Genomic DNA, 144,179 nt, shown 5'->3' with positions numbered 1-144,179 from the left:
GGAATACAGAAATACACTATGTGATCAAAAATGTTTGATAAGTCTATATTATTTTTCAAATTTACACTATGTGATCAAAAGCATCCGAGCACCTGGCTGAAAATGACTTATACGATCGTAGCACCCACCATCGGTAATACTGGAATTCAATATGGTGTTGGCCCATACAGCTTCCATTCTCGCAGGCGTAAGGCAAATCAGGTGCCCGAAGGTTTCTTGGGAATGGCAGCCCATTCTTCACGGTGTGTTGCACTGAGGAGAGGTATAGACGTCGGTCGGTGAGGCCTGGCACGAAATCGGCGTTTTCAAAAATCCGAAAGGTGTTCCATACGATTCAGGTCAGAACTCTGTGCAGACCAGGTCATTACAGGGATGTTACTGTCGTGTAACCATTTCGCCACAGGCCGTGCGTTACGAAGGGTGCTCGATCGTGTTGAAAGATGCAATCGCCATCCCCGAAATGCTCTTCAACAGTGGGAAGGAAGAAGGTGCTTAAAACATCTATGTAGGCCTGTACTGTGATAATGTCTCGCAAAACAGCAAAGGGTGCAAGCCGCCTCTATGAAAAACACGACCACACCATAACACCACCACCTCCGAATATTACTGTTGGCACTACACACGCTGGCAGATGACGTTCACCGGGCATTCGCCATACTCACAGCCTGTCATCGGATCGCACATTGTGTACGGTGATTCGTCACTCCACACAACGTTTCTTCACTGTTCAATCGTCCATTGTTTACGCTCCTTACACAAAGCGAGGCAACGTTTGGCATTTATCGGCTTGATGTGTGGCTTATGAGCAGCCGCTCGACCATGAAATCCAAGTTTTCTCACCTCCCGCCTAACTGTCATAGTACTTGCAGTGGATCCTGATGCAGTTTGTAATTCCTGTGTGATAGTTTGGATAGATGTCTGCCTATTACACGTTTCAAAACCCTCTTCAACAACCGGCGGTCTATGTGAGTCAACAGATGAGATCGGCCTGTACGCTTTTGTGCTGTACGTGTCCCTTCACGATTCCACTTCACTATCACATCGGAAACAGTCGACCCAGGTATGTTTAGGAGTTTGGAAATCTCGCGTGCAGACGTATGACACAAGTGACACCAAACCACCCGATCACGTTCGAAGTCCGTGAGATCCGCGGAGCGCCTCATTCTGCTCTCTCAAGATGCCTAATGACTACTGAGGTCACTGATATGGAGTACCTGGCACTAGGTGGCAGCACAATGCACGTAATATGAAAAACATATGTTTTGGGGGGTGTCCGAATAATTTTGATCGCAAAGTGTACAAGTCACTTTGAAGTGAAATAAACGGGAAGTGCAGCGAAGCTAAGGCAAAATAGCAGATGAAAAATGTGAAGAAACAGTTGTCAGAAGGAGTGCCTCTGTACGCAGAAAAGTCAAAATGACCTTCGGTGAAATTAATAGAAAGAGCGGTAACATTAAGAGTGGAATTTGAATTCCACTGTTAAATGCAGAGGAGAGAACACTCTGTGTGGAAGATGACTTGTCTGACGAAGTGACACAAGAATAAACAGGAGTAGACGGGGAAGAAACGGGGGATATAGCATTAGATTCAGAATTTGAAAGGGCTTTGGAAGGCTTCAGATCAGGTAAGGCAGAAGGGATACGTGATATTCCATTGGAATCTCTGAAACCATTGGGGAAGTGACAACAAAACGACTATTTACGTTGGTGTGTAGAATTTATGAGACTGGCGATATACCTCAGACTTTCGGGAAAACATCGTTCACACAATTCCGATGATTGCAAGGGCCGTCAACTGTGAGAATTATGGTACAATCAACTTAACAGCTCATACATCCAAGTCGCTAACAAGAATAATATATAGAAGAATGGAAAAGAAAATTGATATTGTGTTAGATGACGATCAGTTTGGCTTTAGGAAAGGTACGGGCACCAGAGAGGCAATTCTGACGTTGCGGTTGATAATGGAAGCATGCCTAAACAAAAATCAATACACGTTCATAGGATTTGTCGACCTGGAAAAAGCGTTCGACAATGTAAAATGGTGCAAGATGTTCGAAATTCTACGAAAAATAGTGGTAAGGTACAAAGAAAGACGGGTAATATACAATATTGACACGAACCAAGAGGGAACAATTAGACTGGACGACCAAGAACCACGTGCTCGGATTAAAAAGGGAGTAACACAGGGATGTACGTAGTATTTCTCCCCTATCGTTCAATCTATACGTAGAAGAAGTAATAACGGAAATAAAATAAAGGTTCAAGAATGGGGATTGAAATTCAGGATGAAAGGATATCGATGATAAGATTAGCTGACGTCATTGCTATCCTCAGTGGAAGTGAAGAATAATTACAGGAAGTGTTGAATGGAAAAAGTAGTCTAACAAGCACAGAATATGGACTGAGAATAAATCGAAGAAAACAGGAAGTAATGAGAAGTAGCAGAAATGAGAAATTTAACGTCATAATTGATGATCACGAAGTAAGTGAAATTAAGAAATTCTGCTACCTAGGCAGCAAAATAACCCAATAGGGACCGAGAAAGAACGACATTAAAAGGAGACCAGCACTGGCACTGAAGGAAATTCCAGGCCAAGAGCTGTCTACTAGTATCGACCGTAGGTTCTGCGCCTCCACAGATCGTGCTGACAGCTTCAATTACTGCCTCTGCTACAGCTGACAGCCGTGCTACCCTGGTTTGTCGCTCTACTTAGCTCAGCAGTAAGTTGCTTCCTTTGCTGAACTGGCCATGTTTGTTCTCGGTGGCGATTATGGTTCAAATGCCTCTAATCACTATGGGACTTAACATCTGAGGTGATCAGTCCCCTAGACTGAGAACTACGAGGGTAATCCCAAAACTAAGATCTCCTATTTTTTATAAGTACGTAGACCTATTTATTTCTACAATGGTTTACATCAGTTTACAGCTTGAACATTTAGCTACTTTTCGACATAATCACCATTTCTGTCGATGCGTTTTTGTAGACGCTGAGGCAGTTTTTGTATGCCCATATCATATCAGCTCGCCGCCATGCTGTTCAGAAAGTTATGAAGCTCTTCTTTCACCTCGTCGTCAGAGCTGAATCGCTGGGACCACAATTAACGCTGACGGGTACTGTGAGACTCTGAAAAAACTCAGACGGGTAATTCAGAACCGGAGAAGAGGAAGGTTGAGCAAGGCGTACACATTCTCCATGACAACGCTCGCCCACACATCGCTCGGCAAACCGTTTCCCTCCTCCAACAGTTTGAGTGGAACATAGTCACCCACCTACCCTATAGTCCTGTCTTGGTGCGAAGTGACTACCACGTGTTCCCTAGGTTAAAAGAACATTTGGCCGGATAGCGATTCAGCTCCGACGACGAGGTGAAAGAAGAGGTTCATAACATTCTGAACATCATGGCGGCGAGCTGGTATGGCATGGGCGTACGTAAACTGCTACAGCGTCTACAAAATTGCATCGACAGAAATGGTGATTATGTCGAAAAATAGCTTACTTTTGGGATTACTCTCGTACTTAAACCTACCTAACCTAAGGACATCAAACACATGCATGCCCGAGGCAGGATTCGAACCTGCGACCGTAGTAGCGGCGTGATTCCAGACTGAAGCTTTTAGAATCGCTCGGCCCGCGGTTGAGATATTTTAACTCAAGTACTACTTTAGGTACTATGCATCACGACTACCCACTAATACTAAAAATAACTAATTGAGAAACGCCAAGCGAATGTTCGCTTCTGGGAAGCATTTAGTAACACGTTCGCTCTGTGGAAGTGCCAGAAGCTGCAGAGTTGGAAAAAAGTTTAAGCTGCATCAAAATATTTTACGTTACACTGAACAGTTTCTTGTCTGCACGTGCATTATAGAGAGTCAAACTGAAACAAGGGATAGTGGGTCCTCAACCGATTATATTGAGACAGAAAACCAATGATCGGTTCTAATGGTTCAAATGGCTCTGAGCACTATGGGACTTAACATCTGCGGTCATCAGTCCCCTAGAACTTAGAACTACTTAAACCTAACTAACCTAAGGACATCACACACATCCATGCCCGAGGCAGGATTCGAACCTGCGACCGTAGTAGTCGCGCGGTTCTGGACTGAGCGCCTGAACCGCTAGACCACCGCGGCCGGCTCCAATGATCGGAAATGAGTATTTATTGTGTTACTTACACACACAGCACACAGTGCATAACAACAACGTGGGTCATAGTAACTGTTCAAAGCGACGACAGCCAGTCTCAATGCAAGTATTGCAACGGCGCAGGCAGTTCTGCCGCACCCTCGTGAAGATCCTGGCTGTCTGCCGTGCACTGGAACAGGTAGCGTGTGATAAACAGATTACAGCCCTGACCACCAAGCATATCTACTGTTCACATATATGAATGCGTCATGTCCGAAAGAATAGACACCATATCGAATCCGCATCTGGAGTACATATTATGTAAATTGATGGTGGAGGGGGAAGAAAGGAAAGAAAAGGGAAGGAACCGATGTTATCAGCTGCATCGCGACTTTGTGTGAAATCGACTGTGACGAGCCGAGATCTCCTGCTTACTAGGCACTTGTGTTAACTTCCGCGCCACACGGGCGTGTCCGAAAGAACAGACACCACGCATTCATAAAACTGGTTCCCCTCAATGGGTAATAAATCAGTCACCATCAGTGTGGATGCACATTTACGTCCGACCTCCTGCGGGAATCTGGGAAGAAGCGAGCATGGAGGACACGGACAGGGACTGCGGATAGGTGGCGCTGGGTGTGAGTGTGGTTTGGCTGAGAGGCGTCGCGAGATGGTCCTCGCAGTTACAATAAACACTGAGCCCGCGTGATGCGGTGGTTAACACAACTGCCTCGCAAGCGAGAGATTCCGCTTTCGAGTCCCAGTCCCACAAACATTTTTACTAGCCGCCGACTTCGCATGAAGTCCTTTCTCCCCCCTCCACTTTCAATTTACATAATACTGTACATAACTTAACACATAGCACGTGTCTTATGTGCATAAAACGTTCTCGGTTTTCAAGCCGCGTCAATTCGAATAAAATCCTCGAGGTTTCTATGACCGTCTCCGCCATCGTCGTCAGGAGTTGCTACGCAAATGCACGGAGCTTCGTACTCCGGTGTGTTGTAGGGTGACCGGATCACGCCTTTCCTACTTCTGCCTGGGTGAGTCTGTAGTAGTCCTCTCTTCGGAATCTTCCACACGGTTGCGTTTCTTCTTTTTTACTGCATCTGGCTCGTGTTGCGGCGTGCCTTCACTCCAGCAACAGGTCTGGCCACCGTGTGGTCGCGCGCCAATGCACTTGGTGTCCCAAGTTGCGAAAAAGCTCGTTCTCTGACATCCGGGCGGCCGCGTAAAAACGATGCGCCGCCTGCCGGAATCGGTGCTTGACCGCGGGACTCCTGCTACTCTGTGGAGTTCTCCGGTGCTGAAGTCTCGTGGCAGGTGAAGCGCTAACCTAAGCGCCTTGTTCTGGACCGTCGTCGCTGGGTTGAGTAAGGGGTACAACAGGCGCAATCTGCCAAGCGCTTTACTTCTTACTTCCCTGATGTGCGCCTTACACGTCAGGCGCCGGTCCAGAATTACGCCTAGGTAGCGTCCGGTGTTCGACCATGGGGTGGGGCCTCCACAGTATGACAGCAATGCAGTCCGTTTGGCCTCTTCTAATGATTCGCCAAGTGACTTTCGTCGGCGGCCCTTGAAAGCGTTTGCGATGTCTCTTTTGCTGTATCCATTTTCCCCGAAAACACGTTTTAAGTTCTGCAATTCATACTGTAGGTGGTCGTCGTCAGAGATAATCTTGGCTCTATGAACCAACGTGTTCAAGACCGCTTTCTTGTGTACAGGGTGGTGGAAACTATCGGCGTTCAAGTACCGATCAATGTGTGTTGGTTTCTGGTACACCAATGACCAAGCTGGTCTCCTGCCGTCCGCTCAACCAAAGCAGTTCGTCGATCACATGAATGGTGTCCATCCCAACATTAAATTTACTGTCGAGATGAAGAAGCACGGCAGGCTACCATTCTTGGATGTTTTGCTGATTATGTCATCATTCCTATATAAGCGAGAAACCGTAGCAGCCCCGGCAGTCAGTGAACTCCTAACGACTCTGGCGGAGATGGTCATCGAAAACTCGAGGATTTTATTCGAATTGAAGCGGCTGGAAAACCGAGAACGTTTTATTCATGTATGCCGTCGCGAAAGACTCCGAGGACACGTGTGGAATGTGAGAACTAAACTGCTTATACCGTATACACACCACTATCCCTGGTGTTAGTTGCCCACTGCATCAAACAGCATGAGATGTGTCCACGGAGAGATATGTTTCTGTGTACAATGGATGATGTGAAGATGGAATGTTGCTGATGAAGAGAGTTAGCAGACACGCATTTGAAGTAGTGTACACCAAGGTGTAGTGCCTGTCAAGCAGCGCAACTGTACAGTGAACGCTAAATGGTAAAAATTTATCTCAATGGCTACTAGCTTACGAGAGACAAGGTCATCCACCACAGAGAGCTGGCCAAAGTTCCCGCCAAAAACATGTCAGAACTCCAGATCTTGAGGACATGGGCTTCCGACCACCAAGCAATGAGAACCTTTCAACTTGCCCGTGAAACGCACACTTTGAAGGATACAGTGTGGACAGTACTGGTGGAACAGGTTGCCAGGTGCCGGGGTGGAGAAGAGTTTGTACCTCTTTAATTCAGACGAATTTTGCATGAGAACGAGACATGCACTCGACCCCCTCCTTATCTACCACCTAATTAATTATGAGCACAATGGTAACGGAAGGAAATGATGTGGACCCTGCTAGTTGGTAAAATAAGGAGTGCACACTCACAATAATTTACTAAAAATTGTAATCTACTGAGAAAAAGAGAACTTTATCATAATAAACTACAGGAAATGGGATTCTGCCTATATCTACGAAATGATATGCGGATTAAATATTACAATGAAATTTATTATACATCAGAACATAAATGCACATGATTGCGACTCACACAGTAGGTTAAAGGATATGGTATACTGAAATATTATGAGAATAAGAGTAGGCTCGAGAACAAGGGGCTCCTACTCTCTGTGATGCAGTAGATTGACGATAATGACTGGAGGTCCTAATCAATCAAATATTAAACTCCCGACTATATAGCAGTATTGCAATTAGTAGTGAGAGCTCAAATGTGATCACATGGAGAAACAAGCAAGGTGGACTTGTAGCAAAGCGCGCGCGCGTGCTGCTGAGGGATTCAGTATAAAATTGATAAGGTCCTACAATGCCGGAGCCGCAAAATACTGTACCAGTACTGAAATCTGCAGCACGTCGTCGGTAGGCAGTGTCCTGATGATGTAGGCGCCAACTTCTGCCGTACAGAAACTCTGTGTCAGCCCCTGGCCGCGAAGGCTGTCCGAGAATCCTAGGTTCTTCCGAAAACGAGCGACCAAGTCGCAAGACCGTCCGACTCCGAGGAAGATCAGATCCCCAATTCCCTGCCCGCGCAACGCAAGAGCGAAGCCAACATTGCTCTACTCCCTACTCTCCTCGAAAAACCGCGAATCAGCATTCAGTTCTGATTCCAAAATTCCCCCACACTGTCTCAGAACATCATTCGCACCAATAGCGACCGTTCCCTCCAATTTCGAGCAGGGCTTTATGACGTCAACTAGCTTCAGTTTAAGTTGACCAATCATGCCTCTGCTATTCAGCTGAGGGCACTCAACTTGCCATTTGACCGGCTACGAAAACAACCTGCCTAGACCACCGGCCATCCGGTGCCAGACAGTCGCACCCAGCAGGGCACAGTCCACAAGCTTTCTCCGAATCAAGAGGACAATGCAGTCAGTCGGTGCCAGGAATCTTCGTTCCGGACAAGCCGGAACGGTAAACACATAAACTGCGGCGACACTCAGACGTCTCGCAGGTCGTTTCGCCCTGCATACAATAGGCGAAACTCGACCGACGTCAGTCGTTCCGCCAGGCGCTTAAACCTATTGTACGAACCCATCGCCGGCTGTGGTGGTCGAGTGGTTCTAGGCGCTACAGTCTGGAACCGCGCCACCGCTACAGTTGCAGGTTCGAATCCTGGCTCGGGCATGGATGTGTGTGATGTCCTTAGGTTAAAGTAGTTCTAAGTTCTGGGGGACTGATGACCTCAGAAGTTAAGTCCCATAGTGCTCAGAGCCATTTGAACCATTTTGAACGAACCCTTCAGAATTCAGGGAATTGCAGCCCCCAACCGGAAACGCAGTGTGCCGCGTCCTCCGATGCTTGCCTCGCACAAGCCACCCAGGGAAGTAAAACAACATGTTTAGGAATCGAGTGAAAAGTATGTTTTAAGCTCTCAGTACAAATACTCTCGTTACAATAACCTTATTCGGTCTCTTACTACCGTGCAATGGCATAGAACATTATAAAATTGATGAAAATGAGAGGCGACATGCAAAAGAGGACATGGAACCTCTCAAGGTATTACTGCCATATCACAAAGAATGTGTGCAAACACTGAGACGAACGGATTTTGAGCCCCGCTTTCACTTTTGTCAATGGGTTATCCACCGCAGTGCTGTAGTGCTGGACTTCGTACAGTTTGTATTTTTCACGGATGAGACTTCACGGATGAGATTTCATGGATGAGGCTTCATTCGGCCACAACAGCCGTGTCTGGAGTGGGGTCAGTCCCCACGCCACCCATATCGGTGCTCACCAGCAGCGATTCTTTGTGAATGTATTGGCGGTCATGGTCAAGGGTCATCTTTTCGGACCTTATTTACTGTCTCCACGTTTGACTGGTCCACGATACCTAGTGTTCCTGCGAGATTTGCTACCACAGTTTTTGGAGACCGTACCACTTGTTGTCCGCGAAAGGATGTCGTTTCAACATGACGGTGCACCAGAAAACTTCGATGATAATGTGCGCGAGCACCTGAACAAACGGACACTCAGCTTCTACTGGTATGAAATAAAATTTTGGTCATACAGGTCTACTTAAATTTTATTTTCATCGTCAGACTTCGTTCTTTATAGCTAACTCAGTCATGACTATAATACAAGTTTTCAATATATGAATTTCTTTGGGATAATGAAACAGTCACAGGAAGAGTACCAGTAAAGTATTAGGACTTAATTATAGGCGATCGGTTTAGAGCAGTAAATGTAGACTAACGAAGGCAACACTTTAATCATTACAAGCACTATTTCGAAAGAATCAGTTAGGAATAATCTGACCATTCTCAAAGTCAGCGTTGTACCCTCTTTGTAAAAATAGGGTTTTGAGGTGCTTTTATGAGTATTTATATGATGATAACTTTTTAAACGATGATGTTGCTATAATTATAAGCTGCATCTGTCCAGACTTTTAATCGTTTGCGTTACTACTGTGCTATACTGTTACGACCGTTGCGCGTTTTCTGGTTTTGTGATCAAAGGATTGCCTGAGCGATGGAGTTCGTTTTTGGAAACTAAGATGTCTGCAGAAGCCGTTCTATTGTGGGATCTGCTCCTGCAATCAAACCTTCCCGGCCCCTGGGAAAAATCTGCTTCTCCCGATCTATACACGCCCACGCGGCGGAGCTTGAAAGAGCTTCTTCTGTGGCGTCTTCCACTTCCGTCCATGTTCACACACAAAAGACATTCTATTCTATGATACCAAATTTGAATACGCTACTAGTTTGTGAATAGCCATTATAACGTCTGCTACACAAAGAGCCCTCCAGTATTATAAAAAGCTAAAGTGAATATCATTCTCGAATAAATTCAACGTCAATATATAATTTTTTTTTATGTTCGATGAGTTCGTAATTTGCCAATATCTTTGTTCGCCGTTCTATCTACGTTATCATGTATGTGAGGGTGGATTAATAAATATGGTAAATTTGAGAACTTTTAGCATTGCAGCGCGTCAGAAATCGTGAATAATTTAATGATTATAATGAATCCACCTCGACTGCAAATAGAAACCGGGTGTTGACCTAGGTTTCGGCGCGGATATTCACGCCTTCTTTGGAACACACGAAAACTACAAACTGCCTAAAGAGGCAGGGTCCAACATTAATACAAAACGCCCAAAAGTGCAAAAGACTCGCATAAAATGCAAAATAAACGGTATGTGTGTAGCATGTCAATAGCTGTACTTAGCTCAAACGTCAGAAGAGTGCTTCGTCACCCCAGCCAACGTTCTGTGTGCCGCGGGCTCTCAGATAACTGAGGTGGCGCCGGCAGCTAGGCTGTGAGAATGTCGGAAAGGAACGCTCATGCGCAAATTGAGAATTCGTCTTCTTCCATGTGATTGGGATAAAATGTTTTACGAAAGTGATCCGATGACCGGGTCAAAGGCGCAGGAACTTAATGCGTCTGTATGTTGAGTTGGTTGGGTTCGGCTGTTTTGGGGGAGGAGACCAGACAGCGAGGTCATCGGTCTCATCGGATTAGGGAAGGACGGGGAGGGAAGTCGGCCGTGCCCTTTCGTAGGAACCATCCCGTGTGTATGTATATTGTCCTAGCTAGAGGTCGATTTTATAGAATTATAAGATGTGGCTAGGTTGAAACTATTTGTGCGGGATCGCAAATAGCGCTTAGGACACTATTTTGGTACATATCCGATAGCACTATTCAAAATGACCTCTGTCGGTCATTAGATATTAAGGCCGATGAAGGCGACGTTGTACAGGGTTATTACAAATGATTGAAGCGATTTCACAGCTCTACAATAACTTTATTATTTGAGATATTTTCACAATGCTTTGCACACACATACAAAAACTCAAAAAGTTTTTTTATGCATTCACAAATGTTCGATATGTGCCCCTTTAGTTATTCGGCAGACATCAAGCCGATAATCAAGTTCCTCCCACACTCGGCGCAGCATGTCCCCATCAATGAGTTCGAAAGCATCGTTGATGCGAGCTCGCAGTTCTGGTACGTTTCTTGGTAGGGGAGGTTTAAACACTGAATCTTTCACATAACCCCACAGAAAGAAATCGCATGGGGTTAAGTCGGGAGAGCGTGGAGGCCATGACATGAATTGCTGATCATGATCTCCACCACGACCGATCCATCGGTTTTCCAATCTCCTGTTTAAGAAATGCCAAACATCATGATGGAAGTGCGGTGGAGCACCATCCTGTTGAAGTCGGCGCTGTCGGTCTCCAGTTCTGGCATGAGCCAATTTTCCGCGGGCTACGCTTGAAACTTGCCCGCACGCGTTCAACCGTTTCTTTGCTCACTGCAGGGCGACCCGTTGATTTCCCCTTACAGAGGCATCCAGAAGCTTTAAACTGCGCGTACCGTCGCCGAATGGAGTTAGCAGTTGGTGGATCTTTGTTGAACTTCGTCCTGAAGTGTCGTTGCACTGTTATGACTGACTGATGTGAGTGCATTTCAAGCACGACATACGCTTTCTCGGCTCCTGTCGCCATTTTGTCTCCCTGCGCTCTCGAGCGCTGTGACGGCAGAAACGTGAAGTGCGGCTTCAGCCGAACAAAACTTTATGAGTTTTTCTACGTATCTGTAGTGTGTCGTGACCATATGTCAATGAGTGGAGCTACAGTGAATTTATGAAATCGCTTCAATCATTTGTAATAGCCCTGTACATCCTTTCACGCAATTACATTAAGCCTGTCATACTAATTTGACCTTTTTTGGTCAATAGCGCTTACAATTGAAATTTAGTAACTTTACACCCTTATCCCAGCGTAGTCATCAAATACTATCACCGACTCCAAGTAACTGAAAAATGAGTTATTCATCCCCCATATTTTTAGCATGCTTCTAGCTGATGGTATTTAGTCTGTCCTGGGTGCATGCGTTTTGACCATCCGCGGAATTTGTGATCCCACATATATAGTTTCAGCCTACCCACGTTCTATATTTCTATAAAATCGTCCTTGAGCTAGGACATTATACATACACACGCATTAAGTTCCTGCGCCTTTGCCCCGGTCATCGGATCACTTTCGTAACACATTTTCTGCCAATCACATGGAAGAAGACGAATTCTCAATTTGCGCATGAGTGTTTTGACATTCTCACAGCCTAGCTGCCTGCGCCACCTCATTTTACCTGAGAGCCCGCGGCACACTGAACGTTGGCTGGGGTGACGAAGCACGCTTCTGACGGTTGAGCTAAGTACAGCTACTGACACGGTACACACGTACCGTTTATTTTACATTTTATGCGAGTCTTTTGCACTTCTGGGCGTTCCGTATTAATGTTGGACTATGCCTCTTTAGGCAGTTTGTTGTTTTAGTGTTCTCCGAAGAAAGCGTGGTTATCCGCGCCGAAACCTAGGTCAACAACCGGTTTCTATTTGCAATCGAGGCGGATTCTTTGTAATCATTATGGTAGATATCTATCAAGTAAAACGAAATGTTCTTTTCTTGAATATTGGCAAGTGAGGTTATTGCAGCACACGATTGTTCGACTGCGGATTAGTTTTAAGAGATCGGTGTCAAAGCATTTCATACGAACATACATTTGAGTATCGTACAGAGTCAATTTTTTTAATTTAAATATGTACGACCCAGATCAAAAATGAATTGGAGGAACATATGCACAACTCGCAAGGCTTCTTATTGCTAGATAAATGAATTTGCACCCGACCATTCAAGCTCTTCAAATTTGATACACTGCACCCAAACAAGTCATCTTCCTGGTCAAGAACTGGAGGTATCATAATGGAAATTTGAGACTGTGGAGATTGTAAGATCTTGTAACGTACAGGTACGTAATATCCTTAATAAAGTTCTCTACTTGAGAGAGCTGCACACCACACCTGTTTTCACACCACTCCAATTTTCTTCAGTCTTTACGAACGTTGTCTCTATTACAAATGTTGACATACATTACCGAATCAGAAGTGTCCCGACAGACTATTTAATGCGGAATTGACCATCATACGTCACGTAAGGCGGGTCCGCCGGTATAAACAGCAGGCGGGGAGTTGAAACAGCAACAGCAGAATGAGTCAGTCAGCAGAGCTCAGTGACTTGGAATGGGGACTGGTTTTTGAATGTCAGCAGAGTAACAAGTCCATCAGGAGTATTTTAACACTTCTAAAGCGGCCAATGCCGACTGCTGGTGGTTTTCTTGTGAAGCGCAAACGCGAAGGGACAGCCACAACTAGACCAATATCAGACAGGCCTCGCACAACTATGGGCAGAGTCCGTTCGAAACATTGCACAGGACGGTTAAAAAATCACATGTAGTCAGCGGAAGGAATCACTAGTGAATTTCAAAGTGTTATCAGCAATCAAATTACCAGAATTATTATGAATAGGGAGATAAAAAATGGCGTAAAATGGTCGAGCAGCTCCTCGTAAGCCACACATTTCTGAGGACAGTGCCAAGCAATGCTTGAGGTGGAGTAAAGAGCGATGCCAGTGGACAGAGGACGATTGAAAATGAGTTGACTGGAGTGATCAATCACGTTATACCCTGTGGAAATACGGCGGTAAGTTTTAGGTTAGGCCAGTGCCTGGGGAAAGTTTGCCTTCCATCATGTGGAGTGCCAAATATGAAGAACGGAGATGGTCGTGCTACTGTATGGGAATGGTTCAAATGGCTCTGAGCACTATGGGACTTAACATCTGAGCTCATCAGTCCCCTAAAACTTAGAACTACTTAAACCTAACTAACCTAAGGACATCACACACATACATGCCCGAGGCAGGATTCGAACCTGCGACCGTAGTGGTCGCGCGGTTCCAGACTGAAGCGCCTAGAACCACTCGGCTACTACGGCCGGCGGTATGGGGATGATTTACGTGGTTAGCGTATTGTGTCACTTACGCCAAATCTCGACCCACATTGTATTATATGTCATCATACAGCGTAGACAGGCTTACGTTGCTGTACGTCAACGAGCAATTAAGATCGACAGCAATCCCCATCATATAAAACGACAAATAGCCACGGAACATGAGAACCGACAGGTATCTATATTAGGAAAAATGGTTAATGTAACTATAAAGAGAAATATCATTTTGTTCGGAATGTTTGCTACTATGAGCGTCTTTGGGTGCCTGAACACATTAGGACATATCCTTTGACTACGAGAGGTCCCAGAATTATTGAATAGAGCATGGGCGAGCGAAGGAGTCGAAAGCAGTTGGCCAGAGTGCGAGAGAGACTGTTGTGTCTCGGAAAGTGAGAACTATGGATGGCGGATGTGCCGCATAAAGAGTGAATTTGTCATTTGAGACGATATAATTGAGACCTGAGGATTCAGGATGAATTGATATGATTGTGTAGATAGATGTCTCATTTAAGAAAGATAATTTGCATTGATTTTATTTTGCTGCAAGCGGTAGTTCAGTGATAACTGAAGTGTAAAGATTTCGTTGTGTTTAACAGTATCTCCGTGTGGTATCCACGGAGAACTATCAATTATGTGATCTAATTAGTTTCGTCTCCAAGATAAGGAGACTGAAAGAGCAAATATTCCGCGTTTTAAAAACGTGTATGTTAAAAGTATTGAGTATGGTATGTGACAACTCTGAGGAAGATAACGTTGGGTTAGAGTAATAGAGGTCAGTTCGAGTTTTTTCTTTGTTTTCAATCTAATTGCAAAGATTCAGTCAAATTGCAAGTTATCATCTTACTAAGTTACGAAACAATTCACTGAAGTTTATCGCCATTGTTTAAATGAAAAACGCGTTTGGCAAATATTCCACTGTCACGCCTTACACTACTGCGTGAACAGTTGTTAGCATTTATGAATGAAGACCAAGAAAGGTCGTTTACGAAAGCAGCATAAAATAAAATAAGAAGCCAAACTGCCGCACAGCGATTTCTTTCGGCTCATAGTTTTTGCAATGCAGACAGAGCAGAACCGACTGATCCGTTGAAAGGTAAGAATCTGTTGCAGAGTCTAAATGAACGTTTTGAGAGAGTGTTAGGAACATTTTAATTTAAAAAATCTCATATAAATTCAGTGGATTCATTTTATAACAGGGAGTACTTTATGTTTCACAACAGTTAGCCACTGTTTGTGTTTGTTCACGATAAAGTCATTCTGAATATTATTGACAACTGTTATATACTTTAATTCAGAAACAGTCAGATGCTGATTAGTTTAATTAGTATCACACACATAAAAAATAATACGTACAGTTATGTTGGTATTTAAAACTTGGACGATTCTAAATCAGACACTGTAATCAGAATTTTAAAAGTACCTACTTTCACAGAGCTAGTGAGAGGTTTTAGCACCACACAATTTCCAATCACTAAGTCAAAAGCAAAGTTAGTTTCAGAGTGTACAGAGCTTTGGGAAATTCACACTGCACGGCTTGGCGCTAAACGAATAACTTTGTTTATCAATATCAACTGTTGCAACGTTTACAAACGCCTTCAACTAGACTGTAGACATCATCCACATTGACAGCTGCCTAAACATGATTTCAGTAACTTCAAAATCATGCTCACATTGAAATTAGAATTTGATGTGGTATTAACAATTATTGGCTGAACACACCGACCATCCAGAAACGCGCCATGTTGAAGCAGATACTGGAGTTAGCTCAGTATGCAGTCTTTGGCTAGTATTCAGGCCGACAACATGTACTTATTGTATATGGATATTTTATGTTCTTCTACAACTTAATTGAAAGCGTTATTCAGCATCGGTAAACGCTTACACGCGATCTCGCATGTGAGAGATCTCGTGTGGTCATTACTCATATGTACATTTTTGTGAGCATGCAATTGTGCTCGATAAATCAAGGTTAGACTCTGTGAACTTAAATTCAATTAATACCTTTACAGTGTCTCTAAGGACTGTAACTTTATCGTATTTTTGTTTAAAAACAAGATGGTATCTTGTCATTTCTAAACTTTCACTGACTTATTTTATAGTTGTCTATTACCGATGTGTGGTAACGGTTGTTATGTTTATACAGTAATAACTGATAGCATTCAACTATAATATTTGACCTATTCACAACTCAAAAACGCATTTCGAGATACAAGGTTAGCTAACATGTTAACAATGAATTAGGGGACTTTCAACAGAGCTAGACCTTCTTTTTACGAGTTGACCAAGTTAGCCTTCCCACAATTCTCGAGGAATAACTTTCGCTGTTAGCATGTCCGATGCAGTAATGTATCACAGCAGAATACGCCACATATCGTCCCAATTAAGTAATTAGTTAGGCAGCGGGCTGTAAATTTAAATGGAGCCGCTACAGCTGGCACCCCTTGTGTGGTGAAAATGCCCTTAAGCAGAGGTGAATATTAAAACGAATGTGCCACAGTGTTGTCCCCAAATTGCGTTTAAGGAAAGGCTACGTAGAGAAGCACGTGAAGAAGTTTTTCAGCTTTGCTTGCTGCATACAGTGGAGGACTGGTTTGGAGACGATTATTTTTTGCATGAACATGACAGTACATCCTGTCATAAAGCAGCATCTGTGAGGTAATGGACTGTGGACAATAACAGTCCAGGAATGGACTGAGCCTCGTGGAATAGCTTTCGATGAGTTACAACATCGACTTCGCTCCAGATCCCTGTGTCCAGTGTCACTACCGGAACGACTGCCTCGTTTTTCAGCGCCCCTCATAACTCGTCACGTCGCTTAAAACCGATAGGTTCGTACCAAAAACAGAGGAACGGGCCGAGGCATGTGGAGCGGTTGGAACCAGCCCCCCCCCCCCCCCCCGCCAGTACTGGTTCCCTCACAACGCCTGACAGACTGCTCGCATACTGTGCGAAACACCCTGCTGACCCCCACATCTTCTGTTCCCTAAATTTGAATTTTCATGTTTTTATGTTTCTTACCGTCAAAATACACTACTGGCCATTAAAATTGCTACACCACGAAGATGACGTGCTACAGACGCAAAATTTAACCAACAGGAAGAAGATGCTGTGATATGCAAATGATTAGCTTTTCAGAGCATTCACACATGGTTGGCGCCGGTGGCGACACCTACAACATGCTGACATGAGGAAAGTTTCCAAACGATTTCTCATACACAAACAGCAGTTGACCAGCGTTGCCTGGTGAAACGTTGTTGTGATGCCTCGTGGAAGGAGGAGAAATGCGTACCATTACGTTTACGACTTTGATAAAGGTCGTATTGTAGCCTATCGCGATTGCGGTTTATCGTATCGCGACATTGCTGCTCGCGTTGGTCGAGATCCAATGACTGTTAGCAGAATTTGGAATCGGTGGGTTCAGGAGGGTAATACGGAACGCCAGGCTGGACCCCAACGGCCTCGTATCACTAGCAGTCGAGATGACAGGCATCTTATCCGAATGGCTGTAACGGATCGTGCAGCCACGTCTCGATCCCTGAGTCAACAGATGGGGACGTATGCAAGACAACAACCATCTGCACGAACGGTTCGACGACGTTTGCAGCAGCATGGACTATCAGCCGGAGACCATGGCTGCGGTTACCTTGACACTGAATCACAGACAGGAGTGCCTGCGATGGTGCACTCAACGACGAACCTGGGTGCACGAATGGCAAAATGTCATTTTTCGGATGAATTCAGGTTCTGTTTACAGCATCATGTTGGTCGCATCCGTGTTTGGTGATATCGCGGAGAACGCACATTGGAAGCGTGTGTTCGTCATCGTCATACTGGCGTATCACCCGGCGTGATGGTATGGGGTGCCATTGGTTACACGTCACGGTCACCTCTTGTTCGCATTGACGGCACTTTGAACAGTGGACGTTACATTTCAGATGTGTTACGACCCGTGGCTCTACCCTTCATTAGATCCCTGCGAAACCCTACATTTCAGCAGCAAGAATAAGCATGACCGCATGTTGCAGGTCCCGTACGGGCCTTTCTGGATAAAGAAAATGTTCGACTGCCGCCCTGGCCAGCACATTCTCCAGATCTCTCACCAATTGAAAACGTCTGGTCAATGGTGGCTGAGCAACTGTCTCGTCACAATACGCCAGTCACTACTCTTGATGAACTGTGGTATCGTGTTGAAGCTGTATGGGCAGCTGTACCTGTACACGCCATCCAAGCTCTGTTTGACTCACTGCCCAGGCGTATCTAGGCCGTTATTACGGCCAGAGGTGGTTGTTCTGGGTACTGATTTCTCAGGATCTATGCACCCAAATTGCGTAAAAATATAATCACATGTCAGTTCTAGTATAATATATAGTATAATATATTTGTCCAATGAATACCTGTTTATCATCTGCATTTCTTCTTGGGGTAGCAATTTTAATGGCCAGTAGTGTACGTTGAAAGGCCTCTCATTTGGTGCGAACGCAGTTCTTCAGACTATTTGTACGATAGTCTGAATGATATACAGTTAATCGTGGTGAAGGGTTAGCATTTTTATTACCAAACTCCCTGGGTCCCGTGTTCGAATCCCCGCCAGTGGTTAAGTTTTAAATAAAGTACATCAGCAATGGCATAAGAAGTCATAGTCGTGTTACTCTAGCCAAGTTATAGCGGACAGTATCGTTTATAGTCGCCGAATTATGACACAGTGTTTTTTTTTTTCTAATAGAACTGTATACTTATCTCTGCGGCAACGAAAGAACCGTTTAAGAGAATTTGAACGACATAACATGCACAGGACTTGATCAAATAATATCGTGATAACAGAGCCGCAAACCACTGTCCCGCCGTCGGGGGAAGAGGTTTCACAAACACGTGTCCTTTCATACCAAATGTAAACAAACAAGTAACTTGTTTTAACAATCAGTGACTTGCTTGTAAAGCTATTGAGACATCCACAAAGTATATGACAATCGAAAAAGTGACTATTGTTTATGGCGTACGTCGCCAAACTATTTACAAAAGCGGTGCGGTTGTATGCTGAAGGATATCCAGATCGAGCTAAGCATTCACGATTTGTCTTTGCAAACATAAAGATTCTCCGAACTGGAAATGTAGAGAATAATATATGCCAAGAAAAAAGAAGAGCAATTTACGAAAGAAAAACTAACATTTTAGCAGCAGTAACAGTGCAGATCTCACTAAGAGGCATCTCGGAAGTACTGGCATATAAAATTGATTTGCTTCGTCTCTTAGAGTTTCATATCAAAGCTTGATGTGAAGTGTCTGTTTTTTCGTTGTGGGTCATAGTTACTGTGCTGTTTAATTTTCAAGCGCTCTGTAGCACAAGATTTGAAGGGTTTTAGTGAAAAATATGGTCGCTAGCTACTCTACTTTTGTGATTCTTGATTTTCTCCCGGTAAATCTGCGTCCTTGAGAAGCGCCCTCGTCTTGTTCTCCACCTTCTTTGTAGGGTCAACGCTGATCTTCCGGTAGGAATCGTCATTTAGCAGGCTCTGCATCTTATCAGTGTAGTCCTTATGGGAGACAACAACTGTAGCATTGCCTTTGTCAGCCGGTAAGACAACAATTTCAGAGCGCTCCCTCAGACCACGAATGGCCGCCCTCTCCTTACTGCTGATATTTGACTTCATCGGTTTGGATTTCGTCAACGCACGACAAGGACGCAGATTTACCGGAGGGTGACGCTAAGAAATTGTTACCCCAAGGTCCGGTACCGCCTAGACTATATGGACTCCCGAAGGTTCACAAAGAGGGGGTACCATTACGGCCCATTGTCAGCAACATCAGGGCACCTACATATTTGTTGGCCGAATACCTGACGGGAATATTAAGTCCTTATGTGGGTAAATGCCCTCATCACATCTGTAATTCCGTGGATTTTGTTAAACGCCTTGATAGTTTCAGGTTGGATGAGTCAGATATCATGGTGAGTTTTGACGTCGTTTCCTTGTTTACGAGGGTACCCCTTCGAGAGTCACTATAATTGATTAGTCAGAAGTTTGACGAGAAGACCACTGAACTTTTTAGGCATGTCTTGACTTCCACGTATTGCCTTTTTAATGGAGAATACTACGAACAAACGGAGGGAGTCGCCATGGGTAGCCCACTCTCACCGGTGGTAGCGAATTTGTACATGGAGAACTTCGAGGAGAAAGCCCTGTCGTCATCCGTATGGAAACCTACTTGCTTTTTCCGTTACGTGGACGACACGTTCGTCATCTGGCCACATGGTATGGATAAACTCCTTGACTTCCTTACACATCTAAACTCCATACACCCCAACATCAAATTCACTATGGAGACTGAAACGGAGGGTAAATTACCTTTCCTTGACGTCTTGGTCAAGAGAAGGGCTGACGGCACCCTAGATCATGGGGTGTATCGGAAGACAACGCACACTGATCTGTATTTGCACGCAGACAGCTGCCACCACCCTTCACAGAGGAACGGGGTACTTAAAATTCTAGTACATAGGGTGCGCACTATCTCTGACGCAGAGAGTCTACCCCAGGAATGGAACACCTGAGAACTGTATTTAGAAAAAATGGGTACTCAGAGTGGCAGAATCAACGTGCTCTCCGCCCAACCACTGCAGCACAACCTGTTGAGATGGATGAAGTCACGAGGGAGGAGGTAGGCACTGCATTTATTCCATACACAGGCGCACTCTCGGGGAAAATCGCCCGCATTCTGAAGAAACACCAGCTCGGAACTGTGTTTTGTACTCCAAATAAAACTCGTGCACTGGTGGGGAGCGCCAAAGATGACCTCGGTTTGAGGAAGGCCGGCGTGTACCAGATTCCGTGTCAATGTGGCAAGTCGTATATTGGTCAGACGATGCGTACCGTCGAGGATCGATGCCGTGAACACCAGAGGCACACTCGACTGATGTATCCGAGCAAGTCGGCGGTCGCTGAACATTGTTTGTCGGAAAATCACGCCATGGAGTATGACCGCACGAGGATTCTGGTACAGACGTCAAGATACTGGGACAGCGTTGTTAGAGAGGCCATCGAAATTCGCACCAATGACGACCTCATAAACCGTGACTGTGGCTATAATCTTAGCAAGGCTTGGGAACCAGCGATTGGGTTAATCAAGAGTAAATCGAGCAAACGTATAGTTGTGACGACCATGGCGGACAGAGCCATCACACCGACGTCATCTCAGACGCCGTCGCAATCTGTTCCACCGCGCGACCGTGGCACGGGACGCGGACGGCGGAGGGAGCGCGCCGCGGGCGGAGGGTATTTAAATCGGCCGCCGCCGCGACCGAACCCAGTTCCCTCTGAGCAGCCATAGCGTACGGATATCCGTGCCGGCACGTTCACAGGAGCTCAGTCCGTCAGTTCACCTGATGATGGCGACATGTATGATCGCCGAAATATTGTGCCCGTTGGACACTATAGACCGGCCGCACACCCGTGGATATTTTTATTACTCTACTTTTGATTCATTTTACGTGCACGTTGCTGTATGCTAAAAGTAGCTAACATATTGCAGCTGTTTTTGAAGTTGGAAGGAAAACCAATCTCACTGAGTATGGAGACAACAGAAGCTAAAGTGTTTTATTCGAGTGCATTGCCTGAGTGCGCCACGCACAAATAGCCTGCAGCTCGAAAGTTGGCTTCGCTTTACTCGTCATCACCGATTTCGTCCAAATTTATGGCGTATGCAGTGTTTGGCCAGGAATTAAATGGACAGAACTGGGAGCTCCAGGGGCCCATGTGTTTAAAATAAAATAGCATTTTTGGTGCGGCTCGGATGGCGAATGTGCCATTTATGGTTTTACATCTTGTGAGCAGTGCATGGTATAGCAGAATGTGGAACGGCAAGCCAACGGTCGTGGGTCCGAGCCCGTAAGTTTTACGAAACTTACACAGCAAAATAAACAGAAATAATTTTTAATATATTGTATTTATTAATGCATTCATTAAAAGGCATGAAAAGGAAAGGCAAACAAAAATTTGGAGTGAAGTTTACTTATTGGTACATAGTCCCTGAAAAGAAAAAAATCAAGGAGTAAAATAAAATTACTGCAAAGAAAGCACCAATATTTACAAAACAGAATAGCTTCATTGTCATCTGAAGCTAGAAGCGGTTGGAGTTCATAGCTTGTACATGTGAACAGTAATAAATATAAAAGGTCATATGGTAAGTTTTTAACTAAACAATTATCACACCATGTATCACTAGCGTTTCCTTCCGTAAAAGTTTGCATTTAGTCGGTTCGTAAGAATGTCCACTTCGAGCCGCGGTAGTAAGCAGTTATCGCTTCGCGTTTACTCGGTTTCAATATGGCGTCGAGCGCAATGCTTGGCTTCATACGAATCAAGGGAGCCTCCCTCAACTTTCCTTTCTGTATACTCTATTCGGTGTCCCCAGACTACACAGTATCGCCTGCCTCCGTCGAAGGACTTTTTCTACCGGTTCACATACCAGCGGGGAGGCAATCGGTCAGTGACTATCGGCCACTTACAATGCTGGACGCCGACTGCAAGATCTTCGCCAGGCATTTGGCGGGTTGCATAAAGAAGACTTTGCCAGTGATTCTCAGACCAGAACGGACGTCGCAAGGGGGAGATTCCAACATACAAATGACCACCGGCGACTGCAGGGACTTCATACCAATTGCCTCGGTGTGCCGCCTGCGCTGTAGGGCGTACCCCGACTACCTGCTACTGCTGGTCCGTTCCGCCGATGAAGTTCGCAGCTTACTAAACTGGATCGAACGATACTGACAAGCTTCGGGCAGTCTTCTGGATATCGGGCGCGGTCTCAGGTCGGGCGCTGTCGCCCCCCTCCCCCCAGCTACTGAGCTGTGGCATTTCGTTGCCACGTTTACTAAGGATGTACGCGGAACGGCCGCGGCAAACTATAGGGATTATAAGCGTGAAGGTGCGTCAGAACCTACTGCGGAGCTTGAAGCAGCTGCAATGTGTGGAAAGCCTGAACCTCTAGGTGGCGTCAAAACTCAGTCACTTAGCACAGGTCTTTCCGCTACGTTGCAGACTTCAGGCGGCCTTCAATTATCTCCTCTCCAGAGTACGTTATGACACCCTAGCTCTGCTCTTACACTATGGGGGGCTGAGACTGTTTAACATCTGAGCACGGCCAGCTGCCATTTATATGAACAATATGACGAAACGATGGATCAGTCAACACGCCTTCCGCCCCCCCCCCTCCCCCTTCCCCTGGGTCTTCTCTTGGAGGTCCTGAAGCCAGTCTCTCAAGTTCCCCGGTATCGGTGGCCCACGTCGCAACACATCTATCCCACGTATCGACATTCATTCTGGAATACAACTTTGTGACCTCGGATCTCCCCCAGCGCGCCGACCGCAGGTGAAAGATTTTTACGCCACCATTCTCTGAGCAGTTCCCCGTAACGTACCCAATCGTCAGCTGTCCACGAGTGTGGAAAACAAGTCTCTTACTGCCACCCACAGTGCGCACGACGTGGTATCGAGTCACCGGCTCTACAATATCGTATTAAAGTACTCCCCACTTTCTCCCAACTGACGCCCCCTGGGCACTAATAAACATTGCTTCAGGTGCGTGTCGTCGTCAGGTGTTTTGAGACTGACGCAAAAGATCACATAATGCGACGGAACCTCCGATGCTCCTGTACCCGGACGACTATTACTTTCCCCTGACAAAATATCATGCTCTTACATGGTTCAAGTGAATGATCATAGACTGTATCTTCGGCGAAGGGAAGAAACTGGAACTTGACGACTGGTCGTACCTGCAAAACACTCACAACGCTCTTGAACACGCACCGAGGCACACACCGAGGTACTATACGCTCTTTGCAAATTAAGAATGTGCGCAATGTCTTCGTGGATTCCCCATCTTGTTGGGGAGTGCCGGGATCAGTGTGACGTTGAGCGCGTCATCACATCGAACGCAGAATGACCTGATTTGTAAACAGTGAAGAAGGAAAGAGACTGGCTGTTTCATGGAAAGTCAAAAGCCGCATTCATTGAGGCATTAGCAGTGCAGCATGAGTCTGTTGTTGATATTTTAGGCGGTATTGTTGGCGACAGAAAACGCCAGTGGCAGTGGACAAGAAAATTATAGCTGCACCATTTCTTGGAGAAAGGTTCTTTTAGCTGAAGTACTGCAAGTAGTACACAAAGTTAATATAGTTCGTGCTTCGAATCACATTATTTGTAACATTCTGTTTTATAGAATTTGGATTTGTTAACTTTCCCACTGAAGAACGGGATGGAAAGATCTTGCTTAGACAGTGTTTTTCCAGTCTGCCAAATTATTGGAAAACACATAGAATATGATTAGTCCACATAGGTAACCTTTATTATGAAAAAGCTTTTGACAAAGTTAACAGTTACATTATGTGAAATTTTAGAAAAGAGTGATATACCCCAGCATCCAATAAGTGTAATTCAAATTAAAAAGTACAAAAGGGAGTCCATTTGCGAGAAACATCTGTTAAGGAGCGAGATAAGGGTGACCTTTATCACCAACAATATTTAATACAGCCGGCCGCGGTGGTCTAGCGGTTCTAGGCGCTCAGTCAGGAACCGCGCGACTGCTACCGTCGCAGGTTCGAATCCTGCCTCGGGCATGGATGTGTGTGATGTCCTTAGGTTAGTTAGGTTTAAGTAATTCTAAGTTGTAGGGGACCGATGACCTCAGATGTTAAGTCCCATAGCGCTCAGAGCCATTTGAACCATTTAATACATACATGGACGACGTCATAAAGATATGGCAGAATATAGTAGTGTACCGTTACAAGCTTAGTAATAAAACTATAAATGCACTACTGTTCCCAGATGATCAAATAATCTCAGCTGTCGCAGAAGATAAATTACAGAGATCAATTTGGTTCTTACACAAAGTGGAAAAGATTATAATCTGGCAATATCTAAAGGTGAAACTAATATAATGGCATTGCATTGTAAGGAGCATTTAAGAGCAAAAATAATAATCGATGATAAACCGCTAGGACAAATAAATACTTTTAAATAATTGGGATGTGAGGTCTCATATATCACACACAATGATCAAGAATAAAAGCTGCAAAATTCCAACTGCTAGTGGGTACTGCAAATAGTTCTCTCCTCAAAAAAAGTTAGAAAAGAGACAGTACTAAAATTTTAAAATATGATGGCAGAGCCAATGCTAATGTATGGGTGAGACTTGGACGCTAATCGGCAGTCAAAGGAGGAGGATTGAGGCAGTAGAGATGAGACGCCTAACACCTCTAGCTGGTACAAACTCATAGATCGGAAAAAAAGGTTGTGAAATACGGAATCATTATTTTTATACAATCATTTGGTTCAAATGTAATTTTTTTGTTCTTAGCACTGTGCCGTGCCATTTTCATCATCGTATTGGCTCCTTTATTTGCTCTTGTTTTCCTTCATACCATTATTTCTTCATGTGGAATCTGCTTGTGGAAAAAAAAGAAAATAGAGGGAGAGAGAGAGAGAGAAAGAGAGAGAGAGACAAGAAAAGCAGTGAAATTTGTGTTTGGAAACCAAAAGCATGTAGGATGGAATCCCAGCTGAGTCTTTTTTCTTTCACTCTGCGTTTTAACCTATCTTTCACCTTTCAATGATGATTTGCAGATAGGTATTTCGAAATATGACGACAACTTCAAACTGACACTTTCCGCCTCCCTTAGATTAACAAACGCAGTTCTCACTCTCAATTAACTGCAAGTTCTTCGAACAACAGGCAGTGAGTTACTCAACCTTGAAATATCGTGATAAGTATGATCAATAACGAAACGGTAACCACCGCATGTGTGTGATGTGAAACTTATCAAATATTTTACCTAATATTTCCAAATTGTGTGGTTTTTTATTTTTTATGCTACAAGTAAAACTTTTTTCGATAAATTATTTCAGTACGTTCAGCAGCTTTGCATCGTTTACACACAGTACATTCTTTCAGCAGCTCAGCAGGTGAGACAACTTTCAACTTTCTGCCTTCCTTGAATCGAACCTAGATGCCGACACGATTCTTGAGTGGTACTGCGAAAAAGTCTGCCACAAAGAACCCGCGGTAAAAAATTGCAGCCCTCAGTCTCAACAATGTATCACAGTGTGCACTAAGCTTCACAAGAGTAGTGCTGTAACACAAGCTGAACATGTACATCATGCGTGCTTTTTCTTGTTTTTTTCTGTTTGTGCTGTGTGTGCTTCCCATGCTTATTGAATCACTTACACATACGTCAATCAATGATTTGCGTACGATATTTACACTATTTGTAAACAACTTACATCACACTGTGCTCCCTTCAGTGCCACGAGATGTCACACCAAATCCCAATTGATTATGTTGTACATAACTTCCATGCCTCCAGACAACTTTCCTGCAGTGCACTGCTTACATCACTCGAGTTATATGAAAGTGACGATATTCAGTAAATTAACATCGTTTTCTGAAGTTTATTCGTATCTCTAAGTAGTGGCCCGCCATCAAAATACGGAACGCCACACAAGTAGACTGGCCGTAGATACCTAATGGTACCCGTGCGAAACTGTGACAGGTCCCTAGTATATAAGAAACAAATGAAAAGAAAACTGAGCATGCTTTATGTGACGATCGGTTTAAATTCAGGGAAGGTGAAGACACCATAGAAGAGCTTCCGGCGTTGCGCTTGATAACAGAAGCCAGACGGGAAAATTGAAGAATCTTTCATAGGATCCGCCTTCGTACAAAAAGTGTTCGGTAACGTAAAAAGGTGCAAAAGGAAGAAAGGCCCTATGCATTTACAAACATTTGAAATGCAGTTCCTCAGATCGTTAAAAGGTTGCAATATAGTGCCTTTCATTCCAATAATGTTATAAAACCTACAATAACTAAAACACAAATGACTGAAATAAGGATATTTAATATGAATCAAAGTAAAGCATAAAATATTAATACTATTAGTAGAAAAATCTACATAAAAGAAATCACAAACGACACTATGTGTGCTGTCAACTAAAAAAAGTGCTGAAAAAAATCACATGCAAAGAGGGTCTTATGCACATGCACGGGACAAGGACTTGGAAGCAAATTCTGCATTGCAAATCTCAAGAGAATGTATTTAATATATGAAGCAGTGATTTATTTCAGGTTGTAGGGAACGGCCTTGCCTCGTTGAATACACCAGTTCTCTTCGGATTGACAAAGTAAGCAACGTTGGCTGTGGCCAGTGCTTGGTAGTCACTATTTCATGTTCGTTATTGTTTGCTTTCTTACATTACCACTGATGTCATTCCGTTTAGAATTTAAAGCAGGACTGTGCTGCCCATGTAACGATCTTTTCTCTTGTCGAGGTCAAATTTCTGAGTTCTTTTAAGGCACAGTTTCTTTACAACGCGGCAGGTTTACTGGGGAGAAGTTAAACCATTTGCTTAATAGAGCCCAACACTTACAAATTTAATTTTGACAGTAAGATCGTTTTCATGCAGGCTGTTTGTAAATTACATTTTTCTGTTGATACCTGAAGATGATCAGACGATCGAACCAGTTGTTAACAAAAATCTAAAAATCAGTTGTCAGAAAATAATTTTATCAAATGTCTACGAGCTATGGGATATTACTTCCACAAAATGCAATAACAAAGTAACATAATCGGCGTCAATAAAGACACACTATATAGGAAACCCTTGCTCGACCAAATATTGAAAACTGTTCACCACACAAAAGAATGGAGAGCCGCTGTAAGTGGTCATGGCTGGAGGATGCTTGCAATATTAACTAGAAATATTAAAGTGGCCCTGTTTATCTGACATATTACATTGTTGCCCTCTAAAATAATTATCAAAAAATTCGTTATCTACGAAATTGAACAACAATTATCATTAACTCAGTTTACTGCATTAAAATGCATGATAAGTAGTTTGACAAATGTCAACAACAATAGTCTTATGACTTAGCAAGCCTGAACAAGGTACAGTGTGTGATCAAAAGTATCCTGAGACCCCTAAAAACACATGTTTTTCATATTAGGTGGATTTTGCTGCCTCCTCCTGCCAGGTACTCCATATCGGAGACCTCAGTAGCCATTAGACATCGTGAGAAAGCAGAATGGGGCGCTCAACAGAACTCACGGACTTCGAACGTGGTCAGGCGATTGGATGTCATTGTGTCATATGTCTGTAAGCGAGATTTCCACACTCCTAAACATCCCTAGGTCCACTGTTTCCGATGTGATAGTGAAGTGGACACGTGAAGGAACACATACAGCACAAAAGCGTACAAGCCGACTTTGTCTGTTGACTGACCGAGACCGCCGACAGTTGAAGTGGTTAGTAATGTGTAATAGGCTGACATCTATCCAGACCTTCGCAAAGGAATCATAAACTTTATCAGGAAGCACTGCAAGTACTAAGACAGTTAGGCTGGAGGTGAGAAAACTTGGATTTCATGGTCGAGCGGCTGCTCATAAGTCACACATCACGCCAGTAAATACCAAACGACGCCTCGCTTGATGTAAGTAACGTAAAAATTGTACGATTGGACAGTGGAAAAACGTAGTGTGGAGTGACTAATCAGAGTACACGATATGGCGATCCGATGGCAGAGTGTGCGTATGGCGATCGCCAAGTGAACGTCAGCGTGTGTAGTGCGTGTGTAGTGCTAACAGTAAAATTGGGCGATTGTGTTATGGTGTGGTCGTGGTTCTCATGGAGGGGGCTTGCACCCCTTGTTGTTTTGCGTGGCACTATCACAGCACAGGCCTACAATGATGTTTTAATCACCTTCTTGCTTGCTTCCCACTGTTGAAGAGCAATTCGGGGATTCCGACTGCATCTTTCAACACGATCGAGCACCTGTTCATAATGCACGGCCTGTGGCGGAGTGGTTACACAACAATAACATCCCTGAAATGGCCTGGCCTGCACGAAGTCCTGACCTGAATCGAACACCTTTGGGATATTTTGGAACGCCGACTTCGTGCTAGGCTTCAACGACCGACATCGATACCTCCCCTCAGTGCAGCACTACGCGAAGAATGGGCTGCCATTCCCAAGAAACCTTCCAGCACCTGAGTGAACGTATGCCTGCGAGAGTGGAAACTGTCATCAAGGCTAACACCATATTGTTTTCCAGCATTACCGATGGAGGGCGCCACGAACTTGTAAGTCATTTTCAGCCAGGTGTCAGGATACTTTTTATCACATAGTGTATCTGGAATATGATTGAAACGAACGGAAGTCAGAATAAAACACAAGAACTACAGAAAGTACGAGTTCGCACTTATGAGCAGAGCCGAAAACATATTGAACCTTATTTGCTAGAAAGTCTTCAGAATGAAGACTGAAATTACTGACTCTCGGTGAAAATGACTCGGTTTCCCGTACAGTTCGTATCGCTGCAGGGTCTGGTTCTCATCACATTAATCTGCACATGGTGGCTCAAGTGGCTTTCCAAATCAGTCATTGGTTACATACCAACAACATGCATCTGAGTCTAATAAGTTCAAATCAGCACAGAAGCTTCTTATTAGGTGAACATGCAATTCAGTATGAAAATGTAACCTACGTTAGTTAAGTACAGGCAATCGCCGGTACTCACACACATTTCATTTATCATGGGAATTAATTATTCCGATTTGATGTATCTTTTTAGTGATGGTTTTACTTAAGCTCCGGGACAGATTGGAAAAAACAATCACGTAACGCCACGCCCTTAATCACGGATTTATTAGTCAGCGAGAGCCTCACTACAAGCCAGTAGGAATAATTACACGAATAGGTACGACGCACTGTGAGTCCCCTATATAACATATAATTGACCATTATATCGCACAAAAGGTGGATCCATTGGTGCAAGAGTAGGTGGGAAGTATTGTCTTATCAGAAGAGAAGCAGCCAAAGTTGACTGATTTGAACGTAGACTAGTCATGGGGTGTCGTATGTGTACCATGTACATCAACAACATTTGAACCTTTCTAAAGCAGCCCAAATCGACTGCTGGATGGCGTCACTTTGACGGGGAAACGCGAAGGAACAGCAATAGCTAGACCAAGACCAGACAGATCTCAAGTCACTGACGGACAGGAACTGTCGAACTGTGGAGGATGGAAGTAAAAAATCTCAATAAATCAGTGGAAAGAATCAATCGTGATTTCCGAAGTGCTACCAGCAGTCCAGTTAGCACAGTGGTTGTGAACAGAGAGTTAAAAGGAATGGGGTATAATGGTCGAACAGCTCATCCTATGCCACACATTTGTGTGGTCAGTGCTAAGCGACGCTTGCCGTTGTGTCAACAGCTGACGTCACTGGACAGTGGACGACTGGAAACGAGTGATTTGGAGTGATGAATCACGCTTTACCTTGTTTCAATTCGATGGAAAAATCTGACTTTGGCGAGTGCCTGGAGGTCTTACGTGCACTGTTTTATAAAGTAGCATCTGCGAAGGAATGGTTTGTGGACAATAACACACAGTAAATAGAATGGCCTGCACAGAGTCCCGACCTGAACGCAGAGGAACACATTTGGGGTGAATTAGAACGTTGACTTTCCTCCAGATCACAACGTCTGCTGCGTGGGGTAGCCGCGCGGTCTAGGGCGTCTTGTCTCGGCCCGCGCCACTCCCCCCGTCCGAGGTTCGAGTCCTCCCTCGAGCGTGGGTGTGTGTGTGTTGCCCTTAGCGTAAGTTAGTTTAAGTTAGATTACGTAGTGCCTAAGCTTAGGGACCGATGACCTCATAAGTGTGGTCCCATAAGACCTTACCACAAATTTCCAATTCGCACCGTCCAACATCACTACCATTGGCTGTTGAGAATGAATGGGCTGCCATTTCTCTACAGACATCCAGACACCTCATTGAAATCGTCCCCAGCAGAGTTCAAACCGGTGTAAAGGTAACAGTTGGCACACCCCATATCAATGCCCTCTAATAGCTGTACTTTTGATAAGATAGTGTATTAGCATAAAAAACATTCTATGCATGGAGCTACGCCATGATGTACAAAGTACTGTTATTAGGTGGATATAACCGACGTTTGAAGATATTTTGTTACCTCCTTCTTCTCGGTCTGCGAGTTTACATCAGGAAACGTATTACTTCCTACTCTTGTAAGTGCGACCGGGACGGTCGCGGGGTTGACATGACGGGAAGCGCGCCGGGACCCGCGGAGAGGCCCGCGAACAACAACACAACGGGAGTGGACGGACACGACCAACGAAGGACAGAACGAACAACAACAAGATCTAACAATGGATTCACAAGGAAACCTAACAAACACGTCCACTCGTACACAGAACAAGAAAGTAAGTAAGCTGTCTAACGCGAGGCGATGTATCCACAGACGTACGCAAGATTAGACTGGCTGGCTGAGCTTTTCTTTTTTCTTCTTTATTGTGATTTCATTCCCCTGCCCCGCCGCTCTTCAGCCGAGTGACATGACAACTAAAACAAGAATAAAATGATACATACATAAGGCGATAAAAAAAGGGAACATAAAACAGAGGAAGGGGAGAAAATGGAGGTAAAAATACACTGACATGGAGACGTTCATGGGGGACAGTTAAAAAAAAAGTCACCAGAAGGTTAAAAAACACAGTTGGCGACTCTTAAAACACAGAGAAGACACTGAATGCGCATGCACAGGTTAAAAGTCGGCCACAGTATTAAAAACACTCCGGAACAACACACTTAAAACCCACTTGGAGCACACATGACGAAGAATAAGACTGCCAGGTGGGACCTACTGAGGGAAAGGTCAGAGAGGATGGAAAAGGAGGGGAGAGCAAAGAGCAGCTGGGGAAGCGGCGGGATAAAGAGAGTAGGGGAGTCAGCGGGTACACTAAGAGGCAGCAGACACGTGGGGCAGGAGAGGAAGAGTGAAGACAAGGCAGGAGGAAGTGCAGAGACACTGAAAGGGGGCACAAGAGAGGGAGGGGGAATATGAGGGGGAAGCCGCTCAGGAGGAGGGAGGGGGGAGGAGAGGGAGCCCCGAGGAGGAGGCAGGAAGATGGCGTTAGAGTTGGCAGGAAGGGTAAATGTCAGGGCGAAGCTCATCATCCGGGAGGGGTAGATGGTGGAAGTTTTGTTGGGAAAGGAGATGGAGGGTGTGGAGATGGAGAGAGGGTGGGACACAACGGTAAAGGCGCTGCAACAGGTTGCGGGTGGAGAGGAAGGGAGACACCAGGGGGTGAGGGGGATCAAGGCGGCAGACAATATATAGCGTGCAGATATGTTCAAGGAAAAGAAGAAGGTGGGGGAAGGGGATGAGGTCGTAGAGGATTCACGTGGGGGACGGAAAGTGGATGCGGAAGGCGAGGCGGAGCGCATGGCGTTCGAGGATTTGGAGGGGCGGAAATCCAAGCTACGCTGACATAACAAAGAATGGGGCGGATAAAGGATTTGTAGGTGTGAATGATGGTGGAAGGATGCAGACCCATGTCCGGCCGCAGTTTCAGGAGGAAGAGGTGGTTGTGAGCTTTGTGTTGGATGGTAAGGAGATGGGGAGTCCAGGTGAGGTGGCGGTCGAGTTTGAGGCCAAGGTATTTGAGGGTAGGAGTGAGATGGATAGGACGGCCATAAATGGTGAGGTAGAAATCATGGAGGCGGAAGGAGCGAGTGGTGCAGCCTATGATGATCGCCTGGGTCTTGGTGGGATTGATTTGGAGGAACCACTGGTTGCACCAAGCGCTGAATTGGTCAAGGTGGTTTTGGAGGGTACTTTGGACCGTCGAAGGGGAGGATAAAGGGCTAGGAAGGCGGTGTCATCAGCAACTGGCTGAGCGAGAGGCAGGCGCTTAAATACTCTATCTGGGGCGCCGCTATTGGCTGCTGGAACCACGTGTTCGACTGTGGCGCCCTCACACTAAAAGCGAGCCAAGAGGCGCGCGCCGCCACAGCTTATGGCGCGACGGTGCAGAGACCTCTAAGGGTCTTCGACGTCCCTGACGTCTGGCGTGGATTCAAATTCCGCGGCCCGCGATACCGGACTACAAACGATATCTCGCGCGTTGTTCACAAGGATGAAGTAAGAGGAACTCGGTCGTATACTAACTTTGGGGAACGGCCGTGAAAGGAACTGAAAACGGGTGAAGATGAATGGTACTCTATGTCGCACACACAATGCGGTGAAGTTCAAGTGTAGACATCTATCTGTATCATTCTGAAGCCCATCATAGAGCAGTTTTTGTTTCATACTCGTAGAATCGAATTTGGAAGTTTTATCATATGTTATTTTCGAGACCAGCTCCTTTACACACGAGTTGCTTAGAGTAATTTGATATGATTGCTGCATAAAGCGGGAGAGAAGCACTATCACCGATGGAAGGCATCATCATCGTCTTCAACGATTAGATGTTTTAGCCTGTTCCATCTCAAAAATTGGTCATGTCATGTCTTTAATGGTTCAAATGTGGAACGTTCCTGTTTCCTGTTAGGTTATACATTATTGCAGCTAAATATAATAGTTATCCTGTTATTAGACATACTTTTGACATAGTCTTTCCAGTTTAGGCTACATTTTTCAGTCATAGTTGTAATGGGTTCTACATTTAGTGCTCGTCTAAAATGATCTAGTAGTAAATAACCAGCTACATAGAGGAGGAACATCATGTCTGTTGAGTCTTACCGTACATGATCTGATGTTAGGGCCTACCGTTAGCTACCATATGGCAGCATAGGAAGGCTATTACTTTGTAAAGTTTAATTATACTTTTGTTATCTTTAAGTTAAGATATAATGCAAGTTGTATGGTTACACAGAAAAATCTGAATATGGCCAATTTTAGCTCTACATAATCTGACATGAGAAATACAAAATTGTGCCCTAGACATTTAAAGTCTCTTACTTGTTCAATTATTTGTTCATCTATAACAATATTGGTCGTTATGGGTTCCAGTCCCCGAAACGCCATCACTTTTCTTTTATCTGACGCTATAATATTCTGTTTTTAGAGCAATTTGATTCAAATTATGTACTGCAATTAGAACATTTTCTTCATATTTTCCTGTTATAAGCTTATCACAGCAACATCATGAAATTAAAATTATAACTTCTTACTGTTTTGCTTAAAGCGATCAGCATACACTGAGGTCACAAAAGTCGTGGGATACATCCTAACATCGTGTCCGACTGCCTTCTTCCCGGCGCAGTACAGCAACTCGACGTGGCCTGGAATCAACAACACATTGGAAGTCCCCTGCAGAAATACTGAGCAATGCTACCTCTATAGCCGTCCATAGTTGCGAAAGTGTTGCCGGTGCAGGATTTTGCCCACAAAATGACCTCTCGATTATGCCCCATAAATTTTCGTTGGGATTCATCTCGAGCGATCTCGGTGGCCAGACCATTCGCAAGAATTGTCCAGAATATTCTTCAAACCAAGCGTGAACAATTGAGGGCAGGTAACACGGGGTATTGTCATCCTAATAATTCCATCGTCGTTTGGGGACATGAAGTCCATAAACGGCGGCAAACAGTCTCCAAGGTGCCCAACATAACCATTTGCAGTCAACGATTAATTCAGCTGGACCAGAGGACCCAATCCATTCCTTGCAAACACAGCCCTCGCCGTTATGGACCCACCACAAGCTTGTACAGCGCCTTGTTGACAACTTGTATCCATGGCCACACTCGAACTCTACCTTCAATTCTGACCGACTGAAATCGGGACTCATTTGACCAAGCCACGGTTTCCCAGTCGTCTGGGGTCCAACCGATGTGGCTACGCGCCCAGCGGAGATGCCGCGGGCGATGTAGTGCTGTTGGCAAAGGCACTCGCGTCGGTCGTCTGCTCCCATAGACAATTAACGCCAAATTTCGGGCACTTTTCTAACGGATACGTTCGTCATACGTCCCACATTGATTCCTGCAGTTATATCACGCAGTGTTGATCGTCTGTTAGCACTGACAACTCCACGCGAACGCCACTGCTCTCGGTTGTTAAGTGGAGGCCGTCGGCCACTGCGTTGTCCGTGGTGAGAGGTAATGAACGAAATTTGATGCTCTTGGGGCACTCTTGACGCTATCGGTCTCGGAATATTGAATTCCTGAACGATTTCCGAAACTGAATGTCCCAGGCGTATAGCTCCAACTACCATTCAGCGTTCAAAGTTTGTTAATTCCCGTCGTGCAGCCATAATCACGTCGGAAACCTTTTCATATAAATCACCTGAGTACAAATGTCAGCTACGCCAATGCACTGCCATTTTACGCCTTCTGTATGTCATGCTATCGCCATCTGTATATGTGCAGATCGCTAACCGATGACTGTTGTCACCTCAGTGCACAACCAAGTATGAATTATAACGTCATCAGGAACTCTGAGAAGTGTGAACATTCGCTGTTATATTTCCTTCCTTTCCGTCTTTGTTCAACTGTACTCAGCTAGTACTAAAGAAATTTAACTGAAGTTGGACCAGAGGACATTAGTACAGCAAGACCAGTGAACGTCAGTGTCTGTAGTGAGTTTTCTCAGCATATCCGTTGTGATTAGCACTGAGCGCTGTTGCATCATTCTGTTGCCTTGGAGCTGAACGGTCCGTAATTTACTGCACTGTATACAAAATTAGGATTGTCCTCAAACCAACGCAAGGTGGTACTAGCACCTCACATGGACAGAATGCTCAGCCAACGCTCTGTTCTCTTCCCTAGTCAAAAAGTGCTGTTGCAGTAGCGTTCCGAGGAAAACCGTAGTTAAGAAGTATGTCGTGAACAGAGTGTTACAAAACAATATAAAGTGTAGTAAAGATAAATTTAGCAAACAGAGGTATCCTAAGGATATTATTAGTTAAGGTGTGAAACCAAAAATGCGATGAAAAATGTAACAAAACCAGAAAACTTATCCAAAACAAAACAAAAAATCGAAAGAGAAAATGAATACTCACCTGCAACATACGCTCTGAGCTCACGACCGAATGAAGGTCAGCAACTATCGTTACGTCATGCGTACTTCATTGCAGGTCTACATTTGAGCTAACAGTGCAACTACCATCAGTGCGTTATACACTATGTGATCAAAAGCATCCGGACACCTGGCTGAGAATAACTTACAAGTTCGTGGCGCCCCCCCTCCCCCCCCCCCCCCGGTAATGCTGAAATTCAATATGGTGTTGGCCCACCCTTAGCCTTGATGACAGCTTACATTGCCGCAGGCATACGTTCAATCAGGTGCTGAATGTTTCTTGGGCAATGGCAGCCCATTGTACACAGAGTGCTGCAGTGAGTAGAGGTATCGATGTCGGTCGATGAGGCCTGGCACGAAGTCGGCGTTCCAAAATATCCCGAAGGTGTTCTATACGATTTAGGTAGGACTCTGTCCAAAACATCCCAAAGGTGTCCTATAGGACCACTCCTCCACAGGCCGTGCATTATGAACAGGTGCTCGATCGTATTGAAACATACAATCGCCATCTCCGAATTGCTCTCCAACCGTGGGTAGCAAGAAGGTGCTTAAAGCATCAATGTAGGCCTGTGATGTGGTAGCGCCACGCAAAACAACAAGGGGATCAAACCCCCTCCACGAAAACACGACCTCACCAAAACACCATCGCCTCCGATTTTGACTGTTGGCACTACACACGCTGGTAGGTGACGTTCACCGGCCATTCGCTATACCCACACCGTGCCATTGGATCGCCAAATTGTGTACCGTGATTTCCACTGTTCAATGTTTACGAAAATTCTGGAAATTTGTGGTAAGGTCTTATGGAAACAAACTACTTAGGTCATCGGTTCCTAAGCCTACACACTTCTTAATCTAACTTAAAATAACTTACGCTGTGGACAATACACACACACCCATACCCGAGGGAGGACTCGAGCCTCAGACGCTCCTTACACCAAGCGAGGTGTCGTTTGGCATTTAATGGCGTGATGGTTGGCTTATGAGCAGCCGCTCGACCGTGAAATCCTTCTCACCTCCCCCCTAACTGCCACAGTACTTCCAATGGAACCTGATGCAATTTGGAATTCCTGTGTGATGTTCTGGATAGATGTCTGCCTATTACATATTACAACCCTTTATCAACTGTCGGCGGTCCCTGTCAGTCAACAGACGAGGTCAGCCTGTACGCTTATTCCAATATAATTTTGGTATGTACGAGCAACTGATACTGGTAGATGCCAAAGTTATGGTGTAATATGTGTCACTGTAACTATACACACTGTGGGTGTAAGTAGCTAACTATTACGCGCTGATGATAGCTGCGCTGTTAGTTCAAATCTAGATTTGGAATAAAACGCAAATGACATTACGACCGATGCTGACTTTTTTTCCGTCCCGGATTACATCACGGTCTTGGGGCACAATTACTCATATGGAATCAAACATGATGATATGCTGGAAAGCAACATTACGTACCCTGTATTAATGTCGATACTATTTCTGAGATAGATTCAGACTGGGTGATCTCGTTGGGCAATTTACGTATTAGGTGTGAGAAATTCGTGAATCAGAGCAGCTGTAAGGCTACTGGCGGTATGGTCTATGAAGTTCGCGCCAACTGATCTCCGAAATGTTTCACATGTGGCTGATGTGCCTTACTTGTGTAACTCATAGAGGAAACACTAGTATTCAAACCACCAAAGAAAATTTGGAGCCCTATATTCCCATCCATATGACATCTCTCCACAAACTACGATAATTCTAATCGCGAAACCATTGAGTAGAACATACTTCACTACAAAGTCAACCAGAGAAAACTAAATTTGCTGTGTGTGAGATGTAATGTGGGGCAAAGTTTAGTCTTATCAGTCAATCCTTCCATAGAGCTTTCACATGGCCAGTGAGACTAGAATACCCTGGATAAATGATACAACAAAGCGTCTGACATGAAAAAACTTCAGAGATACAGTATGGGGTACCGCATGGGAGGTTTGAAAAGAATGGTGCACTTTGTGCTTTGTGCACTTGACTTATACTCGGCTAATGACTTTCGTTCTGCCGCAACGCCAGGAGACTGCTTTCAGGCAGATCTAAAGAGGAGGAATGCTGTCTCGATATTGTCGATGTAAAAAAATAAATAAATAAATAAATAAATAAATAAAAAGAAGTAGAAGGAAAAAGATGATACGGTGGTGTTTAAGCAGTCAGTCATGCCAGAAGTAGTTGCAGAGGGTGGCCAGATGCCCTTCCTGACACCACCCCAAGCCCTCTGGGACGGAATTAGTGTACCCCAGCTGTCTGTGTCTAGTGTAGGCCATCGAATAGTGCGAACGTGTGTCAAATGTCTGCGAGTCGTGTGACTGAGGCGGAACGCGGGGACCAGCCCAGTATTCGCCTAGCAGAATGTGGAAAACCACCTGAAAACATATCCAGGATATATATATATATATATATATATATATATATATATATATATATATATATATATATATATATATATATATATATAGGGTGAGTCACCTAAGGTTACCGCTGGATATATTTCGTAAACCACATCAAATACTGACGAACCGATTCCACAGACCGAACGTGAGGAGAGGGGCTAGTGTGATTGTTTAATACAAACCATACAGAAATGGACGGAAGAATGTTTTTTAACACAAACCTACGTTTTTTTAAATGGAACCTCGTTAGTTTTGTTAGCACATCTGAACATATAAACAAATACGTAATCAGTGCCGTTTGTTGCATTGTAAAATGTTAATTACATACGGAGATATTGTAACCTAAAGTTGACGCTTGAGTACCACTCCTCCGCTGTTCGATCGTGTGTATCGGAGAGCACTGCAACATACATCGCGTTTCTACAGAATGATCTGCCAACGTTGCTCGAAAATGTCCCACTCGAAACGCGTCGACGTTTGTGGTATCAGCATGATGGTGTACCTGCACATTCCGCAATTAACACTAGGCTGACCCTTGACAGGATGTTCGACGGGCGTTTCATAGGACGTGGAGGACGCATAAATTGGCCAGCCCGTTCTCCTGATCTTAGACCTCAGGACTTCTTTCTGTGGGGTACGTTAAAGGAGAATGTGTACCGTGATGTCCCTACAACCCCAGAGGATATGAAACAACGTATTGTGGCAGCCTGCGGCGACATTACACCAGATGAACTGCGGCGTGTACGATATTCATTACGCCAGAGATTGCAAATGTGTGCAGCAAACGATGGCCACCACATTGAACATCTATTGGCCTGACATGTCGGGACACACTCTATTCCACTCCGTAATTGTAAACGGAAACCACGTGTGTATGTGTACCTCACCCCTCATAGTAATGTACATGTGCGTCAGTGAAATAGACCAATAAAAAGGCGTTAGCATGTGGACGTAATGTGCTGTTCCAGTCTCTTCTGTACCTAAGGTCCATCACCGTTCCCTTTGGATCCGTACGTAATTCGGTGCTCTCCGATAAACACGATCGAACAGTGGAGGAGTGGTACTCAAGCGTCAACTTTAGGTTACAATATCTCCGGATGTAATTAACATTTTACAATGCAACAAACGGCACTGATTACGTATTTGTTTATATGTTCAGATGTGCAAACAAAACTAACGGGGTTTCATTTAAAAAAACGTAGGTTTGTGTTAAAAAACATACTTCCGTGCATTTTTGTTTGGTTTGTATTAAACAATTACACTAGCGCCTCTCCTCGCGTTCGGTCTGTGGAATCGGTTCGTCAGTATTTGATGTGGTTTAAGAAATATATCCAGCGGTAACGTTAGGTGACTCACCCTGTATATATATATATATAATCATTCAAGAAAATGTTCTTTAGCCGTCAGGGGGACATCAATCAGCATGATTGCCTTCGTTGTAGCTTTGTTTTTTTACAAAGATATGAACAGTAGTATAACATTTTTAAATAGCACACTGTATTTTTTATTCCGTAATTCATTTCCTCTCCTAAAGACCTATTCAAAAATGTATCACAGTGTACGAATCACGGAAACACAACGTAATTATTTACATCACTTACTTTGGGATCACTAACTCGTCCACTTGCTGGAGTTGTTAGAAAACAAATGAAAACGAAGTAAAGACATAACACAAAATTGACTTTGACTCTCCTGTACCACTGCGAAGGAGTAGAGCATTAAAAGGTGCTCAAAGTGATGACCCTCGACACCGTTATACTGGTGCACTATTTGAATGAAAGAATTATTTACTGCTTCTAGTGTTTCCGGCTGAAGAGAATTACAAGCAAGGACCGTACGTTCCTGCATGTTCTCTGGAGTTGTTGGACTATCGAGATAGACGTCTTTAATGCATCCCCAAAGAAAAAAGCAGACGATTTAAACAGGAGACCTTTCAGGCCAAGTAACTGTTCCTCCTCGACCAATCCATCTGGCAAGACACCTTCGGTTCAGAACACGACGTGCACGCAAGGAAATATGTGCTGGACATCCATCGTGTTGATACCACATAAGCATTCTGGTTCTTAGCAGCGCCACAACATGTTATTCCAGTGCCTGCGTTATTCTGAAGACGATGCACTGCCGAAGCGCATCGTCTTCGTAATAACACTGGCACTGCAATATCGTGTTTGGCTGCCCGTACCAGGCATCCGACTTTCAAGCACAACGTTTGATCTTAAGGGGAATACACATAATGGATGTGCTAGTACAGATCGAGGGCCTGCCCGGCTAGCCACGCGGTCCAACGCGCTACTTCCCGAGCGGGAGCGCGTGCCGGTCCCCGGCACGAATCTGCCCGGCGGATTAGTGTCGAGGTCAGCCTGTGCATGGTTTTTAAGGCGGTTTTCCATCTACCTCGGCGAATGCGGGCTGGTTCCCCTTATTCCGCCTCAGTTACACTATATTGACTACTCACCGGAGGATGGCTGGATGTCTCCGGGCCGAGATATCGTGGCAGAATGTTGATGGGCTCCGACTGCAAACCCGAAAATTACTGGAAGAAGAAATACCTCAGGAAAATTTCAGAAGTCACGTTCGTGTGTGTCTTTCTTTCTTCTGGAATTATAATCATGAATGTCACTTTTGTTTTTAAACTGGTCCATGTTGGTGAGAACAAATTTCATTACTTGACCACTTGGGATGACCACAGTGTCTGGATGGCTCAGAAATCGAAGCATCTGCCTGGTAAGCAGGGTACGTGGTTTCGAATCCCAGTCCGCGACAAATTTTCAGATTTCCTCATTGATGTAAATCACTCCCCATTAGAGGCTACAAGTCGTAATTCCTTTGTCTCTTGAAAAATTTTTAACAAATTTTACCACTAGATGGCGCTGTAATCGGCAGCGGTAGTTTATGCATAATAAAAGCCGCTTGGTATAAGGCTCTTTCTCTGTTTTCATTTGAGACTCTCTGCGTGACCGTCTCAACGCAGCTTCCCGTGCTACTGTCAAAGTTATTTTACAAGAAGGGTGACTTTGTGCCAGTAGCTATGCAAACGTTCCGGACAGTCATCGGTATGAAAAAAGGCATGGGTGCAATGTCTGTCAAGAGTCTGGAGAAGTGAAAAGTGGCAGAGGGAGGAAACCAGCTGATCTGACGTTTGTCGAAGATGTGGCCACAGCAATGGAGGTGAAGTCGACCAGTGGTGTGCAAACATGCAATGCACTAAGTAATGTCCGAGCTTTGCACACGGCTGTGGGTACGGTGTATAAAATTCTACGAAAAATCCTACGAGGTGCATTCAAGTTCTAAGGCCTCCGATTTTTTTTCTAATTAACTACACACCCGAAATCGATGAAACTGGCGTTACTTCTCGACGTAATCGCCCTACAGACGTACACATTTTTCACAACGCTGACGCCATGATTCCATGGCAGCGGCGAAGGCTTCTTTAGGAGTCTGGTTTGACCACTGGAAAATCGCTGAGGCAATAGCAGCACGGCTGGTGAATGTGCGGCCACGGAGAGTGTCTTTCATTATCGAAAAAAGCCAAAAGTCACTAGGAGCCAGGTCAGGTGAGTAGGGAGCATGAGGAATCACTTCAAAGTTTTTATCACGAAGAAACTGTTGCGTAACGTTAGCTCGATGTGCGGGTGCGTTGTCTTGGTGAAACAGCACACGCGCAGCCCTTCCCGGACGTTTTTGTTGCAGTGCAGGAAGGAATTTGTTCTTCAAAATATTTTCGTAGGATGCACCTGTTACCGTAGTGCCCTTTGGAACGCAATGGGTAAGGATTACGCCCTCGCTGTCCCAGAACATGGACACTATCATTTTTTCAGCACTGGCGGTTACCCGAAATTTTTTTGGTGGCGGTGAATCTGTGTGCTTCCATTGAGCTGACTGGCGCTTTGTTTCTGGATTGAAAAATGGAATCCACGTCTCATCCATTGTCACAACTGACGAAACGAAAGTCCCATTCGTGCTATCATTGCGCGTCAACATTGTTTGGCAACATGCCACACGGGCAGCCATGTGGTCGTCTGTCAGCATTCGTGGCACCCACCTGGATGACACTTTTCGCATTTTCAGGTCGTCATGCAGGATTGTGTGCACAGAACCAACAGAAATGCCAACTCTGGAGGCGATCTGTTCAACAGTCATTCGGAGATCCCCGAAAACAATTCTCTCCACTTTCTCGATCATGTCGTCAGACTGGCTTGTGCGAGCCCGAGGTTGTTTCGGTTTGTTGTCACATGATGTTCTGCCTTCATTAAACTGTCGCACCTATGAACGCACTTTCGACACATGCATAACTGCATCACCACATGTCTCCAACTGTCGATGAATTTCAATTGGTTTCACACCACGCAAATTCAGAAAACGAAGTAAGGAAAACGTCGCCATTTTAAGTATTTAAAACAGTTCTCATTCTCACCGCTGGCGGTAAAATTCCATCTGCCGTAAGGTGCTGCCATCTCTGGGACGTATTGACAATGAACGCGGCCTCATTTTAAAACAATGCGCATGTTTCTATCTCTTTCCAGTCCAGAGAAAAAAATCGGAGGCCTTAGAACTTGAATGCACCTCGTACATTGCTATCTATAGAAAATTACCCACATTCAGCAGTTGGTTTATAGTGACCTGCCAGCAAGACAAACGTTTGCTCATCCTGCTCACATGGATGTGGACAATGAATGGCCGCGGAACATTCTGTGGACTGATGCAGCTCATTTACATCTTCAAGGATATGTCAATACACATAATTGCAGAATGCGGGCAATAGAAATCCAATCGCGCATTAATCGCTACCGCGTCATTCTGTGAAGGTAACTGTGTGGTGCAGTTTGAAGGCATCGTTTATCGTATGGCCTTGGGGTTCTGTGAGTCTTGTTGCAAGGACCTTCACTAGTAAACGTTACGAGAATATTGTGCGCACCAACGTGGGTGTGTGAGTAGCATCATTTTTATTCAAGATGGCGCTTCTCCTCACTTTGCACAGCTGCTGCAGAGGCGCTACGAAAATGCTAATCATCCGTCATTTCGCTACAGTATCGCCGTATACATGATCTTTATCATCGCGGCTTCTGGCTGAGGGGTTATCTGAAAGGTGCTTTTTTCAGTGCACCGTTTGTATATGTAGCTTTTCGTTAAATTTTTTGTTTCCGTAACGTTTCCCCTTTTTCTATAATATTCCGTTCAAATTTGACCTCATTCTGAGAATTGGTTCTTTTTTTTACAGCGTTTTGATGCTGGAACTTTAATTATAATAACCCTGTACATCAGACCATTCACAGAAGTTTGCCTGAGTTACGTGACCATCAGCACTCCAGTGTGTCACGTTTAGCGGTGTAATCAAACTGCGGACGTCGCAGCCTGTGCTGGGGAGCGGCTGAGTTAGACGGCGCAGCAGGTACAAGACTGCGCGGCCGCTTATTGGCTGTAAGGTGACAGGCTGCCACACCTGGCGACCCCGCATATCCATCTCCGCCCGTGCTACGTCAGAGGGCTCTGCATAACGGCCGGGATTCCCTGCCGGTGGGGCAGATGATTTTTATCGGGCCGGGCGAACCGTGGCGCCTCTTTTGACTTGCCGATGAGCGCGAATCTGGCAACCGAGGCTCATAGCGGCTGCGTGCGAGCGCAACGGGCAGGGCAGGGCAGGGCCCATCCTGCCACGGGCTGGAACAACCTCGGCGTCGGTCTGACGGACAGCAGCTTGCCTAACTGCCTGGTGGTATGCAGGTTTGCATACCACGGAGTACACGTTTCATCAAGGATGATATAATGTAATTTGCTTGTCTCGAGATAAATTCAGAAAAAGAAGTTCGCTTCTGAGCATTAAAGTTGCAAAAACTGGAGGAATAGCTGATAACGGAATTTTGCTTTTTGATCCTATAAAATATAAGGCTTTCCGTCTGAGGGCATTGCTGCAGCGTATATGCAACGTAGTACGACTCGGATGCGGGCATACAAGCATAGACGTGTAGGCAAGGGATTAGCGTGGCATTCGCGTTTTTCAACATTCGTGCGGTAAACATGGAAACGTGAACTATGGAGACGTTATTAGCAAATGCGTCCAAACAGCACCAACATGTTGTTATTCTTTTCTTGGCTACCGAAGGACAAACGCCAATAGACATCCATCGGAAAATGAAAAACATGTCTGTCGAAAACTGCACATTGTGGAATGGTGCGCCGGCCACTGTGGCCGAGCGCTTCTAGGCGCTTCAGTCCAGAATCGCGCAGCTGCTGCGGTCGCCGGTTCGAATCCTGCCTTGCGCATGTATATGTGTGATGTCCTTAGGTTAGTTAGGTTTAAGTAGTTCTAAGTCTAGGGGACTGATGACCTCAGATGTTAAGAACCATAGTGCTTAGAGCCATTTGATTTTGGAATGGTGCACCAAATTCCGCGTGGTTCGACAGCCCACCAGGCTCGTCCATTATGGATAAGTGGGAGACACTCGAAAAAAAAAAAGTTCAAATGTGTGTGAAATCTTATGGAACCTAACTGCTATGGTCATCAGTCCCTAAGCTTACACACTACTTAACCTAAATTATCCTAAGAACAAACACACCCACCCAAGCCCGAGGGAGGACTCGAACCTCCCCTGGGACCAGGTGCACAGGACACACTCGAGCAGCCGCCCTGTAGTACTGATCTCTCCCCATGCGGTTGTCACACCTTTGGTCCCTTCGAAAAGGCCAGGATGGGTCGACTGCTCCTCTCGGACAAGGTGGAGTAGCAGGCATTTACGGACTCCTTCACGCCACAGGATAGGGTGTTTTGGTTAGTTTGTTGATATGGGGGAGGGGACCAAATAGCATCTTCATCGGTCCCATCAGATAGGGAAGGAAGTCGGCCATACCCTTTCAAAGGAACCGTCCAGGCATTTGCCTGAAACGATTTGGGGAAATCTCGGGAAACCTAAATTGTTTGAACTGTCGCCTTCCCGAATGCGAGTCCAGTGCGCTAACCACTGCACCACCTCGCTCGATGACAGGATGTTCCACCAAACGGATATATCCAACCTGGTGCGTCGGTGGGATGACTGCGTCAATCCTAAGGCCGATTTTGCCTGTCTAGTATACCTGTTCCTGTCTGTAGGCCTTTGAAAGGAAACGTTTTTATCGTACATTTTACGTTAGGTACAAAAAATAATTTAATTTGTAGGTGATTTACCTGCGTGCAGGGTGTGAAATACAGTTGCCACCTTTGACGGCAACAACGGCGCTAACTCTGCTGGGCATTGTGTCGAGGGTATCTTGGATGACCCATGAGGATACATCATTCCATACTCCTTCCATCCTATGCCTGATTTCATCGATCGTAGTGGCTGGCAAATGCTGGCGTGCCAGTCTCACGGAAAAACAGACCGGATTTTTTCAGTGAGCGAGAGATTTGGAGAACCCGTTGAACAGTTCAGCGGTCGGACACGTGAGAGGGGCAGGGAAGAAGAGCACGTGCAACGTACGGTCTAGTGTTATCGTGCTGGAAGGTAACTTCTAAATCTACATGTACTCTCCGCAAGCCACCGTGCTGTGCGTGGTGGGGGCCACTCTGTACCACTACTAGTCATTTCCTTTCCTCTTCGACTCTCAAATAGAGCGAAGGAAGAGCGACTGTCTATATGCTGCCGTACAAGTCCTAATGTCCTTTATCTTGTCTTTGAGGTTCTTACGCAAAAGTTACGTTGTCGGCAGTAGAATCATGCCGGAGTCAGATTCAAGTGCCTGTTCTTTAATTTTCCTCAGTTGCGTTTCTCGGAATGAGAAACTTCGCTTCAGCGATTCCCATTTGAGTTCCCAAAGTATCTCCGTAATGCTTGTGTGTTATTCGAACCTTCCGGTAAGAAATCTAGCAGCCCGCCTCTGAATTGCTTCGATGTCTTCCTTCAGTCTGACCTGGTGGAGATCCCAAAAACTGGAGCAGTTCCCAAGAATGGGTCGCAGTAGCGTTGCATATGAGGTCTCCTTTACAGATGAATCACAATTTCCCACTAAATCTAAGCCGACCATTCGTCTTCACTACTACCATCCTCACGTGCGCAATAGTATCTCTCTGCAACGTTAGATCTAGATATTTAATCGACCTGACAGTGTCAAGCTTCACCCTACAAATGCTGTATTCGAACATTAAGGGTTCGTTTTTCCTACTCACCCGCTTAATTTACATTTTTGTACATTTAGATCCACCGGGTATTATTCACAAAAATTAGAAATCTTGTCTAAGTCACCTTGTATGCTCTTACATTTAACGACGATGCCTTCCCGTGCATCACAGTATCATCAGCAAACAACCGCAGATTGCTGCTCTACCTGTCCGTCAGATCATGTATGTATATACACAGTCCAGCGGTCCTGTCACACTTCCATGGGGCGCACCTGACGATACCCTTGTCTTCGATGAACATTCGCCATCGAGGACAACGTACTGGCTTTATTACTTAAGAACTCTTCGAGCCTTTCACCTATCTAAACCGTATGCTCGGACCTTCGTTAGCAGTCTGCCATGGGCACCGTATCAAATTCTTTACGGAAACCTGCGACTATTGAATCCGCCTGTTGCTCATCATCCGTTGTTCGCAGGATATTATGTAAGAAAAGCGTAAGCTGAGTTTCGCACGAGTGACGCGTTCGAAAGCCGTGCTGATTCATGCAAGGAAGCATCACGGATTTGTTGAAGACAGCGCACAGCTACCACCATTAACATATCAGAAAGCTAACAGTTGCTGTTGAAATTTGTGGAAATGCGAAACAGTGGTTGTGTACCAAATGGCATCTCATGCCAGATTATGGACCCATATGACGATGACAGCATAAGTACTTCGTACGAAATCGGTGGCGACGAGTGAATATGTGTGTCGGCTCGGGACTCGAAACCGGGGTCTCTTGCTCACAAGGCAGTTGCGTTAACTACTGTGCAACCCGAAAATTAAAAAAAAAACTTCATAAAAAGAAAATGGCCGTGTTTTTAATAGTAGAGGAAGTAGATATTTTAGAGTTAAAAAGAAACTGCAATGTACACTTGATTAAGCAATCAGAATTAAAGCACCATGGCATTCTGGCTAATTTCGATTGATTATACGATTAAGCATAAGTACGTAATAAAATTCAGTACTAAACTGGCTTGTAGAGGGAGTGACACAGCGCTCATAATAATGACGTCACACCGTCCACGAGATACTTCCCTTTCCGCCAACTTGTTAGTACGTCTTAGTCGCTCGTGCAGGCCGTTTCTGTTCTTAGCACCGGGTTGCCCTACTGTCACACCGGTAAGAAAATGCTACTTTATACCACCCCACACAGTAATTTGCTGTGCGCCCCGACAAATCACTTTTGTAGTGACTATTTTGTAGCCAATCCGGCTTTTAAAAAGAAATTTGCTTAGTGTCCTCTCAATATAAAATATTTTGTCTTTTTTAAATTTAGAAATATCTTGAAACAAGTGCCTGTCTACATGATCCAGCCACCAGCAGTTTGAACGAAATTGGTGGGTCACGTCTTGGTCACCCTTCATTCACCAGTGTAAAGTAGATAATATTCATTGAATAGGAACGATGGGTACTCCTATGAACTTTTGACATTGTGAGTATATTTAAAATATTATCTTTATTAATTTTAATAATCCACAAGATTCAGACATTGTATATTCCTCTTTACCATGTGTGTTACACCTGATGATGTGTCTTTAGGCCACGAAACCGGTTGTGCATCAATAAAACAACATTTTAACAGGTGTCAGCGGAATCCTCCTTAACATTATAATACTGTATTTAAAAATCTTTCAACTGTTAACAAGTACGTGTACACCATCACTTATTTATATTTCTTAGTTTCTGGGTTTATGTTATTCAGAAAGAATAGGGACGAGAAGGTTTAAAGATAGCTTTTTGGAAATTTTGTATTAAAGTTGTTGATTACCATTCTGCTTAGACAACCAGCAGTTATCTATAGTAGAGTGCTAACCTAAATAAACTGGATCTCTGGATTGTGCGCTACCATTCGGAGATAACAATAACATATTCCACTTTTTGTCTTCGTAGTAAGTGAAAATGAAGTATTTTACTTTCACCTTCCGTTAGTAGATTAACTGCTCTTGAAAACACATATTTCTCAGTCAAAATAGCTATTGTCGATCTCTTACCAAACCGTTGATAACGTTATTTTGGTCACTCCTCCTGATATAAATATTCAATGGGTCAAACTTCAATGAGAAACATCACGAAGTAAATTTAATCATGTAAGGAGAAATTTAAATATTGCTTCTTATCTTATCTTATCTCAGGTGAATTTGATTTATTAAACAGAAAAGATTACATCACAAGGTCTATTCAGCCGGTCGGAGTGGCCGTGCGGTTCTAGGCGCTAGAGTCTGGAGCCGAGCGACCGCTCCGGTCGCAGGTTCGAATCCTGCCTCGGGCATGGATGTGTGTGATGTCCTTAGGTTAGTTAGGTTTAATTAGTTCTGCGTTCTAGGCGACTGATGACCTCAGACGTTAAGTCGCATAGTGCTCAGAGCCGTTTGAAGCCGTTTGAATCACAAGGTCACGCTTTAAAAAAATTAAGTAAATATCCAACATATATAAGAATTGTATCGTGCTCATAATGATTGCAACACTGATATTAATACACATCATGTAATGATATTATGGCACTCATACATAATAATTTATTCAATATTTATTCCCAGCAGGACAACTTGCTTAGCCACGAACGTCTTCTTGTCGAAGACGGAGGGTGACCCGGTGAAGCCTTAATCCGATGACGTGAAATTCCCGCATCACGCGAAAAGCAGTCCTCAGCTTTCGCCCGATCTCTGCGTCGCTCATGCAACAAATTAAACACAAAACAAACACTTCGTAGATTTGTATGAAATTTCTGTTAACGATAAATTCGTTGTTGTCGTTGTTGTGGTCTTCGGTCCAGAGACTGGTTTGATGCAGCCCTCCATGCTACCCTATCCTGCGCAAGCTTCTTCATCTCCAAGTAACTACTGCAACGTGCATCCTTCTGAATCTGCTTAGTGTATTCATCTCTTGGTCTCCCTCTATAGTTTTTACTCTCCACTCTTCCTTCCAACACTAAATTGGTGATCCCTTGATGCCTCAGAACATGTCCTACCAACCGATCCCTTCTTCTAGTCAAGTTGTGCCACAAACTCCTCTTCTTCCCAATTCTATTCAGTACCTCCACATTAGTTATGTGATCTACCCATCTAATCTTTAGCATTCTTCTGTAGCACCATATTTCGAAAGCTTCTGTCCTCTTATTGTTTAAACTAGTTATCGTCCATGTTTCACTTCCATACATGGCTATACTCCATACAAATACTTTCAGAAAAGGCCTTCTGCCACTTAAATCTATACTCGATGTTAACAAATTTCTCTTCTTCAGAAACAATTTCCTTCCCATTGACATTCTACATCTTATATCCTCTCTACTTCGACTATCATCAGTTATTTTGCTCCCAAAATAGAAAAACGCATCTACTACTTTAAGTGTCTCATTTCCTAATCTAATTCCCTCAGCCTCACCTGAATTAATTCGACTACATTCCATTATGCTCGTCTTGCTTTTGTTAATGTTCAACCCAATATCCTCCTTTCAAGACACTGTCCACTCCGATCAACTGCTCTTCCAGGTCCTTTACTGTCTCTGACAATTACAATGTCATCGTCAAAGCTCAAAGTTTTTATTTCTTCTCCATGGATTTTAATTCCTATTCCAAATTTATCTTTTGTTTCCTTAACTGCTTGCTCAATGTACGGACTGAATAAAGTTAGGGATAGGCTGCAACCCTGTCTCACTCCCCCGACTCTTATTACTGCCGTCTGGTTTCTATACAAATTGTGAATAGCCTTTCGCTTCCTGTATTTGACTCCTGCCACCTTCACAATTTGAAAGAAAGTATTCCAGTCAACATTGTCAAAAGCCTTCTCTTTGTCTACAAATGCTAGAAACGTAGGTTTGCCTTTCCTTAATCTATCTTCTAAGATAAGTCGTAGAGTCAGTATTGTCTCACGTGTTCCAACATTTCTACGGAATCTAGGTAGGCTTCTACCAGTTTTTCCATTCGTCTGTAAACAATTCGTGTTAGTGTTTTGCAGCCGTGACTTATTAAACTAACAGTTCGGTTATTTTCAAACCTGTCAACACCTGCTTTTTTTGGGATTGCAATTATTATATTCTTCTTGAAGTCTGAGGGTATTTCACCCTTCTCATACATCTTGCTGACCAGATGGTAGAGTTTTGTCAGGGATGGCTCTCCCAAGTCTATCAGTAGTTCTAATGGAATGTTGTCTACTCTCGGGGCCTTGTTTCGACTCAGGTCTTTCAGTGCTCTGTCAAACTCTTCACGCAGTATCTTATCTCCCATTTCGTCTTCATCTACATCCTCTTCCATTTCCATAATATCACCCTCAAGTACATCGCATTTGTATAGATAGACCCTCTATATACTCCTTCCATCTTTCTGCTTTCTCTTCTTTGCTTAGAACTGGTTTTCCATCTGAGCTCTTGATATTCATACAAGTGGTTCTCTTTTCTCCAATGGTCTCTTTAATTTTCCTGTAGTTAGTACCTATCTTACCCCTAGTGATATATGCCTCTATATCCTTACATTTGTCCCCTAGCCATCCCTGCCTACTCATTTTGCACTTCCTGTCGTTCTCATTTTTGAGACGTTTGTATTTCTTCTAGCCTGCTTCGTTTACTGCATTTTTATATTTTCTCCTTTCATCAATTAAATTAAATATATCTTCTGTTACCTAAGGATTTCTACTAGCCCTCGTCATTTTACTTACTTGATCCTCTGCTGCCTTCACTATTTCGTCTCTCAAAGCTACCCATTCTTCTTTTACTGTATTTCATTCCCTCTTCTTGTCAAACGTTCCCTAATGCTCTCTCTGAAACTCTCTTTCATTTTATACAGATCCCATCTTCTTCAGTCTCCACCTTTTCGCAGTTTGTTCAGTTTTATTCTACAGTTCATAACCAATAGACTGTGGTCAGAGCCCACATTTGCCCCTGCAAATGTCTTACAATTTAAAACCTGGTTGCTAAATCTCTGTCTTACCACTATATAATCTATCTGAAACCTTCCAGTGTCGCCTCTTCCACGTATACAACCTTCTTTCGTGATTCTTAAACCAAGTGTTAGCTATTATTAAGTTATGCTCTGTGCAAAATTCTACCAGGCGGCTTCCTCTTTCATTCATTACCCGCATTCCATATTCACCTACAACTTTTCCTTCTCTTCCTTTTCCTACTATCGAATTCCAGGCCCACATGACTATTAAATGCCGCGCGGTGTGACCGCGTGGTTTGAGGCACCCAGTCACGTATTGCGCGGTCCGTCCCGCCGGAGGTTCGAGTCCTTCCTAGAGCATGGGTGTGTATGTTGCTCTTAGCATAAGTTAGTTTAAGTAGTGTATAAGTCTAGTGACCGTTTACCTCAGCAGTTTGGTGCCTTACGAGGTCCCACACATTTGAACATTTTTCACTATTACATTGTTGTCTCCCTTCACTGTCTGAATAATTTCTTTTATCTCATCATACATTTCGTCAATCTCTTCGTCGTCAGCAAAACTAGTTGTCATATAAACTTGTACTACTGTGGTATGCGTAGGCTTCGTGTCTATCTCTGCTACAATAATGCGTCCGCTATGCTGTTCGTAGTAGCTTACCCGCGCTCCTATTTTTTTATTCATTATTAAACCTATTCCTGCATTACCCCTATTTGATTTTGTATTTATAACACTGTATTCACCTGAACAGAAGTTGTGTTCCTCCTACCACCGAACTAACTAATTCCCACCACATCTACCTTTAACCTGGATTTGACATTCCACGCTTCGGTCCGTAGAACGCCAGTTTTCTGTCTCCTGATAACGACGTTCTCTTGGTTAGTCCCCGACCGGAGATCAGAATAGGGGACTATTTTACCTCCGGAATATTTCACCCAAGAGGACGCCATCATCATTTATCCATATAGTTAACCTGCGTGCCCTCGGGAAAAAATTACGGCTGTAGTTTCCCTTTGCTTTCAGCCGTTCGCAGTGGCAGCACAGCAAGGCTGTTTTGGTTAGTGTTACAAGACCAGATCAGTCAATCATCCAGATTGTTGACCCTGCTACTACTGAAAAGGCTGTTGCCCATCTCCTGGAGCCGGCCAGTGTGGCCAAGCGGTCACAGGCGCTCCAGTCTGGAACCGCGTGACCGCTACGGTCGCAGGTTCGAATCCTGCCTCGAGCATGATGTGTGTGATGTCCTTAGGTTAGTTAGGTTTAAGTAGTTCTAAGTTCTAGGGGACTGATGACCTTAGAAGTTAAGTCCCATAGTGCTCAGAGCCATTTGAACCATTTGAACCATCTCCTGGAGCCACATGTTTGTCTGGCCTCTCAACAGATACCTCTCCGTTGTAGTTACACCTACGGTACGGCTATATGTATTGCTGCGGCACGCAAGCCTACCCACCAGCGGTAAGGTCGTTGGGTCATGGGAAGGGGCAGGGGGATAAAGTCATTGACATTCGTATATGACACATTATACGTCTTATTTTACTGATGAGGAGGCCAAATCCGCAGTAGCAGAGACCAACTTCTGTATCACTACACATACGAGACTTTCTCCCTACCGGTACCTGTAACTATCTCCCTACATTTACTCGCCCACCCTCAAAGCCGCATTTTAATAACCAGTTCATGGTAAAAAGGCCCTATGAACTAGTTCAAAAGGTTGTCCTCAAGACGTTCGTGCGGAAAGTATCTACGTTTGACAATATTGCTTCTTATGAATTCCAGACTTATGTTTTATTTTAACACTACGGCTTTTAAAGATGATCTTGCCCCTTACAATGTACGGGATGCTTCACAATGTTTTGAGGATACACAGTGACGCTGCCGCCGTCTATCAGTAGTGGGGAGTGTCAAGTTTCATCGCATATACAGGTCGCTAATCTTGTCGTCTTGGTCGCAGCAACATCGTGCGTTCACGGAGGAGTGCTGTTTTCACTACGGTGAACCTCTCGTGCCCCTGCAACATGTCTTTCGTAAACATTTAAAGATTCAATCCGACATCCAGTTATTGCTCGTGGAACAATACTGAGTCGGGTTAGAAACTTTCCTGCAACTAGCAGCGCATCGAATCGAAAGTCAACTGTTCCTCGGAAAATTGTTCGAAATCCCGAGAACATCGAACATGTGCGTGGCAGTTTACAGCCAAGTCCTCGACGTCCGTTATCGAAACGTTCGAACAAGCCAGCGCGACATGCCAGACATCCAAGAAGACCTTACAAATTCCCGTGGAGCGTCTGGTAACCACTTCGTTTCCAAACGCACTTGTGTCGAATGGCCGCCTCGCTCGCTTGATTTAACCATACCATACCTCTACTCCGTACTTGTGGGGCTATTTGAAGGAGAGAGTGTATTCCGACCGGCCGAGAAGCTTGCAATAATTAAAAGATCGAATTAACGCTGAAATTTCCAGAACTACTCCAGCAGTTACAAAAGATGTGTACTGAGTGAAATACGTCTAGTATTGTTTACCCGTGAAGGGTCGTCATTTGTCCTATGTAGTGTTCCATAAGTAAACTTGAATAAATATTGGACGTTATATAAAATGCTCATCTTCAAATGGTTCAAATGGCTCTGAGAACTATGGGACTTACCATCTGAGGTCATCGGTCTTCTAGAACTTAGAACTACTTAAACCTAACTAACCTAAGGACATCACACACATCCATCCCCAAGGCAGGATTAGAACCTGCGACCGTAGCGGTCGCGTGGTTCCGGATTGAAGCGCGTAGAACCGCTCGGCCACACCGGAAGGCTGTTCATCTTTGTTTAGCGGTTAGCTTGAGTGTCACTCCAGTTTTAAATCGTCAAAACATTGTGATGCACCTTGCATTTAAATAGTCGTTTGCCAATATTTGACATAAGCCATCTGAGGTCATCGGTCTTCTAGAACTTAGAACTACTTAAACCTAACTAACCTAAGGACATCACACACATCCATCCCCAAGGCAGGATTAGAACCTGCGACCGTAGCGGTCGCGTGGTTCCGGATTGAAGCGCGTAGAACCGCTCGGCCACACCGGAAGGCTGTTCATCTTTGTTTAGCGGTTAGCTTGAGTGTCACTCCAGTTTTAAATCGTCAAAACATTGTGATGCACCTTGCATTTAAATAGTCGTTTGCCAATATTTGACATAAGCACCATACTGATAGTTCTAAGCAGGCTGACTAATTTGGCTACGCCTTTGTTTTCCAGAGCCGTACCTTCACTACTTAGTGAGAAGATCATAAGCCGTTGATAGTGATTGCAGGTGTTGAAAAATCAGCTGTGTTCAGAAGAAAGAGCTTTTCATCCACGAAGATTGTCCTTGCGTTCCCTGCAGCCATAAATTTAAGTGGGAATCTGCGGTCTATTTTAGCTGATGACGAGTCTGCTACTTCTTTTAAAGTTTTTTGAACTTTCCAACTCGAGTCTAAACTTTTAGGTTGGTAGTTTTATTATGTTACGGAATGGCTGGCGCATACAGTTTTAGTTCCACTAACAGCCAACCATATGCGACTGCTGAAGTATTTTACTACCTTTTCGTTGAGTTCCATTCGTCTTCTTATCCCTCCTAGTACCAGAATTTTTTTGTTACACTGAGTACCGCAGGGGTCAATATGACCCCAAGTAATTAACACAGGACATTTTGGCAGCATTTTTTATTTTAATGAACTGACATAAACGCATACATTACTAACTGAAACCAGGTAAACTATGTATTAAGCACTTACAAATATTGTCTTAACCCTTGATCTTATAGGTCCTTACGTTTTCAACAAAGCAACTCTTTAGATTTAAAACAAAGAATCTCTGAATGTTGTTTAAAGGCCACGTTTCTGAATGTTTTCTATCCACTGATCGTTCGCATAGGGAGTACCGTCCACGTTTTGCCCCTGTGTGCACTTCTGCTGAAGGAGGACACGGAAGCGAAGCTTTGCTACGCCGACTTCTTTTTTTTTTGTACTAGATGGTTCCTAGTTCCAGAAGAAATTCTCTTCTCTTGTAGGTGATATTTTTATTCCGGTTAGGATTTAATTGCACCCAAATTATGAAAGAATTTAGGGCACTAATATCCAAAATATTATAAAAAATAACCATGGGCCATCTTCTTGCCACGTTTTGTGGCGAATGTTCAGACTGACTTGTCCATTATGACTACACCTGATTTAGTAGCATTATAGTCTAGGATTGCAATAGGTTTTGCTGCTTCGCCGTTACCCATTTCCTCTCTGAAACGCAGCAATGTCACTATTGCCAATGGGAGACTGATTCCTGGAATCCGAAGGGACATGAAGCTGCAGTTCTTCCCCTTGCTTCGATAAATTCTGCAGGTAGTTCACGACGACTTTTTCTTAGTGTTTCTAGAAGAGTCATTTGTTTTCGTTCTAGTTCCTTGGCCACCTCCAAACTTAAAAATAAATTATCTGTTATGATATTTCTACCGCTCCCGGATAAATGTTCTGCAAATTCTAACACTATTCCTTTTCCCTGATTTATTTCTCTAGGCCGGCATTCCCGCTTTCCTGTGTACACCTGCAGGTGTGTGTCATAGTAATTAGTACTGCCACATGCAGCTCATATCTTTATACCATACTTTCCAGGTTTCAAGCTGATGTACAGGCGAAATGGACACCTACCCCAAAGAGTACATCGTGATATTTCTGTAGAGCGGCTCCTAGCCATAGAACTACTGAAAATAGGTCACACAAGCTCGTCATTCCATAAATTCATTGTACCCTCATTGTGACCTTTGTATACTCCCGCAAGAGTAAGCAGGCCAAGGTAGTATTCCAATTCTTCTCTATCAAGATCTGTCCATATGTTACCGAAAGTAATGTTACCTTCTTAGTTGGTCCACTTCAAAATAATCTGGAGAATGCTGGGCTTCATAAGCAGTTCAAATGCTGACTGTACCGTATTTACGTTCCTTACAGTATGCCCCGTGGGACCTGGAGCCGACTTCAATATATTTCTTGCTGACTGTCTCCCTTGTAAGTTAACAGGGTTTTTTCCCATATTTCATTTCCGTTTCTTGACCTGAAAGAAATGGGACTACTATTTTACATATGTACTTACAACTTATTATTACTAATACTATCATTAAAATTTCTGTAAACATAACGTAGATTATATATACTTTTTTGAAAACATTCTTTCCAAATATCCAACATCTTCATCAGAATCTTCAGTTGATTCACTACCTCCAGAAATAATAGCATCGTCTCTTCATCGTCATCAGACGGTATATCTCCTAATTCCTCTTCTTCATTCAAAGTTGCATGTATTTCAGCACTATTCAAACGTTTTTCGGCACTATTCAAACAATCATAATGCAGTTCTTGCCCACGCTGAGGCAAAACACGAGCAGCAACTGAGGCAGTACACAACAACGGCTGAGGCAAGAATCGGCAACAATGGGTATGAATAATATGTGGGAAATGTTAGTCTCATTGTTGCAGGTGTTTCGTATAGTATCTGTTCAACGTAACATTCGTCATTCTGTTATCATAATGTTACATTCCAGAAACCAAACTAAAATTAAGATTGGGTTCATGCTGACGCCTGTGGTACTGAGTATATAGACTATGAATACATTTTAATGTATTGAAAATGTAAAACTGAACAATATGTCATTGCTTACAAGTAACTTAGAGAGACAAAGTCATAAATTTTGAAAATAATCGTTTTGAAAACAAGAGAGGTATATATTTCACATGTGCTTATGGGGTCATATTGACCCCAGCGCTGCTAGGAGGGTAGTATCACCTTTTTTGAGGATGGAGAAATGAAACGGTTTAATGTTGTAAGTGTGTGTTTATTTTTGTTTGTGATGTAAGTGGTGTAAGGGGAGTATTTTATGTTTCGAACTACATACGTCTCGTCAGACTTCAAGATAGCCAATAAGGACCGCGTTGTGTGCCGAAACTATTGTCATCATCGTCCATACAGAATACGTGGATTATACACTCGTCTCTGAAAATTTCTCTGAAAACACTTATTCTCTAGTCGCCATGGTGCCTTACACCATATTGCTTAACCACAAAACATGGTTTTTTGAAGTATAAAATATCCAAGCAAACATATTCTAAAACTTTTTGTCATTACGAAATCCACAAAGCCTAATTCCAATCATCTCATTCGCTAACCTCACATACTGACCACGTAGCTGGAGATTTCCCACGAACATATCTCCAAGCCACGATGTTTAGTTACATCCTAAATTGTACTATCACACTCAATTCATAGCGACCATGTTCAGTTCTTTAACCGTAATCATTTGCGCATGGTCGTAGATCACATCAGTAAATAAATGTCTTTCCAGTGACGTGCACTCTTCCTGGTGTTGCAAATTTCACAGACGTTTCTGCTGTTAATGTAATTTGTGGAGTATATGGTCTATATTATCTACATCGCTGCTCTGCAGTTCACATCAGTGTGCTTGGCAGAGGGTTCACAGAACTACTTTCAGACTATTTCTTTATCGTTCCAATCTCGAATAGCACGTCGAAAAAACGAACTCCTAAATCTTTCCGTACGAGCTCTTATACCAATTGAATTTGTTTCAGTTATGTTTAGTTACGTTGCCCACACTAAACGTATTCCAAAAGGACACTAAAGTAACACGAAGTAAACCACAATCTGTCCACCAACACATAGAAACCACTGCCAGCGTCTAGTGCAGTTGCTATGCACATACCACTAATCTCAGCAAATCCACTGCGACTGATATTGAACACTGTTCAGTTAATCTGTCGAGGCCGAGAGCATCACTCCCGTGATTAATAGTACTGCATGCTATATTAAGGGCATTATCAATCCGCACATACCAGTACCGATGCTTCACCGGTGTCTGTAGCAGTCAGATGTTCAGTACCATACAAAACATGGGAAAATCACCTGTAGTGAATGTATTTACTGAGTATTATACGGCGTGCTTGCTGCATGTTGTCTATCATTTCTCCCGCGCTCAGTACAATCTACCTGGTCTCTGTCTTTTGTACACATTATGGATGTCACGCTTGATGTAGACCGCGATCTCATTTCTGTCGTATACCACAGCCTTCAGTGGGCCTTAAAACTGTCTGTCTGCTGAGGTGTGGGTACCTTTGAGACCATAACAATTATCTTTGTCGTTTACAGAGTAGTTATGAAACAGACTGTTCTCTACTAAAATGTAAACTTTCACGACCGGAAATATCATGTCCATTATAATTATCCGGGCTGTTATGCCGTGGTCGGTTGATGAATTCTGTGGTGATTCCCAACGTTTCGTCTCCGACTGCGGGAGACATCTTCAAGGGGGTCCGTAGCTTGATGGAAGGTTCAACACACACACTGGCTCGCTACTGACTGCCGCTAAATTCCATGTCCGCGCGCCCCCGCGCCGCTGCGTGACGTCACGTGTTTTGAAAACGTCAGTGCAATTGGCCGCTAGCTGTCGATCGCCGTTGCCATCACCCAGTAGTGGACGATTGGTACACATCTTCTTTAACACCGGCATCCATATACCGTTTAATTTGACGCCCTCCTCCTTTCGGTTGAAATTATTTGGGTGTTTAGCGATTTCGATTGCCTCTCTGTAGAGCCTTTCGTAGTATCCGCTCGTGGCCGCTAGTACTTGCGTCTCCTCGAAACGAATATTGTGGTTCCCTGGCTGGAAAGCATGCTCCGCAACAGCTGATCGTTCCGTTTCTCCTCTTCTACAATTTCCCTTGTGCTCTTCCAAACGTTTAGAAACAGTTCTTTTGGTGGTACCCACATAAACGTCACCACAGCTGCATGGGATCTTATACACTCCAGATTTTTCCAATGGTTTGCGAGCGTCCGTGGCAGGCCTAAGGTATTCCTGTATCTTCCTGGTGGGCTTGTAAATTACGGTAATATTCCGCTTCGTCAAGATCCTCCCTATTCTTTCCGTTACATTTTTAACAAACGGCAGGAAAACCATAGATTTTGCAGTAGCCTGTACGTCAGTATGATTTCTGCGTGGCTGCCTCAACGCACGTTTTATTTCGGCGGACGAATATCCGTTCTTCGTTAGTGCATTGTGGAGATGTTCCATCTCAGCGTCGAGCAACTCAGGTTCACAAATATTTCTAGCTCTGTCCGCTAACGTCTTGATAACACCCCGCTTCTGTTGTGGGTGGTGGTTCGAATCCCGGTGCAAATAACGGTCCGTGTGCGTGGGTTTGCGTTACACTGAGTGGCCCAAACTACCATTTTCGTTTCTAAACACAAGCACATCGAGGAAATGTAGTTTTCCGTCTACCTCCTCCTCCATTGTAAACTGAATTCTTGCGTTTATACTGTTCAGATGTTCGTGGAACCGGCTTAGTTCCTCCCTACCATGTCTCCACAACACAAACGTGTCATCCACGTATCCACGTATCGGAACCATACATTTGGTTTCTTGCTGGCAGTACCTAAGGCCTGTTCTTCGAATTTCTCCATAAAGAAGTTTGCAATTACGGGACTTAGGGGGCTTCCCATAGCCACGCCATCCGTTTGCTCATAAAACTGTTCATTCCACTTGAAGTATGTGGTCGTCAAACAACACTTAAACAGCTCTAAAATATCGGCAGGAAAAAAAAAAACTTTTGAGGATCGCCTTGATAAAATATAGTTGCATATTAACTAGATGAAATGGACGTACTGGAAAATTCGCACATCATCGCTGCCTCATAGATGCTGTGTTCCATTGCTCGTGCGCTGACTATAACACCACGTTCAAACTCACTTAAATCTTGATAGCCTGCCATTTTAGCAGCAGTAACCGATTTAACAATTGTGTCAGACTTTTGTTGTCTTATATAGGTGTTGCCGACTTCAGCACCGTATTCTGTCTGATTAAATATCTCTGCATTTGAACATGCATGCCTATACCAGTTTCTTTGACGCTACAATATAGTTTTTTTGAAAATCTGTTAACATCACAGTAAAATACTGAAGCTCATCATAACAAAGCTATTTTAAGTAGGCACAATTAATAAAAACATACTAACGCCCTCTACTGACGTAAACTTCTTATGTAACGTATGGTATAGCTCTAACTGTGAGGCGCTACTTGCAAAGAACAGTACGACATGTTACCATATACTTAGGCCCTAAGGCTACTAGTTGCATACTTTGTACTTGTTTGGTGGTGAAACTGATGTAGCCGGGATAGTACCAACAAAATTGAACACACACACTACGAGAGGAAGAGTGACTACACGCGCGTTCGTATTGCACATTGCTCTGCAGTTGCTATAGAATCCAAAGTTGTGTATAGTGAGCGGTTATTTCTCGGCCCTAGACTGCTCTATGCACTTCGCATACAGCGCTGCGTTAGCAATTATGAACGCCTGCCGTTATGGTGAACAGTTGTATGTCTGTTGATAGCGGCCAAACAGTTCAGTTTCAGCGTTTTCTGCCAACGTGGAAATGACAGCAGATTGTTTTCGTGTAGTGAACAAAAATGTTTATTCATCTACAAGTTTATATCAGGCAGTTACACTTAGCGGGAACTAAACGCTGACAGTGTGAGACGTAATATACACTGATGAGCCAAAACATAATGACTACCTGCACAACAGCATGTTTGTCTGTCTCTGGATCGAAATAAATCACTGATTTTGTGTATTAGGAATCGGACAGTTTGTTGGTAGGTGTGTGGAGGTATGTGGCATTAGAAATCTACCCACAGGTCATGTGCCGGTCGCTGGTGGCCGAGCGGTTCTAGGCGCGTCAGTCTGGAACCGCGCGACCGCTACGGTCGCAGGTTCGAATCCGGCCTCGGGCATGGGTGTGTGTGATGTCCTTAGGTTAGTTAGGTTTAAGTAGTTCTAAGTTCTAGGGGACTGATGACCTCAGAAGTTAAGTCCCATAGTGCTCAGAGCCATTTGAACCATTTGAACCACAGGTCATGTAATTCGCGTAAATAACGAGTCGTTGATTTGCGTACGTGGTGACGGCGCCCGATAGTGATCCAGATGGGTTCCATAGAATTTATATCAGAAGAATTTGGTCGCTGGAACATCAACGTGAGTTCACTATAATGCTCCTCAAACGACTATAGCAGTTCTGGCTTCGAGTTACAAACTGCTGGAAGATGACTCGCCGTCGGGGACGACATGAAGCATGAAGAGATGCAGGTCCCATTCAAGCGTAGAAAAAAGTCTCCCACAGCGGAATTATGCTCCCACCAGCCTGCGTCCGTTGCGCGCTGCACTTTTGGAGCCACCGTTCACCTCGATGACGGCATTTCTGGAGACGACCATCCTAGTGTAGCATAAATGTGATCAAGCCGAAGATCCGACACGTTTCCATTGATCGATGGTCGAATCCCAGTGGTCCCGTGGCCACTGCAGTCGTAATTGAAGGAGTCGTTGGGTCAACATATGAACACGTGAGGGTGGTTGCTCCGGGGCTCCATGTTCAACAATGTACGATGAACAGTGTGCTCTGATGTTCAGAAATACTTGTGCGTGCACCAGAATTGTGCTCTTTTGACAGAGATGCCACAGATCACCGTCCATTCTATCTTACAGAGCAGAAAAGCCTCTGAACACCACGTTCTGTGAAGCGCCGTGGACGTCCAACCATTTAGCGCCTGGTGTTAGTTTCACTACCTTTCTACCTCTTTCAGTAGACGCTCACGACAGTAGCACGTGAAAATTCGACCACCTTCACAGTTTTCGAGACACTCGTTCGCAGGATTTGCGTAAAACTGATCTGCCCTTTTTCAGAGTCGCTTATCTCAGTGGATTTCCCCATTTTGCTAGAGTGATATCTCTCCGTGTCTGCTCCGCTTACATGCTTTTGTTACCATGCCACGTTCCCGCAACGCCACCAGGCGGCATCCAACGTCGCGATGAACAATGGTCATAATGTTTTGGCTGATCAGTGTAGAACTATTGGTAATGTCTAGTCGTGTGCATACACCGATGCCGAGTTAGAAGCGTCAAAGTAGACTTCTGGCCCTCAAAATTGATGAAAGTGAAGGGGGCTTTCAACTGAAGTTAACTTGACAAAGTACGTAGGATTAACACTCCTTACATTCTGTATGTAAGGAAAGATTACACGGCGTGTTTACCAGTGTTTCTGGAGAGATCATGTTACACCTCCCGTATAAATGAGAAATGTCTACCATCACGTTGTGGTAGTTCTTATTAAATATTGTATTGTTGGTATTTTATATGGTATAAAAAGTTGGAGTTATTATTATTCTGCCTGCTTCACAACTGGAAAATTATTTAGGCCATTGACTCTGTTATGGTACTTCACGCAGTTAGTTTGCCCGACAGGCTGATTTCATAGTAAAAGACACTACCAATACACAATCTTCCAGATATACAGCTAAATAATTTGAAACTTCCTGGCAGATTAAAACTGTGTGCCAGACCGAGACTCGAACTCGGGACCTTTGCCTTTCGCGGGCAAGTGCTCTACCAACTTTTTTTTTTAATCTCATTTTGTTCGTGTTTGTTCGTTGTATCTGCTCGGGGCAGACGTCGTAAGACACCAGTTTAAATTCGTTGTTGATCGATTAACTCAGTTTTTTTTTTATTACAGAGGGCTGCTAACCCTCTGACCGAACACGCTGAGGTACCGTGCCGGCTAAACTGAGCTACCCAAGCACGACTCACTCCCCGTCCTCACAGCTTTACTTCTGCCAGTACCTCGTCTCCTACCTTCCAAACTTAACAGAAGCTCTCCTGCGAACCTTGCAGAACTAGCACTCCTGAAAGAAAGGATACTGCGGAGACATGGCTTAGCCACAGCCTGGGGGATGTTTCCAGAATGAGATTTTCGCTCTGCAGCGGAGTGTGCGCTGATATGAAACTTCCTGCCAGATTAAAACTGTGTTCTGGACCGACACTCGAACTCGGGACCTCGCAGGAGAGCTCCTGTTAAGTTTGGACGGTAGGAGATGAGGTACTGGCAGAAGTGAAGCTGTGAGGAGGGGGCATGAGTCGTGGTTGGTTAGCACTTGCCTGCGAAAGGCAAAGGTCCCGAGTTCGAGTCTCGGTCCGGCACACAGTTTTAATCTGCAAGTAAGTTTCATATCAGCGCACACTCCGCTGCAGAGTGAAAATCTCGTTCTAGCTAAATAATTTGTTTTATTTTTGTACATTTTCGTGCTGAGGAGATCCTCGCGATTTCCGGTAAAAAGATCAAACAAAAGTTATTGAAATAACGTTGTATGAATATGGTTCAATATTAGAAAAACTGACTACTATTACTGCTTCAAACGAACAACCGCTAATCAAGAGAAATCTCCTACATTTACATTTATTTTTATTATTTGTCCAAATCAGCAAATATTAAAATATTTACTACGACTACGGGCCGTTATCATTTAGAACAATGGCGCTGATCTCTGCACCAATGTTACCCTATAAAATTTCCATAAATTATTTAAGTCACTCACTTCATGAGTGTAGGATCAGTTACAGTAAAACATTAACGACGCCTTTAAGTAATATTTGATTATATTTAGACTAAATATTATATTAAACTTACACGGTTTCGTGCCTCGTCACAAAATGGTTTCTTACACAACCAAGATAGAAATGGGGAGTTGTTTGTTGCTTTATCAAAAGGAACGGAGATTACAATAACAATCACAGATCATATACGTTGATTCCATAGTCTTTTCGATTTTTCTGCGATAATATTTATTTCGTTACGACGTCAGTTTTGTTATATTTGCGAAAGTTCTGCAAAATTATTTTTTCCACGTTATGTGGCGTACCGCCACGTGTTGGAATTCAGGTGTTGTAGGATCATGAGTGATGCCTGGGTGTTGTGTGATGTCCTTAGGTTAGTTAGGTTTAAGTAGTTCTAAGTTCTAGGGGACTTATGACCACAGCTGTTAAGTCCTATAGTGCTCAGAGCCATTTGAACAATTTTTGTAGGATCATGAGTTATCAAGATTACGGTTTATCCTCCTGCAATATTGCTGTTCGCGTTGGTTGAAATACCACAATTGTCTTGCTGTTATGTAATCCACTGCTTCCCAACCTTCCTTAGATCATTACCCCTGAGGCAATCACACATTAGACAGTACCTCCCCTCCACTTCCTCCCTATTCTGCCATATGTACCCAACCTCATCCCCGCCCCGCTCCACTATCACCAAATTTAGCACCTAACTAAAACTGTAGACTGAAAGGCTTTCATTGAATATTTTTATTTTTAAAATGATGAATGATGTTTAGTGCGTGCGCGCGCACGTGTGTGTGTGTGTGTCTGTATGTTAGAATGAAAGATGAAGCAGTTCGTGGTGTTACTCACAAATGCTTCTCAGATAAGAAAGCTAACTATCTACAGTGAGTGTAGGCACGTGTTACAGAACATACTTCCCCTGCGTTCCTCCTCACCAACACGGCACTTGCTTAAAGTGCACGCTGCAACCCCATTTAAAATCAAACAAGTTCTTATGTGTGCACTACACTCGTGGCAGCGGAGAGAGAGGAGCGACCGCAGTGTTCGCCCTCTAGGTACACTGGACATAGCAGTAGCCCCAGGTCGTCTTTGCTGACGAGTCCCAGTTCTGTGTGTAATATCACGGCGGACGTATCCGTGTGGTGAGGTTTCAAGGATAACAGATGTTACCAGATAATGTTCGTCGTCAATACATAAGCTCAGCGACTGGCACGGTTGTATGAGATACATAGCAGCATCACTTCTGTTTCGCATAGTCGGTAATTTTGACCGCAGGCGTTAAATTTCTAACTATTGCATAGTCTCAAATTAACTACAAATTAATCATGATGGAGCAGTCACACCCCCGAATTCAGGATTTTAGTGGGCATGGAGGCTGAGCGGGTGGGTTAGTGGCACTACAGGCCTCGGCTCGGTGAGGCAATGCGTTGGGAGCCGAGCGCCACTCCTTCTAAAATACTGGCACTCTCTGCATGCTCTACTTTCTTATTGTGACACGTCGTACCAGCCAGACTTGATTCTCTGCCGTCTGCGCTAAGTAATAATTTCGAACTTTACTTGTGCGCCCGGGAATTGGAGCAGCTGTTTATTCTTCCCGCAATACGGTACATGCACAGCAAGTAAAATTTCGTTGTTTCCCTTCTTTCCTGGTGTTGCAGTTTCCGTGGCCAGCAGTTCAAATGACTGCTGCTACAGACGCCGCCTTCTAAACTTTCGTGAAAACACATCAGAATTCATTATCTAGATCAGGGGTTCTGAACAAAATTTTCTCGAGGATCCCCTCATCGAGCATGATTGGTACCTTGTCATATCACAATATGAAATACCTAATTAAGCCAAATTAAGAGTCTCTTTATACGTTTTCTATTTTCGGTACTTAGAAAAACCATTGACATATTGCCGGCCGGTGTGGCCGAGCGGTTGTAGGCGCTACAGTCTGGAACCGCTCGACCGCTACGTTTGCAGATCCGAATCCTGCCTCGGGCGTGGGTGTGTGTGATGTCCTTAGGTTAGTTGGGTTTAAGTAATTCTAAGTTGTAGGGGACTGATGACCTCGGAAGTTAAGTCCCATGGTGCTCAGAGCCATCTGAACCATTGACATATTCGTAATTGAAAAATTATTGAGCGGCCATAACAAAAAAATCTGTTATCATACGAAATATATTTAATATATTTTTTATTCTAATAGCATCTTTCGGACCCCTTTGGCATAGCTTGCGGACCTCTGGGGTCCACGGGCCACCTGTTGGGAACCACTGATCTAGATGTTTCAAGATGAACTGAATGTAACGGAAAAGAGACCTATCCAGGTATTGTATTCACGCGCAATAGCCTGCCGTTTACGGGATTCAGGGAGGTGCGCCGGCCCTGAACCGAATCCGCACGACGAATTAGCGACGAGGGCAGCCGTGCCAGGCAGCCTGCATGTGGATTTTAGGCGGTGTCCCACATACGACTAGGTGAATGCCAACCTGGTACGATTCGCAAACATTTAGAAAAATGTTGGCACACTTTCACATACGTAGTTTGACACATCAATTCCGCCCCTAGGGGGGAAGGGGGAGGGGGGCGATAGGAAGGGGCATCCGGTCGCCTTCTACCATTAATTTCGGTAAATCTGCAAATTTAGAAGCCGACCCCGTGAAGATATGGGATAAAAGGCCAGGGTAAAGACTCTGTAAGTTTGGTTGGCAGTCGGGGTAATGGACGGTTGTCTCGTCGATTGCTGGGGTTTATCAGAGGGAGTCTTCTAGACCTAATTAAGTATCAGAAAGGCGCGGAAATTAACAGATACGGCAGGGACTAAGAGAAACCATACAAAATGATTTTAAATTAAAAAGAATTACGATGAGAGAATTATGTAATCTACAGATAAATGATTATAAATATGTATTTTGAAGTATTTCACAATTTAGATTTCTTTGTATTACTTGTAGAGAAAAATGACAATAGGTATGACATTTCCATTCAGCATGTTTTCTAAGGCAACTGACACAACCTCCTGTTCTTTTGCTGTTTCTTCTTTTTTCCGTCTTTTTAAGGTTCCATACCTCAATCGGTCGAGAAGGAACCCTTATAGAATCACTTTCTGGTCCGTCTGTCTGTGTGTGTCTGTCCGACTGCTAAAAACCCATTTTCTCCGATCGACGTATCACGTTGAAATTTATTTCACATACTATACTCTACTGTCCCTTGGCGGTATTAAAGCTTAAGCTTGTAAGTCAGTGCAGTCAAAAAGGATACGGCGATTTATGTCACATATTTTGACACTCGCGAAGTCACTCATCAGAACATACAGGGTAATTCCCGTTGATCTAGGACCATGAAATTTTACAGAAAGCGAGGTTTCACAGAAAACTAAAGGAAAAATCCGAAAATTGTTAATTTGCAGTTATATCACTTGAAAATATAGCTCCTTTGTCATTTGTTATCAGACTTTAAACTTAAAGTGAAAACATTATCGAAAGTCTTGTAATTCGCGGGACTGATATCTTGCCACTATTAGTATCATTAATAAGCAAAAGACGTCGCGATCATCGACTCCCGGGACGGATGTACTGTCTACATACATAATCAAGTTTATGTGGAACCCTCGAAGCGTGAGCCCTGCTTCCATACGGCCAATTTCTTTAAATTTTTTTTTTCGTTTTTAGGGGTTTGTATAATGTAATAATAAATAATGCGTTTGTTAAACGCCTATATCATTCCATGATTACATATCAGAACTTAATAACCCATAAAATGGAACACCTGGAGCCGTCCCTTCGATGTTATGTATTTCATACCTACTAGTGTCAGTGATTAAGTATACCATCTTCAGGCCTTAACTGATGCCGAGGGGGTTAAGACGAATCGTGTACAGGATCCCGTCAGTGGTCAAAGTCTATGAACTGGTTTCCGTAGGCTGTAAGAACGATGCTGTGTCTACAACCAACAACTAACAACTTTTGGTAGTTGGTGATAGAACATCGTCGTTACAGTCTATGGAAACCAGTTCATAGATGTTGGCCGCTGATGCTATCGTGTATACGATTCGAGTTAACCCATTCAGCGTCAGTTAAGGCCTGAAGATGGTTTACTGAATCACTGAAACTGGTAGCTATGAAATAAATAAGATCGAAGGGACGGCTGCCCCTATTTTATTACGTGAGTGATCGGCTGAACTCCCTCAAACCTTCAGTCAGAAGGGTGGACATACGAAAACTATTCTGCCTCATACCTCAATTCTATCACTGTCGGTCCCCTTCTTTCGAATCTCGAGCAATGAGCAAAAAGGCCCCCTGTCCCCAAAATTCACAACAACAGCAGTGAGTAGAGGTAACTTTTCTCATTAATTTAGTCACGGAACAGAGTAGCTAGTAGTATCGAATGTTGATAACATCTCAATTAATTTTATATTTATTAAATCCCACTCGAAAACTTAATTTAAATGAAGCACAGAAAATTAACAATTACTGCATAATCGCTTGTCTGTTAAAATACTGGTCAGAATGCAGCAATATTATTTTTAATAAAACATTTTCTGAGAGAAAATCGTACCGCCACTCAGACGATATGCATCATGTGGTAGTCTGTAAGTAACCGTGACCTAGTATAACCGAAAAGATTACCCATTCCCTGTTTCATTTTACAAACAACAACATTTAACTGCATACAAATTTTAACCATTGCGGGCGTAACATGCAGCCACAAAAACCATTAAAGGTGCTGCACAGCTAACTTCATGCGGGTCATAGGTAATTAATTATTACGTTTGTGTATTTAAAATAAGAGAATCTAAAGCTGTGAAATACATGTGAATTCCCAATGCAGTGAGAATTTATTTATATTTCTAGTGGGAAATAGAAATTGTTTAAAAATGCCAATTGGAAGTACGTGACCTTTGTAAATGTTTGCGTAATAATTACTTATGGGACGATCGCTTGGATACATAAAAAAAATTACATTACCGGCTTTGGCAGGCGGCTGCCAGCGTCAGCGTGCTTAGCGCACTATAAAAGCTTTCTAGAGATGAATAAATAATTATAGTAAGGTACCTTGGATACCGTCAAGTCATTTAACATTTCAATTAATGTACATCATATCGCCCTTTAATAAAAAACCGAAACAAGAAAATCATTCTATATTATTATATAGAGATATGAAAGAGGGGGTAAAGGGAAATGGGGGAGGTCTAAGAGGTGGAGGGGGAGAAAGCGTAGGTGAAGCGAGAGACTAATAGTGTAGTCTGCATCTACTTATGTGTTCCGTGCTAAAGTCAAGTAAAACCGATATGTTAAAAAACATTGCCAGGAGCGCAAATTTTTAAAATTACAAAACTTTAAAAAAATAAAAATTTTGTGAAAGAATACAAATTTTAGAAAGTAACGTGAAAAATGAGAATCATATACACAAGCCAGCGGCTAACTTATCTCAAAATCAAAAATTTTGTGAAAGAATACAAATTTTAGAAAGTAGCGTGAAAAATGAGAAACATATACACAAGCCAGACGCTAACTTATTTTAAAATTATACAAAGAGTATGAGTATTTTTACGCCTAATATAAATATTTAAAAGTAAATTTTCGAAAAATGTGTTGTGCTTAAGAAAGCGCACATATTAAACCATTTACATGTGTAGAGCTATCGACAGAACCATTATTAGTAAATTTGATAAAATCATGTGTCATTAATGCAAGAAATAAACACGCAAAGACATTACTAACAAAATTGCAACCCTTATCTCTATGATAATAATATTACAAACAACTGCCAATAAAAACTGTTAAAATGAAATTTCAATAAAATAAAATTACATAAGGGTAGCATCGTCCTGCATTTGGCCTTTCGGAAGTGTCGTATTGCTGGTGGTGGCGCTGTCGCTGTGTTGACTTGTGTGTTCTCACAAGGGAATGGTCAGACTTGTCATGCCGAAACATGTATTGATTTTTTTAGCACTGTTATTTAACTGTGCAAAAGGTCCGTTTGCAAAATTGTAGCTGCTGACATGATCTGGAAGTCCCTAAAAAAAAAAAAATCACGGACATGGCTGTGTTTCCTGCTTGGCGCTTGCAGTGACGGCTGGCCACCCCTGGAAATGGCGAGTCGCGAGCGTTGTGCACATGGTCAGCAAGTGCGGCCGTCTTATCGCGGCGTTCACTAAAGAGGAATATCGCTGCAAGGTTTTGGTGGAAAGGGGAAACGAATATTCGTTTCTGTGGCATGCACGTCCTTTTAATTTCTGGTACGTATTTCGAAACATAGCGTCCTGAAACCGGTTAGAGATATGAAAGATGTTCTGTACATGTTCATCTATACTCCGCAAGCCACTTTACGGTGAACATTCAATCTCCCCTCACAGGTGATGGCGAACACTGTAAATGTTTTGCTGCTTGCCATGGAGATATACCACAGACGCCAAATGAAGCAATCAACAGAAAACACGCGTGAAGACTATGTGTTGTGCGACATGGTTGTTAAACATATAGACGAGCATGTAAATGGCGCAGACATGTGGCTAGAAACAACTGGAACACTCGATATTGCAGATTGTGAGTCTACAGACGGCGAAGACACCGAAGAAAGTTGCACTCATGAAGACTCTTCGAGTGATAGTGCCACGTACCATCATCAATTATCTCCGAAAGTAACACCAGCAACTACAATTACCTTATCAGACAAAGAAAAAGCGGTGACGTATTGGTTGAACGAAAGTGGTAAGAAACGCCTACGTGTCAGTAATGTTCAAAATAAGTATCGCTTTGTCCGTTCTGAACGTGAATTGTGTAGATGGAAAAAGCAAGTCACTCGACGACGTAATAGTCGACTGGAAATTGCGACGGAGATAAATGCGCGACTTTTTGAGTTATTTACCGACGCCAGACAACAGTCATTTGGTGTGAGCAATACAACTTAGCGTGATTGGGCGTTAGAGATTGCCAACGCGATAGGCGCTAAAGAATTTATAGCTTCTCAAAGTTGGATTAGTCGCTTCAAAAGATCACATAAAATTGTGGCAAGAAAAATAACAAAATTTGTATCGAGAAACAGGTCGGAAAATGAAGTGACACAAATCGAAATGATAGAAGCTTTTCTTACGAATGCAAAAAATAAGATCGCTAGTTTTAATGAATCATACGTGTACAATGCAGATCAGTCAGGTTTTCAAGAAGAAATGCATGTGAAGAGAACACTGCCATTTAAAGGAGAAAAACATTGAGGCGATTGCACAGCCCACGACTGCACTCACCCATTCATACACTATAATGCCCATAATTAGTCTGGATGGTTCATTGCTGCCTAAAATATATGTGTGTCTTCAAGAACCAACTGGACGTTTTGGACCACGCGTCAAAAGAACAATGTTCTACGCAAACAGTCTTGTAGTAGACGCATCGAAGTCTGGAAAAATGGAAAACGAAAACGTTACACTTTTCATGCGTCATGCTTTTCTTCCGTTCTGCGGGAACAAATCTCTTCTCCTTCTAGATTCGTGGTCAGGTCATAAAAGGTCTGATTCATTAAAAGCTGTATTTCGAGCCCACCCTGATAAAGAAGTAGAGATGCTTCAGATTCCACCAGGCACGACCAACGTAATTCAACCTTTAGACAGAGAATTTTTCCGCCAGTGGAAGGCATTTTACAGAAAACGAACAGAGAAAATTATTGTGTGCTGATCACTGCAATTTCCTGTCTATCACCGTGACAATATTCTCAAGCTGCAATCAGTAGTACATTATCAATTTTCCTCCCCACAATTTCAGAATTTGATTAAATATGCGTGGCACTCCTCGAAATATGCTGATATTAGGCCTGATTCATTCCTAACACCAGCCCAGTTTTGTCTACGGACATCTAACAACGTCTGTGATTCCCAGGGCTGTCGTAGTCGTCTTTGCTTGTATGTTCTTGGTGCACAAAAAACCTATGTTTTGAACATTGTATCAATGTTTCGAATTTTTGCGGTAATTACAAGAAATAAAATTTGGACGTGTTCTAAACCGTATATTTATTTGTGTCTATTTCATAGCTATGTCGTAGATAACATATCAGCCATATTTGTCAACGAATGTTTAATTATCATACGATCGCTTTCACTGGGGGAATCAGCTCTCTCACCGCTGTGGCAAGAGAGCGGCGCGTAGCTAACGCCACCTTGTCCCTAGATGGCGTTGGTATAACGTAGCGAGAGAGGTCAGGGTTGTACAAGAGGCAGTTATAAGCCTGGAAACCATGCGACAATAATGTCTTACTTCATAAAGTTGTTTACAGACTTCCAGGTCATGTCAGCAGCTAAAATTCTGCATACAGACTTCTTGCAATGTTAACTCACAGTGGTAAAAAAAGCAACACAGGTTTCGACATGACAAGTCTGACCATTCCCTTGTCAGTGGCGTGCGGTAGGCTCGGCGTAAATGCTTCGTCTCACCTAGCTGCTCGAAGTCGGCCCTTGTACGTTTCACACTATTAAAGAACCAGAGTAAAACTTCTTTAGTTTGTGCATCGGACAAATTTTACTTTTCTCTCTAAGTTAATTACAAGTGGAGTGATACGACATTGCAGTTGTAGAGTACGTCTTGGCACTCCGTGTATGGTTTTTCACAATTACTACACTTGTTTCGGTATTAATTCGAACTTGTAAATAGCTTTTTATTATTATCATTATTGTGGTGTGGTTGTATTACAAGCAGTTTTCCTCTCTGGAAACATTTATTAACTTGTCTTTTACAAAAATATTTTGCAATCTGGACATCTGACCATAATGAGTAACTGGCACATGTGTACTTTTTTCAACTTTAGTATAGCGTTTCCCCTGCTGTTGAGAAACCCCCGCAGTGCTCTCGTGCTGACTAAACGATTCCGCAACGAAAAACTCTTGGTTGGATTCTCTTATCTTTTCTGTTAATTATAGCTGGTAAGAGTTCTCGACAGGCGAAGTCCTCAGCTCGTGATCTAGTGGCTAGCGTTGCTGCCTCTGGATATGGGGTCCCAGGTTCGATTCACGGCCAGGTTGGGGATTTTCTCTGCCCGGGGACTGAGTGTTTGTGTTGTCCTTATCATTTCATCATCATCATCAGCTTCAGCTTCATCATTTGTGACAACGTCTAGATTGAATTGTGAAAAAAATGGATTGTGCAAGAACTGGGACTTTGTACGGGCGCTGATGGCCGCGCAGTTGAGCGCCCCACAAACCAAACATCTTCATGATCAACAGACGAACAACACTAAAAACATCGGCCAAATGAGTGCTTTGTGTTCCGGCACGACGGCCAAGAACATTGGAGTAGGGAGGGCTGTGAGGCGACGTCAGCCAATAGTACGCTGACCGACGTCTCTCTAGGTCGACACCGAGACAGCAGCGGCATCTACACGAAGAACCTGGCGGCTGCCAAGTGGAAGACTAGCCGTCCTACGAACGCTATAGCAGTCACTTACGAACTGTATTGTTTCACTTCTGTTAGGAGCTGTATATACTGAAGAGACTGCTTATGTTTCACGTTGCCCTTTGCTTGCAATATCCAATTGTAAATTTCTCGAAGTTAAGTATTGTCATTTATCTTACGCTAATAAAAAGTCATTCATACGATTTTCTTGAATTGTTGTCTAGCAATCCGAGAAGGTAGGTTTCCTAGGCACCCCATATTCGACGAGTAGGCAGGACACAACACTTTGTAAGTCACTTATTACCTGAATAAATTACATTTCCTCAAGGTTATCCCAATGAATTTTTTCCTTTAATCTAATTTACTGCTTCCAGCTCTATCTGGTCTCTCTAGTTTACTTCGCTCCTCATGTTTCATGGTCGTTGCTCTTTCCAGGGTTTTATCGTCAATAGCGTAATAAAAATTTAATGGATTTCATTCCCTCGCCCGCATCTCGTGGTCGTGCGGTAGCGTTCTCGCTTCCCACGCCCGGGTTCCCGGGTTCGATTCCCGGCGGGGTCAGGGATTTTCTCTGCCTCGTGATGGCTGGGTGTTGTGTGCTGTCCTTAGGTTAGTTAGGTTTAAGTAGTTCTAAGTTCTAGGGGACTTATGACCACAGCAGTCGAGTCCCATAGTGCTCAGAGCCCTTTGAACCATTTTTTTCATTCCCTCGTTATGCACAGCACGTTACAATTATTTGGGCTTAGGGTCAACTGCAAGTCCTTGCAACTGTTGTTACTCTCTGTAGGTCTTCATGCATTTTGCAACAGACGTCTGACGTTGCGACCTTTATATAGGCGACAGCATCATTCGCGAATAACCTCAAGGAGCTTCCAGCATTTCACAAAGGATTATTTATGTATATGGTAAACAGCAACGATACTATAATAGTGCTTTGGGGTACATCGGAAGTTACTTCTACATCTTTCGATTTTTGTTCAGTTGTGTTCTAACTGCAAAAAATCCAGACCCCAATCTTGTTCACTAGACAACAACACAAAGCCGGCCGCGGTGGTCTAGCGGTTCTAGGCGCGCAGTCCGGAACCGCGCGGCTGCTACGGTCGCAGGTTCGAATCCTGCCTCGGGCATGGATGTGTGTGATGTCCTTAAGTTAGTTAGGTTTAAGTAGTTCTATGTTCTAGGGGACTGATGACCACAGATGTTAAGTCCCATAGTGCTCAGAGCCATTTGAACCATTTGACAGCACAAAGATGTAGCGAATCCCTTCCGGGGTGGCATCTATCTTTTACAGCGTTGTGTTGAATTTTGTTTACCTATTTTTCATTCTTTGCGAGAGCTGATATCAATTCAGCAAATATCTATCAATGTCGAAACACGCTTTCTGATTACAGTTACAATGACTGTTAATATAAGACAGGTACATCTAACAACTACAATTTCATATCGTTTTATTGCTTACTAGCTGTCAGACGTGTACAAATCCCGCTTTTTACCTGTCAATACTTGCCTTTTAGCCAGGCAAGCAAGCTACAGAACGGGCAGGCCGCTTCACTCCAACCGAAGTCAAGCTTTGCCGAACCCAAACACGTTAAAGAAATCTTGCTTGTGTACTCGTCTTCCCGCGGCGATACGCTACGTAGCGGTTTCGTCTGTAGCCTTCTAACAATACAATTAAATTAATCTGGAAGGAGCAACCTATTCCTATCATATCAAATTATTTTCTTAATTATTTTTCAGTTTGCTAATTCTTTGGCTGTCTTATCGATTTTTCCTCATATAACTTCTATGTGTTCTTTTCCTTATGTTTTTTTAAACTTTTTTTATGTTGAACAGACTGTACGTTTTCACTGTAGGGTTATGAGGACGGCTCGGAATTTTTTTATCCGATTATCACAAAATAAGGCCCAGTAGAATACATACATTCATTTTGAGTCATTGTTGCACAGAAAATTGTGGATTTTTGTTGTCCTGGTTTTCCTTTTTCTGGCATATTTAGTGTTTAATTATTTATTTCGAGATGCGTGGTTTTCTCTGCAAATTCACACTCTTTCCATCAGTTCTGGGTTTTCTTAATTCGAACCATCGTCAGGTCACCCTAATACAAGTTTCGTATAATAAAAACAACGATTTCCGAAAGTCGACATATTTTGTGCTTGCGAACCTGATTATGTATATAATAGTGCAAAGCCAATAAAGTAAGGTTTCTAAGTCTGGTTTCTATAACATTTCAGCCAAATATGAATCTAGTTATAACAATTTTAATTAGTTTTCCAGGATGTGTATTGCGGGGTCACTGAATTCATGCTAAGTGACAAAAACAATTCATTCTAAATTTCCCCAATCCGTTTTAGCAAACACGAAGTTCGTTTTTCATGCAATATTAATCATGTCTGAAAGATGAAGCTTTTCTTTTATACTAAGCTTTCTTCGCACTACATTGCATACCATCAGAATGTGGTTTTTAATATCCACTGAGCCGTATATTTTTCCCATTTCTAACAATGTTTGCCCTAAATTTAGAATGCCTATATACAGCTAAATGGCCTCAAGTGCTTAGTACACATTTCCACACACCCGACAACCACTAAGTGTTTGTCGTCTTTAAACAAAAATTATGGAGTGAAGAATCTGCTGGTCAAATTTACAAACGTGTCGTAACAACTGTTTAGTAACTTTCTACACAATTTGTATTGCGAGACACCCACCAATTTATTTGCAGCTGCCTCATAAACACCCGATAAGTTTTTCCATGCTGGACTTGGGATATGTTTTCTTGACTGGTATAAGGCCTCTTATTCTTAGTTTTTCCTCAATCTCCTTCAAGTCTGGTTTGTTCATTCTACTGCTCTCACCTTTTAGGCAGTTGATGTGCAGTGAAACAACCTACACAAACACATGGCTGACTATTCTCTAGTCACGTTGGATTAATAGCGCTGAACGGGTCCAATGAAACTTAACACGCTTACGTAAACCCAGGCTGGCCTGCACAAACACCACTGTGCTTCAGTACGCACGCATTCTTCTGTATCAACTGGGGCAGGTTGAGCTGGTTTAATGGTTGAGGCAGAGATAGGGGTGAAAGGAGATTTGTACACCTCTGCTAGCTGCCGGCCGCGGTTGTCTAGTGGTTCTAGGCGCGCAGTCCGGAACCGCGCGGCTGCTACGGTCGCAGGTTCGAATCCTGCCTCGGGCATGGATGTGATGTCCTTAGGTTAGTTAGATTTAAGTAGTTCTAGGGGACTGATGACCATAGATGTTGAGTCCCATAGTGCTCAGAGCCATTTTTGAGCCTCTGCTAGCTGTTACCCGCGGCTGCGCTCGCATATCAGTTTTGGTATGATGAGTGATCGTGAGTTAATACGCTGTTGTACGTGCAATAATGTCTGCTGCCATCTCGTGTCTACCTGTTTGGGTAAGCATAACTCATGATATGATGACGTAGCGCGCTCAGAGTTGATGCCGAGGGTACGGTGGAACGTGGGCGTCCATACACTATACAACGTATACGTTATGCACCAAATTTCATTATTATTCATGGTTTATGTTCACTGATGTAAAAAAACGGTACTCCATTCCTTACTTCACCCTCCTAGGGATCGTTTTTTTGTGTAAAGTAACCTACGTTCTTCTTCAGGATTCAAGCTATCTCCATACTAAATTTCATCGAAATCGGTTCAGCGGTTTAGTTGTGAAAACATAGCCTTCGCATTTAATAATATTTGTACGGATTAAACACGCTGAGGATTGTGCAAACTCTGTAGTTTGTTACCCGCGACTGCGCTCGCATATCAATAAAATGAAATGTCCGAATGGGTTTATTGGCCGGGAGATCGTATTCGGTATGTTCAACCGCTTGGTGGAATTCTTTTTACTTGACGTCACTTCGGCGACTTGCGCTTCGATGATGATCAAATGATGATGATCATAACACACACACACACACACACACACACACAAACAAACAAACACACCGTCTGGAGCGCAGAAAATCCGACCAGGCCGGGAATCGAATCCGCGACCTCGTCATCGAGGGTCAGCAATGCTAACAACAAGAACATGAGCTATCGACGCAAATTTGTAGTTTTGTTATAAGTGATGGTGACAGTATTAAAATAAAATGTGGACTTTCTAAAATTATTAAATAGCATTAAACTAACGAAGAAAGAAAGTAGTTAATTTGTTGTTCGGTGCAGCATAAATGCTATAATGCAGGGTGTAGCAAAAGAATCATCCAGTTTAAAAACATCGTAACTATTATGTTATTTGAGATGTGTGTGTACAACATACTGTTGAAAAGAGCAAACTCTCGAGTTTTACCTGGTTCCCTATAGGTAGCAGCAATGTGCGCCCACTTCGGTCCTAGTGAAAATGGTGTCGGGACAACAGGAAGCGTTTCGTGTTCTACGATTTGCGCAGTGCAGGTCAGTAATAACTGTTCAGCGTGAGTATCGTACTAGATATGGTGTGGATCCTCGTACAGCACAGAGCATTAGACGATGGCACGAACAATATCGAGAAACAGGTTGTTTGTCTAAAGGCAAATTGTCGGGCCATAGCCGAGTGTCTGACACAGACGTCGAACGCACCCGCCGTAGTTTCAAAAGGAGTCCGCAGAAATTCGACAGGTTAACATACCCCCGATGTCCGTCTCGCATGTGTTGCGTCGACGTTTACACATGAAAGGATACAAAATTCAGCTACTGCAAGCTCTTCGTGAACGTGACAAACAACAGTGTGTCGAGTTCTGTAATTTCGTTCCTGGCAAGATGGAATATGACAGTTTTCTTCCACACTTAGTGTGTAGTGACGAGACAACATTCCATTTAAATGGAAAGGTGAACCGTCGTAATGTGAGAATGTGGGGTACGGAACAACCATATGAAGTTGTACAACCTGAGAGACTCTCCAAAATCTAACGTGTTTTGTGCAGTTTCACGAGAAAAGACGTGTGGTCCAGTTTTCTTGGCCAAGAACACTGTTACAGGAAGCACAGAATATGGGGTACGGAACAATCACATGAATTTGTACAGCATGAGAGGGACTCTCTGAAATTTAATGTGTTTTGTGCAGTATGGTCCATTTTTCTTTGCCGAGAACATTGTTACAGGAAGCGCACATCTTGATATGCCAGAGAACTTTGTTTTCCACAGTTGAACACTGATTCGAAGGACTTCATTTACCAACGGGATGAGGCACTGCCACATTGGCATCTGGAAGTGCAGGATTTTTTAAAACAAAGGACTACTGAACTGGACCAAATGATTCAGCCTTCCATTACTGGCCTCCAAGGTCACCGGACCTGACTGTATGTAATTATTTCTTGTGGGCTTTTATAAAAGACTGTTTATGTGCCTCAGTTACCAACAACAATGAATGGACTGAGACATCGCATAACAGCAGCTGTGGAAGCTATAACTCAAGACATGCTCGCTGCAGTGGGAACAATTTGAACATTGACATATGCCGTGCATCTTAAGGGGGGCATATTAAACACCTATGAAAAGGTATGAAAAAAAGCTTTCTGAGTTTACCGTTCATCAAAAAAAAATTCATTTTATATGTTTATTAGTTTCAGAAATATAGACGTGCCAAATCGGATGATTCTTTTTGATGCAGCCTGTATTTGTACGTGCAATTATCGTCACGTATCTGCCTGTTACCCAGGCTGCGCTCGCACGTCATTATGAGGTGCATTCGCACTAAAAGCCTCCCACGTTCTACACCTAGAAGCACCACGTCTCTCCCTTAGTCGTACAGCATTTAAATGAACTCGACGTTGTGAGTTTTCAAGTGCCTCAGAACCCGTAAGACACACTTTACGCTCAACGGCTAAAATGCGACGGGCTTGCGACGTATTATTAAACACGTCGAGGATCGGATCAGCGTTGTATTCACTACGTTGGATGGTATTATGTAGAACATATTGAACAATAAAAGCATTTTTTCAAATATGATGGAGTTCAAAAGTAAAAGGCAAATGTTGTTGTTGTTGTTGTCTTCAGTCCTGAGAATGGTTTGATGCAGCTCTCCATGCTACTCTATCCTGTGCAAGATTCTTCATCTCCCAGTACTTACTGCAACCTACATCCTTCTGAACCTGCTTAGTGTATTCATCTCTTGGTCTCCCTCTACGATTTTTACCCTCCACGCTGCCCTACAATGCTAAATTTGTGATCCCTTGATGCCTCAGAACATGCCCTACCAAACGGTCCCTTCTTCTTGTCAAGTTGTACCACAAACTCCTCCTCTCCCCAATTCTATTCAATACCTCCTTATTAGTTATGTGATCTACCCATCTAATCTTCAGCATTCTTCTGTAGCACCACATTTCAAAAGCTTCTCTTCTCTTCTTGTCCAAACTATTTATCGCTTATGTTTCACTTCCATACATGGCTACACTCCATACAAATACTTTCAGAAACGACTTCCTGACACTTAAATCTATACTCTATGTTAACAAATTTCTCTTCTTCAGAAACGCTTTCCTTGCCATTGCCACTCGACATTTTATATCCTCTCTACTTCGACCGTCATCAGTTATTTTGCTCCCTAAATAGCAAAAGGCAAATAGCTTTTTAAAAGTATTTTTACAATACTGGCTTTATGCAAAAAATAAAATTTTACCGAAGACACATTTATTTAGTTACGAAGCAAGTTGAGAGGGAAAAATTTTCTACAATTAGCAAAGTTCGTACAGTTCTGCATGTGTTTTAAGACTGTCTTTGCACATACATAAAAGTTTTGATAGTTTATCAAGTACTGGGAGAAGAAAAACAATATTCTTTTTAAGAACTCACTTTATGCCCAAACTAGACCAATGATGCATGAACATAAAATGGCTGCTGTTTACATTCAAGTTTCAAAACAAAAAACTTCAGGGGACCTTTCATCCTCATAAATTCTCTTTGAGCTTTTGTGCTTCGGAGCCTGCAGTGGAAACTATTTCCTTTAATGACACGATTATTACGAATACCACCCAGCCACACAGCTCTTTAAATGGTTTCTATTTTATAAATTATTCACGATGATCCCATTTCGGCATATTGCCATCATCAAGTGCTCTGTAAATATGTAAGTAAGCGATGTTCTTAATATAATGGTTTGTAACTATGATCATAAAAGTTATAATACACCGTTAGGTGTTAATACCTTACATGTAATACAATTGCTGCCATATCCCGTCTTTTTTAGATCTAGTCTCCTCAGATGTACACTGGAGATGCGATCCTCGTTTTAGTTGGTTTTTAAGTACGCTGCTTTAAAAAAATGGCTCTGTGCACTATCGGACTTAACTTCTGAGGTCATCAGTCCCCTAGGACTTAGAACTACGTAAACCTAACTAACCTAAGGACATCACACACACCCATGCCCGTGGCAGAATTCGAACCTGCGACCGTAGCGGTCGCGCGGTTCCAGACTGTAGCGCCTAGAACCGCTCGGCCACACCGGTCCGGCACGCTCCTTTCCTTAACAGCTTGGATGACAGTGGATCAGTGATAATACATGTTTACATAGTTACCAATATTTGTAAGTGATGGATGGAAATTCGGTTGCTTATTATTTTTATATGTTTGGTTCTAATTATGTTTTTATCTGGGATTTGTTTTGCTTATATTTTAGATTTACAGTTTTTTGTAATAATTTTGTTATTGTCTGTGATTTATGTTGGTGTTATGTCTTTGCTTTATACTCTTCATATTGCTACGCTGTTACAATGGCCGGCCGAGGTGGCCGAGCGGTTCTAGGCGCTTCAGTCAGGAACCGCGTGACTGTTACGGTCGCAGGTTCGAATCCTGCCTCGGGCATTGATGTGTGTGATGTCCTTAGGTTAGTTAGGTTTAATTAGTTCTAAGTTCTAGGGGACTAATGACCTCAGATGTTAAGTCCCATAGTGCTCAGAGCCATTTGAACCATTTTTGTTACAATGGATACGTGTTTCGTAGCGTCGCTGATTTATTACTTTAGTCGTTTTCTTGATTTATAGTATGAATAAAGTTTTCTGTGTATTTTGTAAGCTTTAGTTTGTTTTGTTCGTTAAGTAAATTTGTAGGATTGCTGTATGCATGTGAATATATCTCTCTGTCCTCAAGAACGTTCATGCGTGCTTCCTTCTGCGTAATATGGATGATTTCTAGTGTTTCGTTTATAGGTTTTATGGCGTGTTTTTCTGTTTGTAGATGTTGAAAAAATGTGGATGGGTTATTTCATTTTCTCTGTTGTGCTCTATGTATCTAATTCTGAAGTTCCTACCGGTTTCTCTTATGTAGAATTTGTGGCATAAGTTACATGAAATTGTATAAATGCCGGGGTTTTTGTGTATGGGAATATTCGAGCTGCCTTTGTGGCTCTTGTGTTTGGGGCTGTGTGTATTTTGACATGCAAAGCCGATGTCGGTTTTGTTGCATAGTTTGTTAATTTTGTTTCAAAAATGTTCAAATGTGTGTGAATTCCTATGAGACCAAACTGCTGAGGTCGTCGGTCCCTAGACATACACACTACGTAAACTTACTTTAACTTTAACTTATGCGAAGAACAACACACACACCGATACCCGAGGGAGGACTCGAACCTCCGGCGGGAGGGGCCGCGCAATCCGTGATATGGCGCCTCAAACCGCGCGGCCACAACGCGCGGCGAGTTTTTTTGAAATGTTTCCTAGATAAGTCGTTGTTACGTAAGTCGTTTTCTTCTTCTTCGTTTTTTGTATGTTTAATGTTATTTCTTTCTGTACGTTGTGGTTTTCTGATTGCGTTTTATTGTAGTACAATTATGTTATAATTTTGAGATCATAATCGTTTTCCTGGGATATGTATTCTAAGATTTATTTCTTTATGAATTGCATCATCTTCTAGTGGAAAATTTATTAACTTGTTAAGAATTGTGTGGAAGAATGCGAATTTGTGGGCTTTTGGATGAAATGAGTGTAAACTGATAATACAGTCTGTCGTGGCAGGCTTTTTGTAAATTTCGAAGCAATGATTGTTGTTAGCGTTCGTAATAGTTAGGTCGAGAAGGTTGATTGGTATGTTAGTTTCGTGTTCTGTGATAAATTTCATCCTGGGCTGTAACTGATTCAGTACTTTATGTATTTCGTCTGTATCATTAAGATTACCTTCTGTAGGCTTACTTATGTATTTACAGAACACCTGATGATGTCAGTATGCCAAAATGCGCTCAATGTGAATAATTTATAAAATAGAAACCATTTAAAGAACAGTGTCATGATCTTGATACTCCTCACCACTTGCAGAGAGTATATCACTCTAGAAATTTGTTCCACCCTCAGAAATGGTAAAGAAACACTTGAGCCTTATTACATCCTCCTTCTTTTCGGCACTCATATGGTTTATCTTGGGAATAATCGCAGCACGTTTCATTGCCTTGAACAAGGGAATGTTTTTCTCGGAGCATCACAACGTACTTCTGATCCAGAGCATTATAGAAGTCTAGTTCTCGTTGTCGCACGAGTCCGAAAAAAAGCTGAAGTTTAAATCCTCTCTTACTGATACGTCTAAACCTCTCTTCCAAACAATGTAGGAAAAAATACTGTAGTTAAGATGTGATTTCATTTGCGCCTCTTACAGATTCTGTTTAACACTAAGTATATTTAGAAATGTTATTAGAATCTTCTTTTGGTTCATGTATCGCCACAGCCAGATTACAGAACCATACCTGTCCTTCGTAAGAGACCTCTCCAATAGAGAGCTTTGGCAGAGATTGATTTGTTATAGTACGTCAAAGACAAATTTTAGGGTGTCTTCAGAATATATATTCACGAGTACCTCTAACGTCTTGGGAAGTTAAGTAGCATAAAGTGAAATGTGAAATTACTCGTATATAGCATGATGCAAATTTTGCAAAAACTAGCTGTATTCTCCATTTTGTAAGTTTGGACTGAAGCAAGTTTTGCTAAAGCCGGCATTAGGGTTGTAGAAGAAGCTGAACAGTATTTGTTAACAAAAAAAACTATTTTTAAAAATCCAAAAAGCGAGTTTTGTAAAAACGGTTGTCAATTATTGTTCCATATTTCGCGTTATTTTCTTCAGATCAATAAATATTTTGCACTACGCACGCTCTAAAGTAGCCTATGTACTTCCTCAGCATTGAGATTTCATCAGAATCGGTTCCGCTGTTTAGTCGTGCAAGCTTAACAGAGAGAGTTACTTTCGCATGTACACTCCTGGAAATTGAAATAAGAACACCGTGAATTCATTGTCCCAGAAAGGGGAAACTTTATTGACACATTCCTGGGGTCAGATACATCATATGATCACACTGACAGAACCACAGGCACATAGACACAGGCAACAGAGCATGCACAATGTCGGCACTAGTACAGTGTATATCCGCCTTTCGCAGCAATGCAGGCTGCTATTCTCCCATGGAGACGATCGTGGAGATGCTGGATGTAGTCCTGTGGAACGGCTTGCCATGCCATTTCCACCTGGCGCCTCAGTTGGACCAGCGTTCGTGCTGGACGTGCAGACCGCGTGAGACGACGCTTCATCCAGTCCCAAACATGCTCAATGGGGGACAGATCCGGAGATCTTGCTGGCCAGGGTAGTTGACTTACACCTTCTAGAGCACGTTGGGTGGCACGGGATACATGTGGACGTGCATTGTCCTGTTGGAACAGCAAGTTCCCTTGCCGGTCTAGGAATGGTAGAACGATGGGTTCGATGACGGTTTGGATGTACCGTGCACTATTCAGTGTCCCCTCGACGATCACCAGTGGTGTACGGCCAGTGTAGGAGATCGCTCCCCACACCATGATGCCGGGTGTTGGCCCTGTGTGCCTCGGTCGTATGCAGTCCTGATTGTGGCGCTCACCTGCACGGCGCCAAACACGCATACGACCATCATTGGCACCAAGGCAGAAGCGACTCTCGTCGCTGAAGACGACACGTCTCCATTCGTCCCTCCATTCACGCCTGTCGCGACACCACTGGAGGCGGGCTGCACGATGTTGGGGCGTGAGCGGAAGACGGCCTAACGGTGTGCGGGACCGTAGCCCAGCTTCATGGAGACGGTTGCGAATGGTCCTCGCCGATACCCCAGGAGCAACAGTGTCCCTAATTTGCTGGGAAGTGGCGGTGCGGTCCCCTACGGCACTGCGTAGGATCCTACGGTCTTGGCGTGCATCCGTGCGTCGCTGCGGTCCGGTCCCAGGTCGACGGGCACGTGCACCTTCCGCCGACCACTGGCGACAACATCGATGTACTGTGGAGACCTCACGCCCCACGTGTTGAGCAATTCGGTGGTACGTCCACCCGGCCTCCCGCATGCCCACTATACGCCCTCGCTCAAAGTCCGTCAACAGCACATACGGTTCACGTCCACACTGTCGCGGCATGCTACCAGTGTTAAAGACTGCGATGGAGCTCCGTATGCCACGGCAAACTGGCTGACACTGACGGCGGCGGTGCACAAATGCTGCGCCAACACCGCGGTTCCTGGTGTGTCCGCTGTGCCGTGCGTGTGATCATTGCTTGTACAGCCCTCTCGCAGTGTCCGGAGCAAGTATGGTGGGTCTGACACACCGGTGTCAATGTGTTCTTTTTTCCATTTCCAGGAGTGTATAATACGCGCATTAGTATGGATTTCTTCTTTCATCACTTGCGTGTAGTTCGGCCCTACTCTTTAATTTGAGATTTTTAAATTCATATCTGTAGATAGCTGGTTAAGAGCTAAAACAGGGTGTGACAATCACGGAGTTCAACATGTTCAGTGAGCTTGTCATGTACAATTAAGAAATTAATTATTGTTTGTTACAAATATACGCTATGCTGCCCATCGTCGAAAATGGTCTAAAATAATTTTTTACCTTGTTTATCCTTCCAGAAATAATATGGAGAAATTTTTTTTTCGGGATTCGATGGCTCACAGAACTGTAAATTGTTTTTTTTTTTTCTTTTTAAAACTCACCCGCCCCACTCCCCTTCCACCTCTCCATCCGCCCCGAAAAATTCAGTCAATGAAGCTCTAATAAATTAGAAACAAATAATACTTTAGTACGCACACTGGAAACACCAAGCCTCTTTTATTTAATACAATCTATCGATCCTAACTTTCGAAACCTGTCATACAGCATTTGATAATTGCAGGTTAAAAGCTATACACATACGGCGGAGAGCCTTTTCACGAAACTTTTCATCTCTATACTGGTTAAGTGGCTTCCAAATTGGCCTGAAAAAGAAGCAGCATCTAACTTCCGTAACTTGTACCCTCACAAGTACAGAAAGTTGTGCAATTAGCTTATAGGATAGCAGAGAAGCGGGGAGACATAATAGTGCCTGGTAACGTGTTACTTAAATTGTAAGTTCTAAAATGAAGAAATAAAAATTTGTTCAAAGTCACGGCGTTGTGACAAAGGATTTTGAGGATCTAGCTTGGCACTGGGTATAAAAAGTATGAAATAATGATAGTACATAACGTAGAACATGTTGTAATTTAGTAAAACGATAATACACATGCATGCTATAATTAAACATTAAAACTCAGCTCTGTTATTATTACTATTATTATTAGTATTATTATTACAGGATTACTTAATAAAAAGATCAGTTAATGAGAAGAGACTTACAGTGGAGAGAGCTATGTTCTAGTGACTCACATGGAAAGATGGAGACCATGACAGCCCGTTATTTGGTTCTTCACTGGTGAGATCTAGCCATCACTTGTGTGTGAAATGCATAGCTGCAGTTAATATTTTATGTAGCTTTGACTGGCTACTTTATATCCGTGGATCTGAGCGAGTTACATAATATTTCATACTAAGTGCAATTTTATGTGGAGTAGAGTCTTACAGATTCCCTGAATGTTTTTGCACGACGCTGCGAAATGGAGAAGTATCGATCCGATATTTACACATCTGCACCTGTACCTGGTCTGTCTAGTAGTTTTCAAATGGAAACAAGAACAAATTGTTCTTTGTAGATTTTCGTGGATGACTTGTAGACCTTTACGCCACATTGCTTTGTGATATTCTTTTGTTTGGTGTGGTCGGTGTGGTGTGGTAAATCTGGACGTCAGCAATGCTGCGTCATGGCCCTGAAAAATCATTCTGAATAAATTAAAAATTCCTACCTCAATGAAGCCGCCGGATAACGCGTATATATCTACTCTTATAAGAAATTTTTCTGGCACAGCCCAGTGCAATGCTGGTCGCTAGATTTGTCATGTACAAAAAGAAACAACTAATTTTTTTTTCTTTACGACAATTGGGATGACCATGGATACGAGAAATTCAGATGAATGATTGTCAAAAGTTAATTTTATAAGAAAGATTATTATTAAAAATTTTTTTAAAACCATTTACTTGGGACTTGATATAACAATAGTACAAAACCAGTTGTTACAAATTACATATGCGTGTGGCTATAAATAGTAATTTTTGGTTTTACCTTATACTACATCGCTCAGGCAACGCCATCGCTCTCCACGACCGACCCGACCGCAACTCCATACAGGACACAAGTGCTCTCTGTGAGCTATACAACTTGACAACTGCTCTCTGAGAGCGACCTGACCCAACCGCCCGACTGAGAGCTACTACTACTACTACTGCCGAGACTGCTTTCTGGTCTGCGATTCTATTGTAGTTCACATATCGCAGGCAGCGCATGAGAAATCGATCGAAATTACATCTGCTCTAGTGCGCTAGCAATAAATTCCTTTGTCACGGACGACGGTTCAATCCCGCGTCCGGCCATCCCGATTTAGGTTTTCTGTGATTTCCCTAAATCATTCCAGGCAAATGCCGGGATGGTTCCTTTGAAAGGGCACGGCCGACTTCCTTCCCTAATCCAATGAGACCGATGACCTAGCTGTTTGGTCTCTTCCCCCAAACAACCCAACCCAACCTCAGTCATGGACCTCTTACAATCAGAACGGTAGACGGCTCACAACTTGTAAAAAGCAGAATCACTAGCCCCTCCTCAATGCCATAAATATTCCACCTCAGTAGGCTAGATTAGGATCCATGGCGTTCATGATTCTCTGGTTATTGTATTGTATCAGCTTATGCAAGAGATTGTTCCATACTGATCACACTCCAGCCGCCTTGGAGATGGACCACCGATCCATAGCCTTGGATGAGGGAAGACAGCCTCCAGTACCAATCGCCACTGATGGTTAGTCCAGGGCCCGAACAACACCGTGCCAGCCTAGGGCACAAACCGCTCTAAACTCCAGCGTCGCTCGGGACAGATGGCCTACCGACCCGGAGGACAGGATCGCCTTTCAACACGACCTCACAGCATCCTACATCGCGGTCCATCTGATTGGTCAACACGGACAGCGACCTGGGAAAGTCAGATTACTCCCAGAACAATGCAGACTCGCCGTGGCCACCGCCACCTTCGCGCAAAGCATCCATCGGGGCGCGTCTTCCGCACTATAAGCGGTAACCCTTTTACTAGAAGTCACTGGCCTGGGCTCACAGTTGATGCAGCGAACCACGGCAGCCTCAGTCAGCTGCAGGGTTCAGAAGATTCCTCGCCGTCGAAGATACGGCAAGAATAGGACACAGAAAAATAAATCAAGTTATTGTGTCTCACTGTTTACAGGCACAAAACGCGTGGGTGTTTCCAGCTCGTTACTAAATGCAAATAAGTAGGAGGCCGAGTTGTTACGAGCTGAAGGAGTCCAGGTTGCAATAATATGCGGTACGGCACACTGTTAGAGAGAAGTATTATTATTCAGGAAACACAGAGTAAAATGAAAATTACGGATCTTCAGTAGTTTGGAGGACTGCAGCTGCGGCTATGAACCAACAATCTCGAAACATGGAATACCGTGAACTAATACAACACATTCTCAGGGACTAAGCCTGATGGGCCCTCCACAGAGAATCAATGCAAACAGAACTGGCTGAGGGCCGATAGTGAAAGTGCGTCTGCCTAGGTTGAAATCTAGCTAAGAAGTGAACGAGGCACACTCCAGTTCCGTCGAGCTCCACAGCCTGCTAGAGTGCACTGTGCTAGGCAGACGACGGGCTGCCAACCTTGTGTTGGCGCGGCGTTGTACTAGTATCTGTGGCAATGATACTACAGAAGTAATATTTAATTATCCTTTATTGTGTGTAGTGGCGCCACGCGGATTCCTCGGCCTTCATCATGGCAAAACAGCAGGGGTTTCCATCTTGGGAGTGCGCGAATCCCACAGTACCATCAGTGCCCACACTTGTAACCTCCTCTTTAATTATACATATGTGTGCAAATTAATGTGGGCCTCACGAGTGATTTTCCCGGAACTCAGTAACATCTTCTCCTTCTCTATTACCAAGAACACTCGCCCTGAATATTCTACAAACTAATTTAATGTGCAGTCCACTCTCCTGTAACAGCAAACCTCTTCATTAAGTACAATGGGCTTTGAACGCGTGCAGCTCAAACGTTAATGTGTAGGCAAGCGCTAGTATTCAGTTGAGGCCTATGGAGGCAGCTAAAAATTTATCAATATTTCACAAAAAATGATTCAAATGGCTCTGAGCACTATGGGACTTAACATCTGTGGTCATCAGTCCCCTAGAACTTAGAACTACTTAAACCTAACTAACCTAAGGACATCACACACATCCATGCCTGAGGCAGGATTCGAACCTGCGACCGTAGCGGTCACGCGGTTCCAGACTGAAGCGCCTAGAACCGCACGGCCACAACGGCCGGCAGTATTTCACACTTTTCGGACGTGTTTATAAAACAGTGTGTAATCTTACCCTCCCACATATCATCATTTAAGTTCTCATTCTTTACACAAATTTTGAAAACTTCGACTGGAGTAACATTACACAAGAAGAACTTTTTTACTTATGTTGGTTTTCTCGTCGTTGTTGTGCTAGCTCAAAATCTTGCTGTGTCTAGGAGAACATTCTTGCTGCTGAAAATTTTGATTTAACGTTGCGTGTTCCTGAAGACGAAATAATTGATGATGAGCTGCCTGTTGCTATGAATTTATTTTATCTCATTCTTCTAAATCACACCGACATTATAATTTCCTCATTCAGAAAACCAGTAATTACATTCCAGAATGAGATTTTCACTCTGCAGCGGAGTGTGCGCTGATATGAAACTTCCTGGCAGATTAAAACTGTGTGCCCGACCGAGACTCGAACTTGGGACCTTTGCCTTTCGCGGGCAAGTGCTCTACCATCTGAGCTACCGAAGCACGACTCACGCCCGGTTCTCACAGCTTTACTTCTGCCAGTATCTCGTCTCCTACCTTCCAAACTTTACAGAAGCTCTCCTGCGAACCCTGCAGGTCCCGAGTTCGAATCTCGGTCGGGCACCCAGTTTTAATCTGCCAGGAAATTTCATATCAGCGCACACTCCGCTGCAGAGTGAAAAATCTCATTCTGGAAACATCCCGCAGGCTGTGGCTAAGCCATGTCTCCGCAGTATCCTTTCTTTCAGGAGTGCTAGTTCTGCAAGGTGCGCAGGAGAGCTTCTGTAAAGTTTGGAAGGTAGGAGACGAGATACTGGCAGAAGTAAAGCTGTGAGGACCGGGCGTGAGTCGTGCTTCGGTAGCTCAGATGGTAGAGCATTTGCCCGCGAAATGCAAAGGTCCAGAGTTCGAGTCTCGGTCGGGCACACAGTTTTAATCTGCCAGGAAGTTTCAGTAATTACATTGTTCGTAACAAACTTATAAAAACTTCTACTTCCATCTGAGGCATGTCCACTACTACTTACATTCTGAGGTACTCACAGTTTCCAAAGAGTTTACAAAGCAAAAGAATTTACATAATTTCTCGACAGGAGAAGAATATTTACCAAATTATATCATTATCTCATAAATAAATCCAGAAACAAATTTAATAACCAGAGTTTGATTGCGCAATTAAAAAATGAATTTTAAGTATGCCAGAAATCTTGTAATTTCAATTATTCTTAAAAGAAGAGTAATTTTAACTATTCATACATGTTGATTGTAACACATTAATTTCTTTTTTATACATTTTAGCCTGAGATATAATACATGGTATAGAAAATCATATGAATTCCTTTAGTGAAACAGCTGAGATAATTTTAACCTATGCAAGAATCGATAGTATACATGGTATACTATAAAAAAAGTTACTTCTAAAGGAAGATGATTCATTAAAAGTTGGAATAAATTATCGTAGACGGATATTTTTTTCCATGCTTCATTTATGTAGTTTTGACGTATTACAGAAAGGACAACCATGTCATTTACACGAATTGAACCTACAAGGAATGATCTGTTAACTACAGCTACAGCTACAGTCACGTACTATGTGCTTCCAGGGTTTGTAAGGCGTCTGTTATATTGTATGGGTCTGTATACATAACATCCTTCAAAAATTAATAAGGCTTACATTAACATATTGCTATTTGACTGTTCTCACTCGTGGTTCTACAGGCAGTCGTGCAGCCGTGCAACACAACTTTTTGTTCCATATAATATCTTCTAGATTACCAAAACAGAAATTCAGATTTATAATTTCGTGTATAAAGTCGTTATATTTCGTCGAAATAACCTCGCAACGCCACAACACTACAAAACAAGTGAATAAAAATTCGTGTAGCAACCATCTCCGACCTCTGGAAGTGACTTACGCGATCTGACCTGAAAATAATTTACTAATCGAGAAAGCTGTTCTTCGTGAGCACTAACTACGAGCAGAAACGGTTTACGTGATTGAAAAAGCTAACTTGGATTAGGCACGAAAATATTTGGTTTAAATACTTCCACGTAGGCATTGAGCTACGTCTCACCTTCGTTCTCTTCTGCTATTTGATAAAATTAATGATTTAGTTAGTTAAATTTACAGAAGATGTGGATCAGAAATAGAGATATGAGATTTGCACTTGAAATATTACAATAATCTTACCCAGTTCAACGGATAATGTACAAATTCCTGCTGTTCTCAGTGCAGTCGTATAAATATCGGTTCCTTAACCCTCGCCATATTGACCGGGGAGGAGGAGTTGAAACTTTATGCTCACATTTTGAAAATACTGTGATATAAGCAAGTGCTATATATTTTAAAATTTTGAAAAAATGTTAGTTGATTTTAATGATTTTTCTCTGCCACATTAAATGTTTCATGAAAGCATAACAAAAAATCAAGTCTTAATAGTGGGTGTGACCTCCCACAACATATTATCAGGTTCAGCACATTCATTAAACACCAATGTATCATTAAAAAGTGTTTTGTAAGGTCACGAAACCTGTATGTTTGTAAATTCTTTGTGGAACTTCCACCTTTGGTAATATACATTATGGAAAATGCGTTTATGGCTAAGATCAAGCTAAAAGATATTTTCACGTTGGTGACCTATTTAAAAAAGTGTGTTGTCACTAAAATGAGAGTAGCGGGTAGAAATGGAGTGGAAACCGCTAGAGATAAATTTATTTGCCAGGAATATCGCACAATATTTTACTGATAACAGCGTAATACAGAGTGACAAAAAATTTTAAACCCAAGATCAGAGATAACCTTTTTTTAAGATGACTGAAGAAAATTTTAAAATCGTTATAGGAGACACTGCAGGCGTTTTATCATAGTCCCAAAATTATTTTAATCCAATGATCGTCAGATAATTTCTTTTAAAGTTACTGAGGAAAATTGATAAACAGGAAAACAGGACTCGCAGAAGGCGATCAGGCACCAGATAGCAGTGCAGTTTCTGTACCGCCCTTACTTGCCAGGACTGCGCAGAAGGCGACTTATTGCATTTAGAGAATAATCCACTTATAGAATTCTCAGTCAACGTGCATCCATAATAACGAATACCCAAGAAGATTAAAAGAAAACACAAGGACTGATCAGCTGAAAGTTGTTAATTAAATAGAAGGCTCTGCTATTAAATTACAACTATGCAAGGAATCCTGTTTTAAGAGAAATTTACAGGCACACAATTTCATTGAAATTCAATATTACTCGAATTGCGCAGAAGCCAACTTAACAGCACAGAATTCAGAAACTGTGTTGTATTCATAAGGAGTACAACAGTGATATCAACGTTGGTGAAATGTCAAGTTGCAGAGAACTGAATGTTAAATGCCTTACGTAGAATTAATTTTATTTCAGTTGCAAAGACGTTCAAAATGCAGTCACTAAATTGCTTCCGCATATTCCTAACAGTTATAATTTACACAGTTAACATTTGTTTACATTTGATCGGAATAGCCGACCATAATTACAGACTAGATAACAACGACCAGTACTACAACAGACAATACACACAGTTAAACACCGGCTGAAAATACAGACTATTAAACGCTATGTAATGAAGACGGCAAATCTGCGTTAAGTATACAAATGGCTCTGAGCACTATGGGACTTAACATCTGAGGTCATCAGTCCCCTAGAACTTAGAACTACTTAAACCTAACTAACTTAAGGACATCACACACATCCATGCCCGAGGCAGGATTCGAACCTGCGACCGTAGCGGTCGCGCGGTTCCAGACTGAAGCGCCTTTAACCGCGTGGCCACACCGGTCGGCGTTAAGTATACATATCCCGTTGATACACACAAGTCTTATTAACAAGAGCCAAAAGTAAATAGTATTATCAGGTTAACCGAGTTGCACTATTACTTTTTTGCTTTAGTAACTTACCCACTCGATACTGAAGGCGAGTTAACTGTTATTCCGGCGACGGCAACTGTATATGTCTGGCACGCCAAACATTACACATCAGCATCGTTAACCACCTGCAGCACATAGCAGGTTTAAAGTTGACAACAAGCAGCTCCTCTAGACGACAACCCGTCCACATTCGTTACAGAAGTTGACCATTCAGCTAGAAAAACAAATAACTTTAGTTTGTTTAGAGATCGTTGGAAAACATATCAGTTCAGGAAAATTAAGGAGTGGGGTTCGAACGGAGCATCACTGTAGTTACTGATAAAAAAATCGCTGGAGCGCAGCCTGGTCATTTCATAGGTGAGATTTTGCTGAGGCAAACCTAGTGGATCATGGGATTAAAAATGGGAAAGATAGCGAATAACCTATCGCATATAGGCCGATCACGCTGTTACCAGTAATACGTAAACTCTTCCTACGTACCATCAATATACGATTTTAAGGATAGATACAGCGCGAAGAGCTAATCCAATAAAATCCAAGCAGGAGTCAGGAAAAAACACATCGTCTTGTCTCTACTGTTCGCATCAATAGCTTCATCTCAAGAACCGTGAATGCTATTGATCGTGCTCAGCTCTGTCCTTACACGCTAAGCTTTCGACCAGGTATGGCACTTGGATCTGTATTACAAACGCCGGCCGGGGTGGCCGAGCGGTACTAGGCGCTACAGTCTGGTACCGCGCGACCGCTACTGTTGCAGGTTCGAATCCTGCCTCGGGCATGGATGTGTGTGATGTCTTTAGGTTAGTTAGGCTTAAGTAGTTCTAAGTTCTGGGAGTTTACTCCTTAGAAGTTAAGTCCCGTGGTGCTCAGAGCCATTGTAATTGTAAATTGTATTACAAACTGGTAATTCCAGCCTAGATCACCCAGCTTATCAAAACCACAGTCGAATACAAATGTACGAGCATGGCTCTTAACGAAGAACCGGAGTTCCGGATGGATCTGCCTTATTATGTCTACCTGCACTAGCTAAAAGCAAATTCAGAAAAACCTGCCTCAGCAGTGAGGATGGATACAGCAACCACATACATGTGGGAGTGTTTACTTTTATCTATAGCGCTGTCCTGAAGATAAGGTGACTGTCGCTCCATTTCATGTTCCTATTCCGCTGTCAATATATGAATAAATTTGATATACACTTCCAGTTTGATATGCTAGTCAAAAGAAATGCATGGGATAAGAAAGGTATGGTTGTGTTTTACTACCAAAATTACGTTGACACTTACTGAACATTAATTTTGGCGGCGCTAGACTAAGAACGCTGCTACACTCGACAACGAGAACAGAGTGGTACCTCCTTTCAGATATGCTCGTACACTGCGTCACTGCAGCTACGGAACCTATCTGAGTTTAGAGTCATTAAACTGAATGACTTTAGATAAAATAAGCCCTGTTTTGTGCTGCTGCTGAGACGCAGGACATACAGAGATGTATTACGTAACTGCTGTTCTACATGAAAATGTTTCAATCATAACTCTCAATCATTGTGTTACTACTAGTCACAGCTAGTTCACCTCCATGATCTTTTTTACCTGACGTGACTTGCTAGACACAAATACAGCGTAGCTGTGGCTTACCTCCATGCACAACAGAGGCGACGTCGAAACAAGGAAGATCTACAGAGCTATAAAGAGACGCTGACTGCCTCTGTGAAGGTGGCGCATTGCTTCTGCAAACTGACGATGGAGAAGCGATTTCTCGGCGAAACGCAATTCACGGGCACTGCCCCACCAGAAAACCGGTGGCTGCGAGGTAATCGTCCTATGCTCATCAAAATGGTTCAAATGGCTCTGGTCACTATGGGACTTAACTTCTGAGGTCATCAATCCCCTAGAACTTAGAACTACTTAAACCTAACTAACCTAAGGATATCACACATCCATGCCCGAGGTAGGATTCGAACTTGTGACCGTAGCGATCGCGCGATTCCAGACTGTAGCGCAGGCTCATCTTGTCCATATTTAGCAACGTACTCTTCACTTCCCTGCCTGTGATCTACATATGCTGATGAAGAAAGCGACGAAATACCGGTAGCTATACTTCTTATGGAAGTATGTCCTAAAATGCAGTTTGAAGCCAGGGAATGCCTCTCTTGGTCACGCCTGTTCTCCCAGCAAGGGTGTTCTTCTGTTCAGTGCCTTCGTCTCTCCGTGAGAGCGTTCTAGAAGACCCACGTGATCATTCGTCCTCTTCTAAACCACCTTCCTTTGTATACTGTGCTATGAAATGTCACTTTACTTTTCTTCAGTACCAAATGACTTCAGAAATCAACCGCACTCATTCATAACTAAATTTAAAGGCGGTAAAATTTATAAACATCGTAGTTCCTTTATGTAACATTCATAAAATGGACCTCAAGATTAAACTGAAACGTACATCACTGCATACATAACAGTCTTCAGGAACCTGGGTAGTTCTTACGTATCCTCGTTAAACATTGTATAGTTCCAAGTAATAGATAATGGCTTAGCCATGAACATAGACGAAACTGCATATTGATGCCATGCTGCCTCAGCAGTTGACATGTGGAAACGAGATCCTCTCTAAACTAGAGCTGGTTTAATCTATAGAAAATACGGTCAAATGCAATTAAAAGCCGACAAGTAGTTTTTAACATAGATATATAACCTGGAAAAATTCATATAAACCGGAACATGTTTGGGTAAACCTGCTGGAGTAAAATCATATGGCTACCAACAGGCCACATTACCCTGACATTACGATGGAAGCCATTCCATGGCTGGTAAGACACATAGGTAATACAACCAGGAAAGTGAGAAAGGTGAAATGCCTGGGCTAGCACGCCAGAGCACGCTATGTTGTGGGAAGTCGCCAAAATGAGCTTGCTGTCAGTTGCATTCAACATACAATCCTTATTTGTCCACACACAATATTACACAAGAATGCAAAACACTCGAAGTTGTAATGGATCTCCTTTGATTAACTTTAGATCGGCTGAAGGTCACACTCAAAATCCAAGACGCAAGGCCTAAGTAAGAAATTGACACAGAAGGTTCTTCAGGAGGTGTCACCCAAAAATATTTTCTAAATCTTCAATCTAAACAGGCTGAAGGCCTCAGCACTTCAATTTTAATGGAACTCGGCTGGAGGCCGCATATTAAGCAATAGGAAGTGTTTGAATCCAACAACAGAATGCCTAATCTTAAAACGACTGAAGAAAATTCGGCTGAAAGCCCCATACACATCACAACCGTATGCCTTAAGGGAAAGACAAGAACATTAATTCAGGGTATATAAAACTCGTCTGAAGGCCACACATCAACCAAATAACTAAAACTCAAACAGGGAAGTTGCTATGTATTGTATTGTATGTTAACTGGGCACCTTGAAACGACGGAGAAGCTCCGTCCCCACTACAGCCGCAGTGGTCCACAACCCCACAACGACTACCTCAGTCCACTTCATCCCTCCGCCGCCCCATACCACACCCAGGGTTATTGTGCGGCCCCCGGTGGACACCCCAGGGAACGTCTCACACCAGACGAGTGTAACCCCTATGTTTGCATGGTAGATTAACGGTGGTGTACGTGTACGTGGAGAACTTGTTTGCGCAGCAATCGCCGACATAGTGAAATTGAGGCGCAATAAGAGGAACCAGCCGGCATTTGCCGAGACAGATGGAAAACCGCCTAAAAGCCATCCACAGACTGGCTGGTTCACCGTACCTCGACACATATCCTCCGGCAGGATTCGTGCCGGGGACCAAGCGCTTCTTCTCACCCGGAAAGCCGTGCGTTAGACGGCACGGCCAACCGGGCGGGCAGTTGCTGTGTAACTGACATGGAACGGCGATCAGAAGTTCCAAGGTTCGGCCTGGAATTGTAACACTAATGCCCGTTTAGGCGAGACAGGCAGCCTGACCAATAATCTCTTAATCGGAAGGCAACCCGACCTACAGACAGCCGACCGACCAATCAACCGAATCAGTTCCGCTCGACGCAACCAGCAAAACGACGACAAGATTTAAATACAACGATACACAGAATAAGACACTGGCTCCGACCCAACCATGCAGAGGTAACACAACCGACGTCGTTGCACAGGAAGGAACTGACCCAAATTCACGTCGCCGATGAGACGACCGACCGAACGACCAACCAACGGTCGTTCCCGCTGGTACTAGCTGAGTAGATCTCACTGGGGCTCCGTCGCCGACTGCATTTCTGCCGCGTTCCAACTCCAACTACTCCACGTCCGATCTCTCTACGCACACGACGACCGGGAATTAATAGCCGTCCTCCAAAGATAATACGGTAGGGCTAATATCGATACGCGCTGCTGCTGCCACTCACGGGCAGGCAAGACAGGAATTCAGTGACACCAGCGATTGAAATTAAAATGATGAAACCAGTAATTGAAATTAAAATGATGAGGCGGCCGTACGGTAAAAACAAAATGTTAACTGGTGGCACGAACATGAGCCACGTACAGCTCAGAAGGGATTTAGATTAATATGGTCGCGTTCACAGCGCAAAAGCCAAATTCTAGTAATAATAAAGTTAGTTAATGGCAGAGTCTGGGCGTAGCAGCAGAAACACACGCAGAGAGTACGAGGCACCAGACAGCCAAGGTTCGAGAATGCAGAGAATCCTGTGAAATAAGTTAGGACACGCAGTTAATGAAGTAAGGAGTACACAATAACGCAAGAACTCTTGTGGCAAAATGAATGAAATCCTTAGATGACCACAATTATGAACACGGTATTAAAGAACGCTGTCATTATTCGATACGAGATTAGAAATGTAACAGAGGCCAGGGCCTTAGAAGCTACGAGAGAGAGAGAGAGAGAGAGAGAGAGAGAGAGAGAGAGAGAGAGGCAGAGAGGCAGACAGACAGACAGACAGACACCACGTCATAAGCGGACAACGAAAATTTCGTAAGGAACAGCTTCCTAAACCCTCCGCTCAACCTCTGAAAGATAACTCGCGAAATTCACCACGTAGCCAACAAGGCGATGGAAAGTCTTCGAGGTTACGTCAAGTCAAGGAATCATGGGCGCGAAGGGGTTGTCAGCTAGAGTAGTTGTTGCAGAGAATACAGATATTCTTTTTTTTTTCGCTTTCGCTTACGAATTCCTCTCGTGTGCCAACCTCTTCATCTCAGAGTAGTACTTGCAGCCTAAGCACTCAACTATTTGCTGGAAGTATTCCAATCTCTGTCTTCCTCTACAGTTTTTGCGCTCTACAGCTTCCTCTAGTACCATGGAAGTCCCTTATGACTTAACAAATGTCCCATCATCCTGTCCCTTCTCCTTGTCAGTGTTTTCCACATATTCCATTCCTCTCCGTTCTATGCAGAACCTTCTCATTCCTTACCCTAACCGTCCACCTAATTTTCATTATTCGTCTGTAGCACCAGATCTCAAATGCTTCGAATCTCTTCTGTTCCATGTTTCATTACCGTACAATGCTGTGCTCCAAACACAGATTCTCAGAAATTTCTTTTTCAAAGTAAGGGCTATGTTTGATAATACTAGACTTTTTTGGCCAGGAATGTCCATTTTGCCAGTGCTAGTCTGCTTTTGATGTCCTCATTGCTCCGTCCTTCATTGGTTATTTTGCCGCCTAGGTAGCAGAATACCTTAACTTCATATTCTTCGTGACCATCAATCCTGATGTTAAGTTTCTCGCTGTACTCGTTTCTGCAACTGCTCATTACTTTCGTCTTTCTTCGATTTATACTTAATCCATACCCTGTACTCATTAAACTGTTCATTCCATTCAGCAGATCATGTAACTGTTCTTCACCTTCACTCAGGATAGCAACGTCATCAGCGAATTGTATCATTGAAATCCTTGCACCTTGTATTTGCCTACTGTGCTATTCCTTATTACAGTATCTATAGCCTTAGAGAACTTCAAGCGTACGTCCTCATTCCCCTTAGTACTTCCGTAACCCACTTCTTTGCATATTAATACTTCCTGACTAATCTCTTAAACTTCACACTATTCTTCATCCGAACTACATTATGATCAGTGTCTACATCTGCTCCTAGGCACGGTTTGCAATCTAGTATCTGATTTCGGAATCTCTGTCTGACTATGATGTAATCTAACAGAATTCTTCCCGTATCACCGGGCTTCTTCCAAGTATAACTCCTCCTCTTGTGATTCTGGACCAGGGTATTCGCTATTACTAACCGAAATTTATTACAATCTTAAATTGACTCTCTCCTCTCTCAGTCCTTGTTCCAAGCCCATATTCTTCTGTAACCTTTCCTTCTACTCCTGTCCCTACAACTGTATTCCAGTCCCCTGAGCTGTGTTACTGCTAACCACAGCTACTCAAAGCTCCTAGGAAGCAAGGGAGCTTTGCTGATGGACATACTCGTGGTTGGTACATAATTTTAATTTCAACTAAAGAACAAATTTCATTATTACAGAATTACGAAATCAAAATAGCAATATAAAATTTTAATTCGGAACTTTGTCCTCTTAAGAAAATATACAACTGACTTTAACCGTCTGCCCTTTTTTTAAATTTTAAACCGTTGCAGCTGAGTGAACCAGTGAGAAGACTTATTGCCAGAAAATCTTACTACAGTTGTTTGGATTCTTTATCACAAATGGTAGAAGCTTCTACTTAAAATTCTAAATTGTTTACACTCATTAAGTTAATGAATTTAACAAAAGTAAAAGCACACAACATTCAGAATCTTAAAAACTTTGATTTAAATCAGTTGCTTGCTGCATCAACAAATGATAAGGTCAGCTCTTAAAAAAACAGTTACCTTGTAAACATATTGATGAGAAAAGTTAACAACACCGACTGGAATACAGCAATAATAGAATGCTTAAGCGAATTGCTTAGTTGTTCAAGGCTCCGTATGGACCCACAGTGAGGTTGCTGTCAAGTAGTGCGTCAACACTACTGCCGGGGAAGCAACGGCCGGGTCCGTGCAGCAAGGCAAACTGAGAACCGGCCAGACTAGGAAGAGCGCTTCCGAAATCTATAAAAACTATAACTAAAGTTATAATACACAGTGACAGATCAAGTAACACACAAAGGAATACTACATTAGTACAGGATCCAAAGAGGGGCGTGAGAGTAAGACGGACAGGCTCAAGTGACTGTCTAATCCTACAAAAGGCCTTTTAAAGCTTATCAGTAGTCGCAATGAAACTGACTTAACAAAAGCTCTGCCCTTCATAGCAAAAGAAAGTCTAAACGAAAACCGAGCGAAGAGCACACTAATTAACACACTATATCAAATTAACACTGCAAGGAACCTTTGAAACGAGCAGTAAAACTCTAATTACACTTCAAAGCCTTAGGCTTCGCATGTTCCTCTTATTCAGACCATAAGTTTCACAAATCTTCGCCGGTTAACATACGTAACTTAATGCTTCCAGTTACGCGATGAGAAGACGTCCAGCATGAGATGACGGACCCGCCACTGTTTCACACGCAATCGCGTCGACTAATCAGCGCCGTACACCCGGCGCGCGGCCAAACGTCAAGGACGGCGAGGCCCAGGCGCTTCGGATAGAGACGAGGGCCTGCCTTCAAAACATGTTGCCCCGTTGAACGCCGACCGAAGAGAGACCCCAGCCACACGCCAACCCGGAAAACCAAAGCTGTAACAGTCAGCGATACAAGACCAGACGAGTGTCAATATCAACGACGCAAGTGGAGCATAACTAGCACCAGTCACCACGGCTCACGCCCATGATTATTATGTTTTCATCTCCCTTTACGTACTGTACTATCGTGTCAATATCCTCATATACTTCCTCTGTCTCTTTGCCTTGCAACGTCGGCATGTGTAACTGAACTAGATTCTGATAAGAACGACCTATCACTGATCTGTTCACAGTAACACACTCTCTGCCCTACATTCCTATTCATAACGAATCCTATCCTCATTACATCATTTTCAGCTGCTGCTGATATTACTCTATACCCAACCGACCTGAAATACTTGTTTTCTTCCCATTTCACTTCACTGACACCTACTACATGGAGAATGAGCTTTTGCGTTTCTCCACTACTTTCAAGCTTCCGACATTCCACCCCCCCCCCCCCCCCCCCACCCACCCAGCCAATTCATAGAACGTTATCCTTTCGTTGGTTATTCAATCTTTTTCTCATGGTCACCTTAACTTTGGCAGTCCTCCCTCCCGCCTGTGTTCCGAATACGGGACTACTCTGGAATCTTTTATCAATGGAGAGATCATCATGACACTTTCTCAGTTACAGGCCACATGTCTTGTGGATACACGTCACATGTTTTTAATGGAGTGGTTTCCACTGCCTTCTGCATCCTCATTTCGTTGATCATTGCTGGTTCTTCCGCCTTTAGGGACAGTTTCCCAAACCAAAGACAAAACAGTGTCCTGAAACTCTGGCTGTTCCACCGCCATCTTAGACAAGGTCGTTGGCCGAACGAGGGTGAGTTCGTTTGCCTGAAGTCTTCAGCCGCCGATGCTGATTTTTAACCGAAGTTTAAGCGGTGGTGGACTTCGAACTCGGGGCCGAGGACTTTTTAATTACTATTCAAAGAGGCGACCGATAGACCACGCGTCAGAAATGAAAATCAGTTGTGGACGGAGGCAGTCACGGTGTGAGGCTGAAGTCACTTGGGAAGAAGTGAGATAGCTACAAAGGCGCCGATGATCTTAGAATTATCAAGGGTAACAGCAAGAACGCCGATATACAGTCGTTGTCTCTTTGTAAGGCCTTGGATTTACTGTGGAGACACCTCAGCTAGGAAAAGCACTTCATAATTCCAGATTCGTAATAGGCTTAGAAGTTAATAATGTCTTCTGAGTTGCTTACTATCCTCATCATCTGCCTTTAGGAGTTTATGTGTTCCACAGTGGGTTTCCTATCTTTAACGAAAATTCATGGAGTTTGAAATATTCTCCTCCAAAACTAATGAAAGCAACTGGAAAATTACAACTACCTACCCCCGTTCATCCCACTATAGGGAAGCAGCATACTCACGCCTTATAAAATTCACATCAGTCTTTCCATTGTGTGCCTGACGTCATAAATATTGCGCAATACTTTAAAATGAAGTAAATAATCTGAAACGTTTCTAGCATGTCAAGAGTAATACAAAATCAATATGTGTTGGATATCAGTTCAATAATTTTAACCATTTTCGAAATTTGGATGTTTTTCTGTAAAAATCATTTGTGCAACAGAAAAGAGCTAGAAACTTAAAAATTTATATTTAGATTTCTTTTGCATAATAATTTAGTAGAAACAGTATTCTGGATATCACAAATTAAAATTTTAGTTGAAATTCATGATTTTCTGGTTTTTGTCTTAGAAATTAAGGAAGCAAGATAGATCAAGTAGGCGAATAAATAAAGCTAGGATGATTAAATTTAAGTAGAAGGGAGATCCGCTATAATCATAAAAATGTGAGAAGTTTCAACAGAATAACTATAATACTATAGCTATAGCTATAGCGTATCTCCAAAGAGCAAGTTCAGAGCTCGTCTACTGCCTCTAGTGTAATTAAATTAATTCTCTCGCCCAAAATATTTGACTTAGCCACATCAGACTTTTATTATGATTACTTACTTGTGTGCTGATTGCACAATTAAATTGAAAGCTTCATCGGCCATCAGCAAAGGAAGCAATGATTTATTCGATAACTTAAAGTGGTGCATTACTAGCCCAGAGGCTAGTCGGGAGAGCAGATTTGATCAGGCGTTCCCTCAACCGTCCGCACCGTGGCTTTATACGTAAGAACGCTGCGCGAGAGAAAGAAGGCCCCAGTTCTCTCCAGACGCTGATTAGCGCACCACCTGTGCCGGGAGTCGCGTCGTATCAGTATCGTTGTTATAAACATCCTCGGATGCAGTAATAAGTTACTCGGGATACGTGTAACCATGAAATCATTTTCGAGTGAAGTGTTAATTTTGGGATGACGTTAATGATCTATCTTTAGTATGCGTATGTTGTACTTTCATGTGCCGCCGCAGGACAGACATTCTACCATTATTAGCGTGGTGTTTCATGAACTTTATCATCAAATTATGGCGAGCATTCACTTAAACATTTAATTTGAACAGTTATAGTTGCATCAGCACATTAGATTCCGAACTGCTCTGGTAGTTGGATTGTGTGGATTCTTTTTGGTCTGTGACTTTCAGAATATAGTGAACATTTTAGAGAGAATGGTTTTTGATTATGAATCCCAGACAATCTCCGAATTCCTCAGAGCTATAAGCTATAAATGTATTTCTCAGATGAAGTGGGCACTAGGAATTCTAATTACAGGCTTCACGTTTTGCTAATCACATTCTGGTTGCCAATATTGTAGTTAGAGAGCCAGTGTTGAGAACGGCAAACAACAGCATTAAATAAATAATAGGAACATTTAACAATTATTCCACCCGCCGCCCCACACCACGAAACTAAATAAACTGCGTGCCAGCAGCACAAATTTCCCAGTGTGGAAGCACTTAAGGTCTTTAATCTACAACAGCCCTACTTCCATTAGGAGTCACGAAATATTTAAGATAAATGAAATAAAATATTCGTTTGGTGTCGAAACCACAAGCAGATATCCGCTCTCAACACGCCCGGTGAAGACACGTAGAGAACCTGCAGGTATATCATGTCCAGTGGCAACGTTTATTGAACTTCAAACTCAGAAAGATAACTAGACATTGTCACCTTGGTGTAATAAAAATGTTTCAAATGGTTCTGAGTACTAGCGGCCTTAACAAATGGTTCAAAAGGCTCTGAGCTTTATGGGGCTTAACTTCTGAGGTCATCAGTCCCCTAGAACTTAGAACTACTTAAACCTAACTAACCGAAGGATATCACACACATCCATGCCTGAGGCAGGATTCGAACCTTCGACCGTAGCAGTCACGCGGTTCCAGACCGAAGTGCCTAGAACCGCTCGGCCACTTCGGCCGGCCCCTTGGTATAATACACTCCTGGAAATTGAAATAAGAACACCGTGAATTCATTGTCCCAGGAAGGGGAAACTTTATTGACACATTCCTGGGGTCAGATACATCACATGATCACACTGACAGAACCACAGGCACATAGACACAGGCAACAGAGCATGCACAATGTCGGCACTAGTACAGTGTATATCCACCTTTCGCAGCAATGCAGGCTGCTATTCTCCCATGGAGACGATCGTAGAGATGCTGGATGTAGTCCTGTGGAACGGCTTGCCATGCCATTTCCACCTGGCGCCTCAGTTGGACCAGCGTTCGTGCTGGACGTGCAGACCGCGTGAGACGACGCTTCATCCAGTCCCAAACATGCTCAATGGGGGACAGATCCGGAGATCTTGCTGGCCAGGGTAGTTGACTTACACCTTCTAGAGCACGTTGGGTGGCACGGGATACATGCGGACGTGCATTGTCCTGTTGGAACAGCAAGTTCCCTTGCCGGTCTAGGAATGGTAGAACGATGGGTTCGATGACGGTTTGGATGTACCGTGCACTATTCAGTGTCCCCTCGACGATCACCAGTGGTGTACGGCCAGTGTAGGAGATCGCTCCCCACACCATGATGCCGGGTGTTGGCCCTGTGTGCCTCGGTCGTATGCAGTCCTGATTGTGGCGCTCACCTGCACGGCGCCAAACACGCATACGACCATCATTGGCACCAAGGCAGAAGCGACTCTCATCGCTGAAGACAACACGTCTCCATTCGTCCCTCCATTCACGCCTGTCGCGACACCACTGGAGGCGGGCTGCACGATGTTGGGGCGTGAGCGGAAGACGGCCTAACGGTGTGCGGGACCGTAGCCCAGCTTCATGGAGACGGTTGCGAATGGTCCTCGCCGATACCCCAGGAGCATCAGTGTCCCTAATTTGCTGGGAAGTGGCGGTGCGGTCCCCTACGGCACGGCGTAGGATCCTACGGTCTTGGCGTGCATCCGTGCGTCGCTGCGGTCCGGTCCCAGGTCGACGGGCACGTGCACCTTCCGCCGACCACTGGCGACAACATCGATGTACTGTGGAGGCCTCACGCCCCACGTGTTGAGCAATTCGGCGGTACGTCCACCCGGCGTCCCGCATGCCCACTATACGCCCTCGCTCAAAGTCCGTCAACTGCACATACGGTTCACGTCCACGCTGTCGCGGCATGCTACCAGTGTTAAAGACTGCGATGGAGCTCCGTATGCCACGGCAAACTGGCTGACACTGACGGTGGCGGTGCACAAATGCTGCGCAGCTAGCGCCATTCGACGGCCAACACCGCGGTTCCTGGTGTGTCCGCTGTGCCGTGCGTGTGATCATTGCTTGTACAGCCCTCTCGCAGTGTCCGGAGCAAGTATGGTGGGTCTGACACACCGGTGTCAATGTGTTCTTTTTTCCATTTCCAGGAGTGTACAGTACCACCAATAATGGCTTCATTTAAAATGAAAGTCATTTATCTCTGAAAACTGGTCATAGCTGGACAAGAATCTAGTGAAGGAAATTAAGACAATGGATATTTCGCTGTGTCCAGAATCGGTATGCCAGTTGGGCAAAATCGCCATGAGCATTAAGGCAGTCAGCCCATCGACGCACCAGGCTAAATATACCTAACTGCCTGATGCACATCCTCGTCCGGTATCGTCGACCCTTCAAGACCTTTTTAAGGGATCGAAGGGGTAATAACCGCTTGGGAAAGATCAAGACTATGGGGAGGACCGGAGCTCGAGTGACTCCCACTTGAGATGACGTAACTTGCGCGTTGTGATATTTGGGTTCAAAAATGGTTCAAATGGCTCTGAGCACTATGAGACTCAACATCTTAGGTCATAAGTCCCCTAGAACTTAGAACTACTTAAACCTAACTAACCTAAGGACACCACACACACCCATGCCCGAGGCAGGATTCGAACCTGCGACCGTAGCAGTCCCGCGGTTCCGGACTGCAGCGCCAGAACCGCTAGACCACCGCGGCTGGCTGTGACATTTGGGGCATGGGGGTGTCGAGTGTCAGGTCACGACCAGTATGGATCTTAGCGCACCTTTCCACAACGGTGGTTTTCGATTGACATTCTGCCCCTACTCATTCTTCATACTCGGATTGATATATCTGATAATTGTCCTTCGGCAGCCAAGGAAAGAATAACAGCAGGTTAGTCCTGTTCGGGTGCATTTGGTAATAACGTCGCCATGTTTCACGTTCCCGAATTTTCCACACAGACGTATGAAAGACACGAATGCTACACGAATCCTCCTGCCTACAGGTCGGCGCTTATATATCTGTATCACAGTCGCGCTGCGTTGGATGTACGTTGCAGCAATGCCCTCAAACAGGAACTTTTTCATCGCCCCTATTAGTTAGCGCGACCAACTTTTTGTGATCGTGCTGCCATTTTCCAGAGTTTAATCACTACATCTTGAACCAGCGTCAGGACATAAATAATAATCTAGTTTGCTGTCACCATATACAGGGTGTTTCAAAAATGACCGGTATATCTGAAACGGCAATAAAAACTAAACGAGCAGCGATAGAAATACACCGTTTGTTGCAATATGCTTGGGACAACAGTACATTTTCAGGCAGACAAACTTTCGAAATACAGTAGTTACAATTTTCAACAACAGATGGCGCTGCGGTCTGGGAAACTCTATAGTACGATATTTTCCACATATCCACCATGCGTAGCAATAATATGGCGTAGTCTCTGAATGAAATTACCCGAAACCTTTGACAACGTGTCTGCCGGAATGGCTTCACATGCAGATGAGATGTACTGCTTCAGCTGTTCAATTGTTTCTGGATTCTGGCGGTACACCTGGTCTTTCACGTGTACCCACAGAAAGAAGTCACAGGGGTTCATGTCTGGCGAATAGGGAGGCCAATCCACGCCGCCTCCTGTATGTTTCGGATAGCCCAAAGCAATCACACGATTATCAAAATATTCATTCAGGAAATTAAAGACGTCGGCCGTGCGATGTGGCCGGGCACCATCTTGCATAAACCACGAGGTGTTCGCAGTGTCGTCTAAGGCAGTTTGTACCGCCACAAATTCACGAAGAATGTCCAGATAGCGTGATGCAGTAATCGTTTCGGATCTGAAAAATGGGCCAATGATTCCTTTGGAAGAAATGGCGGCCCAGACCAGAACTTTTTGAGGATGCAGGGACGATGGGACTGCAACATGGGGCTTTTCGGTTCCCCATATGCGCCAGTTCTGTTTATTGACGAAGCCGTCTAAGTAACAATAAGCTTCGTCAGTAAACCAAATGCTGCCCACATGCATATCGCCGTCATCAATCCTGTGCACTATATCGTTAGCGAATGTCTCTCGTGCAGCAATGGTAGCGGCGCAGGGGTTGCCGCGTTTGAATTTTGTATGGATAGAGGTGTAAACTCTGGCGCATGAGACGATACGTGGACGTTGGCGTCATTTGGACCGCAGCTGCAACACGGCGAACGGAAACCCGAGGCCGCTGTTGGATCACCTGCTGCACTAGCTGCGCGTTGCCCTCTGTGGTTGCCGTACGCAGTCGCCCAACCTTTCCAGCACATTCATCCGTCACGTTCCCAGTCCGTTGAAATTTTTCAAACAGATCCTTTATTGTATCGCTTTTCGGTCCTTTGGTTACATTAAACCTCCGTTGAAAACTTCGTCTTGTTGCAACAACACTGTGTTCTAGGCGGTGGAATTCCAACACCAGAAAAATCCTCTGTTCTAAGGAATAAACCATGTTGTCTACAGCACACTTGCACGTTGTGAACAGCACAAGCTTACAGCAGAAAGACGACGTACAAAATGGCGCACCCACAGACTGCGTTGTCTTCTATATCTTTCACATCACTTGCAGCGCCATCTGTTGTTGAAAATTGTAACTACTGTAATTTCGAAAGTTTGTCTGCCTGAAAATGTACTGTTGTCCCAAGCATATTGCAACAAACGGTGTATTTCTATCTCTGCTCGTTTAGTTTTTATTGCCGTTTCAAATATACCGGTCATTTTTGAAACACCCTGTACTTGTACAGCCACAGTTCTACGAGGAAAGATATTTCGACCACTTAAAGATATACTACTCAAACGTACGTCGCCTAGTCCGGAGGGCTAACTTTTAGTCGTGCTTGATGAATGGTAATGCATTCTGACTTCTCCCCACGTTCAAAAAGTCTGCTGTCACTCCGAAATGCAAACTGATCGAAGAGAACGTGTGTTATAGATCTATCGGGAAGTGTAAATCTACATGTACATCTACATCTATACTGCGCAACAACCAGAAAGTTCATGGCAGAGCATACATTCAATCGTATCAGTTATTAAGGTTTCTTCCAGTTCCATTCACATATAGAACGCGGGAAGAATGATTGTTTGAATGCCTCTGTGCCTGCTGTAATTATTCTGATCTTACCCTTATCATCCCCTTGTGAGCGATACTCGTAGGGAGTTGTAGTACATTCCTAGAGCCATCACTTAAAGCCGATTCTTGAAACTTTGTTAATAGACTTTCTCGGGAGAGTTTAAGTCTATCCTCAAGAACCTGCCAGTCCAATTTCTTCAGTATCTCTTTTACTCCTTTACACTTTCCCACGGATCAAACAAACTTTTGACCATTCGTGCTGCCCTTCTCTGTATACTTTCAATATCCTCTGTTAGTAAGATTTCCTCTGGATCCCATACACTTGAGCAATGTTCTTAAATAGGTTGCACGAGTGTTTTGTAAGCAATCGCCTTTGTAGACTGATTGCCTACCTCTGTATTCTATCAATAAATCGAAGTCTACCGCCTGCTTTACCCTTGACTGAGCCTACGTTATCATTCCAGTTCATATCTTTACAAAGTGTTTGTGTGAGTTTGCCGACTGGAAAAGTGACTTATTGATATTATAGTCATAAGATATTACATTTTTTCGTTTTGAGAAGTGTTCAAATTTAAATTTTGAATATTTAAAGCAAGTTGACGATCTTTCCACCACTTTGAAATCTTATCAAGATCTGACTGAATATTTAGGCAGCTTCTTTCAGACAATACTTCAGTACAAACAACTGCATCATCGGCAAAAAGATTAAGGTTACTGTTAATATTGTCTGCCCTGCGATTACTGTATATCTGTACAGTCCACAGTTCTCGAATAATTCCTTTTTGTAGTGAGAAACCTTCGACGTTCTTCTTACATATTATAAAAGTGGATGTACATTATTGTGGTAAACTATAAAAAGTAATTACAACAAGTCTGTATTTCACTTCTGCAGCTGGCGTGTCTTACTGTGTTTGCGTATGTAATTTAAACCCCCGCACTTAACTACATGAATTTAATTGGCTATTAATTAATTCACTTTTATTTAAAGAACCTACGTTAACCCAATGAACCGCAAATGCAAACTACAACGTAATTAGCTCACCAATTTGGAGGCCGATTTCATTAACGAACTGATCATTCTACACTGGATCTGAATATGGAAGGATGAAGTTAAAACACTTCATTAAGCTAACGCGATTTAATTTCCCCATTTGGGTACACCTGCAGAGCAGTGTCCCATAGTAAGTTGACATTCAGAATGTCCAGCTGGATGCTGTACACTATGGACTATGCTTTAGTTAACTGTTAAGAGATCGGTGGAAATCTTTTTTAATATTTCTCTGCCTCGTGATGACTGGGTGTTGTGTGATGTTCTTAGGTTAGTTAGGTTTAAGTAGTTCTAAGTTCTAGGGGACTGATGACCATAGCTGTTAAGTCCCATAGTGCTCAGAGCCATTTTTGAACTTTTTTAATAAAATAAAACGAGCAGCGCAGTTTTCCAAATCATTGAGAGAGGCAATTTAAATCACCCTTCTCAAACCTGTCCCGTGTCCGTCACCTGGTTCAGACTCTTGAAATCAGGAAGCTCCTGGCTCCTCCCACTGTGGATTCAGGAGGTTTCTATCTGCCACTGACAATTCGGCCATGTTGGAGGTAGCTATACAACAGGCTTACCTACGGTCACAGCATCTGACAGGTATAGTTTCCGTACTATTTGGAGGCACAGAGTTCTTGATGAGCTCCTTCAAATTCTGTGGACACTTGCCTCTGCTCATATGGTCCTGCCTACCATATACAGGGTGTAAATTTTAAGTTGACGATCCAGAATTACTCGAGAAATAAGCTTCACACGAAAAAGTGTGGAATCCAAAGTTGATTATTTTCGAGGGGGACATCTGCTGGTGCCAAAATAAGCCCACTACCCCTGCCCCTTGGGGGTGGGGCGGGACGAAATTTTAAAATTTCAAATGGGAATCCCCATTTTTTATTGCAGAATCAGATTCTACATAAAAAACTACGTATATTTTGTCTTGAACATTCGTTTTGATTCTTGGTATTTGGCGCTGTAATTAAAGAAAATCCATGTTCTCATTTTTTCATGGAAAATGGTTACCAATAAATAAAAAAAATACTTATTTACTTCGTAAATTTTGATTCGCTAAAACTAAAACTACCCCACTCTCCCCACAGGGTGGGGTTTGAGAGAGAGGAATTAGAGTTTTACAAATGTTGACCAAACTATTAATTTTTTCCGCAGATTCGGATATTTGGGAGTGTGAAGTTTATTTTTCGTGTGAAGCTTATTTTCCGAGTAATTCTGGCTTATCACCTTTAAATTTACACCCTGTATTTTTCGCACACGGAGTTTGCGAAAATGTGACACATTTGAGCAGGACAAAGATGTTCCTCGAGGCAGTATTTTACTCATTACCTTGTTTATCATTGATGTAAATAATACAATGGAAATTAGTCCAGTGCTCCTTATTTGTGGACGATTTTTCAGACTTTTCTTCCCCTTCCCGTCCCAAAATAGCAGCTTGCCAGCTGTAACTTACAGTGAGCTGATTGGAGGTATGGATTGTCCATAATTTTACTCTACCGATAAGTGTTTACGTGTTAATTTTAAGCTTTCTCGTCAGACTCTTAATTTATCTATCCTAGAAATGAGGGACAATGTTTTAAGTTGTAAAAATTTTATGAGCTTTCTGGATTAAAACTTTTCTACCTGTCATGGGTAAGGGATCTGAAACGAAGGTCCATCAAGTCACAAAACATCTTGAAGTTGCTTAGTTACGTATCTCTGAATGAAGACAAGACCTGTCTGCTCCTGTTGTATGAAACTTTTATACTAATCCAGCCTGATTAACGATGCACCGTTTACGGATCAGTTAGAACTACGTATCCGTGGACTATCGATGCTATTCACTATCAGGGGATCAAGTCGGGCACAACTACCTACAGGAGTAGCTCCATATTCAGCCATTGTTCCAAGGCCGTGGAAGTACCGCTTCCCATCCAGCGCAGGTCCTCGTGGTACGTCAGGTGCAAAGGTTCCTCAGTATTGCAGGACCACTGGCACATCAGACCACTGCTCACATTCCGCTGGAAGTAACTTTTACAAATTACCTACGAGCAATGACACCATTAACATTTGCGGAGCATAAACTAGAGGCACTTGGTACGGGACATGTAGCAGTTGTCACCTAGGATAGGAAACGACTGACATCTTGGTTACGGTTGTCCAGATTTAGTGAGTTACAGAAGAGACATCAGTCCTTCGCATATTTCGATTCGATTTTTAATGAAAGCTAGACGGAACTGGAGTAGATGCTAAGAATTTCCTCATCTGCTCTGACTACTAAGTATCCTTAAATCCATCTCAGCAGGAACAGGTGTCCGGAACATCCAAGACTCCTCTGTCCGTATACAAAAGCTGAGGCAGAAGGTTTGATCTGAGTACCAGGGCACAAGTGTATTATCAGAAGCGCAGCCAAGGTAACATGTATTCTAAATCAGGTGGTTCAAAGTGCTGTCGCGCTATAACACTCTTTCTTGCTCTTGAGTAATGTGCCGATGGGAAGAAGAGTGGCTGTCATTAATAGGCTATAAATTACTGTGATATCATCTACTAGTCTTTTGTGACGTACAACAATCCAGCCACTGAGACGGGAAGAATTCGCTCTTATTCGACTTCACATAGGGAAAAATCAGATGATGCGTGTTGCTTGTGGCATATACATTTCTGAAATCACATTTCAGTTGAATGTCTTTTATCTTCAGAAAAGACATGAGAGACTACATTACCAGCAGAACCCTCTCCTATTGTAGCATACAATAAGTCTCATCTGATACAACATTTAAAGTGGCTATTCTATTTGGTAATGGATCAGTAGTACAGGTAGAACGATTAAGCACTGATTTACTTAAACTTGGACTTTTTATAATCAGTTTCATGACCAACTAATCAACGTTCTAATGCTCTCATACAAACGATAATGAGAAAGGAAATTAAATGAGTTGCTCAAGCACGAACCACTCAACTTAATGAATGGCAGGTATAGAATGACCATTCATTAAGTTTCTCGTTTTATGTGAGTGTGAAGTGTTTATTTGATTTCATTTTTTATTATCAAAGTGAGGTAGTGTTATACCACTGATTAGTTGAGTCATGAATTCGATTATAAAGAGGCATAGTTCCACTAAATGAAGATTTAATAGCTGTACTTGTAGTTCAATTATTAAATAGATAGCCAATTTAGGAACTTTTAAGATTTTGTAAAACGTATGTTTTTCTCTATAACCTATTGGGGAGAGGTTTCTTATGTATTATGAAGTGACTAGTTCATTCTGGATTTCCTGTAAGCGATATTCCGGCCAAGCACGCCAGAGCTTTTATTCTAGCCTTTTGTTAGTAAACAACTATGGACTTTACCAACACATATTAATATTAAGTAATTTTACAACTATCAGGTTGGCTACGAAGAATTGTTCAGTAAGAATGGGAGAGAGTGATTGAGATATTAATCGAATCTAGATTTTAAGCACTTTTTAACCTCAATCATCTCTATTTTTGCACGGATGGTAAGAACATCGTTGTCGAGCGGCTTAAACACCACAAACACAAACGCACACTCCAGGATCGAGGAAATACAGAACATTAATTTAGTGAAGAGAAACGAGCGCCAGAATTTTATCTCACCTGCAGTGCCTCAAGACGCCCTACTGGCAAAACGTCTGGCCTGGATAGGGATCTCGAGGTATTACATACTACGTTCCATTGCATCTGAAAGATTACTCTGCACGTTCCGTGAACCCATCACTTACAGCCCTCGCATCCATAGGAATTTGTGGCTTAGTGAATGTGTGGAGTAGTGTGCTGGCGTACCCATGGCACACGTTGCAACCTTGAAAATATTGCGGGAAGGACGAGTGTATACCGTCTGAGGTAGATACATGTTGGGAGCACATACCCAAGTGTTTCTGAGGAGGCCTGGGAGGGGGCGGTCTTAGCAATGATTTCCTCCAGTAGCATGTGTACCTTTTCCGTAGTACATATGGACTTCGATCTGATGGATCATAATTTCCAATCAAGCAGGAATGGCCAAATGGACCATTATCTGAGCATGACGACAACACGAATGTAGACTGACCAGCTGATTCCACGGGCCTAAACCGGTCTGATTTTCTATAACACAATGTTGGAGGCGTGTAATAAACCTTCAGTGACGTTAGTCCAAGAAAGGAACTAGTTATCCCACTCCTGCTGGATGGCCTGTTTCACTACGTGATAAAGAGTGACGCGTGGAGTGGCCGTGCGGTTTGAGGCGCCATGTCACGGATTGCGCGGCCCCTCCCGCCGGAGGTTCCAGTCCTCCTTCGGGCATGGGTATGTATTGCTTTTAGAATTAGTTAGCTTAAGATAGTTTAAGTGTCGTGTAAGCCTAGGGACCGATGACGTCAGCAGTTTGGTCCCTTAGGAATTTCACACACGTTTGAACATTTTTGATAAAGAGCTGTGCCCGCTGTATTACCGTGTTATCACAACCAGTTTGTCGATATGTTTGCGATCGATTAAATTAGGACAATTAAAAAGGCCTTTGGAGAAAAGAGAAGCAGCCGTTGCAATAACAAGAGCTCAGATGCAAAACCTCTATTAAGGATAGAAGGGAAAGCTTAAATGTGAAAGGAGTATATAGAGGGCCTGTACAAGGGAGATGAAGGCAATATTATAGAAAGAGAAGAGGACGTAGAGAAAGATGGTATGGGAGATACGATACTGCAAGAAGAATTTGACAGAGCACTGAAAGTCCTAAGCCTAAACTAGACAAAATTCCGTCAGAACTACTGATAGCCTCGGGAGAGCCAACCATGACAGAAATATTCCATCTGGTGTGCAAAATTTATGGGTGAAGTCGATCTCGGGGAAGATCTGTCTGGAGTTCCATTTGTAGACTTACAGAAAGCCTTTGCCAGTGTTGACTGGAGCAGTGTCTCTGAAATTCTGAAGGTATGAGGCATAACATATAGGGAGCGAAAGGCAATTTACAATTTGTGCAGAAACCAGACGGCAGTTATGAGAGTCGATAGGCATGAAAGGGTAGCAGTGGTTCAGAAAAGAGTCAGACGGGATTGTAGCCAGTCGGCGGAGTTTTTCAATCTGTACATTGAGCAAGCACTTAAGGAACCCAAGGAAAAATTTGGAGTAGAAATTAAAACTCAAGGAGAAGAAATAAAATCTTTGATGTTTGCTGATGACACTATAATTCCCTTAGAACCACCAAAGAACTTGGAGGAACAGCTGGACGGAATGGGCAGTGTCTTTGAAGGAGGGTATAAGGTGAGCTTTAACCAATGCAAAACAAGAATAGTGCATTGTAGTCGAATTAAATTAGATGATGCTGAGGGAATTAGATTAGGACACAAGACGCTAATAGTTGTAGATGGTCTTTGCTATTTGGGCAGCAAAATAACTGATGAAAGCCGAAATAGAGCGGGTGTACGTAAAATGTAGACTGGCAATAGCAAAAAAAGCGTTTCTGAAGAATAGAAATTTGTTAAGATTTAAGTCTTAGGAAGCCTTTTCCGAGGGTATATGTCTGGAGCATACTCATGTGTGGAAGTGAATCATGGACGATAAATAGTTTAAACAAGATGAGAATAGAGGCGTTTGAAACGGCGTTCTACAGAAGAATGCTGAAAATTAGTTGGGTAGATCGCATGACTAATGAGAAGATAACTGCTATTTGCATGAAAATGCTGTGAGACAACGAAGCCATCTGGATGCACTTTTAATAACTTCTCTTATGTCTTGACCACATTCTTATTTTTTACCAACCTTACGCGTTTCGACTTTATGTCGTTTTCAGAGGCAGTGCTATGACAGTCACAGTAAAACACTACAAACATTATATCACGTCAACATTTTCGAGCATGAGACAAGTGTCGACAATGTTGACGTGATAGTTTGTACATGACTGACGTAGCACTTCCTTTGAAAATGACGGAAAGTCGAAACGCGTTAGGTTGATGAAAAATAAAAGCGTAATGATAAGATACTAAATAGAATTGGGGAGAAAAGAAATTTGTGGCACAACTAGCAAATTAATGGATCAGTTGAGAAAACACGTTCTGAGACATCAAGGGATCAGAAATTTAGTATTGGAAGGAAGAAAGTGTGTGTGTGTGTGGGGGGGGGGGGGGGGGGCAGGTGATAACCGTATAGATGAATACAGTACGCAGATTCAGAGGGATGTGGGTTGAAGTAGTTTTACGGAGATGGAGAGACTTGCACAGGATAGAGTAACATGGAGAGCTGCAGCATCGTTAGAGCAGCAACATGTACGTTAAACGCCAGCGACATCCACGACCATTTCTTCAGTTTATTTTGCGTACATATCATTGTTATGGAGTTTCGCTGGAGCCGTTAAGATAAGAGAATAGTATAATTTGTGTATCTTTAGTGTCACTCAAAGTGAGTATAATTAAGTAGAGAAAGAGAGTGATGAACTATGGTGTAACTTGGATGAACATCTCAACCGGGCATCCAAAATGGCTTCTGCTTATGCCCTCCAGGAGTTAAGGAATATATTTTCGCATGTTGTGAAATGTATACACGTGTACTTGTTCTGCCGAATCTTCACTATTGCAATACAATCCACCACAGCACGAGTGGACAAAAGTCCAGACTGTTAGAACTAACCACGAATGCTCGCGTGTGCTATATCATCAACATCAGTCTACTTGGATATGGCACTGCTTCATACAGAATGGTCGCTGCCAGACAAGTTATGTGACTACGATGTGCCATGTCCTCTTCATCAGTTGCTCAGCGGACACCCCAGCACCTCGCATCAGGCATTACCTACCTGTCGTCATAATCGTAATGCAAAGTCTTACCTCGTATCCTTTCATAAAACAAAAAAGTTCGCAATCACCTTCTCTGCTGCTACTGGTTGCTTCTCGAACAAGCTACCCTGCAATCCGCGCTCATTTCGACACTCTGCCGCATTTAAGGCAAAACTGAAGCGCTCTCTTTTGACAACCTTATAACTTTTCTCCTGAAAATATTAATGCATATGATCATTTTTCATCAGCCAAACAGTAAAGCAAAAGCTCCCATCAGGTGCCAGTTGCACCTCTTTATCCTTTCATTTCTTTATAAGTCACGCCATTTTCCCTTTCCTTCATGAATTGTGTTGTATCACGTTCCACCTTCTCTCCTTGCTCCGACATATCTCTCATGCCCGTTGCTGCCAGAGATCATAGTTTTTTTATACTGTTGCTACTACTCATTATCACGTTGTGCACAGTGCTGAGTGTCGCGACCCCATGAACCAAGCGTCTTCATCCCAGACGATTACCAGCTTCTCTTAGAGCCTGCTGAAGAGGCAGCCCGAAGATCTTCTCGATTTGATCTTTCCACCTGGTCGCTGTTTTCCCCCTCGGCTTCTTGCCCTCGATTGTCCTTTCCATGATTACTTTCTCCAGATTTTCTCCATCTGTTCCCACAATACGAACAAGGAAATGAAAAATATTTGATTTGGCAGGAAAAAAGGCTACTAAAGATACTGAGATTCTATAACGGACACATTTACTCTTCTTTCTGTCCATTTTATGCGTAACATCCTGCTTCAGTACCAAAGCTCAAATGCATCAATATGCTGATTGCCTCTGACCTTTTAAGAGTCCCTGTTTTTCAACCATAAAAATAAGATGGAAAACACGAGTGTTTCAACAAGCTGACCCTTTGTCTGTCCCGCCACTTACCGAAGCGTAATCCGCCTTCTTGTCTCTGCTTCAAAGCTTTTCGCGTCCCAGGTTATTGACCTAAGATTGCTACTAGTAATTCCCTTTTCATTCCATAGTTATTTCTAAATGTTGTTTTAAACAAATTTGTTAGATGTAGGGTTGAAAAACTACCGTAGCCATTTACAGAACACCGCAAGCGAGCATAGAACCGGGAGTTTTCCTGGTAGCCTTGGTCAGTTTAAGTCATTCCCCCGTTACCTGCATGTTAGGCGTGTTGCATGCCTATCGGGCGTTATCTCATACTGATCCCGTTGTTTATGCCGTGTATTACTAGATACTTCTAGAAACCGGAAGCGGTGAATCATCTAGAAACTCAGTGAGGATATATAAAGGGCTGTGTAAACTAGGAACACTTTTGTTCTACAGATTTATCATCCCACCTTGTTACTTAAAAAAAAAACAGTATTTATAGGAAAATTGAACTGTCCACGTTTAATTCAAGTTTTATTCAAAAAATTGTTGATTTGTAACGTCGAACAGAGGTATGTTGTAACAAAGACAACAAAATACAATACAGATTTGTCGTACAGCGCTGTGACATGCAATTTCCTCAAAAAAAGGGTAAAAATAAAATAAAAATGTATCAAGCATCGCTTTAATTCCTCATTGAACGTACAGAAAACACGTTTCTGTCATCCTTAAACAACTTTCAAAGATGTCAATAATTACATGAACCGCTGGCTTTGATCGTGATGAAGACCATTCTGTTAAGTCAAAATAATAATAATTACATAGATTTATTTATTTTTGCGCTTGTAAACTGGCCTTGTATGAAATGTAATTGATTTGGTCACATAAAGTCACAGACATTGTTTAATCAATTGATTTTTATTAATTATAAAATGCAATTTCTATTCTGTAAAGATATAAAATACTCAATGGACTAACACTGAATGATAGGTGGTTCTAATTATTGCAAACAAACAGCGAACCAAACAAAGAGTAGCCCTCAGCTCCCAGTTTCTCTCTCACACATTCATTTATGGTTCTTTCCTTACCAATGTTACCAGTACTACCGGTAATCATTTATATAATGTACCAAAATTACCGAACGCTAGTTTTGGGAGAGCGCAACTCTAGTTAGATGTGAGAGCCATTATAACATCCTTGTTGTAATGAATGTAATGTTAACTGTGTAGAGTGCCTAGTTAGAAGTAAGATAGTCCCTGATGGCACTAATCTTGCCAGTATAAATAAATCAATAAAAAATTACATTATATGTGTCTATCCATTCTCCACAACAATGCTGACCAGTTCGCCCCCCCCCCCCACCCCCCCCCCCCCCCCCAGCGCTCACTCTTTCTGCCTCTCTCTCTCTCTCTCTCTCTCCTTCTCTCTCTCGGCCTCTCACCCTCTCTTTCTTTCTATGGCGTAAACATGAGGAAGCCGGCACCCACGGAGAATTTTCTGTTACCTTTGCCAGGTAACCATTGCAACTTGTTGAAAACGTCGAATCGATATGGGTAACCATTTTTGAAACATTTCAGATGTCAGTACTACCCGGGTGCTTATTTTACATGACGTTAGCTAGATCTTTTTCTAAATAACTGGATAAGAGTTTGGTTTCAGGAGAGAAAGGTGCGAAAACGAGAAACACAGATCTGTGACCGAAAAATCGCCTACAGCACTGGATAGCGCATTTAGTGGAAACAAGCTGAGCCCTGCGAGGTGTCATGTCGGTGAGAGGACTTCAAAGCTGCTAATTTGAAGCAGCGTGCTTCACACTCCAGCAGGAGGGTGGCTGCGAAATAGGATGCACGTCCGCTTTGTAGTCGCAATCCCCGCAGAGCGCACAGCCAGACGCTCAGTTCAGAACGCTACGCTTGACCCTATGACGGGTCTGCGAGAACAGCGACAGACGTGGCGAAATACTGTAATGAGTGGCGGTACGACTGACGGGTGAACGCAGCCTGAATTTGCTTCAAGCTATTACCGATCACTGTTTTTAAACAGAGGTCTCTCCCCTGTATTGTGCTGAGATGCAGTTCTCTGTATCTTTTCCTTTCTTTAACGTGTGATACCACCCTGTTTTTCTGTGATTGCTGAACCGTGGCGCCATTAAGTTACTAGACTGTTCTGTCTAGCGCCACTATCCCTCTTGCGGCCCCGTTGCCAATATCTATGACGAAGAGTTGGTATCTGTGGGTTGTGTCCTCAGAAGCTCTTTGCTTGCCGGTATATATACAGGTTTTCTGGCCAGAGAGAGAGAGAGGCACCAAGTTTGGGGATTAGCCATAGCGTCGCGACAAGAGGCGGTCACGATGTCGAGCGACCAAAGCCACGAGTTACAAGAAGGGCCTGCGCAGAGCACTTCACCGGGGTCAGCGTCGACTACAAGCAGCAGGCCGACATCCAGTCGGTTGGAAGGCAACATTCGTGTCGGACGACCGCTCGTGGCCTGGCTGCCCCCTTCTAGCTGGCTGTCATCGGCACCGCTCAGCAACCGCCGCGACGCACCGTGGATCCATGGAGATGCTTGCTGATAAAGGGGAGTCACATTCTGTAATCCTCATGGTAATTGGTGTCATTGTCTACCCGACCTCCTAATTATTTTCTGGTTTACACCCGACCCTCAGAGGTTTACTCGGTCGGCTCTTTGGTCGTAAATATAGACCGTAGTATTGTACTAGACACTAGTTGTCGTTTGAAAATGTGTTGGCCGGCCGGAGTGGCCGAGCGGTTAAAGGCGCTGCAGTCTGGAACCGCACGACCGCTACGGTCGCAGGTTCGAATCCTGCCTCGGGCATGGATGTGTGTGATGTCTTTAGGTTAGTTAGGTTTAAGTAGTTCTAAGTTCTAGGGGACTTATGACCACAGCAGTTGAGTCCCATAGTGCTCAGAGCCATTTGAACCATTTTTTTGATGTTATATTGCCCTTCCTTTCTAGTTCATACCCGATCATTAATCTTTTAATGAATTAGCTCCTAGTCGGAAGTAAAGTCGGAACAATTGTACCAAGGCACAGGTTACGTTAAACAAACAGGGGTATTGTGGTTAGATTTAGATGTTAACCGGCTCTATTCCTTGGTTCAAGTCTTTGAAAGACAGGATCATTATTGGTGTATTTTTAACTGGGTCTTGTAGTTCCGCCGAGTGAATTCTGTTGTAATAAGCTCTAACACTCCCGGGGGTACAAATGGCACGGGGGGGGGGGGGGGTCTCTTAAACTGGTTGTCACTTCTCGTTTCGTGACCGCGCGCCCTGTCCACACTACATACGTGATAATCCCGTGGCGGTCGTACTGTTCTGCTCCACACTGCTGCTGGCTTGCCTGAAATTACGTGTCTAAATATGCAAGCGGCTTTAGGGGAGCCACTCAACATTAAACACAACACTGTCCTACGTCTGGTACAGGGTGTATCAAAAATGACCGGTATATTTGAAACGGCAATAAAAACTAAACGAGCAGCGATAGAAATACACCGTTTGTTGCAATATGCTTGGGACAACACTACATTTTCAGGCGGATAAACTTTCGAAATTACAGTAGTTACAATTTTCAACAACAGATGGCGCTGCAAGTGATGTGAAAGATATAGAAGACAACGCAGTCTGTGGGTGCGCCATTCTGTACGTCGTCTTTCTGCTGTAAGCTTGTGCTGTTCACAACGTGCAAGTGTGCTGTAGACAACATGGTTTATTCCTTAGAACAGAGGATTTTTCTGGTGTTGGAATTCCACCGCCTAGAACACAGTGTTGTTGCAACAAGACGAAGTTTTCAACGGAGGTTTAATGTAACCAAAGGACCGAAAAGCGATACAATAAAGGATCTGTTTGAAAAATTTCAACGGACTGGGAACGTGACGGATGAACGTGCTGGAAAGGTAGGGCGACCGCGTACGGCAACCACAGAGAGCAACGCGCAGCTAGCGCAGCAGGTGATCCAACAGCGGCCTCGGGTTTCCGTTCGCCGTGTTGCAGCTGCGGTCCAAATGACGTCAACGTCCACGTATCGTCTCATGCGCCAGAGTTTACACCTCTATCCATACAAAATTCAAACGCGGCAACCCCTCACCGCCGCTACCATTGCTGCACGAGAAACATTCGCTAACGATATAGTGCACAGGATTGATGACGGCGATATGCATGTGGGCAGCATTTGGTTTACTGACAAAGCTTATTTTTACCTGGACGGCTTCGTCAATAAACGGAACTGGCGCATATGGGGAACCGAAAAGCCCCATGTTGCAGTCCCATCGTCCCTGCATCCTCAAAAAGTACTGGTCTGGGCCGCCATTTCTTCCAAAGGAATCATTGGCCCATTTTTCAGATCCGAAACGATTACTGCATCACGCTATCTGGATATTCCTCGTGAATTTGTGGCGGTACAAACTGCCTTAGATGACACTGCGAACACCTCGGGGTTTATGCAAGATGGTGCCCGGCCACATCGCACGGCCGACGTCTTTAATTTCCTGAATGAATATTTCGATGATCGTGTGATTACTTTGGGCTAATCGAAACACACAGGAGGCAGCGTGGATTGGCCTCCCTATTCGCCAGACATGAACCCCTGTGACTTCTTTCTGTGGGGACACTTGAAAGACCAGGTGTACCGCCAGAATCCAGAAACAATTGAACAGCTGAAGCAGTACATCTCATCTGCATGTGAAGCCATTCCGCCAGACACGTTGTCAAAGGTTTCGGGTAATTTCATTCAGAGACTACGCCATATTATTGCTACGCATGGTGGATATGTGGAAAATATCGTACTATAGAGTTTCCCAGACCGCAGCGCCATCTGTTGTTGAAAATTGTAACTACTGTAATTTCGAAAGTTTGTCTGCCTGAAAATGTACTGTTGTCCCAAGCATATTGCAACAAACGGTGTATTTCTATCGCTGCTCGTTTAGCTTTTATTGCCGTTTCAAATATACCGGTCATTTTTGAAACACCCTGTATGAACAACTATATTCTGAGACAATAAGAAAGTCGTTGGTTGCACTGTTTACATTCTAAGTCATAAGCGTTTATCCCAGTTAGCATTCTTGATCATTATTTGTCCACAATATCACTTGGACCAGCGTACGCGTAACCGAAACGACGCGGGTGATTGTTGAAGATACGGAGGTCGAATGATCGAACGAAAGTTCTTACGCTCGTCACTCATACACAGATATTTAGTACCAGTCCTCCTTGACAATAGTAATGATATAACATTGTTCATAAAGTTAACTTCTCTCAGTTCTAACTTGTATGAGCGTGCGCGTAACCGTCTCGACGCGGCTGATTGTCGATGATACGGAACGCAATGACCGAACGCACGTTCTCACGCTCACTACAAGACACTGGCACTTGAATGCTCTCTTTCGTGGTAAACTATATTGCTGATCGACATTAGTTCATTCTGAGAGGCCGAACACGGCGCGGATGTTTGATGTACGGCGCGACACGCAACGAGAGGATACACAAATACGTTATGGGTGGCACTGCTCATCTTTAATTACGTTATTACGCACTTTCCTCTGAGTCACTTCCATATTTCGTCACTTTACTATAGTAGCAATTGTAGCAACACTCAAACTTGCATAATAACAATGTCTCTGACATGCAGAGCTACCCAAAACAGAACATAACAGTTCCGTGTCCCGTGCTCGACTCTGCAAAACGCGCTGCCCGCAAAGATACTCCGCAACTAAGCCAGCGATATGACAATACGCTTACAAAGTGCTCATACGTAGTGTTTTAAAACGGTCTTGCAGAGCGGCCTTCATAACTGGGAAGCAATTTAACTTTTGATGCATTAACAGCCAGGGCTTTCGTCAGAATAAGATTGTCAAAAAGGCACGGGTTGGGATGCAGCCGCTCCTTGTTGCTGATTGAAATGAAAAGGCTGCTCGCTTTGAAGCAACCTTATCATTGTTAATTTGTTTAACCCTTAAGCATCGGTGCGCATCTTCACGCCGAACCTTTCGACATACAGTTTCCAAATAAAAAAAATTACGTCATCTGTTTGAGTAATTGAAACATTCTTGTCATCAATATTACTTACATGATGTAGAAGGGCGTTTAATAAGAGAAACTGTGACCAGCTGTTTCCCACGATAAGGGGCGGGCTGCAGGTCCGGGCCCTTGTAATTATTGTGATATTGTTCTTGTTTTGATTTCTCTTGTAAAAGCTTATTCATTTCACAAATTTGTGAGTTTGTTAAGTATACAAATTAATGATTATATATTGTTAAATAAGCAGGTTGTGTGAAAAGAAAGTTACATTGATGGGTCCTCCCTTCCATGTTTTCCGTAATACTAGTAAATAGCACATATCAACTGCTTTCAAACTTTATCGGGAACAGCAATTGTAACGTGTCTAAATATTACGAGTACTTTGCAGAAAAACGCTTTTAAAGGGAGGCACATCCATCTGAAGGTGGAGATGAATGATCTCAATCGTTGAAAGCACACACGAAAACGCACCAGGCTAATGGGAATGTTGTGTCTGTACTAATGTTTTAGTATATCGTGACAGCGAGCCATCAGCTCCGGTTTGTCTCAAAGTGTGGGCTGGGTTCGTCGCTGACCATCTCTTGGAACCACTCATCCTTCCTCATCGCCTAACAGCAGAGGAATATCGGCACTTACTGTGGATGACTCTGGCCAAACTGCTTGAACACGAAGGGTTATGTGCTACTACGTATGGTGCTCCAGCTCCCTCGGGAATTTCCTTGCAGAGACATCTCGTCTACATCAAGCCTGAACAAGCGTTGAGGCTGGACCGATGCTGATGGATCACTGCCACTATACCACTACTACAGCCACTATATTCACACTTGCGTGATGTGTGTTCTTACGTGTGTTTTCAATCGCTGAAACCTACACTGTCAAAGTTCTTTTATCTCCGCCTCCAAGTGGGTATGTCCGTCCACCTGCTGTGAGGCAGCATCCATATAAGAACATGATTTGTATAATACATCCAACTGGTTGCAAAATGGTTCCAATATCGACTATGGATGTCTGCATCACAAAATCCAAACGTTTACCTAATGAGATTGCAAAACCATTAACACAGAGAAAAACGAACAATAGATGGTTATTATGCCAAACAGATTTATGAGGAGACTATACTCACATATATTAACAGATGAACAAATTTAGGAGCAAAATGCTCCTCTCATACAAAGATAATCTTTAAACCACGCAAGAAATTACAGACATTACGGCTGGCATAAAGTTGGTAATTCTCAGTAAACTCATAGCTACATGGCGTAGCACACCATACGTCGGTGAGGGCTGCAAGAGGAGACAAGTACTGGAAGTGACATCGAACTAAAAGGCTCGCAGGCCGAAGTTGTTACAGCACAGACAAAAAGCAATTCGCGCCATCTATTAAGAATCGAAGAAATCAGCTGCTTACGTTACAAAAATGTTTTAAATAGCATCTGTTCATCTGTTAATACACGTGGGTACTGTCTCGTCATAAATCTGTTTGGTATAATAATCATCTGCTCTTGGTTTTCTTTTCCATGTTAGTGGTTTTGCATTCTTTTTAAGTAACTGTTTATATTTTCTCATGAACTCACACTTAGTCATTGTCGGTACCAGGTTAAAGTAAAATCTTTTTGCAACCGGTTGGCTGTATTGTATACATATTGTCCAGCTGTCATTTTTAAATGGTCTTTCTTTTTTGCATTTAGCTATGTAATTAAGGTCTCAAACAGTCAAACAACATTATTAATTCGTACGTTTTCATTACTTATAGGGGCCTAGCACTACGCGATGAGGACCTTTCTCCAGTTACTGCTGCTTTATTATCATATTTACGATCAGCACAAAAGGCACGTATAACCCATAATCTCTATATACAGGGTGAGTCACTAACTATTGCCACCTTGAATAACTCCGGACGTACCTGAAGAGTTCGCGACGCAAATGTTTCATGGGTGCATGGGATAACGGGGAACATAATATGACGATGGTTTTTGGCTACTAGGTGGGGTCGCATCAGAGATATGGTCAATTTTTTTTTATTTTTTTAGTAGGATGCTATAGTTTGGTACTTATATTCTGACAGCGGCTATCGAGACGAATCCAGTGATGTGTAACTATAAGGTCTTTGAAGGTCAACGAAGGTCAAAACGGTGGCATGAACGTCCATTTACAGAAGGTGTTCGAAATGATGACCATTGGTACCAGTGAAGTGCTGGAATCTTCTTATCATGGACCGAGTGGTATTACTTATCACTTCGGCACTTATTGAAGCACATGCTCTGACAATTCTCTCTCGGATATCTTTAGGTGTACGATATACGATAGCAGGTCATTGAAACCACTAGACAGAGTACTTTTTCCCATTTCTATTCTTTATATATATATATATATATATATATATATATATATATATATATATATATATATATAGGATTACATAATTGGGATGATTGAGATTTTCTGTTAAACCCGCATATTGGTGAATGTTCAATTTATATATATGTATATATATATATATATATATATATATATATTTGAAACTAAAATTGAACATTCACCAATATGCGGGTTTAACAGAAAATCTCAATCATCCCAATTATGTAATCCTTCCCAATCACAGAATAAGGATGCGTGAGGTACAGTCATTGAAGCTATTATCCTCACCGATTTATGGGTTCATTTTAAGCGATTTAAGTTACCAGTGAAGGAGGAAGAGAAGATGATCAGGGTGGGGAGTGGGGTGTCGATGATTTTAATTATAGAAAGGCATAAGGAAGAGGTGGACAAAGAGAGAGGGGAAGGATATGGAGAGAGGGATGGTGTAGGAAGAGGAGGAGACTGAACAACCAGGGGAGAATATGGGGAGAGGGTTGGGGGAGGTGAAGGGGGTGACTAAACAACCAGAGGGGCAAGATATAGGAAGAGGAATGGGGGAGGAGGAGGGGGAGACTGACAACCAGAGGGGAGGATATAGGGAGAGGGATGGGGGAGGTGAAGGGGGAGACTGAACAACCAGAGGGGGAATATGGGGAGAGGCATGGGGGAGGAGGAGGGGGAGACTGACAACCAGAGGATGAGATTATGGAGAAAGGAATGGGGGAGGAGGAGGGGGAGACTGAAAATTCAAAGGGGGAGGATATGGGAAGAGGAATGGGGGAGGAGGAGGGGGAGACTGACAACAAGAGGATGAGGTTATGGGGAGAGGAATGGGGGAGGAGAAGGGGGAGACTGACAACCAGAGGATGAGGATATAGGGAGAGGGATGGGGGAGGTGAAGGGGGTGACTAAACAACCAGAGGGGCAAGATATAGGAAGAGGAATGGGGGAGGAGGAGGGGGAGACTGACAACCAGAGTGGGAGGATATGGGGAGAGGAATGGGGGAGGAGGAGTGGGAGACTGACAACCAGAGGGGGAGGATATAGGGAGAGGGATAGGGGAGGCGAAGGGGGAGACTGAACAACCAGAGGAGGATATGGGGAGAGGAATGGGGGAGGAGGAGGGTGAGACTGACAACCACAGCGGGAGGATATAGGGAGAGCGATGGGGTAGGGAAAGGGGGAGATTGAACAACCAGTGGGGGAGGATATAGGAAGAGGCATGGGGGAGGTGAAAGGGGAGAATGACAACCAGAGGGGGAGGATATAGTGATGAGGGTGGTGAAGGGGGAGACTGACAACCAGAGGTGGAAGATATAGGGAGAGGGATGGGGGAAGTGGAGGCTGAACAAACAGAGGGGGAGGATATAGGGAGAGGAATGGGGGAGGAGGAGCAGGAGACTAACAACCAGAGAGGGAGCATATAGGGAGAAGAATGGGGGAGGTGAAGGGGGAGAATGAACAACCATAGAGGGAGGTTATAGGGAGAGGGATGGGAGAGGTGAAGAAGGAGACTGAACAACCAGAGGGAGAGGGTATGGGGAAAGGAATGGTGGAGAAGGAGGGGGAGCTGACAACAAGAGGGGGAGGATTTAGGGAGAGGGATAGGGGAGGTGAAGGGTGAGGCTGAACGAGTGGGAGGATATAGGGTTAGGGATAGGGGTGGTGAAGGGGGAGGCTGACAACCAGATGAGGAGGATATGGGGAGAGGGTTGGGGGAGGTGAAGGGGGAGACTGACAACCAGAGGGGAGGATATAGGGAGAGGGATGGGGGAGGTGAAGGGGGAGACTAAACAGCCAGAGGGGCAGGATTGTAGGAAGAGGAATGGGGGAGGAGGAGACTGACAAAAAGAGGGGGAGGGTTTGGGGAGAGGAATGGAGGAAGAGGAGCGGGAGACTGAACAATCAGTGGGGGAGGATATAGGGAGAGGGATGGGGGAGGTGAAGGGGGAGACTGAACAACCAGAGGGGAAGGATATGGGGAGAGGAATGTGCGAGGAGGAGGGTGAGACTGACAACCAGAGGGGGAGGATATAGGGAGAGGGATGGGGGAGTCAAAGGGGGAGGCTGAACAGCCAGAGGGGGAGGATATAGGTGAGGGTTAGGGGAGGTGGAGACTGACAACCAGAGGGGGAGGATATAGGGAGAGGTATTGGGGTAGGAAAAGAGGGAGACTGAACAACCAGAGAGGGAGGATATGGGGAGAGGCATGGGGGAGGTGAAGGGGGAGACTGACAACCAGAGGGGGAGGATATGGGGAGGGGAATGGTGGAGGAGAAGGGGGAGACTGTCAACCAGAGGGGGAAGATATATGGAGAGGGATGGGGGAGGTGAAGGGCGTGACTGAACAACCAGAGGGGGAGGATATGGGGAGAGGCGTGGGGGAGGTGAATGGGGAGACTGACAACCAGAGGGCTAGGATATGGGGAGAGGAATGGGGGAGGAGGAGGGGGAGACTGACAATGACAGTGGGAGGATATGGGGCGAGGGGTGGAGGGAGGAGGGGTGTGGGGAGGAGATGGACAGAGAGAGGGGGAAGAAGGTTGGTACGTACATCCAGTTCCATTACATATTTAGCAGTTGTGCAGTATTGCCATGTTTGCTATCTAGTGTACTACAGAGCGTAATGTTTTGTCTTCTGGTCCACTATTTTAACATAAATTCGTAATTAAGTAGATCTAAATTATTTCAGTATAAGAATAGGATGAGTTTTCCAGTAGAAAAGCTTCCAACTTTTGTTTGATAGCATCTCATAAGGCTTTTCCTAACATATAGAGGCCTTTAGACATAGCAATGTCGAAGTCTTCCGTCTTGGTAATCTCAAACTATTCACTGCAGAAATACTTTTGCTCTCCTTCACTGTATTACGAGGATATGAGTGTGAGATGAAACGGATGGAAGACAATAGCGTTTATACAGGGTGTAAAATTTAAATTGACAACCCGAATAAGCCAAAAAATTAATCTTTACACGAAAAAACGTGTCGAATTCAAAGTTGATTATTTTCGAGGGGGACATCTGCTGGTGCTAAAATTACCCCGCCAACCCAGCCCCCTAGAGATGGGGTGGGAGGCAACTTTAAAATTTCAAATGGGAACCCCCATTTTTTATTGCGGAATCAGATTCTACATAAGAAAACTACGTTCATTTTGTCTTAAACATTTGTTTTGATTCTTGGTAGTTGGCGCTGTAATTCAAGAAAATAGATGTTCGCATTGTTACGTGGAAAATAGTTACGGATAAATCAATAAATTAAGTCAATAAATTTATGAATGTCGTTTTCTATGTTTTTCCACCTGAAACTAAATGACTCAAATCAAACAAAAACCTCAGTTGTGAGCCTTCTCGGCAAAAGAGTGATTATTCCGAATCTAATAAAAAGTTAGATTCGTGAGTCAGTTAGTTTTTTAGTTAATGAGCTCACTTGTTAGTAAGTAGGATGTTTGGTTAGTTAGTTCGTTAGCCAGTCAGATGATTTTTTTTATAATTAAAAGCTGTGTGGTCTCATGACCACGTAACAAACGAAACTTACCCGAATCTGCGGAAAAAATTAATGTTTGGGTCAACATTTGTAAAACTCTAATTTCTCTCACTCAAATCCCACCGTATTGGGAGAGAGGGAGAGTTTTAGTTTTAGCGAATCAAAATTTACGAAGTAGATAAGTGTTTTTATTTTTCCGTAACCATTTTTTTGAACAAAAGTGAGAACGTGGATTTTCTTGAATTACAGCGCCAGCTACCAAGAATCAGAACAAATGTTTAAGACAAAATGTATGTAGTTTTTTATGTAGAATCTGATTCTGCAATAAAATGAGTGTTCCCATTTGAAATTTTAAAGTTGCCTCCCGCCCTACAGGCTAATTTTAGCACCAGCAGATGTCCTCATCGAAAATAATCAACTTTGGATTCTACATATTTTTTCGTGTGAAGCTTATTTTTCGAGTTATTCTGGTTTGTCAACTTAAAATTTCCATCGTGTATATGAGTAATTTACGTTCTCATAATGATTGAAATCAGTAAAATACATTGGAAAGTGCATAAACTTTTTATGTAAAAAGCTTCCCTGTAGTTTACCTTATCAGGGCATACTGATTTGGGGTTTCCATGTATCGCCTAGTTCATTCGGGGCAAGTATCGGCATGCATCTTATTATTTTTACAATTTGAAGATCAGATAAATTCATATGCTTGTCTTTATTATTGTTATTTCCTTCAGTGTTATTTTCACTTTGCTTCGTTGTTCCTTGAACTTCCATTATGATTTCTTTTACTGAATTTTGGAGACGTGATGTCGTCTTCTGTGACGTTGACAAACTGAGGCAGATATCAAACTGAATAAAATACTGGAAAAGGGACAGTGACGGGAAAACATTGTTTTACGTTTAAAGATGCTGCCTTTAGAAGTAAAATTTATATAATTTATTTCGAATGTTATTTCTGTGCTACATTTGTCGCTCTTTGTCCTCGTTGGAATTCTTTTTACGAGTTATTAATCGTTCAGCCGGAGGTTGTAGCCTGTCTGTTGTCCGTTTGTGAAAGACATTTTACCTGGTTTAGATTTTAAGCAAAGCATTTAACTGTCGCTTTGAGTTCCAACAAACACGCCCGGCTGGCGTTTAAATATCATAAAAATCAGAGGAAAGTGTTTCATCTCGTCGCAATAGTAATGACATGTCACATACACGGCCTCTATCAACGTCGAGTCTCGTGAGTAAATTACAAAATGTAATTTTGAGCTCACGCCGTTCAACTCTCTGAGTTGTAATCCAAGCTGCGGAAATTCTGGCTAAAGCAAAAGGTTGGCTGTTAAGTCGCAAAAGATAACAGGAATGTCTGCCTGTCTAAAACAAATGTCGTACTTTTTTCGACACTGCCAGCGATTTTGTGTCAGCTTGAGACCTGTAGTTACGGTAGCATCCGGTTCCGTGAAAACTCGCACTTTCTGACAGGAAACTCGGCTCGCTTCTGGAACATATCTTGCTGTATCTGTACACATGTAGCAAACAACAAATGCAGGTTAACAATCTGACTACGTCTTAAAGATTTCCGAAATGCGTTTGTCATTGTACCACACTATGCACTAATAAAGAAGATATAATTATTTGGCGTCTCTTTGCTGAATGTTTCAGAGAAACGAATGTAGCATCGGGCATGCTGCAAGAAAGCTTAATAAGAGCTCCAGTGTTCTCAACATAAATAAAGAATTTATTAGAGATGATCCACTGCACTACATGATTGCTCGCTGACGATGTAGTGGTGTAATGTGCAGTATCATCGTTGGATGACTGTAAGGAATTAGAGAGAAACTTGGAGAAAATTTCAACTCGGTGCAATGAGTGGTAGGTCTTTTTAAATATGGATAAACGTAATTACGTTTAACAAAGAGGAGGAACCATATAGTTTATTGATAGCACCACTCTTATTGCATATAGACATAAATGATCTGACAGACAGAGTGAGCAGCAATCCGAAACTGTCTGCTGGTGGTGCTACGGTGGACGGCCTCGAGTGACTGTAGGAGGGTACGAGATGTCTTAGACAAAGTTTCTATTTGGAATGATGAAGTGGAGCTCATTCTGTAAGCACAAAAATGTAATTTAATGCGGATGAGTAGAAAAAAGAATCTGGAAATATTCTATTACGGCATAAGTAGTGAGCTACTGTCAGAGTTGCGTCAACTAAATATCTGGGCGTAACGCTGCAGAGTGATATGAAATGGTATGTGAGGACTGTCTTAGGGACGGCGAATGCTCGACTTTGGTTTAATGAGAGAATTTTGGGAACCTGTCGTTCCTCTCCATCGGAAGCTGCGTATAAAACACTAATGAGATTCATTCTTGAGTACTGCTCGAGTGTGTGCATATCCACCCCATCGGATTAAAGGAAGACAACGAAGCAATTAAAAGGCGGGCTGCTAGACTTGTTACACGTAGGTTCGATCCACATGCAGAAGTTACGGAGATGCTTCGGGAATTGAAATGGGAATCCCTGGAGGAAAGACAATGTTCGAGGAAAACTATTGAAAAAATTTTGAGAAGCGGCATTTGAAACTAACTGCAGAACGATTCTACTGCCATCAAGGTATATTTCGCTTAAGTACAAAGACGACAAAGTAGATGCCATTAGGTCTCGTACGGAGACATACAGTAAGTCGTTTTCCCATTGCTCTACTGTCCAGTGGAACAGGAACAGAAATAACTAGTAGTGGTATTAAGTACCCTCCGCCGTGCACCATGTGGTGGCTTGTGGAGTATATTTGTAGATGCAAATTACAGTGTTAGTGATGAATATCTTGAGCACAACACATCGTGTAGGTATATCAACTCTGACGGTCACGTATAAATCAATTTCGTTGTGATCTTCAATCCGAAGACACGTTTGATGCACCACTCAATGCTACTGCATCCTGTGCAAGCCTCTTCATTTCAGAATTACTATTGCAACCAATATCTGCGGGAATCCGCGTACCATATTCATCTCTTGGTCTTCCTTTATGGTTTTTACCCCTACTCCTCCCCCACCGTCCCCCACCCACTTTCATCGAATGCTAAACTGAAACTAGTGATTCCTTCATGTCTCAGATTGTGTCCTATCAACGAATCCTTTCTTTTAGTAACGCTATGCTACAAATTTCTCATTTCCCCATTTATACTCAGTATCTCCTCATAAGTTACGCGATCTACCCACCTAATATTCATCATTCTTCTGTAGCACCAGATTTGAGAAGCCTCTGTTCGTTCTTGTCTAAACTGTTTTCATGTTTCATTTCGGTACAAGGCTACACTCCAGAAAAATACCATCAGAAAAGACTTCATAACACTTAAATCTATATTCGGTATTAACAAATTTCTCTTTTTCAGAAAACCTTTTTTTCCATTGTCAGTCTACATTTTATATCCTTTCTAGTTCGACCATCGTCACTTACATTGCTGCCCAAATAACAAAATTCATGTACTACTTTTAATATGTCGTCTTCTTGTCTGTTTTCCTTAACATCACCTGATTCAATTCGACTACATTCCATTATCTTTGCTTTGATTATGTTGATGTTCACCTTGTGTTCTCCTTTCAAGACACTATCCATTTCATTCAACTGCTCTTCTGAGTCCTTGGCTGTCTCTGACAGAATTACAATGTCATCGTCAAACCTCGAAGCTTTTATTTCTTCTTCCTGAGCTGTAATTCCTACTCCAAATTTTTCTTTCCTTTCCTTCACTGCTTCAGTGTACAGATTGAATAATGCTGGAGATTGGCTGCAACCCTGTCTCAGTCCCTTCTCAGCTACTACTTCCGTTTCATGCCCCACGGCTCTTATAACTGCCGTTTGGCAGAGTAGTACAAGGTTTAAACAGCCTTATGCTCCCTGTATTTCAGCCCTGCTATCTCCAGAATTTCAGAGTATTATCAAGAGCTTTCATTAAGTCTCCAAATGCTATAAAAGTAGGTTTGCCTTTTCTTAACCTATCTCCTAAGAGACGTCGTAGGGTCAGTATTGCCACGCGTGTCTCTGTCTCTACATTTCTCTGGAATCCAAACTGATTGTTGCTGACGTCGACTTCTTTCAGTTTTTCCATTCTTCCGCAAAGAATTCATGTTACTGTTTTGCAGCCATGACTTATTAAATTGACACTTGGGTAATCTTCACATCTGTCAACACATGCTATCTTTGGAACTGAAACTATGACATTTTTCTTGAAGTTTGAGGCTATTTCGCCTGTCTCATATATCTTCCACTCCAGATGGAATTCTTCTTTTATTGGTTAAATACAATATCTTCTGTGTTATCAAGGATTTCTACTAGGCCTTATGTTTTTACCTATTTGGTCCTCTACTGCCTTTAGTATTTCATCCCTCAGAGCTACCCACTCTACTACTGTATTCCTTTCCCCTGTTCTAGTCGATTGTTGCCTGACGCTCTCTGTGAAACTCTCAAAGGTCTCTCGCTGTTTCAACATATCCATGTCCCATCTTCTTAATTCCCTACCTTTTTTTGCAAATTTCTTCAGTTTTAATCTACAACACATAACCAATAAATTGTAGTCAGAGTGCACATCTGCCTCTGGAAATGCTTTAGAAATTAAAATCGGGTTTCGTAATTTCTGTCATACCATTATATAATCAACCTTCGGATGTCTTCTTGTCTCTTCCAAGCATACAATTTTCTTACACTGTTCTTACACCAAATGTTAGCAATGGTTAGATTACGCTCTGTGCGAAATTCTACCGGCGGCTACCTCTTTCATTCCTCTCCCCCAGTTCACATTCACCAACTATTTTCCTTTCTCTTCCTCTTCCAACTATCGAATTCCAATCCCCCATCACAATTAAATTTTTGTCTCCCTTAACTATAACAATTTCTTTTATCTCCTCAGATCTCTCTTCAGTCTCTTCATCATCTGCGGAGCTAGTTGGCACTTTTACTACTCTGTCCAGGAATGCTGTCGGATAGAATCATCCTGTTTCACGATAACGCCCACCTCCACAGTCAATCGGACGAAGGCTTCATTAGAAAACACGGCAACATCTTCCGCACAGCCCGGATCGTTCACCGTGTGACGTTCACAACATTGGGACCTGAGGAAAGACATGCGTGGAAGCCGGCTTCAGTTCGACGTGCAACTGCAAGTGCTGTGATTACTTTGGAATGGAACCATCCCATGGCCCCTTAGCGGTGCTCGGTTTTGATTTGTCTGCCCCCTATAGTTAACCCAGCTCTAGTAATACCTGTTTCCTCCTTCCACCCGCCCCCCACCATTCCCCTTAACTATTCGTAAGTTAACTATTTTAGATATTTTATATCACGATGCAGCATACAACAAAAAAGAGTTTAACGAACAATACAGAGATCATTTTGTTAGGACAAAGATGCATTAGCTATTAGATTTTACCTAATTCTACTCGTACATCAATGAAACTCGTATGCCGTTTTTCAGTAAGTAAATTCGGCCCGTAAATGCCACTTCGGAAGATATGATATTTTCCCGCCTACGACTTTCTCTTCATTTGACTGAAGAGTTTTCGAGGTACAAATTTCTTTAGTTATGGGAGAAGGAAGGATAGGCTGCAAAATATGGCATAGATGTTGTTGTGGTACTCTTCCATTGCATTAAATGAATCCATACAGTACGTGCGTATCAGCCAAATATTCATCAGTTAATCTATCGATGACCGGCCAGGGTGGCCGAGCGGTTCTAGGCGCTACAGTCTGGAACCACGCGACTGTTACGGTCACAGGTTCGAATCCTGCCTCGGGCATTGATGTGGGTGATGTCCTTAGGTTAGTTAGGTTTAAGTAGTTCTAAGTTCTAGGGGACTGATGACCTCAGAAGTTGTCTCATAGTGCTCAGAGCCATTTGAACCAATCTATCGATGCAGCAACAAAACTAGAGACAGAACGGAGCAGTAACGGCTGCAAGCTCGAGGACGAACAGTGAAGTAAAAGGACAGAAAAGGTAGATTGAGTTTAACGTCCCGTCTTCTTCGAGATCAGAGATCACTAGAGACGTAGCACAAGCAGGGATGGATGCGGAAGGAAATCGGCCGCGCCTTTTCAAAGGAACCGTCCCGGCATTTGCCTGGAAGAGTAAAGTGGCCATTATTGTTTTGAACAACGGGAACCGTGAGATAAAGGGACAAGATTGTTTCCAAACAAGACAACAGCCCATGCAGTCTACGTTTGCCCCTTGATGAAAGAAGAGACATTAGCCGATAAGGATTACATACCTGATTCGTTATCAGAGACAAAATTTAAAAGAGCTCTGGAAGACTTGAGATCAAATAAAGCAGAAGGCACAGACAACATTCCGTCGAAATTTCTAAAACGACTGGAGGACATGCCAAACGAGTCTTCAGTTTGGTGTGTAGAAGCTACGAGACTGGCGACATATCGTCAAACATTCGGAAAAATGTTGCCCACATATTCTAAAGATAGCAAGTGCATGCAGGAGCGAACACTATCGCACAAGCGGCTTCACATCTCGTGTATCCAAACTCCTGACGAGAATAATGTACAAAAGAATGGAAAAGAAATTTAAGGGTCTGTTAGATGAGGATCAGTTTGGCTTTAGAAAAGGCAAAGATATCAGAGAGACAATTCTGACTTCGAGTTTGATAGTGGAAGCAAGATTCAAGAAAAACCAAGATTCGCTCATAAGATTCGTCGATGTAGAAAAATACGTTCGACAATTTGAAATGGTGCAATATGTTGGAAATTTTAAGAGAAATATGAGTAAACTATAGGGAAAAACAATTGATATACAATATGTACAAGAAGCAAGAGGGAACAATTAGACTGGAACTGCAAGAATGAACTACTCGGTATAAAAGGAGTGTAAGACAGGGATGCATCCTTCCGCCCCTAATGTTCAATCTATACATCGAAGGAGCAGTGAAGGAAATAAAAGAAAAGTACAAGACTGGGGTTAAAATCCGTGGTTAAAGGATATCAGTGATAAGATTCGCATATGACATTTATCCTCACTGAAGATGAAGAACAATTACAGGATTCATTGAATAGAATAGACAGACTAATGAGTATATTATATAGATATAATATATATATAGATATTATATAGATATAATATAGATTGGAACATGTAAACCAGAAAAAGAAAAAAGCGAGAAACTTAATATCAAAATTGGCGAGCACCAAGTTGACGAAGTTAAGGAATTATGCTAACTTGGAAGCAAAATAACCAGCGACGGACGAAGCAAGGAGGACAGGAAAAGCACAGGCAAAGAGGACATTCCTGGACAAGCGAAGTCTACTGGTTGTGGCGTGCAAGTATTGTGGTTTGATTGCGTGTTGGACAGTTTCAGCAAGATTACAATAAAACTAAATACTTATTATCAATGTAACGTGACGTTTTATTTAAACACTGCTTTCCCCGACTAATGATCGTTATTTTGTTAAAGAAATTGTCACCTGGGAACGTGCAGCAATGTGTTCTGTCACGCAGTGTAAATGAAACTATGATGCAGATCGTTTATCGAATTTAACGCTACTGTTATTCGAGGTGGCAGCAGTTTCCTTTATGCAAAATGAACAGTTTTGTCACGAAATACTACACGCACACAACACTAAAGTATTTTTCCTGTCAAAATATTTCATAAGAGTTGTTACGAAATAACCAGGCTTCATACATCAGCAGATAAGAATTTATATCATGTAAGACGCTATTTGCATTGTATTTAAAGATTATTCACAATCTAAGCCTAATTTGTTGCCTCAAAGTGGATTCTGGGCCACCAATATTATCGTAATCATGACGAACAACATTTATGTCCGTATAGAAAATCAATTTAAAACTACCGCTGCAATATTTCACTAAGAAGGCGGCTAACATAAGACGCACTTATCGATTCTGCTTCAGGCCCTGTTTCACTAGGAAAAAATAATATATATTAAATCTTTTTGCATCTTCACTAAATGCATTAACATTTGAAAATATTTATCAGTGTTAATCGTTTACTATTCAGCATTTACCAATAAACCGCGCTGTAGATCAATAGCGCTAGTGGCTGCTCTCCTTTGTAACTGAGCAGAAAACTTTACAATTATATAGGACGAATATTACAATAAAATAAAACATCAAACAAAGAAAATTCATTTCATTGACACAGAAACTCTATTATTCAAATATTAATTAACAACATAATACAGTTTTTTTACAGACCTCAGTGTTATAAGACATGAACCACGTCCGATCATTACAACAGTTCGAAGAAGAAGAAGGATTACTCTAGAAGAATCACAGATAACAAAAGATGATGATTTCCATTATCTTTTTCCATGAGCATTGTCTGAGATATGATTTTCACAGAAAATTAAATTATGTAAATGACAATAATTATTTATTATTATTTTAGTATCCATGAAGTCCCTTTTTATTAATATCACGAGAATGTCCGCTCATATGCCATGTACAATGCTGTCGTGAATATTGTTCTGAATAAAATATAGTCGTGGATATTACATGATGTCAAACGAAGGCCATAGTTTGAGGAAGGAATTGCTGAGAATGTATCTTTGGAGCAGAGTACATTATGGTAGTAAATTACGGATAGTGATAAAACGAAAGAGAAGAATGCTGGAAATCAGGTCGACTGATATGATAAGGAATGAAGATCGGCGAAGAAGAGAATATATCAAGAACACTGACAAGAATAAGCGACATGATGGCAGAACATGTGTTACGACACCTAAGAATAACTTTCATGGCATTTCATGGTAGTAGTGGGAGCTGTAGAGGATAAAAGCTGTAGAGAAAGACAGAGATTGCAATTCATCCAGTACATAATTGAACACGTAAGTTGCAAGTGCTGCCCTGGTATGAAAAGGTTTTGACGAGAGATATTCGTTGCGGGGTGCATGAAACAAGTCAGGAGAGTGATGTATGCTGCGAAGGGCTCACAGAAGTATGATACAATGAGTCGCTAAATACTTGGAGTTGCAAGGAGATAATTTTCAGGGTCTGTTTTGAAGACAGAGTATGGTTTATTAAAAAAATGGTATCACCAACAAATTTTGAAAACCGGCCGTTCTTGCCGTAGTTAGTCTGATAAGTTCGTAGTCATTCCTATACTGTAACATGCCTTTTATTTTCTACTGTTTATTACTCTTAATACTTCTGACATATCTTACCAAGAACTGTTGTGTTCTGTGTAAAAAAAAAAAAACTATAGTTATAGGGTACGTGTCGTTGAAGAAACAGCGTGCGAAGTTTGGTTTACGCTGTATATGCTGACGAAAATGGAAAGCGTTAAACCATGAACACTTTGAGGAACACGATCATTATGGTACTCCAGCATTTCTATGCCTATGAACTGTGATTGATTAAAGTATCATCCTCATGCGAGCTTATCTTCTTTATTTTAAGTGCAGGGAAAGCCACCACTACAGGTCACGTGCAGTCGTGTTTGAGGCTTTGAGAAAGGTGAACCATTGGCATGAGAGACATGGGAGCATTATGCCGACAGATAGCATAGGCAGTTGGCTCTAAATCAATGGTTCCTAATCCGGAGGTAGTTACCCCCTGAGGGGAAAATGAAATTTTCTGAAGGTTAAAAAAGAAGCTCAGCAGTATCTGCGTCTCGAAACTGAATTGTTTTCAAAAGGTCATTATTACTTGTATTATCATCTCTATTTCGTAAAACTGTAATACTCATTCCATAAGTTACAAATAACTACATTTTTTATTTCAAATACCAACATTAACACGTGAGACTATGTGGTGGAGGTTACAGCTTGTGAAACGAATGTATGAACAGCATCTCCCTTGTACCTCACATAATCCTCTTGCTGCGCATATACTTTATATCTTCCATCAGTGACAGTTAAATTGACACCTATATGCTTATATATTTCACGAAAATGCCTTCTCCGATTTGTACGTACTTCCCACAACGGACTAGAAGCTGCTTCATTTTTCAATTCGCTACAGTAAACGATCAAATTGAGATCACAACACAGCAGTAATTATGCAATGGCTACTATATTGCTGTGCGGCAGTGGTCAGACGCAAAACACTGGCAGCCAGAAGTCTTCCAGTTTCTACCATTTCAAGGGTAAGGAGTCCAGGAATCTAGTGGCACACAAGCAGTAGATACAGTGTACACTATTTGACGCGGCTGATTTTAAAATGGGGTTGCAGGGAGTGAGTGAAGCAAGAGTCTCTAGGGACAGTAATAAGTGTCTACCATCAATGTGGATAATTTGCTTTATTTTCTGAGGAGGGATTCTAGGTAATTTTCGTGATGCACTAAGAATTACTTCATCTTCTGTAAATGTAAATAAATGTTAGAATTAAGCGGCACCAATTCTCACTGAAACATTATTCCGGGATTTACCAAGACACCTACGAAAACCAAATATCATTTAGGACAACAGCTAAAATCTGTAAAGTAGTTGCAGAGAGGTTTCACCACGAATTATTGGAGCAGATTGTTGGAAGCTTTATTCAGATGTAGAGGTCCCAGGCATCGTTTATCGCTGACACCAAACCACAGACATCAATTACATGCATCGTACAGAGCCAGAGTCAACTGGGACACAGAGTATCAGTGTTAGGTGTTCAGCGAAGAGCCTTGCTTCTGTTGTGGCGGTCAGACAGAATCCGTAGACGAGATAAGTGAAAGATCACAGGAAGCAGCAATTCTCGATACCCATTCTTCTCCACGTTCTAGAGTTATGGAGTGGAGAGCTATTGAATATTACTACAAGACTGATCTCGTAATTGTCGGAGGGAGACTGAATGAAAGTTTTTAGCAAGAATGATATACCCTGTGACCATACTTTCATCTTCAGTGTATCAAATAGGATACTTCAGCAGGATAATGCAAGGCCAACTGTAACCCGTGGCCTATGGGTAGCGTCTTTGACTAGTAATCAAAACTTCATCGGTCCAGGGTTTGAATCCCGCCATTGCTTAAACTTTGATCAGTAATCAGCATTGGCGGCCGAAGACTTCCGACATAAGAAGTCACCATCATTTTGCCAACGGCATAGCCAAAGAGGGCGGAGGAGCAGAAAAGGGTTCAGGGCGCTCTCTCGTCCGAGGAGTGGGAAAATGCCCCTAAAGACGGAAGAATCAGCAGTGATCTATGGCATAAAGATGCAGAAGGCAATGGAAACCACTGCACTAAAGACACATAAAGTGTATCCACAGGACATGTGGCCTCTAATTGAAAAAGTGTCATGATGATCTCTCCATTGGCAAAAGATTCCGGAATTGCTCCTAGTTCGGATCTCCAGCAGGGGACTACCAAGGGGGAAGTGACCATGAGAACTATAACGTTCTACTAGTCGGGGCGTGGAATGTCAGAAACCTGAATGTCATAAGGAAGCTAGAAAATCTGATACTGATCTAGATAAGGTAGGGGTCAGTGAAGCGAAGAAAGAAGAGAGTTTCTGGTCAAGTGAGTACAGGGTAAAATCAACAGCAGCAGAAAATGGTTTATCGGGAGTAGGATTCGTTATGAATAGAAAGGCAGGACAAAGAGTGTGTTTCGGTGAACACTTTAGTGATAGGGTTGTTCTTGTCAAAACCAACAGCAAACCAACACCGACAATGATAGTTCAGGTATGTATACCGACATCGAAAGCTGAAGATGAAAAGATAGAGATAGTATTTGAGGTTTTTGAAAGGGTAATACAGTACATAAAGCAAGATGAAAATCTAGTAGTCATAGGGGACTCGAATGCAGTTGTAGGGAAAGGAGTAGAAGAAAAGGTTACAGGAGAATATGGGTTTGGAACAGGGAATGAGTGAGGAGAAAGACTAACCGAGTTCTGTAATAAATTTCAGCTAGTAGGAGCGAATACTCCGACAAGGAATCACAAGAGAAGGAGGTACTCTTGGTAAAGACCGGATGATACGGGAAGATTTCAGTAAGATTACATCAAGGTCAGACAGAGATTCCGAAGTCATATACTGGATTGTAAAGCGAACCGAGCAGCAGATATAGACTCAGCTCACAATATAGTAGTGATGAAGAGTAGGCTGAAGTTCACGAGATTAGTCAGGAAAAATCAATACGCAAAGAAGTGGGATTCAGAAGTACAAAGGAATGACGAGATACGCTTGATGTTCTCTAAGGCTATAGTTACAGCAATAAGGAATAGCTCAGTAGGCAGAGCAGTTGAAGAGGAATGGAAATCTCTAGAAAGGGCTATCACAGAAGCTGGGAAGGAAAATATAGGTGCAAAGAAGATAACTGCGAAGAAACAATGTCTAACAGAAGAAACATTTCAGTTGATCGATGACAGAAGGAAAGTCGAAATGTTCAGGGAATTTCAGGAATACAGAAATACAAGTCGCTGAGAAATGAAATAAATAGGAAAAACAGGGAAGCTAAGACCAAATATCTACATGAAAAATATGAAGAAATCGAAATAGTAAATGATTGTTGGAAGTACTGACTTAGCATACACGAAAGTCAAAACAGCCTTAGATGACATTAAAAGCAAGGATGGTAACATTAAGAGTGCAACGGCAATTCCAATGTTAAATGCAGAGGAGAGAGCGGATAAGTGGAAGGAGTACATTGAAGGCCTCTATGAGGGGGAAGATTTGGCTGATGTGATAGAAGAAGAAACAGGAGTCGATTTAGAAGAGATAGGGGTCCAGTATTAGAACTAGCTTAAAAGACCTTCTGAGGACTTACAATAATATTCGGCAGAAGGGATAAATAACATTCCATCAGAATTTCTAAAATCGTTGGGGTAAGTGGCAACAAAAGTACTGTTCACGTTGGTGTGTAGAATGTATGAGTCTAGCGGCATACCGTCTGATTTTCGGAGAAATATTATCCACACAATTCCGTAGACAGCAAGAGCTGACAAGTGCGAGAATTATCGCTCAATCAGCTTAACAGCTCACGCACCCAAGTTGGTGAAAAGAAAAATATACAGAAGAATTGAAAAGTAAGTTTAAGATGTGCTAGATGGCGGTCAGTTTGGCTTTTGAAAATGTAAAGGCACCAGAGAAGCAATTCTGACATTGCATTTGAGCAAAACTAAATAAATACTAAGACACGTACACAGGATTTGTAGACCTGTAAAAAGCGCTGGACATTATAGAATGGTGCAAGATGTTCGAAATTCCGAGAAAAATAGGGGTAAGCTATAGACAGACACGGGAAATATACAATATGTACAAAAACCAAGAAGGAATAATAAGAGTGGACGCCCAAGAACGAAGCGATCGGATTAAAAGAGGTGTAAGACGGGGATGTAGTCCTTCTCCCCCTCTGTTCAATCTGTACATCAAAGAATCAGTGCTGGAAATAAGAAGAAGGTTCAGGAGTGGAATTAAAATTCAAGGTTAAAGGATATCAACGATACGATACGCTGATGACATTGCTATCCCGAGTGAAAGTGAAGAAGAATTACATGATAAGCTGAATGGTATGTACAATGTAATGAACACAGAATATGGACTGGGAGTAAAGCGAAGAAAGGCGAAGGTGATGAGAAGTAGCAGAAGTGAGAATAGCGAGAAACTTAATATCAGGATTGGTGGTCACGAAGTAGATGAAGTTAAGGAGTTCTGCTATATAGGCAGATAAATAGCCAATGACTGTCAGAGCAAGGAGGACATCAAAAGCAGACTAGCACTAGCAAAAAGGGCATTGCTGGCCAAGAGAAGTTTACTAGTAGTATCAAACACAGGCCTTAATTTGAGGAAGAAATTTCTCAGAATGTACGTCTGGAGCAGAGCACTGTAAGGTAGGGAAACATGGAATAGAAGAGAATCGAAGTATCTGAGATGTGGTGCTACAGACGAATGTTGAAAATTAAGTGGACTGATAACGTAAGGAACGAGGAGGTTCTGCGCAGAACTGGAGTGAAAAGAATGTGTGGAAGACACTGACAAGAAGGAGGGACAGCAGGATTATAGGACATCTGTTAAGACATCAGGGGATTACTTCCATGATACTGGAGGGAGCTGCAGAGGGCAAAAACTGTAGAGGAAGTCAGAGACTCGGATATATCCAGCAAATAAATGAGGATGTAGGTTTCCAGTGCCACTCTGACATGAAGAGGTTGGCACAGGAGAGGAATTCGTGGCGGGCCGCTTCAAACCAGTCAGAATACCGAGGAAAAAAAAGGAAAAAAAAAAAAACGGTAAAGCCCTATACTGCAGAAATTTGCGAATCCTTCATTAGCCTCCTCGGCTCCTGATTAGCCATCCATAGAGCAGGACTGGGATGCGATGGTAAGACGTATACTTTCATTTTATTTGTAAAGGTCTGTCTTGATCACATAAATTTTACAGTTCACAATTACCGGTTTCGGCCTTTGCCATATTCAGATCAGTTACCAATAGAAAAACACCGGTGTAACCAACTAAGTTCAATTAGCTGAGGCAAAATCTACATCATGTCTAGTGATAAATAAGAAAAATAAAAATATTAACGTGATTAACAGGCATGCATACCAGCCATACGCACCAAAAAATTATCTGATGTAAGTACCAACATCAATATCTGTATATCTGGTTACAAAGTAAGTGCTAGTTAATGATAGTGTTAATGATGGTCTTTAGTTTCGAATGCATTAACGTAGCACTGTCCGTGCGGGCTAGAGGGTTTGTTCGCGTGCTCCCGTGTTGAGGATGGCCATGCCAGCTGTAGTGTAGCTCTGACATGGACACACAAGTCGATCGGGCGTCGGCGGAGTCAGACGAAATGTGTCCCACAATTCCGTTTCTTGTCCTTCCTTTTGCTTTGGAGACATGAAATTTGTCAGTACTGGTATAAAATTTGTATGACAATTCCTATCCAAATGCCGAACTAGTATTTCTGTTAGTGTGCACTCGGAAACGAGTGTCAAATGCTTGCAATCGATCTGATCGACCTGTCGCGTGTTTAGCTGCTGTGGAAAAAGTTGGCAAGTCCGAGACGGTTATGCGAGTAGAAGGGAAGCTTCCATCACCTAAAACGCTTCCCAGGCGCACTGACATCCACTGAGAGGACATTTCGTCCATCTGCAATCACATGGAATTAACACGGGTAACGCGGACCCTGCAGCCGGAGGTTCAAGTTCTCCCTCGGGCATGAGTGTGTGTGTGTTGTTCTTAGCATAATTTAGTTTAAGTTAGTTTAAGTAGTGTGTAGGACTAGGGACGGATGACCTCAACAGTTTGGTCCCTTAGCATTTCACACACAGTTGACATTTTAACACGGGTAACGACAGTTTACAAGCCTGCACAAAAGGACGTAAGTGCAGGCGCCAGCGGTCTCTATCAACAGTGTGAGTGGCCATCGTAGGTCCGCTGGCCAGTCACCGCCTGCTGCAAACTGGACAGCCCCAGTCAGTTAGGTACTGGCCCGTCCTGGCGCAGACGTTCCGCTTGCACGTATGGACGGATATATACTTTGGGTAGGCCCCGTAAAGGCTGTGGAAAAACAGAAACTTTACATTGAATACAAGAATACTCGCCTGTTAGGCATGTTTGGTGAGCATTCTGATGTACGGTGCTGAGAACTGGACAGCATACGCTAAACATAAGAACGACACATTTCTTCTGCGATGCTTACGAAATATTTTAGGCACAGCATGGAGGAAGTGTGTGACAAATGAGATAGTCATGAGTACTGTGAATCTACCGAGTACCATATCCACTACACAGACCATAAAATCCTGGCCGGGGCGAATATTCTGTCCGTTCGGGGACTGGCTGTGTGTTGTCCTCATCAGCATTTCATCATCATCGATGCGCAACTCGCGAAATGGCGCCAGGTAAAGACTTGCTCTAGGCAGCCGGGCAACCCCAGATGGGGTGTCCCCGATCATTAATGTCATAAAACCATTTCATTTCTCAAAGAACGCCTGCAGTGGCTAGGAAACTTACAGCGTATGGACTACTCCCGTCTT

Source organism: Schistocerca cancellata, chromosome 2 (genome assembly GCF_023864275.1).
Source record: "Schistocerca cancellata isolate TAMUIC-IGC-003103 chromosome 2, iqSchCanc2.1, whole genome shotgun sequence".
Taxonomy (NCBI): domain Eukaryota; kingdom Metazoa; phylum Arthropoda; class Insecta; order Orthoptera; family Acrididae; genus Schistocerca; species Schistocerca cancellata.
The sequence above is the reverse complement of the archived record's forward strand: the minus strand, read 5'-3'. Positions refer to the sequence as shown.